This window comes from Panicum hallii, chromosome 8 (assembly GCF_002211085.1).
Source record: "Panicum hallii strain FIL2 chromosome 8, PHallii_v3.1, whole genome shotgun sequence".
Taxonomy (NCBI): Eukaryota; Viridiplantae; Streptophyta; class Magnoliopsida; order Poales; family Poaceae; genus Panicum; species Panicum hallii.
The window spans coordinates 44474292-44614153 of record NC_038049.1 but is presented as its reverse complement, the minus strand read 5'-3'; the positions used below and the strand labels follow the sequence as shown (position 1 = coordinate 44614153).

Here is a 139862-nt window from a genome sequence, read left to right as displayed (position 1 = left end):
TATAAATCTCGGAATTTTACATTAGGGTGTTACACAGTGGAGATCATATTGCAAGTGGCATCACTCTTTCACTCACAACACGAGCGACTGAAAGGAACTCCGTCGGCAGATCCAATCGGCTATTGAGCAAGACCGATTGATCTTGGGCCAAACTGCCATGAAGGTCGACACCCAGCCCTTCCCGAGTGTGAATATGGTAGAAGGTTATGACCGGCCTACGAGGCGGCAATTAGATTTTGCACTTGGTATTAACATGACAGAGCTTGCACCACGCCGCCAAACCAAGAATGAAGAGGCCGATCCTTGCGATCGGCCCCAAAAAGGAGACAAGGGATATATCATGGAAGAACAAATAAGGCATGTCAGGAATCAGCGGCCAGCTTCTTCCGATCTACTCAAGAAGTACGAGTACCAATATCAGCAGCATCTCCAGCGTGAGTCAGAGGAGGAGGAGTATGAACGCCATATTGGAAAAGTTTGAAGAAGCGGGAAGACATGCGTGATCATTGGCATTGCCCATTCTTCAAGTATTGTTGGGATTCCGGCATGAGCCGATTGCCTACTACCAAGGATTGCCCGGAGTGCGGATCCCAAAAGCGAGATGCAGAGGGGGTCTCAGTTTTCCGATGTTTAGGACCTGTGCTATCCCAGCAAGAACAGATTCAACCACCACGAAGAAGGGTGAACTTCGAAGAAGAAGAGGATAAGTATCACCGTCCGCGCTGGTGCCTTAATGGACTTAACCGTTCCCAGAAACGTAGGGTTCAGCGGTTGCGCAGCCTGGAACAAGCTGAGGCTAGATATCTTGAGACACTAAGGAAGGCGCGCTCGGATTTGGCGGACAAAGTCCACTACACGCAGAAAATGGAGTCGCGCCCTCCCAGGAAGGAGTGGCGGCCAAGATCAACAAGAGCCGATGCGAAGACATCGGCTGATACGCATATGGTGTTTGTGCTCCCTGCGGAGTTCCATGCTCGAGGCCGTGAAGAGTTATCAGTGGCCCAGCTTGACTTGGGGCCGCGGCCAGTAATACTTGAGAATCCACAAGCAAAGAACTACAAGCATTTGAAGGCTATACATCTCAAGGGTTACATAAACGGCCAGCCCGTCAACAAGATGTTGGTTGACACAGGAGTGGCACTTAACATAATACCGTACTCAGTGCTGCGCCGCTTGGGGCGATCCGCTGGAGATTTGATCAAGATCAACGTCATGCTAAGCAACTTCAACGGCCAAACTTCAGAGGGAAAAGGCGTCCTTAGTGTGGATCTGACCGTTGGAAACAAGACTGTCCCGACCTCTTTCTTCATCATCAACAACAAGAGCACATATAATGTCCTAGTTGGTAGGGATTGGATCCATGCCAACTGCTGCATCCCTTCCACAATGCATCATGTCTAATTCAGTGGGATGGAGATGAGTTAGAAATGGTTCATGCAGATGACTCGATCGAGATCTCGCATGCTGCCATGAGCATCTGGGATGCGGAAGACCAAGAGCCAATCTCGGGAATTAGTTTGGAAGGCTTCGACAGCATTGATGCTACAAAAAATGGGGTGAGGTTGGTCTTATCCACTGGCCTTACAGAGTAGATAAGTCACAAAGAACGAGCTGCTCTGACGCACTTGGCAAGGCCGATTCCCGCGATCGGCCCCCCAAAAAAAATGAAAACCTTTGATGTCAAGTGTTTTACGTGATCATAGCAGTTACAGGGAGGCCCGCTTTAGCTGCCGGCTATACTTCTATTGTAAAGTTTCAAAGAACAATGAAGGATATAAAGCGGCCGATCTCAATGATCGGTCAAAATTCTTTTTATTATCTTCTTTGTCCATCTGCAGTGTTGATTTAATAGATGATGGAAAATTAGGATACAGGTTTACATCAGCTAACGAGCTCGAAGAAGTGGATATTGGTCCTAGGGATAAGCCACGACCAACATTTGTCAGCAAAAAGTTACGCCCGTATTTACGAGAGCCGATGATAGCTTTGCTAAATGAGTATGCAGATTGCTTCGCCTGGGATTATACGGAGATGCCTGGGTTGGACAGGAGTATAGTCGAGCATCAGCTCCCTCTCAAGAATGGATTTTGGCCGTTTCAGCAGCGAGCGCGACAAATGAAGGGTGAAGTCCTGGTGGAGGTTAAGAAGTGGAGAAAATGCTAGAAGCAGGATTTATCAGTCCTTGCAGGTATGCCGAGTGGATTTCAAGTGTTGTACCTGTACAAAAGAAGGATGGCCAATAGCGAGTCTGTGTGGACTCCAGAGACCTCAATAGGGCTACTCCAAAGGATGAATACCCGATGCCTGTCGTAGAGACATTGATTAACGTGGCTGCTGGTCATAAGATCTTGAGTTTCATGGATGGAACCGCCGGTTATAACCAGATCTTCATGGCTTCGGAGGATGTAAACAAGACCGCATTCAGAGTACCTTGGGCAGTAGGACTGTTTGAATATGTGGTTATGACTTTCGGGTTGAAGAATGCTGGCGCTACGTATCAGCGTGCAATGAATTACATTTTCCACGATTTGATCGGCAAGCTGGTGGAAATTTACATTGACAACATCATGGTGAAGCCTGCGTCGGTCGAAGGGCACTTGGGGGACTTATGGCAAGTTCTGGAATGAACTAGATGGTTCGGGCTTAGGATCAATCTGAAGAAATGCGCTTTCGGCATATCGGCCGGTCAATTTCTGGGTTTCTTGGTTCATGAAAGAGGAATCGAGATCGGCCTAAAAAGTCAAGAAGTTGTGCGAACAATGGTGCCGCCTACTACGAAGAGGGAGCTCCAGCAGCTCATTGGTAAGATCAACTTTGTCGGAAGGTTTATTTCCAATCTCTGTGGGCAGATTGAGCCTTTTATGGAGTTAGTGAAAATCAAAGCCAATGAAGAGTTTCGCTGGGGGGTAGAGCAGCAATGGGCATTTGAAGAGATCAAGGAGTATCTGTCAAAACCACCTGTGCTTGTTCCACCCCAACAAGATAGACCATTCTACGTGTATCTATCAGTAGGTGACACCTCCATCACTTCAGTAGTAATACAAGTGCATGACGACAAAGAAAGGGTTGTGTTCTACCTCAGCAGAAGGATGTTAGATGCAGAGACAAGGTACCCTGATATTGAAAAATTATGCCTCTGTTTGTTCTTTACATGCACAAAGCTTTGTCATATCCTGCTATCAGCCGAGATAATTGTCATCTGCAAATCGGATGTCATAAAACATATGCTATCGGCTCCTGTGTTGAAAGGCCGACTTGGAAAATGGATGTTTGCATTGTCAGAGTCGATATTTGATACCAACCCGCGAAGGCGGTTAAAGGGAAAGTGTTGGCGAATCTCATCGCAGAAAGGATCAATACTGACATAGCAGCACTTTCCATACGCGCATGGGCCATGTACTTTGACGGATCGGTTTGCGGAGATGGATCTGGCATAGTTATCCTGCTTGTGTCGCCTCGGGGGGCAACGTATTCTTTTTCAATTAGATTACCTACCGCTTGCACCAATAATCTCAGAAAATATGAAGCAATGCGTAAAGGTATAGAGTTGCTTCTCGAGGCCGGAGCTGAAGCAGTGGAAATTTTTGGGGATTCAAAATTGGTGATCTCTCAGCTCACAGAGGAATACAGGTGTGAGAGCGAGTCGCTCTTCCCGTTATAGGTGCAATGTCAAGAGCTAATGGCCCAATTTAGGTATATAAATTTCTATTGGATACTTAGGACTTGAAATTCGGAGGCTAATAATTTGGCACAGATGGCTTTGGGATACAAGGCTGTAGCGGACAGAACTGATCTTCAGGTACACCTACTGGACCAAGGAGATTGGAGAGCCGATATCTTCAATTATTTGAAGGATTCGGCTCAGGGGGTACCCAAGAGGATACGTTACAAGGCTATGAGATATGTCCTGATAGGAGATGACATGTTCTACAGGACTTTAGAAGGTCTGCTGCTCAAATGCTTGGGGCCGGTTGAATCCAATCGGCTCTTGCACGAAGTTCACGAAGGCACCTGTGGGACTCTCCAATCATCTCACAAGATGAAGTGGCTAATTAGGCGATCGGGGTATTACTGGCCCACCATGCTTGAAGATTGCTTCAAATATTATATAGGATTTCAGGCATGTTAGAGGTTCAGGAAGATACAGATGGTACCAGCGTCAGTAATGAACCTGATCGTCAAACCGTGGCCGTTCAGAGGCTGGGGCATGGACATGATCGGCAAAATTAATCCTCCATCCAGCAAAGGCCACCAGTTTATTTTGGACATCACAGATTACTTTACCAAGTGGGTGGAGGCGGTTCCCATGAAGTCGGTAGCATCCAAAGATGTTATTAATTTTGTCAAGGAGCATGTCATTCACAGGTTCGGGATTCCTCAGACCATTACAACAGATGGAGGTTCGGTCTTCATTTCAGAGGAGTTCAAGAAATTCGCCACCGACATGGGCATCAAGCTGATTAGATCATATCCATATTATGCCCAAGCAAATGGACAAGCTGAAGCATCCAATCAGAGCCTTATCAAGTTGATCAAAAGAAAGATTGATGAATATCCTAGGCGTTGGCATGAGGTCTTATCAGAGGCATTGTGGGCATACCGTATTTCTTGCCATGGAGCAACAAAAACTTCTCCTTATCACCTAGTGTATGGATAGGAGGCTGTATTACCGTGAAAAATTACGGTGGGCTCAAGGCGCATAGAGTTCCAGAATGACTTAACAGCTGAAGAGTATGCTACTCTGATGAATGATAATGTTGAGGACCTCACGGAGCTAAGGCTTTGGTCACTTGAGAAGATCAAAGAAAATAAGGCCAAAGTAGCCCGCGCGTACAACAAGAAAGTCAAGCCAAAAGAATTCCAAGTTGGAGATCTGGTTTGGGAAGCAGTGCTACCATTGGGGACTAAAGATGCAGTGTATGGCAAATGGTCTCCAAACTTGCACGGGTCATATAGGGTTGACCAAGTCTTATCTAGGAACGCATATATGCTTGAGGAGTTTGATGGCGTCAAGTTCCCGGTGGTGGTCAGTGGTCAACATCTCAAGAAGTACTTCCCAAGTATGTGGGTTGGTGAGCAGTAGAGCCGATGCTATGCATCAGGCTATGAACCGATATGATCAGTAGGCCCGTACAAGAGAAAGCCGACGCTGCATGAAAGGATATGAGCCGACAGAGCCTGATGAGTTGTACAGGCGGAAGCTGATGATATGCGTCAGGCTGGGTACAAGGAAAGAGGGCCAATACATGCAGTCAGCCCATATATATAAAAGAGAAAGAAAAAGTACTTTATACCCAACGCATTGAGTTGATCGAATAGCCGATGTACAACCATTGACTCTAGAATCTTAATATAGATACATGCAGGATTATCTTACAAAGGGTGACTACAAGGAAGTCTACTGAAGGAACACATCGATGGCAGTGATAGCCTCAAGACGGACATGATCAGCCTCAGCAATCACTGCTTCATCGTCCTTGTCCTCTCCCGACACCACCTGCCTACTCAAAGCGCTCAGCTCTGCAAGTTCTATCTTCAGTTGGGTGGTCAGGTTTTCTGCTTCTCGTACGGAACTGGCAATAAGTTTCTTCTCTTCTTGGATGCGATGCTTGGTTGCCCGGACCTTAGCTTTGAGGTCCTCTAATTCCTTCTCCAGAAGTTGAAGCCTTTGAGAGTGCTCAGATGTATCGGCCTTGGCGTCCAGAGTCGCCTTCTTCTCGTTAAGCAACCGACACCTCTCGGCAATGTCGGCCTTCAAGGGAGCTTGAGAGTGTCGAGCTTCAATTCTGTGTCGAGCTTGTTCTACACTTGCCCGAAAGAAAGGAAGGTGCCCGGTTGGCCAAAGCTTGATCTGAAGGATTTCCAGGAGTTGAGACCTGATCTCCTTGAGGGTCTGCCTCACTGCGTCGGAATCCTGCACCAGGGCGTCAATTGGAGCTGATAGAAGGCTCTTCACGCGGAGAAGCTGGCTGGCGATGCCAGTCGAGTCTTGCTGATGATCATCGATTTCTAGTATGGCTGAGCCGACAGATGCAGGGTTGAATGAAAGTAACTCCGAGAGGTTCAGACCCTAAAAGAAGACATAAGACTAAAGCGGCACAAGAGACATAGGGAAAAGAAGTTGCAAACGACTCGGTGACAAGACATACCCATCCTTGAGAAGAAGCAATGACAGCCGGTGAAGTGACGATCGGCTCCTAAGGACGCACCCTTTCTGGGGAAGGAGTGACAGCCGATGAAGCAACGATCGGCTCTTACATGCGCGCCCCTTCCGAAGGAAGACTGATAGCCAGCGAGGTGACGATCGGCTCTTCCAGTGAGGGACCAACGTCCGACGCGACAATGACCGACTCCTACAGACCTCGAAGGATGACCGAAGTATCAACTGGCATTGCGGGGTTATCTGGAACTTTTGGGGTGGGGTTCTGAAGATTGACTAAGATGTTGACCGTTGTCAAAGGATCTTCTGGAGCTTCTGGAGTTGGGTCTTTTTGGCATGCGGGCTCTTCCCCACTAGAAATGTCTATAACATCGGACTACAAGATAGGAAAGAGCAATCAAGTCAAAATATATATGTTCAAAGGATCAAATTATAAGAAGGGCGATCTAAACCTGGCTGACGATCAGAGCTTCTTGAGTGGTGGAAGATGGCCCTGCTTCCTTCCGAATTTTTCTGACAATCATCTTCCTCACCTTCATTTGGGCCCGGGTGCAGCAACATCAAAGGATTGTTTCTGCTTGGGAGTCAACTTCGTGGTGCCAGGCTGGATCCGCATGATACCTTTTGACGGGGGAGCTGCATTTTTGCCAAAAAGGACCACGAGGGCAACCGGTGAAAACTGGAAGGGGGAGCCATCATCGTTCCTGGGCTCCGGACCATCTTCCTGCTGCAGAAAGAGCAAATGGAGTCAGAAAAGGAAGTGAGCAGAGCCAGGAGGAAAACATTGGATTGATAGTAATACCTCTTCCTCAGGAGCTTCATACTCAGCGTGAATCTGCTGCAACATCAGCCCCAGCACTTTCCGGAAGACATGAGTCTTCCACATCGACCACCAGTCCTCGAAGTTGATGGCCGAAGAAGTGAATGATAGATCAACAGGGATTGAGATGAGAAGGTCTGAAAATAAGTTGTAACATCATTGGGTGGTGACGGCATCGGGTAGATCGGTTCTGTTGGTTGTCAAATAATGAAGGAAGAAATGAGGAGGAACTTGTCCAAGGCCAAATTGTTGAGCTGCTACGACCGGCTGATAGAATTTATATCCTGGCTTGATGATCCGGTTGGAGGTGCTCATGCCGACTGGAAGGAGGCATGGGCGGATCATGATAGAATATAGATGCCGAGTACCATCATCATCGGCAAAATCAGCCAAGCTGAAGGTGACCGGGTTCTCAAAAATTTCAGAATCAGTGTAGGGAAGGAAGATAGGATTGTTCAGGCCCCTATAGAAAATTCTAAACCAGCTTGAAGCTTGTGAGGGATTCAACTTGCTGCCAGGAAGGCTGTATAAAGCCTGGCCGAAGCTGGTACATCTGATCCACCTCCCACTCTGATCTGGGAAAGAGTTATCGGCCAAAGCAGGGAAGTCTGGGATGAAGTCCTGAAAGTATAGGTGAGCCCACAATTGGATAAACCACTAGTGACCACTGGTCCTAAGTTTCTTCTGGGTAAGTAGGCTCAAGGACATCAGTGGAGGTATCTGTAGACTTCCCCAAGGAACAACTTGCCAAGGCCAACAGTGTTACCTTTGGCTAGTTCATATGCAAGGGGGAGATAATTCTTGGTTGGGGCAAGGGAAGGACCTCAAAATAAGAAGTGTTCCAACCAAAGATTCAAGAAGGCTGTATGTTCTTTTTCGGTCACAGGACCTTTGGTTTTAAGTTGCTAATTTAGGTATGCACCCCATTTTGTACACTCTATTTTGGAAGACAACTTGAAGGGAACTTCAGATAGTCTGTAGGCAGAGGGGCAGGATGAAGAGATGTTAAGACCAGTGATCATCATTACGTCTAGGAGGGTTGGAGTCATCGGTCCATGACCAAATAGGAAGAAGTTCAAGGTATTGGACAAAAAGTAGCCGATGGTTTTCCGGAGATTCTCATTCTTCTCAAGAGGGGATAGAGATAAAGACAGAGCGTTGGCTATCCCTATGGTCTCCCATGTGGGATGGTAGGTCTTTACTACTCTGTTATACCAGGTCACCCAGCCCTCGGGAGGATTTGACCAGGCACGTAGGCTGTCGGCCCAAGAATCTAAGTCTATGTTTTGACTAACGAATGGAATCCGATTGGCCTCGCAAGAAATTAGATCTATGGATTTTTCATAAGAATGAGGCCCAAGACAAAAGGAATTGGGAGAAGAAGGATGAGGCAAGAGAATGTCTGAAACCTGAAGAATCCATAAAAACCAAACAACCGGAGAAGGATCATTTAATGATGCAAGGGATCTAGTAATCGCTGCATTAAATTAGTAAAGGTCGGAGTTTTACCTTCAGGCCAAAGACACCCGCGTCGGCATTCGAAGATTCCGCCATTGGAAACCCCAAAGATCAAGAACTTGGGAACTGGATCTAGGGTTGGCGGTGTAAGTATGAGTTTGTGCTCTAAAGGCTTTGGTTCGGATCTTTGCGGTTAGGGTTTATGAGCGGAAGGTTTTGGAGAATAACTTGGATTCGGGGAATCTTCGGAGATCTGTTTTGGGGAAGGTTCTGGATTTAAGTGGAAAATAAAATGAATTGGAGAATCGACTTAGATCCAGATCTGCATTTTTAAGGAAAGGAACCGATGCGTTGCCATCGGCTATCAAGAAATCGGTTTCTTAACGAGTTGCGATAAAAGATTTTATTTATAACGGGGAGTGAGTACAAAAGGGGGAGCCGATTGCTCCTATAGCCGGCTTATCGGCTTAATCCTACAGTCTACCACCAGTAGGCACCGGAGGTTCTGCAGTGCTTGATCGGTGGAGCCGTGCTGACTTGCTGTCGCCGCCGCTGCCGTCGACGTCGCCGCCATCATCTCCACCGCTGTTACTGCTGATGCTGCTGCTATCTTCAGTTTCTTCACCGTCGTCGGCGTTATTGTCATCCTCCAATGATCCGCCAAGGAGGAAGCCTCCTGCCACCAAGTCCTGCTCGATTGATGAGGAATCGGCTTCTTCTTCCGAGGAGAAGAAGAAGTCTTCTTCCCAGGATGCGTCATCTTCGTCATCTTCCTCCAGCTCACCACCGAGGAGGAGGTGGAGATCTTCGCCGTCGGTCAGGGACTCATCGTCCTCTGACCAAGTCTGGAAGTCCCATTCTTCTACATCCCAATGCAGGAGGGCACAGACTTCGTAGGCGGCTTTAGGGTCATACTTTGGAGTGGGTTCTCGAATGGACACGGACTCAAAGGAGATGGCGGAGAGGAAGAGGAAGAAGCCATTATGAGAAGAGGGAAATTGAATCAGGTACGGTTGCTAATGGCTGAAGGAAGGGGATGAGAGAAAGAAAGTTACCGAGGGCAGGTTTATAAAGATGGAGTGGAAGATGAATCGGCACCATAGCTGTTTCCAAGGAGTCTGATGCAGAGCAGTCACATCCCCTGGAAGTTGAAGAGGCATGCCTGTACGGATTCCGGAAGTCGAAGAGGCGGGGCGATTAAAAGAGAAATGGTTTCGGAATAATTATTGCCGAAACCAGGGGGGCATGTGTTATCGCCATAACTCAAGCGGGCCAGAAAGGTGGGCCGAGAAGCAAGATGAGCTCGAAAGGTAACCATAATTGGCTTACGAATCGGCCCCTGTGCGGGTGTTTGAGGCTAGGGTTGGCCATGTATCTAGATAGGCATGTGTGTTTAAATAGTTTAAATAGAGATAGTCAAGATTCATGTCGTGTTTAGTTAGGATTGGTTGGGGAAGGTAAGTCTCCGGACTATAAAAATGTACTCTGGATCCTGAATAAGCAATAAATCAATCATTCACCAAAATTCTCGGCGCATCACCACCCCTGTTCTAGGGTTTCTCGGGTAAATGCTGTGCGGCCCCGGTCACGCCCCGCATGATCGGGGCGGCATCATCCCCTCTTATCTACCTTTTGTGTTTCTCGTTTTGAAGCATTGTTGATGGCGAGTAACACTAGTTATCTTAACGTTTATAGAGTAGTATCGGCTCTTCCATGCTTTAATCGTGCATTGTTTGTTACCTGTAAACGTTCAGTTGTCATTGTGCCCAATCTCGGGTGTGAGGGTAGCACCTTGCTCTGTTTTTGTTTAGTAGATCCAATCTATTATGGTTAGTCTATGTTTATCGAAGATTTAGTTTAATATCTGCATGATTAGACCCTTCAAACGGGTTGAATGTTCCGGCAGTATGTTTGGCACTTTATGACAGCTTAAAAAGAGATTGTTTCGGAAATTAGCTTTCTAGGCCTCTGTTTAGGTTATTGTTCTGTTACCTTTCGTATCTGTTAGGCATAATTACGTGTAGGATGTTCCGGTTATGCAGTGAAAGCTTTAACCGTCGTGGGTTGGATTAGCTTAATGGTTATAGAGCAAGTTTTATGTTACCATCGGATATGTTTGCTTTATTTATAGATCTGATCTGGTACTGTACACAATCAGCTCTTTATAGCCGATATAGGGAGTCACCTGATGAGCCGATCATGGCTCGGACTAATGTTTATACGTGTCTGTGCATGCAGGAAACTAACATATAACACATTCCTAATCAGGTATAAGGTCAGGTGGCACGCCTAGCAACCCGGATGCCAGGACGTGTGCCGGATCTCAGGCCATTGATCAAGGGACCAGGGCCCACCAGCAGTCCCGGGAGCCTCCCGGCTCCTCGTGTTACCTGTCGCTGCTCGCCAGCGGGTTTTGACCGACAACAATGCCCCAACTTTGAAGGACTCTATGAACGGCAAACAGACCCAGAATACCAAATCACTAGCCTCCAAAAAGAAAAAGAAGATAACTGATGGCTCTTCATCGGCTACTGCAACTCCAACCCCGGATATGTCTACCATGACCGCCAATCTGATTCAATCCATTCAGGTATCCTTCAGCCGATTTCAATAACTCTATTACTTTTCACAATGTATCATATTTTCTTATATTGGTAGGAATCAGGCATTGTATTACCCCTGCTGACCAGTCCAATAGAAAACCAGGCTTCACCAACTCTAGGAGATCGTCCTCCATCTCTAGCTCCGATGCCAAATACAGAAAAAGAGGTATACATAACAACTGAACTTATGAAGTCTAAAGAAAGAATAAACCAAGCTTTCACGAATACCCCTATACTAATTCAACCGAACAGGCATTGGCATCAGCACTTGGCAACACCCCTCCTACTGATCAGGATGCACCATTGAACATGGAGGACGGTGCCGTGGCTACTCCCGAAGATGACCCAACTTTCGATGAAATAGTAAGTCATCCGATTCCCCCCTGAGCCATCGGCTGATGCAACAACCTTATCAGACATCCCTTCTTCATTGGACATAACACCCCTCAGATTGCCATCTCTAGTCGGGGAAACAAGTATCCTCCTAACCGTATCCGTATCTTTCCAAAATTTCTTTTATGACTCAAATATTTTTGCCCTAAAGGTGATATTTGTAGTATCGTCTATTTCTTGGTCGGTGTTCCCCCTTTTAGACCAGCTCTTCTTTTTATGACCACCTAGCTTTTGCCAGACTGGTCGTACAATGCGAGCAACTCGGGCATACATACTTGGAAGGTGCTCCCTAGGGCTGAGCTACTACTTAGGCCGATATACAACTTCCTAACTTTATTGGCCGGTCTTGCCTTGCGCCTTAACTCAGGTTTACTGCTCGATCTACTATTCATTTAGAATAAGCTCTTCGAGCCGACTGCTTGGGTCAGCTTTATCCATCATCGGACATGTGCATGAACTCTCCTTCCTACACTTTCCCCGATAGTTAGTCTACGCCTTCGAATTCCCATGACGGCACGTCAGCCAATGCCACACTAATAGAGGTATCGGCTGATACTATTTTGATGTCATCTCCTTGCCACTGGATAAGGCAATGGTGCATTGTAGATGGGACACAACAGTTGGCATGGATCCAGTCACACCCCCAGAAGCAAACTTTAGGAACCTTCCCATCAATAACGAAGAAGGTGGTGGGCAAGGTCTTACTCCCAATGGTCAGCTCCACGTTCAAAACTGCTATAGCCTGGGAGCCATTCCCTGCGAAGTCCTTGAGAGTCATGCTATAGCCTGGGAGCCATTCCCTGCGAAGTCCTTGAGAGTCATGTCTGTCTTGCTGAGATCTTCCGATCCCTTACTGAGCTTCCGATAGGTGGTGTATGGCATCAGATTTATGGCAGCACCACCATCAACTAACATCTTGGTCATCGGCTTTGCATCAAGGTACCCCTTTAAATATAAAGCTTTAAGATGCCGATATTTCTCCCCCTCTAGTTTATCAATACAGGCCTATTGCGGATGTAGGACCAGGTGCGCAACAACTTCTTCCTCATATTTCTCCTCCGCTGGGTTCCGATACTCTACGGCCAAGAAAAAAACCATGTTTACATCAGCCGGTATTCCTGGCTCGTCGGCCTTTTTCTTTGGGCGCCATATCTTAGCGGCCTTAGCCTATATCTCAAGCTGTTCCCTTTGCCTTAGTCCTTATACTCTTCTCTTTTGAGACCTGGTCAAGCCTCTAGGACACCATTGCGGGTCTGGTTCGGGAATAAACTCTCGGCAGTATGAGGGCTCATCCGATTCTTCAGCTCGGCTTTGCCTAGCCGATTGTTCTTGTGGAGATGTAGAAGAATCGACCGAATTATTCCGTCTCAAGTGTGCTAGTCATTGCTATACAGGCAATCCTAACTCATCGCACTTCAAACGGAACAACCCATTGGTCTGTTGGGTCTCCGCCCGATGCAACCATGGTTCAATAGGATCGAAGCAGGTTTACCTCGCACGAAGGCGAGTTTACAATCACACCACAACTCACTAACTTTTAATTCATAGGAATAATAAATATTATTACAGACTGTTTCAAGCTTTAAAGTTAACTTATACAAACATTGTATTAAACCACAAGCTATACAAGCTTGTGCCAGAGTAACAGCGGAAGAAAATTAACATCGCGACTACACGTCGCAAAAGTTGGCACCATGCTTCTCCCTAAACATGGCGTCATTCCGGAGGGTCACTGCCAGCCGGGGACGGATCCCACTCCACGGACCAGCCAAACAGAACAGAAAATGGCCAGGCTGGACCATCCGTTGGGTTCTCACAGGCCATACCTGAAAATAAACTAGCAAGACTGAGTATGCTAATACTTAGCAAGACTTACCCGTGTCATGATTTACTTAGCCATGTAACTTGACTTATGATGGATTGTAATGGTTCTGGGTTTAATTTCAGCTGAAAAGCAACAAAAAGTATGATCTAACTTCCATGTTTTAGCTTTCAGCTTCTAGTTGCATTAACCATTCTAGGTAAGCACTTATTCTAGACAAGCAAGGTAGAGATTAGCATCCATCAAGATTATTCCAATGAGAGTTACTGTTCTTACCAGAAGGAATAAGCAGTCTCAATCTTCGCGAGAAACGGATGATTCTGAATCAAATTTCCAAACCTTGCAAGGGTAAACCTAACTCACACGCTTGGAATATCCAATGATCATTCCGAAGCAACCGTTTTCCTTTCATTCCGACTCGTGGATCAGGGCCACCACAAGCGACTGTAGGACCACACGCTTGGAATATCCAATGTGCAGGACATACGTCTGTAGCGCGACTACGTGACCGTACTCCTGTCCGCTGTGCGGAACGTACTCCCGCACGTCGGTGCATGTGAAAAACCAAATTACGAGTGGTGGGAGGTATGTCCACTCCTCGGGCCGATTGGTTACTAGGCTTACCGCTTACCATATTTCGCGGCATGTGGCTAGTACTTTCAAACGCTTAGCCATAGCTACCACACATTGCGACCTTATCAACTTTTATCAATACAGACGGGGTAACCTTCCAAGTCATGATACTGCACATGACCCGTCTATCATCCTTATAGTGATTGCAGAATAGTAAACATTCAACTCCTATATCGCGCGAGTGACAGGAAATCACTCGACTTCTGCCGGTCCTATTAGCAAAGCATCTATTCGATAATGACCCAGGCTCAATACATAGGTTCCTAGGATTCATGCATCTAGGGTTCCATTTCAATTCCTAGACGTAATGCATAGATATATAAATAAGTAATAAATTGTATAAGTGTAATAATTGGAAATATTAGGTTATGCATCGGGGCTTGCCTTCTTGAGCGGGGCTAGGATCAGTGGTGTCAAAGACTTCCAAACTTTGGTTCGAGGCTTCAGTTATATCCTCGGCGACGTTCGCAGGATCTTCAGAAAATCCTGGCTCGGGCTCTGGGACTAGCTCGTAGTCTCCGTCGTCGAGTGTCGTTGACTCTATATGATATGCAATGATTTGAATTAGATGGTTCTTAAGTTATGAATTTTGTTTCACGATAAAGTTGCAATCCAATCAATTGATAGACACAACTTCATAAAACAAGAGATTTGAATTCAAATTAACTAAGTATACCTTAATTCAATATCAAATTACTTGATTTAATAGAATTAAGTTAACAAGTTTGATTTTTATTTTGAAATCCACAAAGGCTCTAGCCTTGAATTTTTGTAGGTAAGCTCTCTACTAGTGGATGAGCTTACTGTGAATTTTTCATAATTTTCTGACAATAGAAACTAAAGTGTTTGAATTAAGTTCAAATTTCAAGTTTAAATGCAAACCTTAAGCAAAATAGTGTTATAAATTCCTAAAATATTTACTATGGACTAATTTATTGTAGAACATCACATGGTAAAAAGATCTAAGCATGAAAACCTTAGTAACATGCTTAAATAAACTTTAACCAATTCAAGCTTGATTTGTATAAATTCAAATTAGTTCAAGCTAGAATGCAAAAATTAAGGTGAAATTTTTACACAATCTTACATATACCTTAAACATGCTTCATACCAAAAATCACATGAAAATAAGCTAAAATGCAAATGTTATACACAAGATACCCTTTTGTTAAACTTTAAAATAACTCTAAACATATTTGGTTTCGAACTCCACTAATAAAAGTTGTAAAGCTAGATTTCAAGAGTACAACAAAATTAGTTTGGCAATTTTTGGATGTTTCTACAAATTTCTATCAATTTTACAAGTTGACAGCTTTTGCAAACAATACTAAATGAGAAACTTGCAGAGGGGCCCTCGGATTTTTGCATATGGGACCCTAAAGTGAAAAACTAAATTACAATGTGGCCCTTGCCAGGTCAAGATGGCGGCCGTGGCGTCTGGCCGGCGTGTTCTCGCCGGCAGCGAGGTTTTGGCGAGGGACCAACAGGTCCTACATGATCTACAGGACAAGGTGCACACATTGGTAGGTGATGGACACAAGGAAGGGCAGCGGAGCATGGTCGTCGGCGAGGAATGGCGGCGGCCGTGGCGGCGCGTCCGTGTTCCCGGCGAGGGGCCGGCGAACGTGGAAAGGTGAAGCGTGCACGAGCATCGTGAAGTCATGGGGATGCTATTCCGGTACCTGCTTCGGCCGGAGGTGGAGCGGAAGGGGGTCGTCGACGTGGGGGTGGCTTGGGTTTCACCGGCGGCAATGGCGGCACAGGATTCACCCGATTCCGATCAAGGAGAGGACAAAGCTTAGCTAGGGCGGGTCGAGGGGCAAGCAGGGGCGGTGAGGAAGCTTTAGGGTGCTGGAATTGAGATAGAATAGGATGGGGCGGCGAGGAATTCCGGCGGACAGCTCGGTGCTCAGCTTGTCGCTCGTGAGGAAGAAGAAAGGGAAGGGAAGCGAGAGAGGCTTCGGTCGGGGTTTTATAGGGTGGCGCAGTGCGGTAAAGAGGGAGAGAGTAGGCGCACAGCCGGCCACAGACTGACGGTGCCGTCACCGTGCCCCGTCGGGCACCCTCGGCCGCATGGCAGCCTCGGCACCGGTGGCTCGACGTGGCGGGGTGGGGGAGAGCCAACAGGGGAGGCGCGGGTGGTGGGCGGGCTAGCAAGGAGCCACGTGGGGTGGAGGAGGGCGGCGTGGGGTCGGCGAGCAGCTCGGGAAATGGCCGGCGGTGGTGGAGTCACAGGCGCGAGCAGAAACAGAGCAGGAGAGGGACTGGAGGTTGAAGACAAGGGCCGATTTGTGATTTTCCAAAAATACAAGGACTCCACTGTAAAGCTTAGGTAACTTTCAAACCATAGCTCAAATAAAAATCTGTCCAAAAGCAAAAGTGTAGAGTTCAACAAGATCTACAACGTTGCTTTAAGGTTCAGTTTCAAAAGAGTTAAGGATTTGAAACTAACATAAAACTTAGCAAAATTTTAAACTTTAAAGAAATCCTATTTAAAATCTACACTACACTTGCATCCATTAGGTAGTTTCACCTCTATTTGCGGTTTAAAAGTAAGTTCTTGACTTTTTGCAAAACAACCTTCATATGTTTTGATTTTACCTCCCATTCTCACTCATTTAACACTAAAGGACCTAAATTTTTCAGAATTATATAAAAATATCTTTTCCCTTAGCATTTAAATTTTAGCACACATACACAAGATCAAACATGCACACTTTATAATAGGATCTAGTGTAGTTTAATCCTAAGTACCTGAATGTCACACTCGTTCAACCTCTCGTGTACTGAAATCCTTTTTTGTGGCTGATCACGACGATTGTGCTATTCTGATTGCCTGTTGTGCATCGGCCTTCCTCCTTCCCGAGATCGGTAATCAATCCAATCGTGGATGGAGCTACGTTGCCTCTTGTAGTCGTGGTAGTGGTCCTAGCGTCCATTGCACTATGGGCAATCCTGAACCGAGGGCAGCCTTAACCCTTCGTTCCAGCAGTAAGCGAAGAACTGACAACACCAATGTGACTCTTGATCGCGCAGTTCTACCTCTCTGCGCCTTCGGTCCTTCTCCTGCTGACGCCTGGATTTGCTCAGCAACATCTGTGACGTAACTCTTGGACGGCGTGCACCACGGCTTCCATCTTGGCGAGCATGATGACCACCATCTTCATCCTCATCGTTTGGAGTCTGGACCTTAGGATCTACTGACCCAGACTCCCTTGCCCTCTGCGACAATAGCACCTTGATCTTCCCTCCCTTAAGCTCCACCATGTTAACATTTGACGTAGGGAAGGGATGTTGGTCGATCTTCATCGGCTTCTTGCTCTTTTTGATCTGAATTCTTTCTTGCTCGATAGCCGATTGGATCTGCTGGTGGAACACCTTGCATTCATTAGTACTGTGAGAATTGGAGTTGTGCCACTTGCAGTACTTTTTATTCTTCAATTCAACGGCCAATGGGATATTGTGATTAGGGCAAAGATGGATTTTCTTTTCCATCAGGAAGAAGTCGAATATCTGATCGACCTTATTTATGTTAAAGCTGTATTTCTCTATGTCTATTTTAACCCACGGGTAAAAGTCTAGCTTCTTGTTCCTGGTCCACTCAGCCAACCCGACCTCATTGTCTTCTTCCGAGTCGAATTCTACGGAGCCAACACGAGCCACCTTCTTTTGGTACCAACCCCCTCTAGAATCTTGGTAGCGGCTTTCATGAGCTGATACCCTCTGGATGATGTGTCCCAGGCTCTCAAACTCCTGCGCAGAATACTTGTCCTTGATGGCTGGCAGCAACCCTTGAAAAGCCAGCTCAGCGAGTTGCCCATTAGTCAAGTTCAAACTGAAGCATCGACTCCTTACATCATGGAATCTTTGAATGTACTCTGGAACCGATTAGTTGTTCCTCTATCTGACAGTGATCAAGTCTGCCAAGCGCATCTCATGAAGGCTGACGAAGAAGTATTTGTGGAATAGCTTCTCCAAATCAGTGCAACTGCGGATAGAGTTAGCAAGCAGAGATACGAACCAAGTGAAGGCCGATTTGGACAAAGAAAGTGGGAACAACCGAACCCTTAAGGCATCTTCTATGGCAGCCTCCCCGCATTGTGCCAGGAATTGGCTAATATGCTCGATGGTCGATACGTTGTCTTAGCCGGAGAACTTGGAGAAGTCCGACAGCTTGTACCGATTTGGCAAGGGTACATGATCGAACGCTTCGGAGTAAGGATGCCGGTACATGTACGCCTGATCCTTGGGCTTCAAGCCAAAGTGGTTCTGGATCACATCGGCTATCCTGCTAGTCCACTTTTCCTACAGTGTCATGGGTTGAAAGTTGAAGACGCCAGGATTAGGATCGGCATCTGGGCGGTCCCCTGTGGCTGAGCTTGGTATTCTCTTTAATGTGACGTCATGTGGTACCCTAGGGGAGGCACTTCATCGGCCTGATAGTACACAAGCCGGAAGTAAAAATTAGGGACATCCTGAGCATAGAACTGTATGTTGGCATGAGTCTTTGGATCATCCCTGAGCTGCTGGCTGGTTGAAACTTGTTGTTGCTGATACCCTTGTCCGTGTAGCATCGGCATCTGCTGGTGATGCCCCCGTGCATGAGGGGCGCCGGATTCTCCGGCGGTGGTGGAGGAGGTTGACGAGGGTAACCACTCATAGGATGAGGAGCAGTGTATGGTGGCCCACTCGCCAGCTGCTGCGGTGTAGGAATCGGATGCGGCATTGTATGGGGCGACATCTCGTCCACCGGGTTCTTGCCTTTATCGGCAGCCGATGGGCGCACTTGGAAGTACGCAGGGCCCGATTGTTGCTCCGGGCGCCCACCGGCCACTTGCTGGATCAGGTTGGCTAGTGTGGGACAAGAACTCCAGATTGGTTGATCAGCGCGTGATGTACGACTGTGTTAACCATGTCGACAAGAACTCCAGAAGTAGTGCAACAGACAGAGTCGATAATTGGCTCTTCTGTATCACCTTGCCCCTGGTCTTGCTGAATGAATCCAAGCAGAGTTTGGTGAGTGCATCTCTGTTGGCCTCAACCAGTTTTCTTTGTTCCTCATCGAGATCCTCCAAGCAGGCCTCGATGACGACTTCTGCGTTGTGGTTCTCTGGCATGGTGAAGTTTTGTTGTTGTTGTGTCCCACCAGGCGTGCCAAAAAGCGTGTTGCACAAAAATTGGATGATGACTTGTGGAGCATGACACGCTAAGGTCTGGGAGCTCTACTTATCTCCAGTGCAGGTCCTGCAAACCGGGTTCAACCGGGTTCAGGGCGTGCTAGTCAATTTGACCTGCAAGTGACAAGGGAAAAGAAATTTAATCAGTAAAACAACAGGGAACGTATCAGGTAGAGTTCCGAATAGTTCCAAGAAGTGCATCAGCCAGAACGTCCGATACATGTAACCACACAATCGCCAGCGGAGCCGATCCTATGATGAAGTAGGATTAAGAAATAAAGATCTCATAATTAAATACACAAGTTTAATTAAACTAAATCCATCATCACCATTAGTTGGATCGGACTTAACCGAGACAGCTAATAGCAGCGTGACAAACCGAGTATAACTAACCAATGCATTGAATTATGTTGGAATTATTTCTTAGGATTGAGCCCGTGATCGGCCATGAAGCCGATGGAAACCGCTAAATCATCTGAATCATGTCATCATTGACCGATGGGTACATCGGGCTGGTAGGACTTGGCGCAATATCATTGCTCAATGAGCAGACTTAACCGAGACAACCTGAGATAATGATGGTGGTTCAAACGAATCAGCCGATCTGGCCGTCGCAACGGAGTTCAAGATTGCGGATAACTTAATGGTAGTAGCAATAATCAAAGAAGAGATCGACTATAGGGATTCTGCAGAATAGGTTAGGTAAAGCCAATAACCTAATGATTATCACCAGATAAATTGTGAAATCTATTAAGAACTAGCAAGAGATCGAACGGTGCATCGGCCAAAATTCTCACGAAGGTGGGCACATTGGCTATTATTATATTTGAACCAAGAGTCGACACTCTTTGCTCTTCATATCGGCTGTTCTTTCATCTGTTGGAACTTTTGAGTCATATGGAGCCGATGTTTCGCCTTTGCTAGGTTTCTCCTTCGGCAATAAAAAACCAAGAAATCATTAAAACCAGAATGTTTTGTAGCCGTGTACACTAGTCTTCCGAGTAGTTCATGCTCTTGGGTGCTGAATGATGCCCTATCCTTGACTCTGTCGGTATTGATAGGCATGAGAAGCTATCGACTGTTGGTCTGCTATATTGGCCTTTTCTTTGTTCCTGACGTGCTGGGCTACTTCGAACCTTGACTTGCTCCCCGTAGCTCTGACATGCTTGATGGCTTTTGTTTGATCCCACTGTTGGCTTCTACCTTAGGCATGGATGGATAAGAAAACCCTCTTCATCGGCTGTACCTAATGAATGTGTACCAGCCGATTGTCAAATAGGATAGCTGATGAATTAATCTCCTGACTTCTTTAACGTGCAATACTTTTTGTTAATCCCTAATGTGATTGCTGCAAGCTCTGAAGGAGTCAATCCATCGGTCATCTGGGCTCCGATTGTTTAATCATCACACAGCCGATCAACAAAAGTTCAAAGCTGAGTTACAGGATTCCGACGACCATCGGCTTACTACTTCCATCGGCTATCTAACCATGTACATCGCCACTCTTAATTCCAATGACCATTACTGCTAAACGTTGCTTTGACTCTTGTAGTAAATCAATGAGAAAGATAGGCAGCTAATGTCAGCTGTTCAGTAACCGATGCCTAATGGCACTTAAGCCGATATGAGTCTTATGGGAACTTCGATGCTCATCAACATCAGCTCAACCTCTTGAACATTCTTTGGCTGCTAAATCCGACTAGAGGTATATTTTATTCCACTGGCCGCTAATCTTCCTTAGGCAAGAGAATTTTATTGGAAACTTGTGAGCTGAAATCCTTTTCTTGCCCTTGCCACGATCATTAATAATAACTGGACCCTTGGAGATTGTATCGCCGGTGATCATGTCATGCATGACCCAGCTATCGTGACGGACTGATATACCACGGTTCTCAAGCTTGTCTCCCTCATCATCACCATTGTCTTCCCGTCGAAGGCGAGAACGGCGTCGGCAGCATTAGGCAATTTAATTTCTCCTCTGTAAATGCACTATGGCACGTTTTCCAAGCCAAGATAGAAGGAAGTTCACCATCGGCTTCCGATATAAAGACGTATTATTGTTGGACCATCAGCTTCTGATAAAAGGCAATCCCACTAATGACCATGCCAGCCGATTCTTCTCTTCTTGGTAATAATCATCGGCTGTATCATGAATCCCACAACGACAGAAGATTCCAAAACTTGCCCTCCTAAGAAGATAACCAAGCTGATGCATGGTTTGCCAATTATGAGCATGAAGTGGTAAAGCTTAACACTTTTGGTATTTCGAATATTATTTGGCCGATCTGTTCTTAAACAGATCAGCTTTTGCTAATCTAGATGGTTCTCTAACTCATCGGCTGCACTTTGCATTGACATCATCCCTCACCCTGACCACTGGCTGTAGTGTTATCTTTATCGGCCACCTCATTATCGATGGAATTACATCAACAATTTTCTGAGTTATCAACGGCTATCTCTGTCATCTTGAGGCTATGATTCAGCAATATTCATTGCGGGTCATCGATTCCAAATCCCTAGTGCTAGTAAAGCCTGTCGATCCTTGTACAACATTCCCAGCTCTTATCTTTTACGTAACTTGATCGGTCGAGATACTTCTGATGTCTAGTTACATTATCAGCCATTGGACTAATATTGCTTAGAGCATGGTCTTTAGTGCCGATACATCTTTAGTTGTGCCATTGCTGAAGTATGCCCACTTGGAGTGAATCTTTTATATTAAAACTCCCTGCCCTTTCCTCGCACCAGGAGCGGCCACGTCGGCAGCGGCCGCGTCCCGTGCCGACGCGTGCCTGCGCGCTGGCTCCCGTGGATGGCTGCCCCGGAGCCGGCGATTTCGCAAAAAAGCCCTCGCGTTTAGTGGGAATTGTGCTTTCCTCCTGGAGGTGCAGACCCAATCCGCATCTCTCTCTCCCGTTGCCCCTCGATTCCGCATGGCCGCCGGTGTCCGCCTCCGCGCCCTCTCTCACGCAGGCGTTTTTCTGCTCCACCCCACCTGCTGCTCCCCATTGCCCCTCGATTCCGCACGGCCGCCGGCGGCGCTGCCGCTCCGCGCGCCGCTCGCACGCCGGCGCCATCTTCCCATCCGCGCCCCCGCCACGTCGCCGGTGCCCGCCTCCGCGCCCTCTCTCCCGCGGATGTTTCTGCTCCACCCCCGCCTGCGGCTCCCCTTCGGTCGTACCTCCCAGATCCTGGTCCCGGCACAGCGGCTGCCGCCGCCGCTGCACGCGCTGCTCCCGCGCCGCCACAGCCGTCCCATCCACGCGTTCCCGTCCCGCCGCCGATGCCCACCTCCGCTGCCCCTCACGCCGATGTTGGTGGCCTCCGAGCTGTGTCGATCTCCGGCGGCGGGTAACACTGTGCAGGTTGCACGCCGGTCCCATCTGCAGCAGCCGTACGCAGGCGTGGATGGTCGGAGCGAGGGGTCGGCTTCACCGGTGATTAGGTCAGGAGGATGGGTAGCGTGCCTAATCAACTCGGCTACTTCCTGTTACTGGTTCCATCGGCGTAGTTGGTAGCCCGCCGCCCATTCCTCCCGTACGCGCGCCCTTGCTGTGCAGTGGCTTTGGTGACGCCTGCACAGTTCCCCTTTGGAGCTGTTCCCAACCCTCCTCCTTTATCTACCTGTTCTGAGGGCTGCTTTCCTCCTCTCCCTCCCTCCATTGCTTGCCTCCTTAACCGTCCCGTGGCCTGTTTCTGTAGTTTCAAGGAAACTCCTTTTCACCATTGCCATTTTCTTGCTGTATCCAGGTTCGATGCCTCGGAACGTTGCAACCCCTTCTGTTTTGCAGTGTTCGTTCTGGTTCTTCTCATGATTTGCTGATATGTTGTTGCAATTTGTAGCCCTGGTGCCACTGAATCATGGCGTAGGTGACATAGCCTGCCTGGACACTCTGGAGTCTTTGTCTCCTTGCTTTTATACCAGGTAGGTTCCTGCTCGCCCTTATCATGCTAAATGGGCGATTGTGGTCTGGGTTGTCTCTTATTCTTAGATGTGGTCCTCTTTTTCGGTATTTTCCATGTGCGTAGAGAGCAGCAGCAGCATCAGCTTCTCGAAAGGGAGTTTGAATATTATTGGTTACTTGTTAGGGAGCACGGTTTATTCTGGTTCTAGCGCTTATCTTACATGTGTAGCCACACTACGGTTTTTTTATCCGTATATTCGATGTATTGGTTATCTTGAGTCTCTCAAGTGTTGCCTTCTTGATGGACTGTAACGCAGATGATGTTCTATTTATGTTCAAACATGTTATGTTGTATCTGCTTGCTGATTTATGTATAATAAAGGGACTCTTGAATGATTAGTAAAATATATTTGTGATGACTGAATGCATTGGTTCTATTTACAGGTTGTCTTTTGATCTGTGACTGCTTACAATATACTAGGTGGGCTGTTATCCAAATGTGAGGTTAGTTACATTTCTTGATGAACTCACACATGTAATTTGTTGTCTTCGAAAGATGCAATGAAATCTAATTTAAATACAGATCTTTTCTTCTGAGCTTGTGGCTTCTCTGTTGCTCATTGTTATTTTTTTTGGTAGGCCTGGTACAATGGTAGTGGCATCGGTCACGTGAAGCTGTAGAGAACAACGTGATCTGCACGTACAAGCAGGTTAGACGAATCAGCTGTGTTGGTAAGATGACCAAATGCTTTCTCTTTGCAAATGCTTCCCCGTTTAGTCCTTTCTTTAGAATTGTATGCCTGGCATTTGGATAGGCAGAGTATTTACCTTGTGACATGTAATGTATGACTCATTGTTTTTTTTGATGTTCTTTCTAAAGGACTGGTCATTGTGTGATACACCCTGAAAAATAAAGTCCTGAGTCTCTAGAATGTGGTCAAGAGAGGGAGGGTCTATCTGGATCCATTCGTATCCATGAATATAATGTTTGAAACACCCTGTACATAAGCATGTAAGAGGATGTCTTGTGGAATAATGAACAGAATTCTGACCCAATACTCCTGTTGCTAGCAAGCATTGGATTAGGTCTTGCTTGGATTTTTTTTTGGTGTGCTATTTGTTTGCTTGCATTATAGTGGATTCGTGTGGTGACAAGCTTAATCCATTGCTGTGAGCACTTAATCTAGCTTGTCCTGTTAGTGCTTAGTAGGTTGATTGCATTCTTGTTTTCTGTTTACATTAGTCGTAGGGCAGCACTTGGGGTCAACTAATTTTCCTTGCTTTGGTCCGGTGCATATGTGTTGAGCTCAATGGTGGTCAGCTCCAGCCTTTTATTGTTAGTGCCATTTTTTCTTTGCTTAGGTGTTAACATCTGATTTGTGAAGAATTTGACAGATTTAAGCAACAAAAATCTGTTGACAATTCTTAATCTATATTTACAAGTGATCGAGTGAAAGAAAAGCTTACCTTTGACCATTCAAACTTCGAAACTAGACTTGTTGTGGGGTCATAGAAAAGGTAGCACGACCCACATGCAAAAATAGTTTTTTTCTTGAAGCTTGAGCACAGACAAGCAAAGAAATACTGCCTTTTCAATCTAGGAGTGAATGAAGTCCTACTGCAGCTTCTTAAAGAGTAATGTTAGCCATGGTTAGTCCTTATGAAATTCACGAATCATTTGACAACCTCATTCACTAAGAGGAAATAATAGAAGCACATCTACCATAGCATTGTGCGCACATGCACAGATCAAATTATAAACAATACAGGTGCTTCATTTGAGTCAGGAACCACAGTTGTTCAGTTGAGTAGGAAAAAATATGTGTGTTTATTTATTGTGGCTTGTGCTTCTCTTTGGAATAATAGCAAACATTTTAGCTAAGCATTGTTTAAATGCATGGGCTAGCTGAACATTTTGAAAATTGTCTACTGAATATTATTAAATTGCTAGCTCAGTACTACTTAAATAACATTTGAATATTGTTGAACTACTTTGTTACTGCACAAGAATGTGAGAATATGACCTCTAAAATATCCTTGAAAGGGCTGATATCAATGTGCAATATTAGCTGCAGTTTCTACCGGGCATGGTACGCTAGCTGTATGGTGGATATAGAAAAAGAAACTAAAGGTCCTGCTGCACCTCCACAGAGAGAAAAAAAAAGGAGGAATGCTGCTATTTGTCTATAAAAATAGATCAGATCATTCTAAAAAAAAACTGAACAATAGATCTGAAGAACTTTCTTGTAGATCTATACTATGAAGAATTTGCTTTACTGTAAAGACACCAAGACATTAATAGATTTAGTTTACTGAAAAGTTTACAAGTACGAGTCCAAAGCACTAACAATTGGTTCCGCAGTCCCTTGACGAATACAGTAAGTTATAGGTCTTAACCGAGCCCGGAACAATTGGTTCCCTGTACATTCGTTATTTGTGGATGTGAACTCACCGTTGCCAAAGCCTGCTGTGTGCAGTTACCACTTCAGAGCACTGATTTGTGCTCTGAGGTCAGCCAGCTGAGCTCCACACGGTAGCTACAGTAGAGATGATGAACAATGAATCCTTAAGTAACCAGAAAGAATACCATTGTTTATATGCATTTATCAGAATTATGAGTGTTGCTGCCTGATATGAGTTGCGGCCACCATTTCCATAATATGCACCTCCGCTCCCCGCCATTCCTTCTGTGCCATCTTATTTGCTTTCCACCATTCTTTGTGCAGTGATTTTAGTAGCTCCTCACTGACGCAATATTTGAACTCAGGCAAAGCCCTTGACCAATGCACCTGTTTGCTAGGTGTCACGTGTTAGAATGTAATGGCAGAGTCAGAGATTAGTGTGCAATTGTTCATATGTAGCTACCAGCTGGACATTGATGTTTTCGGAGAACACATTAGTGGCACTTGGCATAAAGGCTGGCCAAAAAGTAGATAGATTGCGCTGCACCATGCTGCTGTTAGAAGATGCTAGGGACAGGCTTGTCTGCCGCCGCTAACCCCATGCAAGCATGCTTTGTGCATGAGCAGGAACTAATTTTATTGATAGTTGTGACCTCCTTTCTTGATGCATGAGTTTTATTTACAGGATCTATATCTTTGTCTGTTGATCTGTCGCTTCTTACAAGCTACAAGGTGGTCTGTTATTGAAAAGGTGTGAGGTTACTTACATTTCTTGATAAACTTATGTGTAAGTTGTTGTCTTCGAAAGATGCATTGAAATCTAATTTAAATACAGCTCTTCTCTTCAGACTTTGCGATTTCTGTTTCCTTTGACGCTGCTCATACAAGCAAGCTAGGCAGGTTGCTACTGAAAAGGTATGTACTTAATTTCGTTGCTTGCTTCTGCTATCAAACGTATTTGTCCCTTATCATGCCAATTTTTATCTTGTTGCATAATGTGTTCTTTTCCCTTCATATGTGCTTATGATGATACGATTATCACCTCTGTTTTGCCTCCGTTCCGTTCTGATATATGTGCTGCTTATATGTGGTTCCACTACGGTCTTCCTTAGCTTTATGAAATCTGATTCTTAATGGCTGGAAGTCCATCTGAGAGGGTTGCTTGCATTATAGTTGATTCGTGTAGTGACGAGCTCGCTGGATTATTTCTTTCTGCTTTTGTTATGTAGTTTATTTTCTAGAAAATCACAGTAGCAACTATAGCCATGCAGGTTCTAGGCACTTGGCATGTGGGCTGGCAAGAAAGTAGATAGATTGCGCTGCACCTTGCTGCTGCTTAAAGATGCTGGGGAGAGACTTGTCTGCCGTCGCTAACCCCATGCATGCATATTTTGTGCATGAGCAGGAACATAACTTATGGGATTACTTGGAGGCCGTTCCTAGCAGCACTGCCGAATAGTCTTCATCTGGTCAGTAAAATCAACGCCTCGCAAGCAAGCAAACTTATTTCTGCAATAGACTGATGAAATCGTTCAGAGCTGGTCTTGCAAAACTTCTCAAAATATTTAAACAGAAGCGAACAGAAGTAGTTTACCTTCGAATTTTTCCAGACATACCAATGAACAGCTGTCTTTTGTTAACTGTTCTAAAACCATGTCCATGCTCAACCGGTTGCTCACAGCAAGCGGAGTCACTGTAACAGTGCCACTTTGTTCATCCTTCTCACCAGTTCCCTGCTTCCACATGGAGTGGCTAGCTTATCCTTGGTCAGGAATTTCATATTCGAGTGACAGTTTCGATGAGGTGTATCTGATGGCTGTGTTCCAATCATGTTGGAGTCACAAGGCCAGCATACAACTTTTGCACATGTTCACCTCTTGTAAGGCTTGATGTGATAAAGTTTGATCTGATCACCAAATTCTGCTGCTTCTTGGTCAACTCTGTGCTTCAGCCTTCTCCAGGTCCTTAGCGTATCTGCCTGTATCAGTTCACGATACAGCGTTTCAAAGGTCATCCTCTGGGGAAGGAAACCTTTCTCTATTATTTTCTTAAAAGAATGGCACGCCTCTCTCCATTTCTGGCTGTCGCAAAAACCATAGATCAGCGAGGTGTCCGAACCTTTTATGATTTTTAGGCTGATAAGTAGTGCAGGGCCCAGCATGTGCCTAACGGCATTTCCTTTATACAATTAGAGACGATGAATCTGCCACTTGTGCTTCCTTATATACCGGTTTTTATATTTTCTTACATCCACTCGGTTGATCCCGTATGGATAAATGTTGTACCCAGTTAGAATTAGAATACAGATGCTTCAGAGATGCCGTTTTCTTCAAAGATGCCACATTATTATGCATAGACAAAACCAGTAAATTATGTGGATTCCTGAATCGCTGACGAATTGTATTTGCGATGTCTAAATACATGAGTTTTATTTACAGGGTTTGTGTCATCGTCTTCTGAACTGTCCCTGCTTACAAGCTACTAGGTGGTTAGTTATTAAAAAGGTGTGAGGTTAGTTACATTTCTTGATGAACTTATATATGTAGGTTGTTGTTTTCGAAATATGCATTGAAATCTAATTTAAATACAGCTCTTCTCTTCAGCCCTTGCGGTTTCTGTTTCGTTTGACGCTGCTCATACAAGCAAGCTAGACAAGTTGCAACTGAAAAGGTATGTACTTAGTTTCGTAGCTTGCTTCTGCTATCAAACGCATTTGTCCCTTATCGTGTCAATGTTTATATTGTTGCATAATGTGTTCTTTTCCCTTGCTATGTGCTTGTGATGATGCGATTGTCACCTTTGTTTTGCCTTCGTTTCTTTCTGGTATATGTGCTGCTTACTTGTGGTTGCGCTACGGTCTTCCTTAGCTTTATACGATCTGATTCTTGATGGCTGGAACTCCATCTGAGAGGGTTGCGCGTTTCCGTGAAAAGGCGAAGAAGAGGAAACTCTTGGGGCACGGTCGGTTTTATTCTTAGGAATTCCCTTTTTCTTGAAAAAAAAGACCTTTGAGGGGTAATCAAATGCTCTATTTTTCCTGCAATCAGCCTGCTGTAAGCCTTCTTATGAGGCTGGTCAGCCCAGCACCTCTGCTCAAGTAGCGGTGCCTGATCAGCAGACGACGCTCAGTTGGCCGTTTTTTAGTCCAAAGAAAGCAGGTTAGTTTGGGTTAGGCCTCATGTCTCCTTCATTTGACCTTTGAATATAAAAAAGTACTGGAATACCGTACACCATAATTATACCTATTTGCTACTCCCTCGTGCTACACAGGACATAGGTCTCTGATGGACTTCCCTAGGGATGTTGCTAGCTCAAATAGACGTCATCGACTTCACATACGTAGGGTGCATCGTAGGATATGCATCAACCCTTCTTTGACCTCTCTCAGAGGTGGTTTCCTCTGTCCTGCTTTGGAATTTGAGCTTCTATCCTTTCCTACTTTGCTGGCATAACATTGTCTATTCTTAACTATTTGGATCTGTGGCAGCCTCCAGTGCTACACCAGCTGCCCTGCTTCCTCTTAGTACAGAATATATTGAGACTCTTAAAGGTGCCTAAACACTTTATCTATGTCATACGAGATTTAACATTTCTTTTGTGAGTTGCACACAAACATTTTTCAATTCTATGTTGTAGAGAACTACCCCGACCGGTCATATTATGGTGGCCCTACGCATGAGTGCGCGTACTGTGGAGCTGTTTTTTGGTTCTAAGAGCGTGTTAAGCGTACCTCCGCTGTGACACAACGGAAAATTATTTACAACATTTGCTGTAAAGGAGGGAAGATCAGGTTGGAAACTTACAAAAAACCGCCAGAGCCTTTGTGTACCCTTTTGCAATTCGATGGTGATGCACGATCAAAGAGGTTCTTGCGCCAGATTCGATCATACAACTCCCTTTTTGCATTCACTTCACTAGGTGCGGCTGTCGATAGGACGATAAACAGTGGTAATGCACCTTATGTGTTCAAAATTAATGGAGTAGTTCATCATCGTATCGGTACACTGTTGCCCCACCAAGGAACACGACCTAGATTTGCACAACTCTATATTTACGATACTGAAAACGAGATACAAAACAGACTTAATTTATTTGAGAGTGATGACAACACTCGTATTCAGCCAGATCCTGGTACTGCCCTTTCTTTGATGAATATGCTAAATGAAAATAACCAACTTGTCAAGGCGTTTCGATATGCTAGAGAACGTATAGAAGAAGAACCTGGTAAAGAGGTTACACTTCATTTGTTAGGGTGCAACACACGAGATGATGTTCGATACAATTTGCCGTCGAGCGGCGAGATTGCAGCTGTAATTATAGGCGATTATTCTGCTGCTGAATACACCTACGATGTTCTTGTGCATGATAAAAAATCTGGACTCAAACGTGTTTCATACCTACATCCATGTTATATGGCCTTGCAGTACCCATTATTATTTCCTTACGGTGAACATGGCTTTCATTTGGGCATTAAATATAATGAAGATGAGGGTGACGGGAAGAAACATAGATATGTCACAATGCTTGAGTTTGTTAGATACCATGTGCATTATAGGTTGAACATCCCCAATCCATACACTTGCTATGGACGGCTAAGTGATCAGATAGATGTTGATGCGTACTCGACAATAGAAGGATCGAGATTGCAATTCATTGCAAACCACCAAAAGGAGCTACGGTGTGAGTCAGTGCAAGGAATAGCCGATGCTATTGATAAGGGTATGACTAGCGCTGATTCTGTTGGTAGTAGGATGATTGTGCCCCCCTCTTTTACTGGCGGTAGGAGGTACTATGTCATGAACTACCAGGATGCAATGGCCATCTGTAGAGTATATGGTCCTCCCGACCTCTTTGTTACTTTCACTTGCAACCCCAAGTGGAAAGAAATATCAGATGCATTGCATTTTGAACCTAGACAGCAACCATGTGACCGTTCTGAACTGGTTGTTCGGGTTTTCCATATGAAAGTTGAAGAATTTATAGTAGACATTCGAGAGGGGAAGACATTTGGTCCGGTCCGTGCTGGTATGATATTCTAATGTCATGCCTCATCCCTTTAGTCTACGTCCTATTCTATTTTGACTGATCCTTACTTTTGCCTACTTTATGTAGTTCTATATACCGTTGAATTTCAAAAGCGTGGCCTCCCACATATACACTGCCTTGTGTGGCTAGCGACCAGCAATTCCGAGTTTAATGCCTCTGCTATTGACAATATAATTTGTGCTGAAATCCCCGATGTGAACGCAGATCCATTGGGATATGCTTTGGTCGATGAATTCATGATACATGGTCCCTGTGGTACTTACAATAAAAGATGCCCATGTATGAAAAATGACAAGTGCTCCAAAAATTTTCCTAAAACATTTCAAGACGAGACCATCATAGATAACTTTGGGTTTACGATATATAAAAGACGTGATGATGGCAGGTCTGTTTTAAAAAACAGCATTAGATTGGATAACAGAGCGTCGTTCCACACAACATGTCGCTACTGAAGAAGTATAATGCGCATATTAATGTTGAATGGTGCAACAAAACGAACATGATTAAATACCTCTTCAAATATATTAACAAGGGGAGCGACCGAGCGAAGGTGTATTTTGAGATTACCCGAAAACACCCAATGCATCTCCAGGGCCCCACCTGGCTCCTCCTAATGAAATTCAGGAATACATTGATGCGAGATACCTATCCACATGTGAGGCCGTATGGCGTATTCTTGAATTTGACATTCATTATAGGACCCCTTCCTAACATCTGGCATCTCCTGGTATGAACTATGTACGATATGAGCCTAGCGCTACCTTGACAGAAATACTCGAGAGCCCTGCAGCAAAAGCACTATGTTAACAGCATGGTTTGATGCTAATTCAAAGCACAGCAGGGCAAGGCACCTGACCTTTACTTTAAAAGAGTGGTCTTGGGACGCTTCACATAGGTGTTGGCGTCAGAAAACACCCGACGCTAAAATTGGGCGATATACTATGTGCATCCAACTGCTGGAGAGTTATATTACCTACGCATGTTGCTAATGATAGTGAAGGGAGCTACAAATTATGCTGATATAAGGACGTTTAACAACAAGGTGTACAATACGTTTCGACAAGCATGTGAGGCACGTGGACTCCTTGAAGACGATAATGAATGGAACCTTTTATTTGACGAGTCAATAGTATATGCATCGTCACATCAGTTGAGACAATTGTTTGTCATGGTTGTGCTGCACTGCTCGTTGGTAATGTGCGTGCCTTGTTTGACAAATATTGGCTCTATTTTTGTGATGATATACACCGTTCGGTTTGCCATGCCTCGGAAACCCACATTACATTGTGCCTCATGAACAGCTTATGTCACTGCTCATAAACAAACTGACTGATATCTTTGCTTATAGTGGCGGCAACATAAATGACTATGACTTGCCAAGGATAGTAACTACATGTACTGATGTCATGATAATAGATTGATCAATGATGAACTAGATACAGGGCCTCTAATGTTATCTATGCAAGCTGTGTCGTTAGTATCCCAACTAAATTCTGATCAAAAACATGTGTTTGATACAATCATTGCACGAGTTTCGTGCAACTCTCCTGGGTTTTTCTTTGTTTGTGGTCATGGCGGTACTGGAAAAACCTTTTTATGGAATGCTATCATCACACACCTTAGATCTGAAAAGAAAATTGTTCTTGCTGTCGCTTCATCAGGAGTTGCTTCTCTATTACTACCTAAAGGCCGCACCGCACATTCTAGATTCAAGATACCTTTTGACTTAAACGAGGCTGGAACATGTAGTATAAAACGAGGCACCATGTTAGCTGAGCTCATAAAAGTATCTGCACTAATAATATGGGATGAAGCACCCATGACACATCGACATTGCTTTGAGGCACTAGATAGAACCTGCGAGATATACTTTCTGAAGAGAAACCCGCCAATGCTATTGTTCCATTTGGTGGCAAACCTGTTGTTCTTGGTGGTGATTTTCGCCAAATTTTACCTGTTGTTCGCAAAGGATCACGTTCTGCGATTGTTAGTGCATCCATTACAAGCTCTAAGTTATGGCAGCACGTGTCTGTTCTAAAACTACATACAAACATGAGACTTCATAACCCCTCTCTAGATGCAACCCAACGTGCTGAAATTGAATCGTTTGGCAAGTGGATCTTATCTATTGGTGATGGGACTATTGCTGCCGAGCAAAGGGGAGAGGAACGTGAGGCTTCGTGGATTACAATTCCTGATGATCTGTTAGTGCACACCGACGGTGATAAGACTGCTGCCCTTGTGGCAGAGGTGTTTCCAGATTTTATTATGAATTATAAAAATCCTGAATATTTGGGCACACGTGCTATTGTCTGTCCTAACAACCAAGATGCTGACGACATAAACGATTATATCGTCAAACTGGTCCCTGGAGACGATGTTCACTATCTTAGCTGCGACACAATATCTAAATCAACTGAACATATACCTGATTTTGATGTCTTGTACCCAACCGAATTCCTAAATTCCATCAACACAAATAATTTCCCTATCCATAAACTTGTGCTGAAAAAAGGGGTCATTGTTATGTTGCTCCGAAACCTTAATCAAACTATGGGCCTTTGCAATGGCACAAGACTACTTGTGGCGCAACTTGGACAGCGTGTATTATGCTGCACAATACTGACTGGCTGCAGAGTTGGTGAAGAAGTTTTCATACCGAGGATCGCTCTAAACACTACAGATGTAAAGTGGCCATTTACACTACAGCGAAGGCAGTTCCCTGTGCGAATATGCTATGCAAAGACGATCAATAAAAGTCAAGGGCAGACCTTATCAACGGTTGGCCTTTGCCTGAAAAAACCAGTTTTTACACATGGCCAACTTTATGTTGTGTTTCAAGATCAACATCTAGAAGCGGCCTTAGGATCCTGATTGAAAATGACAATGGCTCATGTGGTTCGCAGACTCGAAATGTAGTTTACAGAGAAGTCTTAGATGCCGCTAATACGGCATCAGGTTAGTCCTGTTTACATAGAAAAAAAAGAAAAAGCACTGTACGTATTTTAGCATGTAAATATGATTTTATTAGAGTTTGGTGATCTCTGTTGTTGGCTCTCATTTTTTCCGTTTCTGCTGCTGAGCTTGGTGCTGCATGCAAAGTATTTTGATCCTAATATGTTAGTGTGTTTAACTAATCGCAATCCCACATTTGCTTCTTTCTATCCTACTGTTTCTGTACCTAACAGCTCTGTTTTCATACCAACAGATGGGAGACGTTTTGATTGGTGCCCTTACGGTTGGGGACTGCAGTGACTGCTTATGCATACGTGCCTCTAGGATTTGGGAGTTCAACGATCTTCAAGATGAAACAAAGCTGCTGCATACTGATCTGGTGTTGCTCGATGAAGAGGTACAGTTTATTTTTGTCTGCCTACTCTTGCCTACATGAAGAGATGCTTGTGTATTTTTATTTGCATTATATATCCAGTAACAACATCCATTGGACGGAGTAATATAACAACACCAAAGTAAACTAGGGATATTTCCAAGGATAGAAGCTGTCGTGTTATCATCCGAAAAAACATGTTTTAATACAGGCCAGAGGATCCTTTGCAAAATCCTTGTCTTTAGAATTGCCATTATATACTGTGCATTGGTTTGTGATTGCCCAGCCAGATGAATATATTTGTTAGGCATGTTCTCAGTTGATTGCTTTGACTATATCTTGACCATATTACTTGACACATTAATTTGTGACAGTTATTTTTTTTACCAGAATTACCTCAACGCGTTTACAGCACACTGCTTCTCTAGGATTTTGTTTATTCTTGTACTGACTGATCTTGCTGACTCGTTCTACAACATATGCTAACTCTGATTAATCTATACAGGGAAATAGCATTCATGCACAAATCTATCCACCTCTCCCTGAAAAATTCAAACCTTTGTTAAAGGAAGGAAGAGTTTACAATCTCTCCTTTTTCCAAGTTAAAAAGGCGAACCGACTTTACAAACCAGTTCAAAATGATATTATGATCAGCTTTACAAGATGGACTACAGTGGAGGAGGTTGTTGAGATTCCACCAGCTTTCCCAGAATTCACCTACTCCCCTACTCCCATAGAGAAGCTCCCATCAGTTTTGGATAACAAAGAGTACTTTACAGGTAAGATTCTATAGGCCAATACATTCTACATGTATGCAGGTGAAAAACAAATAAAAAGCTTCTCATGCATTGTTGTTCTCCATGTTAGATGTACTTGGCACAGTCACAAAGATCTCGGATGCTTTGCCATTACGGCCGAGATCCCAGCAAGTTGATACCATGAAAAGAACTGTGACAGTATGTGATGAAAGGTTAGTTTTACATGCTTTATTCTATTTTGCATGGCAGTAGGTTCTGCACCTATGTTTGTATAATATTGTGTGACTGCAATTTCACATGAGCAGTGGTGCTTCTCTGGACGTCGTGCTTTGGGGTGAGCGAGCCACTTCATTCCCAGCTGAACAACTTCATAAAGATGGACAACATTCACCACAAATTGTAATATTTGTTGGCACTCTTGTGAGGGGCTATGCTGGTATGTATATCTAACAACTGTATAGTGGCAAGTGTTGTACCACTATGCTTAAAACCGTTCCTTGCTGTTTTAGGAACCATCTCATTGTCTGGCGGGTCATCATGCAAGTGGTATATAAATCCTGATGTCCCTGAAGCAAAAAAACCTTATTGCCAGGTCATGTGCCCATCTAAAGCATTATTGATACTCACTAGCAGCATTTGTCTATGTACTAACTAACAACTAACCTCTTTTCTTACCAGCATCAAAAGCGTGCACCAACCAGTTGCACTCGCTCCACAGGTAAAATACAGTGAGCCCAGAACTTCTATTGCAGAGCACAAGAAAGTATCTGATATCAAGTATCTTCACCCCTTCAAGAACAAGGTCATTCCTCTGGCACCACATTCGAAACGATAGACCTAGCTGGCTATATAAGGCTGCTTACTTTCCTTGTATATTTTACAGAAAGTAGAATGGTTGGTTACAGTGAAGATAATGAAGATTGATAAGTCATGGTGGTATGAGTCGTGCAAGAAATGTTTCAGGACAACTAGGCCTCATGGCAACACCTACAAATGCTCTAATCCAACATGTAGCACCATTGGTGCGCCTACCCCAAGGTACAGGTCATACTTGCTACACTACCATCCATTTTTTTCGTCTAGAGGTTATCTTCTTCACAAGCAAATTAGACGTATACAACTTTTACTAATTGATTCTCTCACTACAGGTACAAACTGGTCATCACTGCTGGGGACGAGACTGGTGACACTGAGTTTGTCATGTTTGGACGCATAGCGCAACATCTCATAAAAAAGACAGTCGATGTTCTCATTGCCAATAATCCGCCTGGATTTATCCCTGACAAGATCACTAGGCTACTGGAAAAGGTTTTCACGTTCAATGTTTGCTTCACAGAGAATACAATTTCTTCTGGCAATGTCTCTTTCCAGGTCAATACCATTGTTGCGGAGATTGACGATGGGAATCTTGTTCCACTAACGCCGGTTGGGTCACAATCATCGTCAGCTGCGCTCTCACACCATGCAGGCAGCAGTGTAGAGTGCACACCAGAAAAGGACTCTGACTTCACTTTACCTTCACCATCAGCCGGATCACAAGCTACTCATGCATCAAGCACCACACCTTCTAAGACCATGATGCCTGACACTGGGCTACCAACTACACCACGGAGCAGCACAAAATCTGATAAGAATAAGGTAGAATAGTTCTCGCAGCCTGATGTGCAAACACATGTTTTACTTCAATACTTACTCTTGTCAAAATCTCATGTGCAAAATTACAGGCAGTGCAGGACAAGGACAGCCGCCTTCCAAGTGAGGGCCCTGTTACAGTGTCACCAATTGTACCAACTTATTCAACGCCTGAGGCGCAGCAAAGCACAACTAAGAAAAGGTCAGCACAACATTGTTTGATTCCTTTAGTTATTTCAGTTCATACCACATAATTTTGTGCATCACTAAGGGATAGAATAATGGTTCTAGAAACCGTGCATCACTCGAGAGAAAAACTGCAAGGAAGATTGTTTTGGATGATGGTGGCAGGAATGACAGTGGGGATGATTCCGCTGCTCCCCCTACTGGGCCTAGGTATCTCCCACTCTCTGCTTAATTGATATTGCATTGTGAATATGGCTAAAAAATGTACAATGTATGCAATCTGACCTGGTATCCAATACATTAACAAGTTAATCACTAGAATGTGGATGCAGTTCCAACTTGGAATGTTTAGTACTCACACGTGTTAACTATGTCCTGACACTTGGTTACTACGCTGACCTATTTTGTTCTAGCTGCAGTTGCTTCATACCCTATATTCCATATTAATTACATCTACAAAATATGCCTGGGTTTTGTGTGTTTCCTAAGTGTGTTACCAGTGCTGTATTCAGAACATAGTGAAGTAGTGCCTTAGTAAACCACATGCGTGCATGTTACCTAATTATGCTAAACCTTGTACTCCTGGGGTTGGTAAGCAAAGTTGTAATCTTAGTTGACCATTATCCATATGTCTCAACAAGAAACAGCAAAGTTTAGAGGAGTAGTAAATTTCTACCTGCATTTTCGTTGTTATGTATATTGTAAATACCATGTTCTGAAAAGGAATATTTAACTTCGTTGGGACATTCTTCCAGAACATCACAGTGTCTCAACTATGTTCTAAAAAAGAATATGGCTAGTGACATACCGTCCCACCGTGATAAACAGAAATAAAATCTAGGGCTTTTTGATGTTTTAATACCAGATAGGTCCTCTGATGCTGCTGCTGCTGCATCAACAGCACTTGCCTTTTGGTTTTCCTGTGGGTGTTCTTGAAACTTTGCTTTGCTATTTGGGTGCAACATTCAAACATTTACAAGTGATTTGGACAAGCCACGGTGTGGGTTCATTCTGTTAGTTCATCAATAGAAACGTCAGATGTTGAAATACACATAGTACCATTTTTATCTAATCCACTACTACATGTTATTTACATAAACGTTACAAAAAGTGCATGATATATTATGTTCAGTTTTTTTTGTATGTATGTTATTGGTCCAAGATTTTAAAATTCAAAAGCACGTCTTCTCCAGTTACATATATTTACACCTATACTAAGCTGATACAGACGAAAAGGGTTGTCTGTCTCCATAGAATTTTTAGTATGTGCTCCCTTTGTTCCAAATTGTACATTGTTTTGTCAAATCTAGGTACATAGCTTATGCTATGCATCTACATATACGCCATATCTAGCTACACAACAAAAAACTATCTGCCAGTTTTAATAATTATATATAAAAGATAATTGACAGTCACAGATAAAAGCGGTCTTTGATATCATCACATTATAGAGCTCTATGGATTCAAGTAAATCATGGGTTGTAAAGGAGACTTCCAAATAAGATGTTTCAAAAAGACATGTGACACTGTGTTTAGAGGAGGGATGCACAGCCATTACTTTCAAGTAGTTCTGATAGATGAACAGCCATAGCAATTCTGAACTAATAGATAAGCTGATAGATATACTAATGCTACTAATTTCCTTGTATAAGGAATATCCCAGTTTAGCAACGTAAGCACCCACATATAGCTCTATTATACATTAGCTCAATTATCTTGTTCATGAGTTGAGGCTACACATTCACATATAGCTACCTACGCCCTTATTAAAAATTGCTCGCAGCATTCTGGATTATATGTTTTATAGGCTTTAATAGATGCATTTTGATTCCAGATATCTTCTTACATTCCATTTGTGATGCAGTTTACCTGTTCTGAAATAAGTACTCAAAATTGTTCCCATCACATGTATTTAAATCTCAGTGGTATATTTGTATTACATAGATATATAGCAACTCGCAGTAGAACAGCGGATTTGTAAGTACTTCCTCTAATATTTTTTTTTGATATCCCTATTTGAAAGGCGTTTCTACGTACTCATCAAGAATAGGCTTTTGAAAAGGCTAGAAGTAAATGAACGTAATGGACAATTAGTTTCAGTATGTTATTATACTTTGCCCTTACTATCCTCTATCATTGATTGAATTATCCCTGATGGCCTCTTTTTTCTGTACAGCCCAGCCAAAGGTGACGCCTAACCGAAACAGGGATCGTTCTACTTTTGTGTCATGCTTTTATGTTCATATGGATAGACTGCAACGGATGTGTGTTAATCTACTGCTAGGAGTGGAATTGAGCGAAAGGCCGCCATCCTTTTGTGTTTGATCTGAAAGCAAGTAGAACGTGTTCATCTGCTGCTACGAACACGCTGTCCAGCGCACTTGCTACTGTGACAGTGCTTGTATTTTGAGAACATAACGTCTTATATGCGCCCATATGGGCCCTCTTTTGTTGGTAGTATCAAGAAACTAATTTACTGTGTTGGTGCTTGCTTTTCAGTCAGTGCTCCGAACAACCTTAAAGGTTGCAATGTAGTCCAAATATTGTTGTTGCCGCTTATGCATATGTAAATAGAAACTTATGATCGCCTTCTGATGTTTTTTTAGTCCGTTTTCTTCATGCCTATTGGACTTCGTAGTCACTGTAAGGCGTACGACTTCCAGTAATACTGCTGTAATATTCTGCTGCCTGACTGATATGTGCTCTGAAATTTTTTTCTGATTTCTCATGCAAATGAAGAACTAATAATGCGCTGTTATTTGCTTTTTCTGGTCTTTTGGTGACCACCTTGAATTCTAATCATATCAACTTATGAAATGAAAATGGTCCTAAAGAATGCCGATTAGACAGAAATCATTCCCTGAGGCAATGGTGAAGCTAGGCTTCTTTTTTATATACATTTATTTCTGTGCCTCACGTTATGTTGCGCTTGAGCAATTTAGTTGTCTCGAGTGCCATTGAAACACGCAGTGACGTAAATATTTAAACTAACAGCTTATATTTGATTTATAGGTACTACAAGTTGTCTTCTTAATGATAGGGCGCGCAAGGCGCGCCTAAGGTTCTAGTACATGTGCAAACCTTGAAGAAATGGCCGATCCTGTGTTACCCTAGCTAATGTCTGCACAGCACAGCACAGGTGGACGACGACTACATCTGGCTGGGCTGGCTGGCTATCTACTGGCTCTTTGTATGCATAGACAAAAATTCATATAGTAACTATGGGTATAATGAGATGATCGATGGATTAGCCCAGCCCCAGCATGGGGTGCTGCAGTTGATCATTTCCTTTGTTGTTGTAGTTGTCGCCGGTAGGACGCGACGTGTTCGTCCCTGCCTCCCTCCAAGGCCACTAGGCCAGATTGATTGCCAGAGCAGTTCGTTGGATCCATTTCAGGCCCAGGCCGGCAACAAAGCAAAGCAAACCAAGCAAGCAAAGATAAGCACAAGCCCTGCCCTGCCCTCTGCCCGCGCGCTCACCACCTGCTCAGCTGTTCCTCTTCTGCTCGCCGGCACGCCACCTCCCCCTGGCCTTGCTACATACAGACTTGCATTATCCTCTCTTCTCCTCTGTTCCCCCGGCCTGCGTGCCTGCCTCTCCGATCCCTCCACCGCTGACCGCCCCCAATCATATCATCATACCAGTTCGAGTTCGATGACGAAGCCCGCCGCCGGCGCCCAGGCGGCGGAGGACGTCCAGGTGCTGGTCGAGCGGCCCTACTCCCACGAGGGGCCCCACCACCCCAGGCCGCCGCCGCAGCAGCTCATCAGGGCGCGGCGCCCCTACTACCGCCGCTGGTCCCCCTGGATCGTCTCCGCCGCCACCGCCGCCTGCGTCGCGCTCTTCCTCGTCACCATGTACGTCAACGACTGCCCGAGGCACAACACCAACTGCGCCGCCGGCTTCCTCGGCCGATTCGCCTTCCAGCCGCTCAGGGAGAACCCGCTACTCGGCCCATCATCCGCAACGTACGCACGCTTCCTTTCCTTCCGTTTCAGTTACTTGTTCCCTTCCAATTTCCCTGTGCTTTGCTTGCGGCATCAGCAAAGAAAGCTACCACTGTATATTATATCCACGATGTTCTTTTCTTTTCTTTTTGAACAACTAACTATGTAGTATTAAATTCTCCTACCAATGAACATTCACTGTATGCATACGTTGTTTAAGTAAGTGAATCATCAGGCAGGTCTTGATCTCGAAATACATATGAGCACGGCACGGCATCTAGTAGTTATACATGTGCTAATGATGAGCAAACGAGATAATTATTAATGCCTCCTGGACAATGCAGTATGTAATGGTCTTGTAGGTGTGAAAGCGTATGGGTTTGTAATTTGACTTTGCGGCCGGGCCCGGGTGATTGATATGGCTCGCTATCTGAAACTGACGCTTGCTTGGAGAAGAAAAATAAACCCTAGCAATCAGCTGTATGTACACGCATTCATGCAGTTGCTGCTTTGCCTCGCCAGCTCTACTACAAGTTCTATGATCCCAACCAGCCATTATTTGATCATCACTAGATGCCATGTTTGATTTGGTCCGGTCCATGCACTGGCAGGTTGGTGAAGATGGGTGCTCTGGATGTGTCCAAGGTTGTCCATGGTCGGCAGGGGTGGCGCTTGCTCACGTGCATGTGGCTTCACGCCGGGGTTGTCCATCTGCTCATCAACATGCTCTGCCTCCTCTTCATCGGCATACGACTCGAGCAGGAATTCGGGTTTGGTACGTGAGTTCTCAGCTTATGATGATGATCAGTATCTATCTCTCTCTCTCTCTCTTTAATTTGTACTGAACCACAACCATTCACCAATAGTAAGTAATTCACAACACAATGCCTGCATGCAGTGAGGATCGGGGCGGTGTACCTCATCTCCGGCTTCGGGGGGAGCCTGATGTCGGCGCTGTTCATCCGGTCCAGCGTCTCCGTGGGCGCCTCGGGCGCCCTCTTCGGCCTCATCGGCTCCATGCTGTCGGAGCTGATCACCAACTGGTCGCTGTACGCGAACAAGGTGGCGGCGCTGGTGTCGCTGGTGGCGGTGATCGCGGTGAACCTGGCGCTGGGGGTCCTCCCCCGGGTGGACAACTTCGCCCACATCGGCGGCCTCCTCTCCGGCTTCCTCCTCGGCTTCGTCTTCTTCATCCGCCCGCAGTTCGCATGGCTCAATAACCAGAACCAGAGGAGGGTAGCAGCCGGAGCACCACCACCAGCAGCTCGTCGCCGGAAGCACAAGACGTACCAGTACGTGCTGTGGGTGGCCGCCGCCGCGCTGCTCGTCGCCGGCTTCACGGCGGCGGCGGTGCTGCTGTTCCGGGGCTACGACGCCAACCAGCACTGCTCCTGGTGCCACTACCTGAGCTGCGTCCCCACCAGGAGGTGGAAGTGCGACTCGTCGCCGACCATCTGCACGGCCACGCAGCAGGAGGACACGCTCAGCCTCCTCTGCGAGGGCTCCGGCAGGAACCGGACCTACGTCATCGCCCGCGCGTCGCAGGACCGGATCAACGACCTATGCAACCAGCTATGCACCTAGTAGGTTGCCACACTAGCCTAGCCTAGCCTACCAGGATAGGTTTGGATGTACAATACCATACATTTGTCATTCTTTGTGTACAAACAATACATGAATGGGGAGAGAGAGAGAGAGAGAGAGAGAGAGAGATGCAGAGCATTTGAGCATTGCCATCTCCATTCCATGGGTGCCTTGCACACCTCATGTCACTTCTTCACATCCATAAGCATTGACTCGAAGAAGAAGAAGATCCAACAAAGGAAGCAGAAGCTCAAAGCAAACTATACGGGCCCATAGATAGTATGTTGTTGAATTTTTTTAAAAAAAAGGTTAAAAAATTAAATTTGAAAAAAGGGTGCCGATTTAGAAAATTTCCAAAAATGGGTACCTCCCGCCCGATCAACGGGCGGGAGGCGTGGGGCCGGAACGGGCGGGAGGTGCCAAATATTTTTTCAGACCCCTCCTAAGGGCCTCTTCGTGAATAAGAAGTTTTCTTATTCACGAAGAGGCCCCTGACGCGGCCGCGGGGGCATCCCGCCCGCCCAATGGACGGGAGGTGCGGGGCCCGTACAGTGCGGAGGGGCATCCCGCCCGTTGGGCAGGCGGAAGGTTCCCCTTCCCCTATATAAGCCTCCACACCTGCCCCTAAATTCCCATTTTATTCAGCAAAAATCAGGAAAAAAAGAAAGGGAGAAGAGGAAGCGGCGAAGCCCTGTTCACGCATCGGTTTGGAGTTATATTCTCGTTCTAGTCGTATAATTACTTGAAAATAATTATAATCTAGGAAATATTTCTTAGGGCGGGACAGGCGTAGTTGTCAGACCCGAGGCCACGGGGCTGTGTACATAACGTAGTTTAAAGAGGTTTAAGAGATTAAGTCCGTCTTATTTCTTATTTATCTCGTTTATCTCTTATTTATCCCGTTTAAGTAGGAGATAGAGCTAACCGATACAGAGGGAATCTACTCGAGATATATTCTGGTACGATTCCTTAGCTTGTGTTGGTTAGTATCTTTGTAATCCTGGCCTCTCGGATATATAAGGGAGGACAGGGACCCCTTTCAAAACACGATCTCTAGATCATTCTACACCTAAAGCAATACAGATCACTACAGGACGTAGGGTATTACGCACCTAGCGGCCCGAACCTGTCTAAGCTTTGTGTTCCTTGTACCTTCGAGTTCCTGATCTCGGCGTCCCCTCACCCAAAACCTATCACCTTGGGTATACCCCTCGGTGGGCAGCCGGTTAAACACCGACATACTCCTGATTCGGTGGATTCTGTATATTTAAACTGTTTTTTGTATCATACTATTTTATTTTTAATGGCTTGATGTATCGTACTATCGTAATATTTGGATTCTACATTGCAAAACGTTATCGCTTAACCATCTTCATATGAGTTTTAGATACCGTAATCTTCTTCGTAAAATTGAACTAAAATTTCATATGTATGCAAAAGAGTATGACGAATAAATCTTGTATTTGAAAAAAGTATGAATTTTAAATAGTTTGTAAAATATAAATTTAAACAAAAGATAAGAAAATCCGCAGTGTAGGGCACCTCCCGCCCGTTGGGCAGGCGGGATGCCTTTGCCGCCGCGGGAGGGGCCTCTTCGCGAATAAGAAAAGTCCTCGAGAGGGGTCTGGAAAAAGATTTGGCACCTCCTGTCCGTTGGGTGGGCGGGAGGTGGTCCGGCCCCACGCCTCCCGCCCGTTGAAAATTTTCTAAATCGGCACCCTTTTCGAATTTAATTTTTTTAACCCTTTTTTAAAAAAATCGTACGTTGTTATGGGGGCGGAGCGGGCCGGGCCTACTAACAACTAAATAAGGCAAGGTGTATAAGCCCATAAAGCCCATCTAAAAGCAAGGAGGCCCACGCTAGTATATCCTTGCCCCTTTCCATCCACCTGACCTCACGAGTCCCCTCTCCTCTTCCTCCTCTTGCCCTAATCCCCTCCCGCATCTCCCCCCGGCTCGGCGGCGGCGGCCGGCTCACCAGCGGTAACCCCTCGCTCCTCCATGTCTCCCTTCTCCCGCTCTCTACCGTTCGCTCGCCCTTCGCGGCGGGCGATGTCCCACGCGCTAGGAACCGCAGTGGAAGCGCTTGCCCTAGGGTTCCTTCCCCCTCTGATTCGAATGCTCCCGCCCAACGCTCGCTCTTGATGCGATGGATGTCCGGGCGACTCAGCGATAGCCGCCTGAAATCCTTAGTTTCTCAGAGGTCGCGTCGATCTATCCGTTTAGCATGAGGCGCTGGTGGATTGGCTCCCAGAATGATGACCGCACCCCGTAGGCTTCTCAATTCACAGCCTTCACTCATGTGCGCACATCTTGATTTGTTCTTGATTAGTTCGTTACATGATGATGTACACGCCATCCTGGGTTTCCTTGCCACCCTCCACGAGGCGCCACAATGGAGAGGACTGAATCAACTTTCCAAATGCCTTTGTGCAGGTACCAGCAGCAATGGGGAGGTACAGCCCTTCATACCATAGCCCGCCAAGGAGAGGACATGGTGGCAGGGGGAGAAGCCCACCGCCTAGGAGAGGGTACGGTGGCGGAGGCGGTGGTGGCCGTGGAGGGCGCGGTGACCAAGGTTCTGTTAGCCTCCTGGTCCGCAACATTCCGCTGAGATGCAGGTATAAAAACTCTGGCATTGCCATCCTCTCCTGTTGTTTCTCGCCGGTTAAATTGGCCCTGCCCTTATGGTTCCACAATAAAACAAATTTGCAGGCCTGAGGAGCTTCGAGTCCCTTTTGAAAGGTTCGGTCCTGTTAGGGACGTTTACCTGCCAAGAGATTATCACACTGGGTAAGTGTTAACAGAGCCACAAGGCTAATATGGTTGATTAGTTACTTGCCATCCTTCTTCTATCAGTTACATCTGCATGCGATTACATATCTAACATGTCGAAACGCTTGGGGGCAAAAGCACGTGCAAGTTTACAGAGCTAAGCCGTTACTTGCCATCGTTTTTCTTCCTGTAGCTATTATACAGCTAGGATAAGGCCTTCTTCTTGCTGCTGCTCTTGATTAGACCTAAGCCTTTTAGGTTGTTTATACAGAAATTCGATTGTTAATGTCTGCATGAATTTATACTGGTCATGTGCGCAGTCATAGGCTCATATAACAAATGTTTCATGAATAAATTGGCCTAGTTTCAATAAGTTTGCATACAAGAACTCTTAACTTCCTTTTTGCTGTCTGTATGTGGTTGTTGCAGCATCTTAAAATATTATGTGATAACTTGAGGCAAAACATGTGAAGAAAGCCTAGTAACTCCTTCAAGTCTTGAAATTCACAGATTAACTAGCTGAATAGGATGTATGCACTTTATATGATGCTACCTATGAGTTTTCTTCTTGTATGAATTACTCTCTTGAAATTATTCCCAGGATTGTATTTGGTTGAAGTAAATACAAGCCCTGAACAGTCCTAATCATTCATTTGCTTGGTGAGATAGAGTATTGTGCGAATGAAGTTCTCTTATGAAGACAAGATTCGATTTGTCGACAAAATTAATTTCCTCCTGAAGAGAAGAGGGTTTAACCTTGTCTTCCATCGGAAGATATAATGAAGAGAAGTTGGTTTCAAGCACTTTCCTGACTTTTCAAACGCTTGAAGAACTTGAAGCGAATCATTTTATGAAGACGTACACAAGAAAATTTGGGTCTAAGATGAGCCTGGGCTCCTAATTGCTTTTTGAGAGGCTTGCTACCATTTGATGAACATGTTTGTAAGTTGTTAGCTGTGCTTCATGGATAATTATAGAGGATTCACCGAAATATCAAACTGTGGTGGTAGCTCGTGGGGCACATGCTATCATGATCTATATGTGCTATCTTCTTTGTTTATCGTACCACACTATGTGAAGTTTACTTACTGGTCTTTTTTAATCACTTAGGGAGCCAAGGGGGTTTGGATTTGTGGAGTTTGTTGATGCTTATGATGCTTCTGAGGCGCAATACCACATGAACCGCCAGATGTTTTCTGGGCGTGAGATCACTGTTGTTCTTGCTGCGGATACACGGAAAAGGCCTGAGGAAATGCGTAGACGAATGGGGCCAAGGTATGCAAATAATACACATTGCTGTTTTGTAAACTTCACCAGTGTTTCATTTGAGATGACTTGATTGGTATCTCTGCAGAGGTTATTCTGATCATGAAGGGCGTCGATCTTCTCGCCGTGGTAATCTAAGTTACTATGTCCAAATGCTGTGCTTATTGTTTGTCCTGTTTTTTTGAGCTGCACATCTGACGGCTAGTGTTTGCATCATCATTATCCTATTTATAGGAATCTATAAGTTGTGTACCCTGTCCATTTATAGCTGTAGCTGTTTGATTAATTCTGAACATCTGGAAGAAAGAGAACTAGAGTTTTGGTCCATTCTATATCATGCTGGATGAATCATGAAATGCTGTTCCATCATGTCTAAGATCTTATTTCCATGTTTTTGAAGGCTGCACCTACTTGTAGAAGAATGTGTTGCTTAGGATCGAATTGATACTGATGTTGATTTGAAAGCTATGACTTCCTACGCTGACAAGTTTCTATCTTGTGCAGGACGTTCTCGTTCATACTCACGTTCACGCTCTCCGCGCCCCAGAGGACGTGCTAGATCCCGGTACGTTAGTGATTTTTTATTGTATGAGGTTTTTAACTTGAATAGATCTGCAATAACCTTGATGAAAACGATGCACTGCAGGTCATACTCTCCTGCCCCCAGGAGGCGTGATGACTACTCTGCTTCCCCACCACGGGCAAAGGAAGAGCACAGGAGGTCATCGAAGCAGCCTAAAGAACACGATGGCGATAAGAAACGGAGATCGTATACACCTGAGGATAGGAATGATCGCCTTGGTGCAGACAATGGTCATGATGAGTAAGTCTGTTCTTTCTGTGCTGCTGGTTAGTTATTTAGCTGAAGAACTAAGGTTATGGGTTAATCTAGTAGCGCGCAAAACCATTGAACTGTATCAGTTTTTTGCATGAGAAAAGAGATAAATTTATATAGGATAGTGGAGAAGGGAACTCTGGGCCTGTGTAGAATCCTATGTGTTGGGTGAATTGTGAGCTAATTGGAGGCTTGTAGTTTATGCTTTGACTCTTTTGTGGGAACAGTTGATTGTGAATGTCTTTTTGAGTAATATGATGCTGGGAAATCCCTGTCTTTTTCCTAGTTATGTAGGGCTTACCTTATATGTAGAGTTGAAACGGCTCAGTTTACACATCATTGGTCCTTGTATAGGATTGTGATTCTTTTTGGCGTTTGCTTTGCACTCATTGTGTGTAAAAATACATGTCTGACAGGAGGAAGAGGTCTCCAGGCGCAGCAGCAGAGGAGGACGAGGAGCCTCGTCGCGGGCGCCGCAGGTCACCCAGGCTGGCGTCGGTGTCGCCCCCAGGGTCGCGGTCGAGGTCTGCGTCACCAGCCAGCAGCGGCTGATGTGAAACGGTCGGGTGCTACTAAATAGGCAGGCGTTGTTTGTAGCTTCCCTTATTTATTTTTCGCCAAAGTGTATCGCGTCGTCTCATCTGTGTGAGGGATGGTTAAAGGTTAGCAAGTAGCCGCCGTTAGAAGTTGTGGGGTTTGTTGCCGAGAATGATGGGTGGATGGATCGAAGGTAGGGTGGAAAGAGGCGAGAAGGGTGGAACAGTATGATAAGAGAGTGAGACGTGTTTTGTTGTTTGTGGAGTGAGGGAGCGAGTTGATAAGCTAGCTGTTTGGTGTCGTGCACTGCTGTTGTTTTTAAGTTGATTGATTGATGGCACACATGGTGAATGATTGTGTGGTGTGCAACTGCCTGTCTGGCTGGTTGATTGATTTCAGGTATGTAGGCATTCCTGGCTGGACGGGTATGTACTCGCAGTAGCAGCAGCCAGAGGATGAATGATGGTACAGTAGGTAGGATCCCTGCCTGCCTGTGGCTGCGGTCTCCATCTCCATCCATCTGCTCGATCGTGCGCCTTGTCTGTCTTGTGTTGTTGGTGCTGGAGCCCACCACGCGTTGCATCCGCAGCGGAGGCACAGTCATAGTCTGGGGGCGGGTCAACGAAAGCAGCTGTGTGTGTGTGTGCTGTCGTATCGCACACTCTCGAATGTGGATGGCTGTAAAGGGAAACGCAGATATCAGTCAGAGAGGTTTAAATATAATTTAATTGATTCATCGTTAGCAAACGTCAAATTCGAATTCGAATCTATTATTGGTGGTTCCATGCAACAAAAATTTGAATGACAGGAAGCAACCTATCAGCACCCATGCCATGCATGCCTTTTGTCCTCACGTACCGACACTAAAAGAAGGAAATTATATACTCCACTGGACAAATCTTTTGCCAAAGCAGCCCCATGCAGCGGAGGAGGAGGAGGAGGAGAGGTTTCAAAACCAGCAGCAACGCAACGGCTCGACTGGTTGCCTCCTCCAATCCCAAATCCCAAATCGAATCCTCTTCCTCCTCTAGTGGGTGGGTGCACGTCGCGATGCTCCCGCTCCTCCTCCTCCTCCTCCTCCTCCTCGCCTCCCATGGCCATGGCCCGGCGGTGGCGGCAGCGCAGGGCCTCCCGCCGCTCCCCATCGGCGTGAACTACGGCGCCAACGCCGACAACCTCCCTTCCCCGGCCGCCGTCGCCACCTTCCTCGCCACCAAGACCACCGTCAACCGCGTCAAGCTCTTCGACGCCAACCCGGCCTTCCTCGACGCCTTCGCCGCCAACGCGCCCTCCATCTCCATCGCCGTCTCCATCCCCAACGCCGCGCTCCCCTCCTTCGCCGACCGGGCCACCGGCCTCGACGCCGCGCGCGGCTGGGTCCGCGACAACCTCGCCGCCCACGTCGCCAACGGCGCCAACGTCACGCTCCTCCTCGCCGGGAACGAGATCCTCGGCCCCGTCGTCGTGCCCGACCTCGTCGTCGCGCTGCTCCCCGCCATGCGCCGCCTCAACCAGGCCCTCCAGCTCGAGAAGCTCCCCCAGGTGCGCGTCACCACGCCGCACTACCTGGGCATCCTCGCGCCCTCCGACGGGATCCCCTCCAACGCCCGCTTCCGCCCGGGCTTCGACGACAAGGTGCTCGCCCCCATGCTCAAGTTCCACAACGAGACAGGCTCGCCGCTCATGGTGAACGCCTACCCCTACTTCAGCTACAACGCGCAGAACCTCAACTACGCCATCTTCCGCCCCAACGCCGGCATCTACGACCCCGCCACCAAGCTCAACTACACCAGCATGTTCGACGCCCAGATGGACGCCATCTACACCGCAATGAAGAAGCTCGGATTCGGCGACGTGCAGATCGCCGTCGGCGAGGCGGGATGGCCCACGCAGGCCGAGCCCAGCCAGGTCGGCGTCGGGCCCGAGGAGGCCAGGGACTTCAACGCCGGCATGATCCGGGTCTGCAGCGGCGGCAAGGGCACGCCGCTCATGCCCGGGAGGACATTCGAGACCTACATCTTCTCCCTCTTCGACGAGAACCAGAAGCCCGGCCCCATTGCGGAGAGGAACTTCGGCATCTTCAACCCGGATTTCACCCCCAAATACGACCTCGGACTCCTCCGCGATGGATCGGTCAGTCCCGTTAATTTCTCTCCTCTCAGTTTCATTTCTTTCTGAATCCTGAGGCTACCACCCATTGATCTTGGAGATCCCCAAATCAATCTGCGTGCTTTACTTTGCCGACGATCTTGTCGACATTGAATGAATTGGCGGAAATTACCGAAATTTGCAATTAATTTGCTTGCAAACGTCAAAATTGACTGCCTGCGTGCGTGTGTGAATGCCTCATTGCCTCTCGAAAGAGTGAAGGAAAGGGGGGAAAAAATGCGACGCGGTTTCAGTAGCCGTGTCAAAAGGCCGCGTTTCCCAATTCAGGGATGTCTTCCCAGGTCAGAGGTTCACATTAGTACTATGTGTCAAAGATAGCATTTAAAAAAAAAATAAAAACAGTGGCAGTGGGGAATATCCTCTTCCTCTCCTGTGGCTTTGGTTTAATTAACCACACATGCAGGCGACCGTTGAAAGCCAACTTTTCCCTGACACAGACAGAAATGTCACAAATTGCATTAGATCTGGACATGTTATTGGGTGATTATACTTAGCTCTTCTCTGCTTGCTACCTAGTGTCCAATGTTTGTGTCACTTCTTATCAAAAAAAAAAAAGTTTGTGCCACGCAAACAAGTCATTGGTATTGGTATGTATCCTTTGCTTGTGTCGCTCAAACAAGCCATGCGGATAGACTTGTTCACGGACTGCTGATGGAAGCCGGTCCTCCATTTCAGCTGGAAGCCATAGCACGTTGTTTGGTTCACACTGAATTATCAGGGGTCTAGTCACGCACACTGGACTGGACCGGTCTCTCTGGAAAGGGGTTGCTTTCGTATCCAACTTTTCTTCTCCCATCTCCATGACGGCATCTTGTTGTCAAAAGGATTTGATTACAACATTGCATTGTTCTCCCATCAGTGGATGCTTTTCTTTTCTTTTCTCGATGGATGTAGTGATGGCATCCCATGTGCTCACGCCTTGGACACGTCTGAATTTTCTAGGCTTGCTGCTGGTACTCTGGTTAGATCTGTACGCACACGTTGCTTGCAGTATGTAATGAGATGCCACTGCTGCAAATGTACTTGCTAGCTGGCACAGGGCAATTCTCCAATTTTAACAGGGTATTCGTTACCACAGTAAAACTGTAGAAAGAAAAACTGCTGTAGCAATTTATAAGGCTAACTTGCTTGCCCATTGAGTAAATTGGTTAAGGGTGATTTCCGTTTACAGTTGATTGTTGCATTGGTTTGCTGCAAGGGGTCTAGTGCCAAACTAAATTTTATAGATACTTGTTGCTTTCTGGACTGGACCACATGCAACTTAATCCCATACTGCAGATATGTGGCTAGGGCTGTGGAGTGAAGCATCATTCTAGCTTAATAGGCCCTGACTGAGTAGCATATATGAAACGTAGGCATGCATGATCTTCATCCATTGATGTTACTTCTATTTTCTTCAACGGATCATTTGGTTTCGTGCATGCAACCAAGTAGCTATCTTCAAGCAAAGGGGATGGGCATGAGATCCTTGATGTAGGCCTGGAAACTTGTTATATGGTTTACTGGGATGCCTACCGGATACTTCCAAATGTGGATTCGTCATTAGGTGATTGTCACCAACAAGTCAGGCACCTTTACAGATGGGGCTTTCCCCTTTAGCTCTCAACCATTCTAAATTCACATGCCTTTTGAACCTTGTAGTCCTCTATTCCGCTTGAGCTATATACTTTGGTGCGCATATGGTGTAGCTTCTCAAATTGCCCAATCAAAGAATGAACCAGCCATTTCAAGCTTATTGCTTTCGCTGATGCTTTGGGAAAGTGCACCATGTGGAGAAGATGGGGCTGTCTGTATTGTTTAGCATTCTGGTTGGACCTTTATTAGTGACTGACTCAAGAATCTTAGGTGGGCGATCAGGTTGGGCAGGCCATGTTTTGGCCTTTTGGGCGGTGTGTTAAAGTCATGCGTATGATTATAGTCTTGTCAGGCTCAAGTTTAGTATAAAATTGGGAAGTGCAATGGATTAATAAATTAAATGTGCATATCTCAGTTGAGAGTCTCATTAGTACCAGGAAAGCATTCGTTTGGAGAAATTCTGCTTAATCTCATGCATATACTTACGTGCATTAATATACTCTACTCTGAATGCTGAAAATAGTTTTGTCTGATGACCTGTACTATCTGGCACTATGTGTTGTTTGCATTGCAGTCTGCATCTCCAAACCCTTCACCGAATCCTTCTCCGAAGCCAAGCCCGAACCCGTCACCCTCCGGCGGAGGGAAGTGGTGTGTGGCCAAGGCCAGTGCAGATGCGACTACCCTGCAGAACAACATCAACTACGCCTGTGGCTTCGTGGACTGTAAGCCGATCCAGAGCGGTGGCGGGTGCTTTGACCCCAACAACGTGCAGTCCCATGCTTCGTTCGTGATGAACGCATATTACCAGGCCAATGGGCGCCACGACTACGACTGCGACTTCAAGGGCACCGGCATGGTCACCTCCAGTGACCCCAGTAAGTTCACGGAGATTGACAGTGTTTCTGAATTTGACTCTGATCTGCAACCGATATATGATGCATTTCTGAATTTGAATTGCAGGCTACGGGAGCTGCAAATACGTCTCCTGACGGGGCGCAGCAAGTCCAGGCAGCGCGGTGGCAGGGGCACCAGCCTCGAGTCCACATCGTCCTCCAGGCTGGAGCCATGGCAACGCTGGGAGGTTGATACTGCCGGGCTTGCGCCACATACTTCTGTACTCTTGTCTGACACCCATGCTTCTTGCTATGCATACCTACTAGTTCTTAGACGAGCCACCATTGTTATCCCTCAGCACGAGGGAGGTGTACCCCAGTTATTGTAGCGTATTGTGTTCAATCTGGTTTGGCCGTGCGTTATTTTCTTCTTCTTCTTCTTATTGTGTAGTGGTGAAGAACAGTTCTTTAACTCGATCATTCCATTCCATTCTATGTAGACACAAATTACAGGAACAGAGTGAAATGAGGCCTCCTTGTTTCATGGTGCTCATTGTTGTGCCTATCATGTTAATCGTTCGCTTATTTGGAGCCGTTCCGTACTGCTGATAGACCTGATCCCCAAACTGACATCATTCTACCAACTCCAAGACGGGTTAGTTTTTTTTTTCTTTCATTAGTCAAAACACCTCATCCACCTACAGAAAAAAGTTGGAGGAGCATGATACAGACCTCAGTACCTCAAACAAGTAATAGATGAAGAACACACTACAGTTTCGAATGAAAGGATAGATTAACACTATCATCTTGCAACAGTAACAGTAATGACATTTAACTGGACTGTCCTGATTGCAGATCCTCATACAGGAAAAGCCGTGCATAATCAACAAGGCTTCCTGCCTTTCTCCTTCTAACAGGGATTCCCCATTGCCAGTACAAACGCAATCGCAAACCCTAGCCCGAATCCAATTCCAGAAAAAGAGGAACAGCATGATGTCCACATCATTCTTCTTGGAATAGCGTGGAACCACACTTTGCATGGTTCTGTTGATGCACTCCTTCGACAACGGATGCCCGCATAACCCGGCATCAATCACTAATGCGGCTTGACCTTGGGGTAAAGGTGTTGGCCCTTCAAACATGTTGAAGCTGAGATCAAAATACTCTACAGAAAAGGGAAGAAAGGAGAATTTTGTTGTGCGATAGGTTGAGAGATATTGAATATTGAATATCTTTACTTGTAACATCTTGCATTAACATTATATAAATATGATATTTTGGGTGGAAAATAGATTTTGTTTTCTGTATCTGCGACATTTAATATCATCCTATGGAACAATATTTTCTTGGACTAATAAATACATTCAATAACACTCTCTTCCTATAAAGGTTCAATATTTTCTGCTGACGGCCCAAAAAGATTTTCTTAGGGTTGGAGAAGTAAATAAAAGATTTTGGCGTGCAATATAGCAGATGAGACCTTAACGAATTGCCGAGAATCAGCGGGGAGGACGGGAACATGATGGCAAACTTGTGAAAACAACCGGCCAAGTTTTCCCTGGTCTAGAAAATATCAAAGATACCCCTCTCATCCCGCAGCCCTAACAAATCGATCCCCTTCTTCCTCCTCCCCCCCTCCCCCTTCTGCTGACGTACGCTGCGCCGCCGCCGGGCACGTCCGCCTCCTCTCTCCGTCCGGTCCAGTCGGGCGAGGATTGGCGGTTCCTTCTCCTTGTGCTGGTACGTGCCCTAAACTCTTTGCTCGCTTGGATTGGATGCGCTCCTTAATCTGTGCGATGACATGGTTCGGTTTCGTTCTGAATCGAACACAGATCCTTCTCTTCTTCCGCTGAGATCCATGGTTCGCTTGGGTTGTTCTTCAGCGTTAGATTTCACACCGCACCGGCGTAGTTTATTTTCCGAAAGATTTGGGGGGTTTAAGTGAATTCAGCGCCTCCTCTGAGATCCCATCTTTTAGCGCCTTTTTTTTTTTTGCCTGCCCTCTCTATGCGGTTGTTTATTTAGCGGCTACTGCTGTTCTTGGTCACTCTCGATGCGATTTGTGCACATTGTAGGGGATTCTTCAACAAATTCGCCGACTTTTAAGTTTTAACCCCTTTCCTTTTCAGTTCCAACCTTGCTTTTGGTGTCTGTTGTCATAGCAGCCCCTCAATTTGGAGCGAATGGCACTGCACCCCACACCGTCTTTCCTCCTCTGACTGCATCACCCTATTATGGTTTATGGGCACTGAAAAGAACAGATAGATAAACACATCCGAGAATTGGTTCCATAGCAGGGTTCTGATTTGTAGCATAGGTGTTTAACCGCTCAAAATTTGTTGTCAACTTTAAAGTCATTCATGAAAACTATTATGACCGAGAAGACAGTTTCTCTGTCTGCTGGAAGTGCAGACTTGCAGTGCTACGATAATATAGGCTCCAAAAATTCCTAACTTTGTGATGATGTGTCTCAACCAGAGACCCTTTTGAGTTTTTGTTATCAATAGTATGGTAGGACATTTTAGAATTCACTTGTTCCCTCTGTTTCTCTGTGGAGTGCTTTATCTGTTAGTTTTTAACTGATAAATTTGTCTGAAATATCATGTGCAATTCAACCTACATGCTTGCCTTTCATGCACCTTTTCTGATTTTAATTGTTAATAACTGTATGTCACATCCGAGAAGCTGAATAGAAAAGAATTTTCCTTTGCTTTTCTAAACTGTAGTATCATTATGCTTACTATATAATTGCTGACTCAGGGAGCATGGCGGATGGGGGTATTGTTGTAGCCATTTGCCAGTTTGGTGGAGAATTCACTTCTGGGCCCAATGGTAATCTGATATACACAGGAGGAGAAGCGCATGCTGTTGATGTCACTCGTGATTTTTCCCTGGAGAGCTTCAAGGATGAGGTGTCCAAGGTGTTCCATGTTGATGTCACTGACATGTCGCTCAAGTACTTTCTTCCGAATAATAACAAGACACTTATCACAATATCTTGTGATCGGGATTTGCAAAGGATGGTTGATTTTACTATCAGTGCCGCACAAGTGGATGTTTTCCTGATAAGTAGAGAAGAGAACAGGTATCTCTTGTTCTACCTTTTTGTGGAACCTTTCTATAATTCACGTGGAAGAGCAAACATCAAGCATATGATGAGGTGATGGATTTTTTTATCATTCTGGATAACCAGGAGTATTGTAACGCATTCTGGAGCTACACCTGGCTCTATTGCAAGTGGCGACAAAAGGAAAAGGCCAACGTCCAAAAACAAGTATGTCGCATTAGTCTTGTTTGCTTTGTTAATATTATTCACAACCCCATACTCTGACCCTTAAGTATAACAATCAATGTTGTCCCTGTCTAGGGTATCCAAGAGTAACAAGAAGACTACCAACGCTCCTGGCAATGCTGTTCTAGCGAGCACCAATAATGTGGGACAACCAATTTCAGTTGTTACTGAAAATGAAGACAACAGGTGCAGAATAAACCTACACACAATTGCTAAATCTTCGCATGTCCTCTTTGCTCTGAGATGCTGTGTACCATGAACCACTGTTATTGTAAAATTTGACAAATATGCTGTATACGCTATGAATACTTGGACAACTGCATGCTAGTTCCTTCATTTTTCTGTTAGCTGCATACATCTATGCATTGTCTGTTAGTTGGCTTGTGCGTCTTGTTAGAAACTTCTCTACATCAAAGAACATAATCTCCTGCAGTGATAAAAAAGTATAAAACAAATTAATGATGACCTCACAATGACAGGTCTCAAGCTCAATGTTGCTGGCAATCTAACCTTTACTCCGGTCCTCTGACCCTTAGCCCTCACCAGTCAATACCAATGTGAATGAGTTCATGCACTGGTTGCATGCCCTATGTGATCCTTTATTTCAGCTGTATAATTTTTCTAGTTACTGTTATTGATTAAAGTAGTTTCTTCCCCACTTTCACTTTTATTTATTATGGTCCTTACATGTTGTTTAATCAAATAAAGTTGGCAGTGTACTTGTAGTCTAGTTCATGCTGAATGCTTCTTTTGCAGTTCTGTTATCATACGTCATTACGCTGTTGCAGTCTCATTGATCATTACTTGCTTTGATCATTAGTCAATGGTTTTTTTTACTACATTAGTACATTGTCCATTCCTAGTTACCATTTCCATCTTTCTCAAAATTAGGGGTTTTCAGTTGGAATTTGGGAATGACATCGCAATTACCACAACAGCTGGAGGTGCTTCCTTCACAACAGACTTTCTGGATCAGCAAAATCTTGCTTTTGTGGATGATATCCCTAGGTAACTTTTCATGCATTTCATATCTTTCTCTCCAAAGTGTATGTGTAACAGGAAAAATTTCTTACAGATTTTTGTCATGATCTTTTCAGGGAAGCAGTTAGTATGTTTGATGATGCAATCGATCCGTATGTTGGTTCCGAGATCATGGAAGAGCCTCCCCAGGGACTTAACAATCCTATTGTGTTGTGGGATGACATTATCAAAGGAGTTGGTCAAGAATTTGATAATGTGAAGGACTTCCGTGCTCAGTTGTGCAAGTATGCCATTGTGAAAGGATTTGTATACCGATTCATAAAAAATGAAACCACTCGCGTCACTGTAAAATGTGCTGCGGAGGGGGGTTGCACCTGGCGGTTGCATGCATCCGAATCATCTCGTAACAAGAAGTTTGTTATCAAGAAAATGACAGATGAACATACTTGTGGAGGAGGAAGTGGAGAGGGTCAGCGTCGAGCAACAAGGCAATGGCTGACTACTATCATTAAGGAGAAGTTACATGAGAACCCAATGTTTAAGCCAAAGGACCTTGTAAAGGAATTATATGAAGAATACGGAGTTACTCTAACATATTCACAGGTTTGGCGAGGTAAAGAAGTAGCGCAGAAAGAGCTGTATCACGCTATCAGGGAGACTCACAGTCATTTACCCTTGTATTGTCAGAGGCTTGAAGAGACCAACCCAGGGAGTATAAGTGTTTTATCTCCAGTGGTGGATACCAAATTTCGTCGCTTTTTTGTCGCATTCCATGCTTGTTTGCATGGCTTTGTAAATGGCTGCAGACCTCTCTTATTTCTGGACAAGGTCCCGCTGAAAGCCACAAACGAGTTCAAGTTGCTTGTGGCTGCTGCAGTTGATGCAGATGATGGTGTATTTCCGGTGGCATTTAATGTGGTTGAAGATGAAAATTATGATAGCTGGGGTTGGTTCTTAATGCAGCTGAAAATGGCTCTCGAAACTCACAACTACCCTTGCCATGCCATGACATTCTTGTCCAGTGGACAAAAGGGTCTGGATGCTGCTGTCTGTCAAGTGTTTGAGGATAGCCAGCATGCCTTCTGTTTGCATCATATCATGGAGGAATTCAAAGGAGAGCTGAGGAAAGGACCGTGGTCACAACAAATAAGGGAGGGGATGGTGGAGGATTTTACTCGTGCAGCCCAAGCATGCAACATCAAGGATTTTAATGTGTCCATAGAAAGCATAAGGAATATATCCAGTGAAGCTGCTGACTGGATCATTGCAAGGAAGCCAGAGCATTGGTCGGATGCCTTCTTCAAAGGCTGTCGGTATGATCATTTCTCCCTGAACGTTGTTGATGCCTTCAATAACTGGATACCAACCAAGAAGGAGAGTTCCATAGTGCTGATGACAGACTCATTGAGAATGAAAATTAAGGAAGTGGTAGAGTCAAGGCGTGAAGCTTGCAATGCGTGGGAAGGGCCTTTAACACCCACGATGGAATACAAAGTGCAGGATGAGATGTTGAAGGCTGGTAAGATGAATGTGCTGTGCTCCTCCGAGTCTGTTTTTGAAGTGAGGGGCAATGGAATTTTTGTCGTTAATCTTGCAGTTCGTGAGTGCACGTGCAATAGGTGGCAACTCTCTGGCCTCCCCTGCATGCATGCCGTTGCTGTGTTCAACAGGCTTGGGCGCTCTTGCTATGACTTCTGCTCAAATTTTTTTAGAATCGACTACTACCGGCTAACGTACTCAGGTACAATCTTCCCAATACCTGACATGGATGGCTTCGATTTTAGTGCTGGGGCGAATGAAATGCCACCTCCCAAGCAACGTACATCAGACAAACCAAGAAGGAAGCGATCTAACCCCAACAAGACAAGCACTCTTATACGACTCTGCAGCAGGTGCAAGCAAACAGGCCACAACAAGGCAACCTGTGAAGTTGAGTTTGTAAACAAAAGCAACCTCTTGATGTCGACTCTCTAGCTTGTACAGCTCGTCAGCAGGTACTTGATGTCTTGGTCCTTAATCGGTTTATTTTGAGTATTTCCTGTTGATCTCGGTAAAAAGCCATGCTGAGGTGATGTTGTAACCCTGACATAAATATGTTTTGCCACTACAGTGTCAAAGGCCAGAAGCTTCGATATAGTGCACAGCTGCGGAGAACATGGTGGTCTGTTTCTCCCATGGATGAATTGTGTGTGGCTAAGCAAAGCCTTCTCATTGCTGTGATTCTTGCTGGGAATCGCAGTTTCTTGGTTGGAAGGTGAGAAAAATTTTCAGTCATAGGATAGGATGATGGTAATATGCCATCGCTTCGGATGATGATGTTGCTGAAATAGCATAGTAGATGGTTCTTAGCAGTTGAGAACCGTAGGCAGTCCGTAGTTCTATTATTTTGCCTGCTCGTGCGAGGGTTGGTTTTAGTTGTAACATGGAGTAATCGTCTGGATCTTTTTTAGTAGTAGAAAACTAAAGGTCCCTATTATATTGCTCTGTTGCTAGTGCTAATTTTTGGCGACATGATTTCTAAAGTTGAGGTGATCCCTATTTGTTGTATCCAAGTCCAGACTTGAAGCACTGAAGACCTGAAGAAAGAAATGATTTCTTGTATATCCTAAAGTTGAGGTGATCCCTATTTGTTGTATCCAAGTCCAGACTTGAAGCACTGAAGAAAGAAATCAACAATTCGGTATTTCCATCCAAGACCCGGTGCAGAGGCTGGAACCTTCTTTTTTTTTTCCATTTTCCAAATTAAAGAAGATAAATACACATTAGACAGATAAAGCAAACTAGTTTTATATATTCATCACTCTGGACCGATCATTACAGACACACATGCACACCTGCAGAGATGCAATTCTGCATGGTTTATTTGCAACGATCAACACACACACACACATACAGGACGGACGCCAAGCAAGCACAAGGTAAGGTAGCAAATAACCACACACACGGGCAGACGACGCATGCATGCTCGATGAGAAGCCAGACCGATACATGATGGCTAGGCTAGCTCAGGCTCATCCTTATTGTTGTTCAATCGATCATCACTCGAGAAAGTCACACACAAGCAGCTGATGAGTAGTAGCTAGCATGCATGCAGGTGTGTAAGCAAAGCAATCAGCAGGTGCAGGGGTTGCACTTGCAGCTGCTACCGCAGCCGCAGCCATGGGCGGTCTCGCCGGACTCCGCCGCCGCCTCGAACTGCCCGGCCTTCTTCTCCGGGGCCACGCCGAGGACGACGGTGGCCTGAGCGCCGCCGGTGCTCTTCTCCTCAAGGTCAGGGTACATCTTGCTGCAACAAAGTCAACGCAAGATTTGTTATATCAGCAGCAGCAAATTAAATTAAAGAGACTACAGATCGAAGTACAGATTCTTCAGACGACCGATTAGTTGTATATTACTAGTAGTATCTTGGTAATCACAACGATCGATGAGGTGATATCGAAAGAAGCAGATATGACCTGCTTGGTGGTCGGTATTTTTAGAAAAAAAGCTGATGCATACGTACCCGCACTTGCAGCTGGAGCCGCAGTTGCAGCTTGATCCGCAGCTGCAAGACATCTTCTTCAAATTATATAAAGAAGCTGATGAAGGATGATTGGAGGCTTTGATGATCGAGCACACTGATCTGAAGAGGCTCAACCCCAGCACCCCGCCTTTTATAGCAATGCATTCATCATCCAAACAGGCACGCAACGTGGTTGTTGCGTGTCACGATGCCATAGGATGCCTAGCTCCAGAATTCGTCCTCCATTGCTTGGGTAGGTGTCGTCGCCTTGGCCTCCCCCAATCCAATGGCCACTTCTCTTGGTGAATTGTGGGCCCGGCCCTTTGACAGTGAAAGAATTAGTATTATTTAAGCAAGATTCCATTCGTTTTAACAAAAGAAAATTCGTTTCAAAAAGGGTTTCCAGGACAGTGGTAATTTGATTTTGTTGGCATCTCTCTCCAAATATAACTAGTGTTACTTGCACCAACCATTTCTAGCAGGAATTGAAGCCTGACAAGAATAACAGATGACTAGATGAGCAGGGGCTACCAGGAAAGCTTTCTCCCATCCATTTTCTTCGATAAGGGAAGTTTGAGTTTAGCTTGACGAATTCCCTGAATTATGCTTTGTCTATACGACGTCTCTGTCTTCCAAATCGAAAGCAACCACATTGGAAAAAAATGCGCCCGGTTGCTTTCTTTTCTTTTCTGCAGTCACAATATATAAGCTAATAAGGCAGGCGTGCTTGACTTTTCTTCCCTGGCTCCATACTAGTCTTTCTGTCCTGAAATGTAAGGTATTTTGCTTTATCCTAAGCCAAAATAGTCTAAGTTCGGCCCAATTTATAGAAAAGAATATTAGCATATAACACATCAAATAAGTAAATTATGAAAATATATTTCATAATGGTTCTAATTATTCTCATTTGATATTCAAAATATTATACTCTTTTCTATAAACTTGATCAAATTTAGAACGGTTTGATTTAGGACAAACCAAAATTTCTTATATTTTAGACGGACGGACGAAGTATATCTCATGGATATCGATTCACAATGATGCATGCAAGACCGAATAAGAGGGCACTATTTCACGACGACGCTACACACCAATTCCTGGACGGCAAGAAATGTGCCTTCTTCCTTCCTTGTCGAATTTTTCTTCTATCACTGGTTGCTTTCAGATACTCCCTCCATCCATTCCATATTGCAGGTCGTTTTAGCAAATTTAGATGCATAATTTTTATTATAAATCTAGACATAATATATATCTAGATGTATCTAGATTTATTAAAACGACTTGCATTTTGGAACGGAGAGAGAGAGTACATGCTAATTATTCCTTCTCCTTCAAACACTTGCTAAAACAAGTTAGTGCAATTGTACTTACTAATGGCTACAAAAAATATCCCTACTTTATTATTGTAGGAGAGCAATTAAGTACATGCATGATTCTTTTTCTATTTCCTTATTAATACATACAATGTAACCTTGGTTTGCCAACCAGCTGTCTGTATCATCTGTTTTGACTGAGACAACAATAAAACCTAATCACATCCAGCACATCAGTAATCTACTAGATGGATATTTCTGCTCTCATTGGGGGCATAAACAATGTTATCGCTTCGAGTTAACAAAGCCTCTGTCACATCACCCTTGTTGCTTCGTTGTTCAAGGAAACGAAAACAATGTTCATGCATGTACTTTGGAGTTGTTGACCTTACTATTTTAGAATTCAGAACGCTGCTGCTGCTGGTTCTTTACACGGTGCGCGCCAAGAGGTACGCTTGGCATGCTCATCAGCTCATGCCTGAATTTCAAACAGAGAAAAAAAAATTGCTGCCAGCTATCGGTTAAAAGTGTTACCCGATCCATGTCAGCTACTGATCTTATGTATGTTCGAAACCTTCGTAAAAATAACTAAGTAAATACTCCAGGTTTGGACGATTGGTTTGTCCATAACGACCTCGATCAGTAACTGCCTCTGGGGAAATAACAAAAGGTAGGGCCGAATTTTGATGCTTTTCAAAGGCGATTCATTTGTCGTTAACTTTGGAAAGAAAAATCAAGCATAGGAAAAGCCTACTGTTAGTGACATTATACTTGCTTTTGACAATGATGCGGGAAAAAACCCCACTCAAGATTCATCAAGTGCTACCAGGAAAAAGAGGTGCATGCATGATTGATAGCCAGGCCGAGTAGGCACTCAAGATTCCTAACCTATTCCAGAAAGAAAGCTGGAAATGCTCATAGATTCCTAACCTAAAAGTTGTAGGCACACACACTCAAGATTTATCATTTATATGCAAAATATTGATAATCTAGGGAAGTCTAGTGGTGGCGTCAAATATGATATACCAGTGTAAATAAGTTGTGCAAATGAATCAGATGTGAAGCAGTGGTAGCAAAAACAGATACCAGAGATGAGAAGAGAAAAAAGCAAAAGGAAGAAATGGAGGCGCCCACCGTGGGGCTCGAACCCACGACCACAAGGTTAAGAGCCTTGCGCTCTACCGACTGAGCTAGACGGGCCTGCGATTTCTCTTTGTCTAATCTCCCATCCCAGGGAAGCGATGGGGGCGGCGCATGCATGTTAGCGCTCTGGGCCATGGGGGACGATAGAGAGACTTGTGCTGCGGCCCACGGGCTTCTCTTACATCCATGGTTACGTTCGGCCCACCCGGCTGATGACAGCAACGAATCTCTCAACTTTGCAGGCCTTCCTTCTTGCAAACTATATCTCTTTTGTTGCTTACACCTCTTTATTATATCGGTACCGAGTCGAGATGTATTACCTATATTCAATTCACAATTAGTACGGTCTTCATAATAAATTGTTATTTTGGAGGGCTATGTGGTTGATCCCGGGAGGAGTTGTATTGACAATGCTAGGTTGCACGTACGAGCGGGTGACCAAACTTGTTTAATTTTGACTAAATTTACAGAAAAATATATTAACACTTACAATATCAAATAAATATAGAATCAGAACATATTTTAAGATCCCTCTACTGAATTGCAGTTGCAGCAAGAAGCTGATCGCTAGGTACCTCTGCCGAGTGGAACAAGGTCAGCCATATCAAGAAATGCGATATTGGCTACATCAAAGGTTGAGATGCAAGCTCGCTGGAATATTCAGATGAAGTTGTTTTACTTCACGGCTGGATAGAGATCAAGTCATGCATTCCTTCAGGTAACTAATTTGCATTCTTTCCCTATGCTATATATGCCCAAAGTTGATTTTAGATTATTACTAACTGATGATTGCTTGTATCCTATTAAAGTAAAAAATGTCCATGCATCTAGCGCTGATCTAATACGTACGTCAAATATCTGTGCCATCAGCAGGGAGACACAGTAGTGACCCGGACAAATCATATATGGTCTGCGCTCAGGCACGGTTGAATCAAAAATTATCCATGCATTCCTTCAGGTAATTAATTTGCGCTCTTTCTCTGTCACAAAAGTTGTTCTCCAGATGGATTAATTGATAGATGCTTGTACTCACATTCCATATGAATTGAAGCCACGGTAGTCTGCATGCATCAATGATTGATAACATCCTGCATGTATTTGCGTGATCAGCGAGGAGGAAAGCTAGCTTCCGGAACCACACCCGGCCATTGTATTTATTGTTCAGTGAAACAGAGTCCTGCTTCAGCTGCTCGTACTGATCCGGCTGAGTTGAGGAGTTCGATTGCCCTCATGATAGTTGGGGTTATTCTGCAAGAGTCAATCAAGTACACCAAACTCCCTGATGGCTTGCGGCAGCTCCCCAGCTGTTTGAATTCCAGGCATCCTTCTTCTCCTTGATGGCGGTGGGTGGGGGTGGCGGCACTGCAGATATATCAGCAGCTTTTCCTAATTTGGCAGGAACTAAACCTGTACGAGCTGGCCAACCTAACATCTGTGGAGAATTTCCCTTCTATTGTGGAACTCGATGTGTTTGGCTGCCCCAAGCTCAAAAGGATCGGTGGACTCTCCAAGTTGCACAAGATCAAGATCGTCCGCTGCCCGAACATGGAGGTGTTGGAAAGTGTCGCATTACTCGATAGCCTTGAGCTAGGGGACGCCAACATGGAGACTCTTCCAGGATATCTGCAAGCTGTAAACCCAAGGTATCTCGATTTGATTTGCAGCAAGAAGCTGTGCACATCCATAAAATCAGGTAGCTCCCCTGAGTGTCACAAGATCAACCATATCGCAAAACATGATATCAACTGCAAGGAAGATTCGCATGCAGAGGCGCAGGAAAGTTCAGAGGAAGATTGAGACTGCATGGCTGGATGGAAATATAGTCCATGCATTCAGGTAACTTGCTGCAGTCTTTCTCTATATATGCCGAAAAAGTTGATTCTAGCTTCCCGTATTTTGCTTGAAATCATATTCGTTCAATGTGTCCACAGTAATGTCCACGCATCGTTGCATCAATATCTGATATGTCAAATATTTGTGCCATCAGCAGGGACGGGCTTTCCCAATTTTCAGCTTTGGGCCACTCGGAGCCTTGAAGCATCTACATGTCATCATCTATTCTAGACTTCTAGTTTCCTATATTTCTAGATCTAATCCAGTTGAGGAGTTTGATTTCTGCAATTCTACATGGTAATTGGCTTGTCAATTTACAAGAGTCAATGAAATAAAGCAAACTGTTGGTTGTCAATTACTGAATTTTCTGAGGTGATATTATCTTGGGAGACTCGTTTTGGAGTTGCGTATCAGAATTTTAGAAGTGAAATATGGCTAAAACTTCCAAACAAAAAGTTATGGATTCATCGATGAAAAAGTCAGAACTTTACTTTTGTAACTCTTTTACTTTTGTATAATTGAATTTCATGTCAAGGACTCGGACACGAAGATTAAGAACCTTTTCTAGTATTAAGTGTCATAAGGAGATAAAAGATACTTGATTTAGTTTTAGGTTTTATAGCTTTTAGTCTTTGACCGTACTATTAAGATGGGTTGGCCTTAAAATCATGCACACTAGCTTAAGCTCAGTACTAGACAGCTCAAAAAAGTCAAAACAACAAGAAGAAACTTGAAAAAAAAACTCAACTCAAGTGAAATGCACAAGTGGTAGAAATATTCAACGGGTCGGTTAAACCGACGCCCTTGAAAAGCAATGGGTCGATGCATCAGTAGTTCGACTGAAGACCAAAGTGAAGAATTGACAATAGCACTGGTTAAACCGCCGCTGTCATCGAAAGCGTCGGTGCATTGGTAGTTTGCTTATACAGAAGCGTTTTGGAGTTGGAAGTGGCTGGCTCAGAATACTTAGTAGCACCGGTTAAACCGATGCTTGCTTATATAGAAGAGTTTTGGAGTTGAAATTGACTACCTGCTAAGAAACCCTTCAGCACCGGTTAAACCGACGAGCGTCGGTGCAATGACATCAGCATCAGAGGCAGTTAGAATCTAACGACTACTATTCACAGCTCATTGTAACCGGTTGAACCGATGCATGTGACCGGTTTATGCTTTTTGGGAAAGCGCTTGCCAACGGCTATGGCTATGCCTTGATCTCCAGCTTATATATTCACTTCCTCCGGATTACTTGAGCTGGCTTTGACACCCTGAATACCTGATGCCACTCCAGAGCAGAAGAGAAAGTTTTGAAGCCATGAGAAGAAGAGTTTGAGATTGAGAGTTGATCCAAAATATAAAGAAATCATCCATTTGAGAGTAGTAAGTGTGCTTAAGTTTAAGGCAAGCTTAGTGTAGGTCAAGTGAAGGCTTAGGGCTTGTTACTCTTGGTGTTTGATGGCATCTAGATGGTCTTGGTGATCGGTGGCTCTTGGTAAGCTCTTGGAGTCTGTGGGAGCTCCAAGAAAAGAAGATTATACGTGGTTTAAAGCTCATCACTTCGGAGATGGAGAAGAATCATTCTTAGTGAACACTTGCTTTTTGGTGACGCAAGGGAGCTCAACCCTTAGTGGGTGCTCCAACGTGGATTAGGGGGAGTGCCAACTCCTCGATACCATAGGAAAAATCTGCTTGTCTCGTGTCCCTCTCTTTATATTCAAGCATCTATTTTGGTTTTACTTGTCATTGTTTCCTTTATTTGCTTGATTGTTGAGTAGGATCATCTATTGTTAGCGAGCTCTCTTGATTAGGACATATACTTGATAGTATGATCTTCTCTAGGCAATATGATCATGTTATGTTAGTTTGTTTACTTACATAGAATGCTTTTGTTAGTGTACTCTAGTTCATAGATTTTGAACTATAGGTTTGGGCAGCACTAATTGTAGGTTAAGAACTTGATAGAATTTGAAAAGTCCCAATTTATTTTCCTTTCTTGGGCCACGATGCTTTCAGCGGCCAGAGAAACAAGGTCTGACCTCAAACCTGCCCTGAATAATACCTTTAACATGTAGCTATCCAAATTAGATCAGACGGTCCAACAAAGTAATAGACTCCATTATGATGTAAGCGAATTAGTATTATGCTTCCCACGCTAGCAGCTCACAGGTAATTAAAAGGCATGATTAAACTCTAATGACATAAGCCCTACCGACAAATGAACAATGGTAATGGAATATTCCGTAGGAAACCAAAGGCAGATGCCAGGATGAAACATGACTACAAAGCCCATACATATGGAACACAAACAGAGCATCCTGATGATGGCAGCAGGCAAATAGAGCATAATATAGTGCAGACAAAGTGAAAACATGTCAAGATCACTGGCGTCAGACAAATACTTCCTGCATAGAGCAGAGCTTCACTTGCTGATCTGCACAAAAACGCAAATTAATTGCCAAAGAAATAGGCATGGAAAAAAAACAATATTTGCCAAAGATATTGGCGTGGCTAACGGCCCATGGACCCAAACATGTTGCGTTTTTCGAGTACGGATGGCCCACTCACTATGCATGCCTCTTATTGTGTTGCCATGCTGGGCTGCTGCATCTGCATCTTGCGTCGGCCTAGTAACTTTTTCTGGTTTCGTGGGCTTCAAAATCTCCATCTCTGCTGCTAACTTTGTCTGGCTTTATGTTAGGTGCTTCTTTTTTTTCTTGCTTTATTTTCTATGGGGGCTCTCGAGATTGCGATTAGCGAGAGAAACCTCCCTCCCCCGTCAGCAGATCCTAAATTTTAGCTGAGATAATTTAAAAGTTGGACCGTAAAAAGATCGAACTCTAATCTTATTCAAATTTAAGTTAAATATATATAAGAACCAAGTTGAATTGTAAAGAGAGTATAGGATCACGATCTGTTACCATCCATGAGACACACCCCACCTTATACGTTCATCACATAGGCGCGGGAAAAAAATTGCACACCCACCCTGCCACCCGTCCCCGCCGCCCACATCGCCGGTGTCGCCTCCGACACTGGGGAGCACCACCCTCCGCCCACCCCAACCCTCTCCTCCCCTTCCCTTTCCTCCCCCTTCCCTTCTTCTCCTTCCAGCCATCCAGTTTCCGCCGTCCTGCCTTCACCCCACCGCCCGGCTCCATCCTACCCGCCTGCCTCACCAGCGTTGCCTCTGACATTGGTGAGGGCCGCTCTCCACCCACCCCTCCCCTTCCGTTCGGCAGGAATCACACCGCTAGCATTATCGATGTTGTTTTTTTTTATCCGGCGAACACCCCCACACCGACACTGCCCACCGGTTGTTTTCCACCGTCCCGACTGGAGGCGCCATCACCGTTCAACCGCCTCCACCACCAGGCTGGCCGCCTCCCTGAGCCTCTCTCTAGATCTGGCAGCAGAGGTAACCCCTGATCCCGAACCCTAACTCGCCGGAGCTAGCGCCGCCCATCGCTGGAGTCTTTCTTCCTCCCGCTGTTACTTCCTTCTCACAGCAGTTACTTTCTTCTCTGTACACATGGAAATAATTAGAAGAGCTCTCGATTTAATCTTAAATCGAGAAGGCTCTACGTGTAGCTTTTAGGTTTTTGTTTTGTGATCACAAACCCAATGTGCTTCTTCAAAGTCTCCAAGTCAACTCGACGCACAACATCGTCACCAACCGTCAGCCACTTTCCATCTGATCACAAACCCAATGTGATCACATCTTTCAATCACACTGCACAAGCACGAAAAAGGGATCAGATGGAAGAATCGATTACGACCACTAAGCAGGGTGCCAGTGAGATCAGGTGGAAATCTGATCTCTCATCATAACACAATGTCCAATCCAACGGGCTAAAGCTATGCCCCGATCAGAGTCCCTCTCTGCGTGGTAGATTCTCGGGACAAAATGAATGCAGCATTGCAGGCTTGCAGCAGCAGGCCCTGCACTTTGTTGACATCGCAAGAAACATGCTCATACCAGCTCTTGACAGATCAAACAATTGGGTCGGTGCTTCCTTCCTTCGCCTACGAGTTCAGAGATAGCTAGATTCCAATGCCGAGAATTAGAGGAGTCGCCAACGCCTTGGCAAATTATAGCATGTTCCAGCCTTGAAATAGTAAACCTCTACAACTAACAGTGCTGGACTCCCTACCATATTAGCTAGGCCTGGATGATGTGATGCCTGTCGTCTGTATCAGTGCCACCTAATAAAATCTTGCACACCTGGCAGCCGATCAGATAAAGAGATTTCACTTTATTTGGGCGCTACATGTGACGTGTAGCAGTACTGTATCTGCAAGGCATCCGTCAGGTTTCTTCTGAGATATGGTTCACTTACCTGTCAGGCTGTCACGCACACGCACACGTTTCTTTTTATTAGTCGGAATGCATTGTCCTTCTTGAAACGAAATGAACGACCCTTCCATCTTCAGTGATGAACCACCACGCACCTAATAATAAGCAAAGAGGCAGGTGGTAATTAACCTATCACCCAGCCTTACCTACAATGACTGTTGTTAGGATTACAAAGCATATAGCAGCAAGGGCCATTAGTTTCACATCACACACATCAATGAAAACACTTTGCTGGCTGTTACTGTAGTTTCAGAGCAAACAAGAGGCTTCTTCACATGCATGAACACTCTGCGTATATAATTTGCAGATCGCAACCCGTGTCGGGTCGGGTGAGAACCAAGCTTGGCTCGGATGTCGACACGTCGTCAGCTTCATCATCTGCTCTGGATTGGTGCCAAAATGCCAGCTCCGGGAGCAACATTGGCATCCCCTTGCTACTTACTGGTAGCTAGGCTACCAGACGAATCTCACGTTCGCTTAAAGACTACAGAAAGGGGCAACCAGTCCGTGTCATGCTTGCACGGCAGGAGCATCTACTAGCTAGCAACTTGTAGCTGCATGGGCAGCCAGATTGAGCAGCAGCAAATGAATTGCGTGTTGCCGAGATTAAGAACGTTAGCTAATTGACTCGTCGATCGGGGAGAGGAGAGCATGCAGCTGAGGCCGGACGAAATTGCCTCGATCGAGAGTTCTTGCATGCAGGGCCATCACATTTTCTGCTTCCTGTTGCCTTCCTCATCACTCGTCCACTCTAAAAAGTTAGCATCTACTGTTGTATGGATCAGTGTGTCATCGATACAGTGTTGATTTTGGCGTCTTCCCTAGCGTTCAGTCATTGGACGTCAATGCACTCCACATTTCCTCAAAAAAAAAATTACACATTCACATATTACTGACTGACTGATACAAAGAGTCAGGTAATTGGAAAAAAGGTTATTATATCAGCTAGGGTTCATCCATTCCAGTTCCAGATAAGTGATCTGAACTGATGGCGAAAAAAGATGTTAACTGCCAAGATGACAGCTGCTTCTGTCCATTTTATGCACTTGTGAAAATTCCAAGCAAGACTTGACGGTTCCTGACTTGTGTGGATTATTGTGAATCTATCTTCCTAGCCGATCTCTGCTTCGGCCCCAACCACTACCATCAGGAAAGACATTGACGTAACCAGGCAATGTGCTTTGCTAGTTGATCAGTCCACAATGCAATCATATTTCCATGGGAATAGCTTATAGCAGCCTAGCTATTGGGTGAGATTAAAGTATACTGCATGTATGATATTTGTCCAGGAATCTTTACTTCATCTTTCAAATAAACTTTGACTGCACAAAGCAATATAATCAGAGAAAAAATGCATGGGAACAAACAAAGATGGCAGGCTTGTGGTGTGCACACTGGCCACAAAACTCAAAGACCTTAACAATTTGTTTATCTACTTAGAAAACAGAAACTCAAAGAGCTGGAAGGAAATACTAACTAAGAAATGCTAAAGTGGATAAAGGCTGCACGCATGGAGGAACAACTGCACATGAAGGCATGATCAACGGCAATGGGAATATATATAGCACCTTTTCCCTGATGCTTTCAGTACTGCAGAAATAAATAAAATAGATTCCATGCTTTGGACTTCATTGGAAAGGCCTGGAAAATGTTTGCTACCATCAGATAAAGTGATGATGGCCTTGCTTATTGTTTCTTCACACATGTTCTCCCAGCTCCCTCCTTGTTCTAAAGGCGGTGTGAATAAAGGTGTCACCGAAAGACCGCGCGCTAAAAGGGGCTCCAGAAGAAGACTTGGAAAATATTGCTAGGAACTTGGATTCTGAACTAACTAAAGAGCCAGGAGGTGGCTTGAATTATGCCAAACTACCAAAATGGTTGTAAGAAAGCAATCAGTAAAGTTGACAGAGATTGCAAGGGAATTGCATTTTGGATATGTACTTTTCGCCAGGTTGATTGATTATCAGAAAGTGCAAATCTGCACTTTCAGACAAGCCGGTATGGGCTTTCAGATATCATAATCCATGTGCATAGCTGTATGATGCATCCTTCCATTATTGTTTACGAGTACAATTAGCCACAAAGAAAAAAAAATAGCAAAAAGGCCCCACCGCAGCACTGCACCAAGCTAAACATTTCTAAAAAACTAAAACCTCTTCACAAGGTCACAAATTGACAGAAAATAAGAAGAAAAAAGCACATTTATCTGAAATTATCAATTCTTCATCACTTTGATGTTATATACATCCAATCATCCAATTTGGCATGATCACAAGACCATAGACCAAACAAAAAGAGAAAAGAAGAAAGTTTACATCACAAGAGCTACACTAGAACACTGAAGCACAGGTAGCAGTACCGAGCAAGTTAATCCATCAAAACCTCTGATTTATATGAACAACTCGCTCACTGATGGCCACCGCCGGCTGTGGGCGGCGAAGGCAGGGGGATGACCCGGTTGTTCTTCCCCACAACGATGGTAATGTACCCGCCGTCCTCCTCTCTGGCCGCCGGCGAGGTCGGCTGCTGCGGCGGCGGCGGCGACCTCCGCGCCATCATCGCCTCGGCCAGCGCCCGGCGGTACAACTTCTCCTCCGCGTCTTTCAGGAACTGGAACTTGGGCGGCGGTGACACCGTCGGGGCCGGAGCCGGGCCCGGGCTCGCCATCGGGGACTCGAAGAGCGGGTTGTAGGAGTTCTCCATCGCCGCCGTCGGCACAGGCGAGGCCCCCGGCGTGAGGAACGGTGGCGTCTCGGAGCAATGCAGCAGCTCGCCGAGGCTCCGGCTCCTGCTGCGGCCGTCCTCGGACTCGAGGTCTTCCCGGGTCTCCTCCTTGATGGTGAACAGCAGCCGCGTGGGGCCGACGACGCTGCCCAGCCGCATCAGCTGCGCCTCCACCGTCTCGTCGTCGTCCTCCTCTCCATCGCCGCCGACGGCCACGGCCACGGCGGGCGGCTCCTGGACCGCGTAGGTGGACGCGAGGGCCGGGGGCTTCTTGAAGCAGAAGAGCTGGAGCAGCTCGCGGGAGGACGAGGACGGGGACGAGGCCGCGTCGGAGATGGCGGCGGCGCGCCGCCGCAGCCGGCGCTTGTGCACGAAGATGTAGTAGAGCTCGGCGGTGAGCGCTAGTAGGAGCAGCGCGGACACCACCGCGAGCCCAACACCTATTCTACTTAAAGCTCGCATCTTTTCCCTCCTTCTTCGAAGCAAACTAGTTGGACTCCACCATTGGAGTGAGGGAGGGAGGAAAGAATCAAAGAACAGAGGAGCAAGAGAAAGAAAGCACAGCTGGAAGCAGCCTCAAAAAGCTTGCTTGTTTTGGTAAGAGAAACCAGGTCAGTCAGATTCTTCTGCTGCTCAAAATCTCTGAATTTACTCAGAGATTGATACACAGCAGGGGAGCTGCTGAATCTTCAAAGCTGAGTCAGGATTTCTCCAGTCTCCACCTTGGTTCTGACAAACAGAAACCAAGAACGGTTAGAAACTGGAACAGCAGCAACAACCACCGGTGGGAACAGAGAAACCTGCCAAGAACAGCTGCAACAGTGGGAGCAATCAAAGAGCTGAGCAGGGGAAGAGGAAAGAGCAGAGACAGTTGACCCAAACCAAGCCACTCCAGCGGGAAGGAAGAGGAGGAGGACCGAGCAAACCAGAGCGACAGAGCAAAAGGGAGCAGCAAAGCAAGCACAGAGAGGAGACAGAGTGCACCGAAACAAACGCAGCAGTGACTACTGACTTGTATGGTGGATTGGTGATAAGGTGAGGAGGGCTCTGCGTCCAAGAGAGAGAGGGAGGGAGGAGAGAGAAGCTGGAGGTAGGAGAGGCAGGGGACGGCTCCACATCACATGGGGGAGGTGGTGGTGCTGAGTGAGACCTCAGAGGGTGAGCGTGTTTGTGCTGTTTGCTTGTGCAAAAGCCAAGCAAAGATTGTCTTTGTGGAGAGAGAGAGAGAGAGAGAGAGAGAGAGAGAGAGAGAGCATCATACTATTAGAATAAAAAATAAAACAGAGGTGTCTGGATTTGGAGCAAGTCATGGATTGGATTGCGGATGCTGATGCCGATGATTAGCTTAGGTGAGGTAATCAGGGTTCAGGAATCCATCCTCCTCCGTGTTAGTTGTATTCTAGAAAAAAAAACCCCAACTCGATCCTCTGAATTGTTTTCTGATGATGTTGGTAACCCTGTCTGAAATTTCGATCGTTGGGAGGTCCAAGATTCTCACCAGCAAAAGATTACTGACGCCGAGATTGACCGATAGAAACTCTACTGATTTTCATATGCAGGTTGCAAAAACAACTGATTCTACTTGCCGTTGCAGTGGCTCTGAAGTCCACTGCACTAAAGCTCGACCTAGCTTTATTTTGCAGGAGTTTAGGACTTTAATCATCTCGAGACAAGGGCTATGATTTGTCTACTTACTAATGCATGCTAGACATAATCCATTGCACTAGGCTCATCAATCCATGGCACTGGACCCTTGTGATCTTCCATTCCATCCACTGTTCCACAAGATACATACCTATATCTCAAAATATTGAGGAAATAAATGATTTTGCAGCTAGGTGAGGAGGGACGGCATGTCCTTGTCTGGTCCCAGCATGGCAGTAGCTGCTAATACATACCACCACGCTTCACAGGCCGGCTGGATGAAGTGCAGAAGCAAACAATGTTTCAGCTCATTCTTCAGCAGCCTTTTCTCACCAACCGTACAACTGCAGATGTGTACAGGTACGCATACAGACAGAGAGTATTTGTGGAATCGTACAACCGTGTGGTCCTCCTATATGTGTCGATCTCTCTCCTCAATATAATCTAGTAGTATATTTCAATCATCTTCACTGTACAAACATGCAGCTGTATATGTATCGGAGTGCAGGATTTGCTTTTACATCTGAAACAAGCTTTTCAGTAAGCATCATGCTGGGTCTCAGAAGTAATTGGACAGGGATCACCATAACAAAAATGCGTGTAGCACTCCCTGTGTAGTGCTCAATGGAACCGTTGATCGAGCCACCACGGGACTGATGATGCCTTTCTTTTGTTCTTTTATTTTTAAGAAAAGGGAATCCATTAGGAGTCAGCTGGTGGACCAATTTGAAAATTCATATGATCAGCATGGCTATCTTTACACCGTACATGTCATCGGAGGGGGTAAAATTAAAATTGCTTACATACAGTGACGCAACGCAATGCAAGGACCTTGAGGCCAGAGTAGAGAGCATGCACATGCGCAGACCGCTAGCTTGTCCTCGAGGCATGCATAAAATAAAATTGAAAAGCTAGCTGGATTTTACAGGCCCATCCATCTCAGGCGATGATTATACATGCTGATCGAGTGCATTAGCAGCCCGGCCTTTTCATGCGTCCAGCAGTACTGCTGCCTAGCTGCTGGGAGTAGTAGAGCATGATGAGGGACATGTGCATGCGTGCAGGCCAGAGCAGCTAGCACATGCATGCGTCAAAACGGGAGGGAGACATCTGGTTATCTATATCATCTACTAGTATTAGCAGCTATATTATAATCTCCCGTACATGATTAGGATGAAGGAGATCGATTCCAGATGGAAGACATGTATAGAACCTGCCGACAGGTGGGCCCCACATGCAGAACGGCCACATGGTATGCTTGCTGGGTAGGACCGTACGTGTCGAGAGCTAGCATGCAACGTACAGGTCTACCCGTGAATTGAAGCCTGATGCATGCTTGCTGGCCCATGCATGAATGGATAGCGGCGAAGATCGATAGAAGAAGCTAGAATCATCGTGATCCCTGCTCAGCTAAATTGAGCGAACGGTGAATGCATGGATCGATAAACCTTAGCTTGTTTCTTCTGGCTCAGAGCATGCAACAAGACACTCTTAACAAGGACGGCGGTGGTTCTCCGGACAACTCTTTGCTTTGGTGGCACAGTAGTGGCCGGGGGACGCGTCAAGCGGACAGGACATCGAACGCTACTCCAGTGGAGTCATCAAGAAGAGACGATATAGTCGGCGGCTACTGCAGAAGATGGGCTTCAATCTGCCACGTGTTGGCGCAATAAATAAAGGCGTCATCCCATTGCATGGTGGGGGTGGGAATGCATGGGCCACAGCGGAACCAAGAGTGGAACAAGCGAGCCTACCGAACCTACGCGTCAGTTGAGCGCGCATGCCCATTGCCACTGCACCATCGTCCGTCCATCACCTCACCTCCACGCATCGCGGTAACGGTTAGAAAAATAAGGCTATCTCCGACCGTCATTCTCTATATCCTTCTCTATATCCTTCATTTACAGAATTCTCTACAGGATTCTCTCCTCTATATCTCATTTCTCTCCAACAACATTCTCTAAATCTCGTTCTCTATACATTAAACCTATATTAGAAACGTATTTTGTTCCAAATTTTTGTACGTACGTATTTATCATACCTCAAATGCTATGGACATATTTTAATTTTATTTAATTCAGTGTTTAAAACGTAAAGAAAAAATAGAGAAGAGGAGAGAGAATCTCTATATATAGGGAAAACCTGTAGCGTTCTCTATTTTAGAGGACCATTTAGAGAACGCTGCTGGAGCAATAGAGAACGAAATCTTCTCTATATATAGGGTAGAGAACGGTTTAGAGGGCACCGTTCGAGACAGCCTAAGAAGATGGATATTCGAATCCGCTTCCATCGTACGGATGAAGACGGGAATGAAATAGAAATATGGATATCTGAAATATCCGAATATTACTATAAAAAAATGACGATTTCTAAAGATATTCTGTTTTTTTAAGGAGTGGATAAAAAGTAACTCGTTTCTATAAATGGAGCGGGGTTAATATATCATCCGATCCGCCCCTTAAAAAGCATTTTTAAGCGTCACCCGCCCCTGCAAATGTGCATCATTTTTATTTTTATTTTTAGGGGCGGGTGGTGGCATCACGCCCCTAAAAGTGGTATTTCTAAGGGCAGCTGACGCCACCATCCGCCCCTGAAAATGGTGGCATTTCTAGGGACGGGTGATAGCGTCACTTGTCCCTAAAAATATTTTCACATAAAAAATTCATAATTTTTTCATATGATCTCAGATGAAGTCAAACTTTATATAAAAATTATAGAGAATGACAAGATCTAAAACTTTGTAGTTCATAACTTTTCATTTAAAGTTATTTAATGGTCCAAAGAATTATTATAAACCTAAATATGGCTATGACTATATAGTATCTCATATAACTCAAGTCATACTTTGAGGTTTCAATAATTTTAACCTTTATATACACTAAAATATACTTGACTTCATCTACAGTTCACAATAACCATAGTGTAGAAGTTTTACTTTTTTTATTTGTTTTGCTATATGGAAATATTTAAATGAATTTTTGGAATAAAATTGAAAAATATTTTTAGAGAAACAGATTTCTAGACCATCACCCGCCACTACAAATCAATTTTAAAATTAATATAAAAAATAGTATACCCTATAGAGTCATAAGTGATTTTACAGTGTGGTGGAGAGAAAGGTACCCTCGAGGTTTGAGGTATGCGGTTCGAACCCCAGATGATGCATGTGGAAGGAGTTTATGGCGGTGTCTCGTTGGCGGTTTCGAATCAATTTTAGGAGCGGACGTTTTTTTAGAAGCTGTATAATCTCTATCCGTGCGAATCCGATCCGTGTGCATAGTTAGTAACAGTACTATGGTGGCACCGTACGTCCGCATGACATCTGCATGACCAAAGTTACTTTCTTCTTGTTGGCCACTTGAGGAGAGGGCAGAAGACATGGTCACAAGAGCAATGGAAACAGCAATAGCTGTTGTGCACGTTCTGATCTTGAATGGGAGCCACGGGGACAAGAAAACGACATGGTAGGTCCTTAGCACTTCATGGAAAAAAGAGGAAGAATTTAATAGATTCAGTGATGGAGATGATATCCACTCGAATGGACTTTAAGACCTCCTGTATCGGAGATTGTTGCTGAGCTAGGCTGGACTTTTGCCCAGCCATAAGATCAAACGGCGTGGTTGATGCTGTGACATCCCTGCATTCTGGAGCTGCGATGAAACACACAAAATGTGTAAGCAAATCTTACAAGTGCCAACATATTTTACTTTTTCTCATAACGTGAATTAGCCATCTGATGCTTATTATGGGGCTAAGAAAGATGAGATATTTTTCTGCGTTGACCAACGAGGAAACAGAACAAAACAGGAGGCATAATCCATCCGGTCGCAAACCCAAATCCTGAACGCGTCGCTGGGAAAGAAACCGCGTTCCGTCGTTGCAACCAACCAACCCAACAGCAGCAGCAACCGGAAGCTTCAAAGCCTTCGCCACGAATCAACCAACCCCCGCAACCCCCCCAAAAGGCAGAGCTGCCCCAACTCCAAACGGAGAAGACTTCCCAATCCCATCCGCAGAGGACCAGGAGGAGGCATCCCTCAATCGCAGTCGCCGGATCGGAGGACGCCACTCGTCGCCGGACTTCCTCCCCGCCCGCCGGTCACCATGAGCTTCATCTTCGGCAAGAAGAAGACCCCAGCCGGTAACCCCTCGTCCTTGTTCTGCGATTCGTTCAGTTCAGCTCGCGTCCCCTCTGACAAATTGGACATCTTTTAATTTGGTACCCGATCTAGAAATTCGTCGCCTTTATTTCTCGGTTCCCCCGCCGGGCTGACGGAGCCGAAGTCAAGGGGACTTTTAGTTTTTTTCTTTCCCCCCTGCTTGTTGATCTCAATGGGGGTTCCTTCCTCCCCGACGGATCTACCCTGGCTAATCCCGAGAAGGTTGCAATCAGATTGCAGTCGCTTTGCGAGTTCTATTTTATACCCTAGGAAAAACCCAATCTTTTCGATTTATTGCGGTATGAATGTCGTCTAATTTGCCGCATAAAAATGAAAGATACTACTGTTTTGTGCCCCCATGGCCCTGTTAGTTGCTCTGATGTTCAAAAAAGTTGAAATCAGTGTAGGAATGCAAGGTCTGGCCAGCTGTTTGGCTTAACAAATCACATGATCAATAACCCCTCCTCAAATTGGACGTATTCTGCTGTTCATTTATTCGATCCTCATAGTTTCCATGGTTTTTGCATCGTCTTGGTTAATGGCAGAGCTGCTGCGGGAGAATAAGCGGATGCTGGACAAGTCCATCAGGGAGATTGAGAGGGAGAGGCAGGGCCTGCAGAACCAGGAGAAGAAGCTCATCAACGAGATCAAGAAGGTGGCCAAGCAGGGACAGATGGTGCGTCCAAAATAAATGCCCCTTCTCTGTTGTTTGGCCTGATTCAGCCCTGCTTTTCTCTGTGAAATGTCGATTTAGCAACGTGCATTTGTGAACTGTGATATGGTTCCAACATGCAACAAAGTAATCTGAAAAGGAATAGGCAACAATGTAGTAAGCAAGATCATTCAAATATTATTCCTCCCTGAGTTTCCAATTGCCATGGTTTTTACTTATAGTTCTGTTTTTTTAGTATTGGTTTGATCAAGTTCTGAAGAACATGGCATTGTATCTGATTGTTTTTCTCTGTGAATGTTAATTTAGCAACGTGCATTTTTGAACCACGATATGATTCCAACTTGGCAGAAAAGTGATCTAAAAAGGAATGCACAACAGCACAGTTAGCAGGAACATATGAATATTCTTCCTCCCTGAGTTGCCTTTTGCCATGGTTTTCACTTATGGTTCTGTTTTCAGTATTAATTGATCAAGATCTGAAAAATATGGGACTGTATTTGCATCAGATTGTTCCATGTTGTGTTGGGAGTAGTCTTAGTGTGCATTTTATTTTTGGTCATGAATGAGGTCATGGTGAAACTGTAGTTCAGTGCAAAGTCAGTTGCTTATGTCTCTTAATAGGATAAGTTGACTGATTCGATTCGTTGAAAACTATGGATTGTACTTTTGGGGCATTGGATGTGTGCTTGTTACTTACGTGCCCTCTTTTTTATCTGCAATTGCTGATAGTTCAGATTTTGAACATATGCTTTAGATGCTCATGTAATATATTTTGATATGCTGACATTGTTCACAGGGAGCTGTAAAAATCATGGCGAAGGACCTTATCCGCACAAGGCACCAGATAACAAAATTTTATGCCCTAAAATCCCAGCTACAAGGTGTATCTCTTCGCATTCAGGTAACTAGAAGAATGTTCTGTTTTGAGGCAATTAATTAGGTTAATTTATGTATACATTATGATGAGATCAATCGCTAGAGACTCAAATGTCTTGGTCTTCCTTAGTGAGCTTGAAGTTCTTATTGTTGAAGTTAATAAATCCTGTGTGATGAAATAAAATCTCATAATGACTGTAACCAATTTTCAGACACTGAAATCAACACAAGCAATGGGTGAAGCTATGAAGGGTGTCACAAAAGCCATGGGACAAATGAACAGGCAGATGAATCTGCCTGCTCTGCAGAAGATAATGCGGGAGTTTGAGATGCAGAATGAGAAGATGGAGATGGTTAGTGAAGTGATGAACGACGCCATCGATGATGCATTGGAGGGTGACGAGGAGGAGGAAGAAACAGAAGAGCTAGTCAGCCAAGTCCTTGATGAAATTGGCATTGATGTCAACTCAGAGGTAAAAATGGGTTTGCATTCTTCTGTTGATCCTGATGTAGAGTACTCAGGCTTGTAGTTGGATGGATGATACTGTTATGCAATACTGATTTTTCTTCTGAATACCAGCTTGTCAAGGCTCCTGCCACTGCAGTTGCTAAACCTGTCGCAGCGGGAAAAGTTCCTGCTCAAGCCGAAGCCGCAGGCGGGGTGGATGGTGGAATAGATGATGACTTGCAGGCGCGGCTTGATAACCTGAGGAAGATGTGATGTTTGGATTCTGACAAAATATTCACACGCTTTGTTTGTAGTTTTTTACCGTGAATATAGCCATTGCGGCAATCCTTTTGACATTGGCCATTTGTACATAGAATAGAATGCATCTGATACCATCCATATGGCTTTCCGATCTATTCATTAGGGTGCGTTTGGTTCGGCTGTGAGCTGTGAAAAAGCTGCTGTGGAAAAGCTGCTGTGAGAAAGCTGCTGTGAGAAAGCTGCTGTGAAAAAGCTGAACGCCGTTTGGTTCAGGGTGTGTTTGGTTTAGCTGCCTGCTGTGAAAAAGCTGCTGTGAACTTTCTGCTGTATAAAAGCTGCTGTGAGCTGATAGCTGTGAAAAAGCTGAAAGTCGTTTGGTTCACCCTGCTTTGAGAAAGCTGCTGTAATAGCTGTGAAACCCTGATAACCCTGATATACTATAAATAATCGCAGTACATAGATTGTTCGGTTTACATGACTTGTCAGTGACTAATTTAAAGTTCAAATAAAATAACTAAAACATGAGATATATCTCTATGCTACTTATTGACTAACCAAACCATCAGCTATCATCTCACGGATACTGTTCATGGTAACCTCGTTATGCCCCTCTACCTCGTCACCTTGTTGTGCTGCTGCTGCTGTTCCATGTGCTGCTCGAGGCATGTACTCCTCATTTGCATCACATCTATCAAACTCTTTATCGCTCAAATGGCTATCACGAATGAAATTGTGCAATGCAATACAAGCTATGATGATTTTTGCTTGTTTTCGAGTTGAGAAACGTGGCATAGCTTTTAATATACGCCATTTTTGCTTTAGAACTCCAAATGATCGCTCAATTACATTACGAAGGGACGAGTGCAAGTAGTTGAAAATCTCGTACTTTCCTTGCGGTGGACGACCACGACGATGATGAAATTCCGGTAGATGGTACGTGCTCCCCTTGAACGGAGCAAGATATCCAATTTTGTTGGGATAGCCAGAGTCCACAAGATAATACTTATCTGTAAAAAAATAAAATTAGTTGCATATAGAAAGTGTTATGTACAGAAGAAAATCTTCACATATTTGTACCTTTTGGTGGGACAGGAAAGGAATCAAAATTTGACAATGCATGATTAAGGATTCTTGTGTCATGTGCTGAACCCGGCCATCCGGCAACCGCAAATGTGAATCTCATATCAAAGTCACATATTGCAAGTATGTTCTGTGATGTATATCCATGTCGACATGTGTGGTTAACAACCTCATCATTGGGAACTACGACCTGGACATGAGAACCATCTATAGCACCAATAGCACCTTTGAAATGAGGCCAAAAACGATCATCTCTGAGCTTTTCATGTTCCGTGCTAAATGTTGGATCCCTAGGTTTGATGTTTTCTTTCCCCAACTTACACAAACATTTGAGAACCTCACTGAACTTCATATGAACGGTCCATGTTGATCGTACAAACCTGTTCTCAGCTTGTGAAAATGATTGGGGACCTCCAACAATCCATAGAAACATTGCCAATGACTCTATTGATGTAACATTATGAGTGGATTTCAGATCATACCCAGAGACCAATAAATCATGAAGTGCCATAAAAATATCAGGACTCATCCGAAACATCTTATAAAAATATCTTGGGCGGTTGAAGCACCTCATAACCCATTGATATCCACTTTCTGGAGCATCTTTATCTCTGTATTCACCTTTATGCAAATATCGCTCATGGTACAGACTGCCCAAATTTCCAAGAACTGCAGCATGATGTGATAGTTCAGATAGTTGAGATACAAGTAGTAGAGACTGCTGCTCTTTTTTTGCTAAATCTTCCATGCTTTCATCCATCTAAACAGAAATTGAAAAACACATAAGAGACATATATTGTTTCAAATGATAGTGATGGTTCAAAGAAAACAGTGGTACAAAACGTAATGGTTCAAAGCAAATAGTGGTACAAAACGTAATGGTTCAAATCAACTAATGGTTCAAACAAAGAATAGCTGATAACATAATTATTATAAGAAAACAGATGCCTTCACGCAGCCTTCTTCATCTCCTTCTCATGCTCTCTCTCAATAAAGTCATATCTGCCTTCTTTCGTGTCAAGTAAGAAAAGGATGTGCCTAAATTCCGGCTTCATGATCAACAACGCAGCTGTGTGCATCATAGCAGTTTTTTCCTGCACACCACACTCCTTGACCAACTTCATAGCATCTGGAAGAGAAGGGACACTGCTGGATGGCTGAACTGATGATGCTTCAACACTTGATCCAATCTTGTCAGCTACACTATCAATTTTCAGGCACGTGTTCTTATACATTCTGAAAAAAGGGCTTTTCTCCTCCTTGTCTTCAGCTGCTCCGCATGTTTGTTTGCGCTTCTTCCCGGGTGCTTTTGGTTTTTTCAAAGCTGAAAGCTTGATTGCAGAACTGTCATCCTCTTTCTGTGCAACCTCTAACACATCATCACTTGAGGATTCACCAGAGGAAATATCTCCCGGACAGAATGCAGTAGCTCCAGTGACATGCACCTTATCAAACAAGAAATGCAAATCATCAAGGTATTTTGGACCACGTTTCCGGAATCTCACATGATTGCACTTCACACCTCTCTCACTGTTGTTGCATCTCTGAAAAAATTGCAAGATTCAGTCAAACATATTATATTACGAGTGCATTTTGTATTAAATTGAAATAACATCGTATCTTACCTCAAGGTGTTCATTCCACCAAATGTCCGAGCAGTCAACCGTTTGATTTGCCTCATTCCATCCAAGACCAGTCGCAGCATTCTTCAACTCCATGAACTGTGTGTAATCTTTTTTTAAATTGTCCAATTTATTCTTCAATTGTGTCTTCACTAATTTCACCCCACACCTTGCCAAAAACTTGTCCTCCATATTCTTCCAACCATTTCTACTGAAACAACCTCCAGGCCTATTCCCAGCTAAAATCTCCTCCTTGCATATGTCAATCAAGTGCTTCACATTTGTATTGTCCCAAACTGCCTTCTCAGCCATACTTTTGTAAAGATAAACAATAGTTGCATTAGAAGGTCCTCTATCCGAACCAGTCACCACCACAGCATACCCCAACAGCATACAATAAAAAACTTCCAAAGAATACATGCATAAGAGATATACACTGAACCTAGAATTACCATCTCTTATATAACCAAGAAAAGTAGGTGTAACACTAGAAGCTTTTACTAGAAAGACACTCCAACTATTCACCAATCAGCTTTACCACTACAAGCATACTGTGACCACTACAAGCATGAACATACTGTGACCACTACAAGCATGATGAGTAAAAATCATGCTTCAATTTCCTTTGTCAGTCATAAGCATCCTACTCTACTACTTCGATTTGGGCCATTTATGTAAGCCTCTCAAGAAAATCTCTTAGCGTCCAGCCTCTGTAATTTATAGGGATATTCTTCTACTTGTTAGCATGCAAACCATGGAACTAAACCAAACACACAAATGAGTCTAAAGGCATGAATAATCAATGTGAGTAATAGATAATTTGAAAATCAAAATTGGTCTCGGTCAAATCAAGGGAAATCCTCCATTCAAACATTAGGAGATGTATATGCTACTATCCACTAACAAATAGAATGGTTTATATTGCTACCACAAGTGTCGATTTTAATAGTCTGTTGCAACATGTAATTGGAAGTAAAAACTTTCACAAACTGGTGCCTGTGGGGATATTCTACCCAAGCTTAACTACAAATGTGCTAAAGCTAGTGCTAATCATTGCAAACGTGCTGCTTTCCCATAGCATCATGTACTCATCATTCATCAGTAAGTTGCTTACCTGAGGCAGGGCAGCGCGGGGGGCCGGGAACGCGCCGGGGGGGGGGGGGAAGGGTAGCGCCGGGGGGAGGGGCAGCGCCGGGGGGAAGCCGGGGGGGCCGCGCCGGGGGGGCGCGCGGGGAGAGGGCGGCGCCTGGGGCGGGGCGGCGCCGTGGGGAGGGCGGCGCCGGGGGCGGGGCAGCGCGGGGGGAGGGCGGCGCCGGGGGGGAGCCGGGGGGCCGCGCCGGGGGGAGGGGCGGAGGGGCGGCGCCGGGGGGAGGGGCGGAGGGGCGGCGGAGGGGCGGCGCCGGGGGGGAGCCGGGGGGGCGGCGCCGGGGGGAGGGGCGGAGGGGCGGCGCCGGGGGGAGCCGGGGGGCCGCGCCGGGGGGAGGGGCGGAGGGGCGGCGCCGGGGGGGAGCCGGGGGGGCCGCGCCGGGGGGGAGGGGCGGAGGGGCGGCGCCGGGGGGAGGGGCGGAGGGGCGGCACCGGGCAGTGGCGGCGTCGGGGTGGAGAAGGGGAAGAACGAAGGGATAACGAAAAAGAACGAATCGGTACCTGTGTAACGAGTGGCAGTGGGTAATTTTGATGACTTTGGATCGCCCCCAACGCAGCAGAAGCAGCTCCCCGCCTGCTTCGCGATTTGCACTGGGGGAAGCAGGTTGCGTTGGTAAAAGCAGCGACGCAAGGATGTCGTTTGGTTCGGCTTCTGCTTTTTCACAGCAGAAGCAGGCTGCAAAAGCAGAACCAAACATACCCTCAATCTGCTGTGAAACTGTGAATTGCTGTAAAATGTCCGTAATGCCCCTGAGATCCTGATATGCTTTATATATGTAAAATGAGCATAATGATGTAAACTTTGCATTGGAAACTCTCCAAACTTTCTTTCAAGAACTTATATTCCTATGTTCCATATTGACATTAACAGTATGTTTGACCATAATATACCATATATTGGACCTCGAAATCCAGCCCAAAGTTTGCAAAAGAAAAAAGTCACTCTCTGCACATGTCTGAAATTTCAGCAAAAGGTATATTTTTGCCCTAATTTGGAGCTCTATATCTTTCAGAAAGTGGGATTTTTATCCAAGTTTCCTTATGAAACATGCAAATTCTTCTCAGGACTACAACTTTTATGCAGATAAGTTGGGTCGGTTATACACGATTTCTGGGAGTTTTGGAGGGTCAAACACTGTCGTTTTGGAGTTGACGAACGGTGTCTGAATCGACTCGTTCCGGTGGTGCTCGTCAGAGATGCCAGCCAGGTTCAGTCATGCTTGCTTCAGTCATCAGGCAGGTTCAGATACTTCTCAGATGCCAGCAGCGGCCTGCATATCGCGACCTGATTTTCAGATTCCTTTTGAAGGTTTATCCATCAAATTGTTACTAGGAAAATTCATTTTGGAATCGACGAACATCTGAGCATGCGAGTTGACGACTCACTACTCTGTTGGCAAACTGTTCCAGGGGAGGAAGAAGAGCTCCGAAGCTTGCGACAAGAAGCCAGTCAGGTTGCAGGCTTGAACGAACCACATGTCGCAACGCCGGTGGCGCCCTCCACGGGGCAAAGCTAGTGAGCATCCCTCTTCTTGCCCTGCTTCGCCGAAGCCGGCGGACCACAGCGCAGCGCCGCACGGCCTCCCCTGTCCCGCGTTCGACTCTGTCTGCCAAGTCCTTCCGCGATTAAGTACAAATCCCGGCGAGCTCCCCACCAAAATCAAATCCCTTCCGACCATGGATTCTCGACCTCCCTAGGGTTGATCCACCGCCGTATCCCGCTCCTCGCCGGGGATTTTTCAAATCCCGGGCCGCCGACCACCATTACTGCCGCCCTTGGACCTCGCCGCCGCCGCGGCACCTTCGGCCTCCTTCCACGCCATCCGAACCCGCAAATGGATTTATGGGGAGCACCTCGTGCTTAGGCGCTAGCTAATGTCGCGCGTTCGTCCTTGGTAGCTCCGGAACGGCGGCTTGCCGTCGTGGAAGGCATGGGCGCCGGAGACCGTACGCCGCCGGCCATCATCGTCTGGCCTTCCCACCGCGCTGAGGCAATCTACTTGCGCCGGGGGGTCGGGGGCGCGGCCGCCGAGGGAGCAGGGGCGCGGCCGCCGTGGAGAACCCTAGCGCGATGGTGCGGGATGGGGAGAAGCGAGAGGAGAACGAAGGAAAAGAATGAACCGGTACCTGTGTAACGGATGGCAGGCGGGTAATTTTTTGAATCTTGCCGCTGCCAACGCCGCGAACGCGCCCCCGACCGGCTGTGGCCAGACGCGTTATCGGAAGCTGCTGCGTTAGGAAACGCAGAGGTGCGTTTGCGGTCGTTTGGTTCGGATTGTGCGTTGAAAACGCAAACGCAGGCTGGAAACGCCCAACCAAACGCTGCCTTAGTCTCATTGGGTGCACATCGGTTATGATTCTGAAACTGCTTCCAAGGTATGACACTGCTGAAGTTTGACTATCTGGCCACCGATAATTTCTGAACAAGTTCCATGTGTTCCGTGCTATTGTTGGTAGCATGAATGCGGAGATAATGTCAGCGTGACAAATTTTGACAATCGTCATCATGTATTGATGCCTTTGTTTGGATCATGAAATTAATCCCGGTCGAAACTAGAGGAAATTGGCTGTTAAGCGTGCCTGCATGTATTGAAAAACTCTCGTTATGCATGATATAGCAATATGGGGTTGACTTGGCGAGGGCCCATGATGAAGATTGGCAATATCATCAAGCAGGCAACAGCAGCATCGGAGAAGATAAATCAGAACCATCTTCCTCCTCAAGCCTCGTCTCCATGTGTCCCTAATGCCCTCTCTTTCTAGACCCTTGTACATTCTTCTAGATGCTCCTCTGTTCCCTCCTCGTAGGCTGCATGCTCCTCTTCCTCTGCTCCAATCTCTCAATTGTTTGTGTCCGAATCAGGTACTGCTATTGTATCCTGTGCTTGGTTGGTTGTGTCGAGTAATAAGGAACCAATCATGCATGGAGACAGATGAGGTGATAAACACGGTACGCGTCGTGCTGGTGCAGTATAATTTAGCTGAATTGCCTACTTAGGGGGAGGCCTAACAAGTAACAACGGTTACGAATTACGATCCTTAATTACCTGTTACTTTACCGTCGATCTAGAAAATGTGGTATTATTACTTGCTAGTTACTACTGTATTCCTAAAGTTTCTGTTTCCTTTTTTTTTTGTCATATTCAGTCAAGGTTTGGTCTCTGCTTATTACTCTAGCTGCTATAATCCAAAAGCAGAAGCACTCGTCGTTACACTCTTCAGAAAAGCACAGTACATGTGTGTGCCAGAAAGCATGCATGCATGTTAATTAAGAACAAACCTGTTAAGTACTACCCTAATAAGAAGCAGTACTGAAAAGAAAACTAATCACAGTGAGCATGTGGGGTAGTAGGTCAATTTGTTAACATGCATGTAATGATGACTCGAGACTCCGATATCGATCTCAGTCGGTGGCGGCGAGCGGAGCACGGCAGAGCGGGCAGGTGGCGTGCGCCGAGGAGAGCCACTCCTGGACGCAGCCGGCGTGGAAGTAGTGCATGCACGCCGGCAGCACCCTGAGGAGCTCGCCGTCGGCCAGCTCCGACAGGCACACCCCGCACGAGCCCTCCCGCCACCCGTCGGCCCCCCGGTACGCGCACACCAGCGGCGACCCGGCGGCCTGCTCCGCCGCCGCCGGAAGCTGCTGCTGCTGCTGCTGCCACACTGCTGCTCTATCTGTATCCTCGCCGCCTCCTCCGGCAGCTTCCTCGTCGTCCCTCCGCGGACGGCTGCTGCCGTCGTCGGCCTCCTGCCCCTCCTCCTTGCGCATGTCGTGGAACAGCCGGAGGAACGGTAGCAGCACGAGGGCGAGGATCACGCAGGCGCCGATGCCGGCGGCCGACTCCTGGCTCACCATGATCGATCAAGGCCGCGCCCTAGGTACGTATCGTAGCTAGGTTGGCGTGGGCTTAATTACAGCTCCTGGTGACGAAGATTACCTGGTGGTTTGTTCTACTGATAAATTGGTGCGATATAACCGATCGATGCACTCGATGCTAGCTGTGAGTGTGCTGTTGAGTGTTGACCACTGACAAATTAAACTTCCCTTGAAGTTTTCAGTGGATCAGCTTCCCGGAAAAGAGGAGTAGAGGACACCAATGCTACTGGGTTGTATTGGACATGAAACGTACTTGAAGAACATCCCACCAAGTACTTGTGTTCAGTTAGGAAGGGCGCATGACTTATAAGTATGTCGCACACAGTGCCATGCATGGTACGTACTCATTTTCTTTAACCCTATTTGCATTGGAATGAGAATATTCACAGATTGTTGTGGAAACCGATCTGTTTAATTTCCTATGAAGTTTCCAGTAATGTAGTGAGGCACAAGGACGCTTAAACCGACGCTCTGTTACGATCGACCATCCAAGAGGAGTAGATATTGTTGCTTATTACTAATAATGTCCAAGAAATTGCTTTGCTTAATTAGCCCTTTCCGATTCTTTGATCGTGTAAACTTTTAAACTTGTCGCACTTAATTACTCTTAGCTTGCTGGCGTGCTTTTGGTTAATTCCAAAGCAGATTTAAATTATAAAAAAAACGAGACCCAAAAACAGGAGCACCGCCATGCGTGGAGCGACTAGCTAGCAATAGGGCCCAGCCCTTGATCAATCCGCTGACAGACGACACACTTCCGGATCAGATTTAATATTAAATAATCCATTGGTCTGGTTCATAATTTAACGAGCATTGCTAATTAGTCGTTCGTGTTTAAACAAAACACGATTTAATATTGCATATATATCGTCTACTTAATTACGCATAGATCAGAGCAAGCTAGCTATAGCTAAGGCAGCTACTTAATTACGTACTACTACTAGCCAGGTCCGGCGGCGCCGGCCGCCTTTGGCTGCTGCATGCTGCGGCGAGCGTCGGCGCGCGGCAGATCGGGCAGGTCGCGCTCTTGCGCAGCCACTGCTCGACGCAGGCGGGGTGGAAGTAGTGCATGCACGGCTGCAGCACCCGGACGGCCTCGCCGTCGGCGAGATCCGCCAGGCACACCGAGCACGTGCTCTCCTCCCACCCCTCCGCCGCCCGGTACGTGCACGTGCACTCCAGCGGCGCCTCCGCCGCCGCCTTCTTCCCCGACTCCACGTCGTCGTCTTCGCGGCTGGTGTCCTGCTCCTCCTTGTTGTCGCAGAAGTAGAGCAGCCAGGCAATGATGATCGCGACGAGGAAGAAGAAGAGCAGCACGACGCCCGACGACGATGAGAGGCCGCCGCCCGCCGTGTCCGGCCCCTGCGGCTGCGGCTGCCCGTTGGGCGCTAACGGCGGATCCGGGAGGTCGACGAGACGCCGGCGTCCTCCTGCAGCCGCGGCCAGCAGGATCATCCTGGGCTTCTTGGTCTCCATCAACGATCGATCGGCCACCAGACCAGTCAGATGGCCACGCACACGGGCGATTTATGGTTAGCAACTACAAGGTCGTCGATCAGGTAAAGAACACCAACACGAAACGACAACTATATATGGTCACCGTATTATATATGTAATGTAACGAGACAAATAAAACCATATATTATTTGTAGAAATGCATTTTTCATGCTATACACAGATCGAGTTCCTAATTCAGTAGACCTGATGCCTAATGAATTAGTTAGGCAAGTACGTGTTGATAATAACAAGTAAAGAAAAATCCAGGTACTACTGTTGTATCGATGGCTTGAAACAAACTGTTGGCACGGAATGAAGGAGTTTCTCAAAATAAAGCTAGCCACGACAGGGCCTACGTGATGGAAACGCACAAGTAAGTGCGAAACTCATATACTCGCTACAATCGCAAATAACTAACGTTTTGGACATCTACACAGTCTCCAAAACAACTTTTACAAGTAAGTTTTGTTATAAAATACAGAAAAGCTTCATATACTTTTTTGACCCAAATCCGTAAATACCATTCTCAAACATCCAAACTCAGCATATAAAAATAAAATGCGACCAAACTTTAGGATGGCTCAGTTAAGACAATCCAAAATAGCTGTCACACTCGGTTTAGAAAAAGTAACCAGATGCATTCCATATGTGCGCCAGGATCAAAAGTTTCGCACATGCAGCAGACGTCACAAGTGAATACCCGAAACAATGCATCAACGAAATAGAGTATAATAGTACTTTATTACATAACCGATAGTCTTAATCTTAATCAAATAAATAAACGTCGAATAATAGCAGCAGGCTGCTACTTCACAGACAGATGACTGCGAGACATACGTCTAGTATTCTTCGAAATCTTCGGAAACACCGGACAATTATCTTGTTCTGAGCAGTATGGTTTTTAATAAAGAAAGTGTGAGTATACTTATGGTTGGTACTCAGCAAGTGGAGTAAATTATATGACATGCAAGGCTATGATCAAGGAAAAAGCTGATATGGTTTAACTGCGATAAGCATTTTTAGTTGGTCAAATTTTAATTAAGCAAGCATTAGCTAAGTGTAAATATATACCAACCCTTAAACAAAATATCAGAGGTAAATAATCCACAACATAAATAAGTAAATAAATAAATAAGGAACATCGATTTAGATTATCCTTAAGTTTAATTATCATGTGAGTGTCCAAGTCGCTCTTAACCGTGAGCACGGCTGATTTGTTTTGTGTTAGAGATGTAAGCATTTTTGGCAAAACTCATAAGCATTTTAATTGGGTTACTTATGTGTTTTTTCAGTCTGATATAGGCAATTTATATCTACATGGAAATATAACTTTAAAATATAGACACATGAATCTTGTTTTGTTAGTAAAATGTAAGGACTGCAATTGTAAAAATGAATCATAAGTCATATATATAACTATGGAATTATAAGCACTTTAATATTGTCAAATTATACTTTTTAAGTTCTGAGTATTAATTTTTTCTGATGATCTACCATCTTCTTCTACTAATTTACTTCCTGCTTGGTGCTTGGTGTTAGAGTAGGCTCATGCAAGCTGATGATGCAGCCAATCCATGCCTTCTGGTCTTTGAAGATGTTTTTTCCATGTTCTAATATGGTTCTTGATAGGCAAAACAGTGTACTTCATTAGGCAATCTTTTATCTAGCATTTCATAATTCCTCTTTTATTGGTTACCTTAAGTACTATGTCACATACAACTACTAGCACTTGTACTACATATTATCCCTCCCTACCAATATGTGCAATCAGCATTCAGCAATCTGCAGTGCAACAAGATCTGCCATGCAGTGGACAATGATTATTGGTTTGGTTTGAAACTATTTGATTCTGCCTCCATTGCCATTAACATGAGGTTCAATGTTCTTGACATTTTTTTTATTTCTTTCTAAGTTTGTTGCGCTCCTAACTCTTGTCTGTAGTGAAGCGAGAAAGAAGTCATCGCATCTCTCAATCTCTGCAGCTGACTAAGTGAGGAGAAGATGCAGCTTCACGGATGAACAAGGACCGAAACAACCCTATGCTTAGCTACCTGTGTGTTCTGTGGGTGTGCATCGTCCTCTAGATCGGTGCCTGATTGGTCCCAAATTTGGTTGTGATGTTTGCCATTTTGTCTGGCAATAATCTGGATCCATAATATTTCAGTTTCGCTACAGAGAGTTAAAGACTTGTATGATTTTGGGCTTTGCATGCCCCTTCCTCACCACCGAATAATGTAGCATCAGTGCAACAATATACATTTCCAAGAGAAATGTAATAGTTTCGTGGTTTGGCAAATCAATATATTATCTGTATAATTTTCTTGCCTCCTTTAGTGTTCAATATGTGTGCTGTCATCTTCTTCCAGTAAGCGGTGGTGTCTAGGAGGCACGAGCTAGCAGTTTTATCTTTTCTTTTATTGAAGAAGAGGTGATATTCCAGATCAGGAGAGCCAGCAAACTGTTGTATCAGAAAAAAAAATGTAGGCCATCTGGGAGAATGTGGGCAAAAATGTTGCGGCGCTTACAGTGGATTGCAGCTTTTCCAAAAGTAGGGCGGCCGTATTTATGAGCCAACTCCTTACTTTATTACTGTGTTGCTACATCTTGGTTAACTTGTAGGGTTATCAAATACTTGCTTACCGTTCTAAAAGAATTGCTAATAATGCACATCGTTTTATGTAATTGTTGTGAATAAAGTATGAATGGTATGAACAGGGGACAGGGTGTGTTTACACTTTGTCTGAGATACTCTCTTTCTTTTCATGCATATAGGATGGTGTGCATACTAAACTACTGTTACAGCATGCTTACCCAACAAAGCCGTAGCAAAGTTCAATTTTTTTTATGTCAAAGAAACAAGTGTACAGAACAGACCTCACAGCACAAGTCGAGGGCAGGATCCGGGTTTGACGGTCCAAGGCAGATGAAAAACAATACGGAGTATGCGGCCGAGGCCGGCAGCGTGACTGCACGTGAAACGGGCGTTGGTGGGTGTCTCATCGTTCCTGACGGAGCGAGAGGCTCCACGAGTTGATCAAGCTCATCCTCGCTCCATCGATAAAGACGAGGGCGGTGGAGCTCCTCCATGACCACACCTACTGCGGCTTGCTGCACACAATCTCAGCCATCAACCAGCCTGCTCGACGAGCCATGGAGTTCGCGACGGGAGCACTGGGTATTCTGCTTCCAGAGCTCGGCCAGCTGCTCCGGGATGAGTACAACCTACAGAAGGGTGCCAAGAAGAACATCGAGTTCCTCACATGAGAGCTCCAGAGCATTCAAGCTGCCCTTCGCAATGTCGGAGAGGTGCCGCGAGATGAGCTCAACGAGCTGGTCAACATCTGGGCCCGCGATGCTCGGGAGCTTTTCTATGACATGGAGGACATTGTGGACACCTCCCTGGTGCGCGTCCAGGGACCTGATCCCCCAGGCAAAAAGAGCTCCAAGAGGTTCTTTAAGAAGATGAGGGATATTGTCACCAAGGCAAAGACTCGGCACGAGATCGGCCAAGATATCAAGGACAGCAAGGAGCGTGTCAAGGAGATGGCCGAGCGACGTGACAGGTCAGGATCTCTCAAACATAAATGCATTTGATTTTTTTTCTTCTTCTGCAATTTCCTATTGCCGTATTGGTTTTGAAATTTAATTTGCACTGCTTTCTTGTATATAGGTATAAGGTCAATGTTATTACTTCTACCAAAACCTCTATTGACCCTCGCATAACATATCTGTACACTAAGACGGCTGACCTTGTCGGCGCTGACGAGGTAATGGATCGGAAGAACTAATCACAAGGCTGACAAAAGAAGATGGCATACCACACAACAAAGGATAGTCTCTGTTGTTGGATTTGGAGGATTAGGCAAGACAAAGCTTGTCAAAGCGGCGTATGATAATCTTAAGGGGAAATTTGATTGCACAGCATTTGTTCCGGTTGGCCGGAATCCCGACTTGAAGAAGGTTCTCAAGGACATACTAATCGATCTTCACAAGCAAGGACACATGCATTTCAATTTAGAAATACTGGATGAAAGGCAGCTCATCGACGAACTCCGAGATTTCCGTGAAACCAAGAGGTGCGTTCCATCAGCCACACCCAATGCTTCAACTCGAATATGCTTTTTGTACACCCATTGCTTCTACTCTAATATGCTTTTTAGTGTTTTTAAGAAATATTAGCAATAGTTTCTCAGTGCCTTATTTGTACAACTACTTCATTGTCGTGATATAATATTGGAAAATAAACTGGTACATGCTTTCATGTTGATCATGATTTTTCTATTTATAAAATAAGGGGTGTTAACTATTACTTTCTGGTTTCCGACTTGCTTATAGGATTGAGTTAAAAAGGAATTATTGCCTCGTGTGCTCCAATTTTAAGTTTGGACTTTCATTTAATTCAATTTATTCATTGTGAGAATCCAGTTTTTGGATTCTTTGTCTCAGAACACTTCATGCTTTTATTGATGCTCTAGATAGTTTTGTCAACTCATGTTTCTGTTCTTTGGATGGATGGGATAGGTACTTCATTGTTATTGAAGACGTATGGGACACACAATCCTGGGGAACAATCAAATTGGCTATTGATGAGAACAATAGTGAAAGTAGAATAATCATAACTACTCGGACACATGAAGTTGCCAGAGAAGCTGGTGAGGTTTACAAGCTACAACCGTTGTCAAATGAGAACTCTAGGAAGTTATTCTTTGCAAGGATATTTGGTGGTGAGAGCAAAATTTCTGATCCTCAACCAGATGATGAGGTACTTGATAACATCTTAAGGAAATGTGATGGCATACCACTAGCTATCATCACAATGGCTAGTCTTTTGGCAGGTAAACCTAGGGAAGAATGATCAGAGGTGCACCGCTCTATTGGTTTTGGCCGCAGTAAAGAGAACCGGCAAGTAGAGAACACTATGAAGATACTATCTTTTAGCTACTGTGATCTACCTCCTCATCTAAAAATATGTTTATTGCATCTTAGTGTGTTCCCAGAAGATTATTTCATTGAGAAAAGTCCTCTGATATGGATGTGGGTAGCCGAAGGTTTGGTTCATGAGAAACAAGGAATGTCCTCATTTGAGATTGGGGAGGGATACTTCAACGAGCTGGTAAACAGAAGCATGATCCAGCTGGTAGAGGATGTGGAAGAGGCCATGGTATGTGGTTGTCAGGTTCATGATATGGTATTGGACCTCATCCGTTCCATTTCGTCTGAAGAGAACTTTGTCACTATATTAGACAACAACAAAGAATTTGGGGTGTCGTCATCATCATCATGGCAAGGCAGATCTGCTCACAGATTGGCCCTCCAAAAAAATGGTAGTATCGTGGAGGCGCATTTGGACATGCAACAACTCAGGTCATTCCTTTCGTTTGAGTGTAATATTGACAAGGGGGTCCTACTTTCAAGCTTTAAGTTTGTACGTGTGCTAGTCATACATACTTCCAGGGGAAAGATGAAACGTCGCCATCTGGAGTATCTCCGGAATTTACTTCACTTGATATACCTCCGGCTAATTGGTTTTTACATTGATGAGCTTCCAGAAGATGTAGGAACTCTAAAGTTTTTGCAGACACTTGACGTTGAAGTAATGCCGCGGAGGATGGGGACAATGGCAACTTTTAGCGTGGGCCTTGTAACCCAATTGCTGTGCCTGCGATTTAGAGCCCCGGTTAGTAATGTGCCAGATGGGATTGGTACGCTGATGTCCCTGGAGGAGCTGCAGATATCTTATTATCCTAAACACGAGGAAGTGACATTATTGAGGCGATTCGTGAAGGAACTGGGTAGCCTCAGGGAGCTCAGGATGTGAGAGTTCAGGTGGATATGATGGACTCCCTGCGCAACCTCAAAAAGATGGAGCACCTGTCACTCTGGAACGTGGGCTCTCTATCAGCACCTGCAGATACAGCGGCGTGGGAAGAAGCAGGCTTCCTCCTCACACGGCGCCTCCGCCGATTGTTTCTTGCAAGATGGGTAAGGTTCTCTCGGTTCCCATCATTCTGCATCAACCCGTCGCGTCTTCCCAACCTTTCCCACCTGTCCCTGTCTGTATCGACAAGCAGGACTTGAGGATCCTCGGCGCGCTGCCCGAGCTCCATTTCCTCGAGCTGAGGCACTGCAGTCTGGGGTATAAGGAGCTCCGGTTGCTGCCAAGCGCCCAGGACCTTGGGTTTGTAGTACACAGCATGCGGGAATTCAAGGATGGCAACGACGATGGCAGATTCGGCTTGGAGTACTTTGCCTCGCTACAGTATGTCCATGTAACCATCCTTTGCAATGGTGCCTCTGCTGCGGAGGTGGAAGAAGTGGAGGCGGCGGTGCGGGGCGCAGTCGACGTCCATCCCAACCGTCCCACACTTGAGGTGGTGAGGATTGGCCGATTGGGGAGGCCGGAATGATCTCAGATGCCCAAAACCAAGAGGTACGCTTTCATCCCCTTAGAGAGTATCTACCTGACTTCACAATTCAAACATGCAACCAGGTTCAGAATTTTCATAGTGGCAGACTTCTGCTAAATACCATACATATTTTTATTCCCTTTTCAGATGAACGTGTCAAATTCTGAAAACCACGAGCAATATTCTACATCTATAGCAATGTAGCATTCTCAATATTCTACATCTGTAGCAATGTAGCATTATCAACTCAAAATGCTTAGTGAGAATGTATGTCTTAATCAAATCTTTCATTTACTAGTTAGTTACTCTACTGCATTACTAGGCCCCGCAGTTGAAATAGCATGTGTCAAAAGTTGTTTGGTTGCTTAATATATCGATGTGCAACACCAGATTCTAGTATCTGTTATGCCCTGCTATGATGTAAGTCCATTTGATCAAGTCAAAATGGACATCCTCGGAGTGCCCTAAAATCTGCTCTTTTTCAATACAAGAACTAGAATAAAACATTCAGGCCGGCCTTTGCTTCATAAAACATTATTCTGGCCAACACACCACAATATATGCATGCATTCACTAATCACGTACATAGTAATATAATATCCCAGGTGCAGCAAGCAGGCACGCCAGAGGGAGCATGAACAGCAACAGGACTTGAAGGAAATCCATTTCAGTCATCGGAGACTTTCAGTATGTAGCACCCAATTCCTCAACTCGGATCACGAGCGACACCGGCAACGTGATGCTGTGCATGGGAACCTGTGGGCTGTTGATGCCACCATTTCTTCTTATATTTGTTGGACCAAATTTCTTTTCATATTTGTTGGACCAAATCACTGTAAGCAACTCCACACGATAGGAACACTTCGGAGCTTTGGTAGTAACCAAACTCCAAACGAGCTTTGCTCTCAGGCCATGTGTTCCAACATTTCCAATATATTGTTCCAACATATCAAACAGTTCGCACATAGAGTTTTGGAGAAATGTTCCGTTGGTACTTTCAGTGAAAACTTGCACATACATCTGAGCATGATCCATTATATATTAACTAATGTATGTAAGAAATGCGTACATATTTTTTCAACATGCCTATGGAGAGTAAGCGTAGGTAGTCACCCCCATCAATATCAAGATCTACGCGTCCCTATTTTAGCCGCCCCTCACCGTCCATTGAAGATCTCCTGGGCATCGTCAGATGAAATCTTAAAATACGGGGATATCTGGGAGGGCTTCCCAAAACGGCTTCACCGGTGAAGCAAAATAGCTCACCCGGTTTCTAGTTCATTTTTACCCCCAGTTATAAAACAGCTTTACGCTTCGGTATCTCGATTGCACGAAACAAGTGAAGCCGAAGCCGGTAAAAATCCTCCCGAACAGAAATATTCATCTTGCACCACAAATAGAAATATGAACAAATTAGTGCACTAGTCTACGCGTAACCGCCCAAAAAAGTCAGTGTTACACAAAATCATTAGCTCCATGGACAGCGAGGACATTTGCTCAAAACAATTTCAGGTCACAAAATAAAAAAATCCCTCTAGCAAATTTTGAATTCACCCTCCAAAAATGTAAGAAACCACACCACTCCACTCTGCCCTGCGCTGCTTCCAATCTATCTATCTAGTCTAGTCTAGTGCATACGAAAACAGTGCAGCCAGCACTCTGCTTCCTCTGTTCCGCTGCTCTGTCATCGCTCTCGCTTCCGGCGATTGGCACGCCGCCCGGCCGCCATGACGCAACCTACTCCGTTGGTTCCCTAAGAGCAGAACACTCGCCGGACGGACGCTGCTACGTGCGTACGAGGATCTCCTCGAGGGAGACGGAGAGCTCGAGGCGGCGGGGGTGGTGGTGGTGGTGGTGCATCGACGCCGGGCTCGGCGTGGGCGTGGTCTCGGCGCGGCACATCGGGCAGCTCGTGCTCCCTCGCAGCCACGTGTCGATGCATTCGGCGTGGAAGTAGTGCATGCACTCGGGCAGCACCCGCACGGCCTCGCCGTCGTCGAATTCCGCCAGGCACACCGCGCACGTCGGCTCCTTCCACGCCTCCTCCTTCCGGTACTGGCACACCAGCGCCGGCGACGCCGCCGCCGCCTGCACCAGGTGCGTCCTCGACGTCGCCGCGCTCACCTCCACGCTCACGCTAACCTCGTCCTCCTCCTCGTCCTCCCCCTCGCTGGCGCCGCGCCGGTGGTGGTGCTGCCGGCGGCGCCTCCGCTCGGCGCCTCCGCCGCTGCGGCAGCAGGCAACGAGGACGCAGTGATGCAGCAGCAGCACCAGCGCCACGCACAGCACGGTCACCAGCGCGATGAACGCCGGCGACTTGTACGCCGCCGGGCTCGTCAGCGTCGACCACGACGTCATGGTCTGCGTCTGGGGAGGCGGAGCATGATGGATCGATCGGAGAGGAGGCCTTATGAATGGCAGCGCCAGCGGACAAGGACTCCCCAACGATGGTTACGAGGATCTCTATCTCTGGTGGGCAAGCACTTGTCGTTGATGCCATTGATGGCAACATCCGTGCCTTTTCTGTCCCTTGTGATTGGAAACTAACAGCTCGGTCTCTTTGTTCTCTTGCATCCTGCCTACGCCTGCCGTTTGTGCTCCTTCGATCAACCATAATCTCGATCATATCCCATTAATAAATCACAAATATCACTGCCAAATTACCTATAGCTAGATAGTGTCAAGACTAATCGCAGCACTAATCACTCCCTAATCTCTCTCTCTCTCTCTCTCCAGTGCGTGCCCACGCATGTATTGTAGCCGTGTCGCTTCTTATTCCACTGAGGACCATCAACACTGTGACAACGAGGAGGCCATGCCACGCTACCCTAGTGAAGCATGGCTGGTGACGCTGTCCGGCGCCGGGCAGAAGACGACCTTGATCTCGCCGGGGGCGACGCAGTCTTGCGGCGTGGCCTCCACGTCGGTGGCGTTGGTCCTCGTGTCGGGGCACCGGGCCTTAAACGTCGCCGCCTGCGACGCGCCGGCGCCGCACCCTCCGCTGGGCGCCCTGGCGCCCACGGGACACCCGGCGGCGAGGTCCGCGGCGCAGCCCAGCGTGGGGCACCGCCGGCCCTCCGCGAACCCGTGCGGCGTCACCACCACGGGCACGTTGAACCCGTCCACCAGGCTCACGCTGTACGCCGCCAGCCCGCCCGGCCCGCCCACGCTCACCTGCGCCACCGTCACGGGCGGCGCGTCGCCCGTCGCGCACCGCCCGACCACGTCGTCGCCGTCCTCGTCATCGGCGGCGCACCCCGTGCGCGCCACCACGCGGCCCGACCACGCGCCCGCCGGGAACGCCAGCGTCGCCAGGCCCTCGCCGTTGCCGTCGAGCCGCCCCACTGGCTCGCCGTCGGCGTCGGTGGGGATGGACGGGACGCCCGAGTTCGCGGTCACCAGCGGCCACACGGGGTACGGGCACAGGTTGTGGAGGGTCAGGTTGGCCGTCGCGGGCGCTCCCGGCGACGGCTGCCCGGCAGCGGCGGCGAACACGGTGATCGCCGAGATCATCAGAGCTTCTAGGCAGGTCTTCTTGGACGACGGAATGGCCATGGCGGATTGGCTGCTGCCTGATGTAGATGGAAGTGGCAGTGGGTATATAGTATATAAGGGGAGGTGAATCGGAGATGGTGGTGGTGGTTAAGTCGCAGTAAACGCATGCATTTGCAACGAACGAAGCATTTCATCGGCACGCATGGCGCCGCAAACTTGCAGCATCAGTCATCACTCACACAGCACAAGCCAGTTGCTTGTGCTGCTAACTGCTATTGACATCACGCCGACATACGGGCCCACTGCGTCAGAGACAAAAGTCTTACCGGAGTTTTGCTCTTCCTACCATACAGTAAAATTAAATTACTTCAGGCGGGTTTCGGTGAGTGGAGCAAATGTGAACCTCTAGAAATTTCTAGAAACAATTTGAAAGACATCAGTTCTTACCAGTATAGTAACAATTTCACTTTCTAAAGTTTAGCAAAAAAAGCAAACTACTATGCAATTTTTAGGATCACCATGATGGGATAAGTCTTTATACTGTTGGTTCCTGTGGTCCTCGGCACGGTGGTCTTGTTGCCCTAACCAGGATGGCATTTAGCATATTAAACTAGCTTTTAGGACAGCATCTTAGACTAAGCATCACTAGCTTTTAGATTAGCATCTCGGCGTATGTTTGGCTGTCTTAGCCAGCTATAAATATGTATCCCGAACCTCTCAGATTGGTATGGTATTATATGAGAAATAAACTATAAAATTGCCCCAACTCCTAGTGGCATCCTCTCGATGAGAGTAAGACTTTTAATACTAACAACTGGTATCAAAGCCGTTCTATCCTGTAGCTTAAACATCTCCTGCTCATCTCCTTCCCACGCCTCCCTTTATCCTCAGCCGGCAGTAGGAACACCGGCTGTCCCTACTCATCCCTCTTCCCCTGCGAAGACGGGCAGCAGCTCGCCTGAGGCAGCCTCATCCCCACGCAGCAGCCCCCCACTAGCGTGCCATGTCCAAAGGACAGTCTCAGCGCTCGGTCGCCTCGAGCGCGCGGCACCGGCAGGAGGCTGAGCTCGCTGCGGTAGAGGAACACGAGCGAGCGGCGGCAGAGACCGCTGCGACGGCGGCGAGGGCATCAAGGCTGGCGGCGACGGAACTGGCAGCAACAAGGCCGGAAGTGGAAGCAGCGGCGGTGGCGGATGCAGCGTGTGTGGTGGCATTGGAGCTCAAGGCTCTACGCGGCAGTAGCATCAGCAGCTTTGCCTCTGCCGATGGTAGCACCGACGTGGAACTCAAGCTGGCGAGGGAAGCAGCAGAGAGCGGGCGGCGCAGTGGGCAGCCGCGCACCCCCACGGGCGCGGTGGCGGCAGTCCAGACGGGTGTGGACGAGCTGGCGCCGCTCCTGACAGGGGTGTGTGCAGCGACCGCGCTCCCGGTAGCGGCAGCCCAGACGGGCGTGGACGCACCGGCGGCGCTCCTGGCGGTGACGCGCGTGGCAGCCGCACTCCCGGCAGCGGCAGCCGGGTCGACGGAGATCGCGGCCTTTACAGGTGGCGCGGCTCTCCCTCCCTGGACCGGTGACATGGTCACCACGGGATCCAAGCTGTTGTCAAGGACGTTGGCCCCAGCGGTGGTTGGCTTACCCTCACCAAGACCAACTATGTCGAGTGGGCCGTTTGATGAGGGTAAGGCTCCAGGTGCGGCACATATGGAAGGCAGTTCGGTATGGCGACATCGACTACAACGAGGATCGACGGGCGCTGGATGCCCTCATTGCTGCAGTCCCGCCCGAGATGCAGTTCTCGCTTTCCAAGAAGCGGACTGCCAAGGAGGCCTGGGACGCCATCGCTGCAGCACGCATCGGCAGCGACCGCGCTCGCAAGTCCACACTGCAGGCACTTCGCAAGGAGTGGGAGAATCTGGCCTTCAAGCTAGGTAAGGACGTTGATGACTTTGCTCTCTGTCTCAACACTCTGCTACAGAAGACAGGTGCAGTACGGCGATGACACCTACGACGAGGAGAGAGCTGTTGAGAAGCTCTTCCGTTGTGTCCCCGAGAAGTACAAGCAGATCGCTTGCTCGATCGAGTCTCTGCTGGACCTCTCCATGAGGTCGATCGAGGAGGCAATAGGTCACCTCAAGGTCATCGATAGCGATGAGCCACATCCTCCCTCGGGGCCTATCACCATTGGCGGGAAGCTCCATCTCACTCAGGAACAATGGGAGGCCTGCTAGGGTGACGGGAAGAAGGGGGAGCCCTTCTCCTCGACAGGCGGCCGCAAGAGCGGCAAGCCGCGTAAGGCGCGAGGAGGCACCCAGGCCGGGGTGCGAGGACGTGCCGAGAGTGGCACCCGTGGAGGCGCCCAGTGCGGTGCCGCCGGCAAGCACAAGCCGGCACGAGACGACGCCTGCCACAACTGCGGTAGGGTTGGCCATTGGGCCAAGGACTGTCGACAGCCATGACGCGGCCAGGCCCACATCGCACAGGTGGAGGAGGAGGAGCCGGCTCTGGTCCTGGCACACGCAAGTATCGAGCTACCTCCAGTGGCATCGGCCGCAGCGGCTCTCCTCCACCTTGACGAGCCGAGGGCACATGCCTTTCTCGTTGATGCCTCCAACAACGACAAGACTAATGGGTGGTGCCTCGACACCAGCGCCACCCATCACTTGACCGGTCGACAGAAGTTCTTCACCGATCTTAACTCCAGCATCCAAGGCCGCGTCAAGTTTGAGGACGCCTCCAGCATGGAGATCAAGGGCGTCGGCTCCGTCATCTTCACCGCAGAGTTTGGTGAGCACAGGCTGCTCACCGGAGTCTACTACATCCCCGCGTTGAGGAACTCTATCATCAGCTTGGGACAGCTGGATGAGAACGGTTCGGGCGTGGAGGTCAAGGACGGAGTCATGAGGATTTGGGATCGCCATTGTTGCCTTCTTGCCAAGGTAAATAGAGGCGCAAATCGACTCTACGTCCTTAATGTGCAGATGGCACAACCCCTCTGTCTCGCTGCTCATCGGGACGACGAGGCATGGCAGTGGCATGAGCGCTTCGGGCATCTTCACTTTGAGGCCCTGAAGCGGCTCAGTGCCAAGGAGATGGTGTGAGGCCTGCCATGCCTTGACCACGTGGAGCAGTTCTGCAACATCCACGTGTTGACGAAGCAGAGGTGGCTCCACTTTCCCAACAGACGAGCTTCGTGCACGGGGACTTATGTGGCCTGGAGACACCGGCCACACCGGGAGGACGACGTTACTTCCTGCTGCTCGTCAACGACCTCTCCCGCTACATGTGGGTGATGGTCCTCGGCAGCAAGGGAGAGGCTGCGGACGCCATTAGGCGAGCGCAGGCTGCTGCGGAGGCGAAGTGCGGCTGCAAGCTGCGCGTGCTGCGCACCGACAATGGCGGTGAATTCACGGCGGCTGAATTCGCGCGTACTGCACTGATAAGGGCATTCAGCGCCACTACTCCACGTCGTACAGCTCGCAGCAGAACAACGTCATCGAGTGGCGCAACCAGATGGTTGTGGGGATGGATCGAGCCCTCCTCAAGCAGAGGGGGATGCCGGCTGTCTTCTGGGGAGAGGCGATGGTGACGGCTGTCTATATCCTCAACCGCTCGCCTACCAATGCTCTCAACGGCAGGACGCCATACGAGGCTTGGCATGGGTGCAAGCTGGCGGTCTCCCACCTACGGGTCTTCGGCTGCCTCGCGTTCGCCAAGGAGCTTGTCCATGTTGGCAAGCTCGATGACAGGAGCACTCTGAGGGTGTTCATCGGCTACGCGGAGGGCTCGAAGGCCTACCGCACTCTCGACCCGGAGACACAGCGTGTGCGCACGGTGCGCAACGTAGTATCAACGAAGGGCGAGGATGGGCATAGTACAAGGCGGCAGAAGACGGCTTGACTCCGACGTACGACGACTTCACTATCGAGTACATCCACTTCGAGGGAGCTGGGGGAGTAGGCAGCTCCTCTTCACCGAGCGTGCCTACCCTAGTCCCCGAGTCTCCATCGACCCCGGCGCCCGCTACCCCAGCAGTGCCACGCTCGCCAGCCATGACTCCGGCTGCGACTAGCTCTTCGCCGACACAACTACCGCTGGCAACCCCACGCACTCCAACACCACCAGCCACCCCTCCGGGCACGACTAATCCAACACCAGCTCATGTCGAGCATAGCCCGGTGGAGTTCCCTACTCCGCTCTCTCATGACGAGGAGCGCATCGACGTGTACCACGATGGCGAGCCGTTACGATATCGTACGATGGAGGACCTTATCGGCGACCAGCCGGTGCCGGAATTGGTACCTCACGATCTGGAGGCGCAGTTGCACCTTGCATGCGATGACGGCGAGCCTCGGTCTTTCGCAGAAGCCGAGAGACACGCGGCATGGCGTGCCGTGATGCAATCGGAGATGGACGCGGTTGCGAAGAACCGCACCTGGGAGCATGCTGACCTCCCTCATGGTCACTGCACGATCACCCTTAAGTTGGTGTTCAAGCTGAAGAGGGATGAAGCTGGCGCCATCGTCAAGCACAAGGCTCGCTTGGTGGCACGCGGTTTCGTGCAGCGGGAGGGGATCGACTTTGATGATGCCTTTGCCCCTGTGGCATGGATGGAGTCCGTGCGACTCCTCCTTGCGCTGGCTGCCTAGGAAGGCTGGCGAGTTCATCACATGGATGTTAAGTCGGCATTTCTTAATGGTGACTTGAAGGAGGAGGTCTATGTGAACCAGCCACCAGGATTTGCGATCCCCGGCAAGGAGGGCAAGGTGCTACGCCTGCGCAAGGCCCTCTATAGCTTGCGGCAGGCACCGAGGGCGTGGAATGCCAAGTTGGATCCCACGCTCAAAGTGATGGGCTTCGAGCAAAGCCCGCACGAGGCGGCCATCTATCGGCGGGGCAATGGAGGAAACGCCCTGCTAGTGGGTGTCTACATCGACGACTTGGTGATTACTGGCACCAAGATGCGGAGGTGGCGGCGTTCAAGGAAGAGATGAAGGCCACCTTCCAGATGAGTGACCTGGGACCTCTCTCCTTCTACTTGGGGATCGAGGTGCACCAGGACGACTCCGGGATCACGCTTCAACAGACCGCCTACGCCAAGCGTGTCGTTGAGCTGGATGGGCTCACCGACTGTGACCCAGCTCTCACTTCGATGGAGGAGAGGCTGAAGCTGAGCCACGACAGCACGACGGAGGAGGTGGACGCTACGCAGTACCGGCGTCTTGTGGGGAGCCTTCGCTACCTCGCCCACACACGGCCGGACCTGGCATTCTCCGTCGGCTACGTTAGTCCGTTCATGCAGCGACCGACGACGGAGCACCAGCAGGCTACGAAGAGGATCATCCGCTACTCGCGGGGACTCTCGACCATGGTCTCTACTACCCGAGGTATCCTGGGGAGGCACACTTCGTGGGGTACAGCAACAGCGACCACGCCGGCGACATCGACACCAGCAAGAGCACGAGCAGGACCCTCTTGCTGGTTGATATGGCATTGTGCGAGAAATAAATCAAAAAATTGCCCCAACTCCTAATATCATTCTCCCGATGAGAGTAAGAGTTTTAATGCTAACACACCATGCCGAAGTCAATAACATGATAAACCAACCAAAGGAGCCAGATTGATTTGACATGTTTGCAACAGCTCTCAAGAGGATTACAGTGAGTTCCATTAGTCACGACCGATGCCCTCTTCTGCCCTCTTACAACTCTGCAAAACTGAACATAAAAAAGGATTCAGAGCTGCTGGCATCAGGCGAAAACAAGCACAACAGTGCTTTCCTATTTCATTTCACATGCACACAAAGTTTTCCTCCTCTCGGTCACCTGCCGATCAGGTGCTCGGACAGTTTGTCCCGTGCCCTGACACCATTCTCGTCAGTTAACTGGCACATCTGCTGCCTGTAATTCGCATCGTGGTCGCTCCACGATGCTGCCCGTTGCTCATCAATGGCTGTGTCCTGGAGGTCTATGATTATGTTGTGCAGCAAGCAGCAGACATGGATTATCCGGGGCAGCTTATGCTTGTCTGGGCGCCACATCTCTCCCTGCAGGAACTTCCATGTGTCCTTGAACTTCGCCAAGGTCCTCGGAGCGACTGTTCTTGCAGCAAAGTGCCTCCTGTTGAACTCGGCATTGGACTCTGTGAGATCCTTTTCTTGGTACGGGGTGAGGAGCCAGGGAAGAAGGGGGTACCCTGCGTCACCAATCAAGTATTCCCCAATTTCTGATCCATCCGATACCTTCAGCTTGCTGCCATTCAGCCGCTCACCTTTCTCGCACAGTTTGAAAAGGCCAGAGCTGTGCAAAATGCTCGACTCTTTCATGCTGCCAGGCCACCCAGTCACGATGTCCGTGAACCTCGTATCTGCATCAACAACAGCTTGCAAGACCATGCTGTAGTTCTTCTCCTGATCAAGCCAGACCTTACAATTCGGTTCAGCTGATGAAAGGCACATTGTGATGTGTGTTGTGTCGACAACACCACAGCAGTTTGGCAGACCATGGATCTTCTCAAACTTGGATTTGATCTTCTCCATTTCGCCAGAGTCTGGCCAGCGCAAGTGGTGGCTTGCTCGCTCCTCCATGGCCTCAATGAACCTCCAAGTTATCAGCGAGACGGTCGAGTGGTTCACGCCAATAGAAGATCCTACAGTCACCAGTGACCCACCAGAGTTCAACCTTCGCAGAGCGATGGCCACTCGATCTTCTAAAGAAAGCACTGTCCCATCAAGAAAGGTATAGCTGCTGGACCTCACCATCATTTCATCTTTCACCAAGCTGCAGACATAGTCGAAAGCTCTTCTTGGCATTTTAAAGACAGACTCAAATCTTTGTGCATCCTCGATAGAAGATAACATTCCTAAGAAGGAAAAAAAGTCTGGTTAAAATTTCCATTACTGGTAAGGCAAGAGCTCTCTTGCGATGAGTTAAAAGCGACCACAGTAATCACAGATGAATTACATTAAAGCATTCTATCTAGCTTCATTAAAACTTGACAGCAACATATTTGTCCGGTAGTAAAGCCTATGGTATTTTCCAATATGCTAGAGTGCACCAATATGCTAGAGTTGTATTTTCAACAACATAGGCATAACAAACACATACAAGTAGTAATTACTAAGTAGGTTCCATGTCAGGTACTCCAGTGTAAATACAAAAGTTCATGCAAAACCGCATCAGTCACCTGTGTGACTTCTACAAATAATACAAAAAATGTTTCTTTCAAATATTTGTTTGAAGTTATACTCAGCAAAATTAGGGCGTGAAAGTTTAGTTTATGAATAATAGTCCAGAAACAAGTTTTGGGGTTGACTGTGTTTAGTTAGGAGCTATCTCCTTTCTCAAAGTTATCAGAAAGAGCAACACAACCCTTCATATACTATTTCCTTCATGATATGTCTCTACTTTACCAGATTGGGATTTGAGAAGTCCTGAATCTTCTAAGAAATTGATGCAACAAAAAGACAAAAAAAGTCCAATGTGATGTGCAAACACAGGATGGTTAATGTAGGTGCTGCTAAGCTAAACAGCTGCATGACATGGTGGACTGAACAATACAGCTAATACCTCGTACTTAGAGCAAGAATAGCTATGATCTAGCTATCAGTCCTACGGAGCGATCAAGAGCATTACTATAGTCAAATTACAAATTACGACTGAAAGAGGCGTTAATTTCAGACTACTCTGCAGTTTAATTTTATCCCATCAGCTAGACTAGGCACATGAACCAAAAAAATCTGAACTTTGTTACCCTGCCAGTGCCAGCATAGTAATCAGAATTCAGAGCTCAGTTCTTGGCAACCTAGATTCTATCCCTCCCAATTCGAAACTCGAGTCATCACACCTAAAACTGGAGTGTTCGCTGTTCATGTACCACGACCGAAACAGCAGTGAAACACTTCTGAATCAGGCCAGTGGCATTGCTTCAACTCCAGCATTGCCACCACGCTAATCACGGATACTTCCACCGACGATCGACCAAACCGCAAGATTAGTGGCGTAATTCATCCCTGACGCAGCTTAGATCTACCAATCTCCGTCTGATGCTCGGGAGCTACCACCCAATCCGCAACAAATCTTTAATCGAGGCGTACGGCCACCGGCAGCACGGGTCGGCAGCGCCGGACGGGGAGGGGAGGACGACGCACCTGACATCCGCATGCAGAAGCCGTCCCACCAGTCTGCGGGCGGGCCGCCCGCGCCCGCGGCGGCGGCGGCTGCCATTGCGGCGGCGGCCTTCTTCTCCGCCGCCGCCTTCCGTCGGCGCTTGGCCCCGCGCACCGGCGGCATGGCGCCGCGGCGACGGAATCGAGAGGAGCGGCTCCGGAGCACGGGAAGCGCGGGACGAATCAAGAAGCCGGGGCCGGCATGGGAGGCCTCGTCACGGTCGCGGTGGCGAGGGGGGCGGATGAGGAAGCTGCGGGCGCGCGGTGGCGGGGCACGCGGAGGATGCAGGGCATGGGGAGTGGCGCTCGGGTGAAAGACGCGGAGGGCGGGGCGGGGCGCGTGTGCCTGCGCTGTGGCGTGTGGAGTTTGTGGGGGAAAGAAGCAGCGGCGAGAGAGAGGGGGGAGGAGGGCGGAGGAGCACGACGAGGAAGAGAGGGCCAGCCTGCTCTCCTCTTGTTGTAGAACGATGGATGGAGCTGTATTTCTATTTCTACACGTATAGCCGTATAGGTGGTGTATCGTGTACGTATGTACAATAGGGGAATGACAATACACGTGATGCACTTTGTGTTATTCTACTACTACGTACAATTTTTATGTGTACGTGTATGGATATCCATACATGTAGAAATATTTGCTCACGTGTATGCTCTCCTCTTGAAAGTAGTTTTTAGGTATACTTTAATTTTTCCATACAGTAAAGTTGGAACAAAAAGGGATTGTTGCATGTGGGAGTAAAGGGAGAAGTGCGGTGGACTCGGTCAACGCCACCCTTGCTGTCCCTTTCATCAGAAATGTTTCATTAGCCCATCATTGTTGGATTAGTTCTTTTATTATCCAGATCATCTCGACAGACCGTACTACTTGCAGTACCAAAATTAGAATGCCAAGGTCATCGCTTTTTTCTACTTCTTCTTCTTCTTCTTCTTCTATCTGGGGATTCTTGGTAGTACTGCTCTTAAGTTGTGGACGTGTGAACAGTCAGTTTAGCATGAACAAAAATGGTTTCAGTGTCCATTCAAGCACATGATATTGTTGTGGCTTCTTGTCATGAATGAGATGATGGAGCAGCCAATCAAGCCACTAGGAGAGGGAGGTCCAATGCTATCCTGTCTGGATTTACATTACAGGGAGAGCCTGCTGCTTCCTGGGCCACAAGAGGCCATGACAGGCCGCCGAGCAAGCAAAGCAGATAGCCTCTCGCCGTGGGCTGTTATTTCTTTTTGTTTCATGGGCTCTGTATCCATTTTCGGCCCAGTTACTTGGTTGCCCAATTATGCTCACATAGCGTGGACATTGCTGGGAATACAGAGCACAGTTACAGTTATTCATAACATGCGCTGCGCGAAAGTACAGTTACAGTTGCTTCTCACTGCGTATACCTAGCTAGCACGCGCTTAGCTTGACGTGTATGAGAAAAAGGCTAATACGTTGTGAGAATTATATTGGACTTCTGACTTTAGAGGTGCAAGCAAGCTAAGGTCATTTTATTTTATCTGGCATGATGTGAACCGTACCCTTAATTAGCATCTAATAACAAATCAGCCAAGTGCTAATTCTTTGGTGCTCATCATTGTAGCACTGATGATGGAACCGCCAAACTGGTTTTGTATCAAGACTTGGGGAAGCATGCAGATCAACGTTTACTACTCATTTATGCAACGACTATAGTTCAGTGTATTTGTTTAATTATTTCAAGAAAAAACTATAGTTCAGTGTAGCGATGGGATCTAGAGGGAACTGATTATTCAGACATATATGCATGACGCGTATGTGCACTGCGTTGTAATTATTTCTTCCCTCGGGGAAACATGATAAGCTCGGCGCTAATACCATTGGCGCGTCGAGTAGTAACTACCTGCTACTTGATGCTGACTTGCGGCTATGTATATTTTATTTGAGCTACAGTCGTCGTCGTCGTCGTCGTCAGTCTCATGCGTGTACTAGCTAGCTGATCTGATCTATTCTTTAGTCAATGCATATCCACAGTCATTAGTTCCACATGCAGTACGTACACGATATGGCAGACTCATATGTGTAGTCTAAAGTCTGGGTCTTCATCAGTGTAAGTTGGTCACCAGCAGCCAGGCAACAAGGAACCACTCCTAAGTACAGAAAGTTCTAGTATCGGTTTCCCAACCGGAACTAAGGAATTGCGTTTTAGTTCCGGTTAGTAACACCAATCGAGATTAAAAAGATTCCCAGCCGCGGCGAGGCAGGGACTCCCTTTAATTCCGGTGGATTAAAGGATTGTTTATTTTTTCTGTATTTCTTTTCATTTATTTCTTTTTTGTTTCTGTTATATTTTAATATTCAAAATTACGTAGTATTTTGTAGTATTACTATACGTTCCTGTACGCGCGCTTGTTAGAGCTGAGTATGAAATCCACAAATATATAGAATGAGTTTTATGTATACTCGCATGTAGCTACTCTCATCATCAGTATACCACTGTGTGTATGTCCGCATACTCATTTATCACGTTGAGTATGTTCATATACTAATCTAAAATACTTCAAAAAGGATATATACAAAAAATTTGAAAAGCAACCCTATTTTATAAATATACTATAATTATACCTTAGTACTAGTACATAAAAATTAGTATGTCCACATAGTCTATGTATGATCGCATACCCAACGTATATACCATCGTAGATGTTCTAGTATGATCACATGCTTCACGTACATGCTCTTCGTTGGGTTAGATACGAGAGGCACGGCGGCGCACAGCATCAAGAGAGCGCGCAGGCGGCCATCGCTCGAGGCCGCGTGGGGAGGTGGAGACGGCGGGATTCGACTATTGCGGGCTGAAAGATGCCGCCGGAGGAGGTGGAGACAGTGGCGTAGAGGACCTGGGCTGCGACAGTGAAGAGGTGGTGGCGGCGGCAGAGATCTAGAAACATCCAAGTGTTGGAGGAGGAAGAGGAGAGAAGAGGCCGGGATATATATATAGGGGGATCTTTGGTCCTGGTGGAGCCACGAACTGTGATAAAATGATCTTTAGTCCTGAGTGGTGGCTCCAACCGGGACTAAAGATCCCCACCTTTAGTTACGGGTGAAGCCACCACCCAGGACTAAAGAGCCTTTGGTCCCGAGTCGTCGCTTCTCCCGGGACTAAAGGCTAATTTTGACGGGCCACAAGAAAATTTCAGCCCACCTTTGGTCCCGGGTGGATCTACCATCCAGGAATAATAGGTCATCTTCCCAGTTTTTGGGTGTTTTCACTTTGATTTCTTTCTTTTATAAGTGGGGGCTGGCAGTTGTCAATTGCGTAGAATATAATTTATAGGTCTAAAAAATGCAAAACAAAGTATTTCATTTTGTTTAGATTTTATATATACAAGAAAAATCTTTAATTTATATTTATGTGTTTTGATCCATGAAATACATAACTTGATACACATTATATTTTTCATTTTCACAATGCAAATATGTATTAGCTAAATAAAATATTTGAAATTATTGCTTTTCGACAGGAAATGAGTTTTGTCACCGCATTACCGTTAAAAATGAGCTTTTCCATAATATTATTGCCAATAATAAACCTTTTTATGGAATCCATGAGTTTTTGCCTTGTTTTAATCACTATAATAAATAATAAGTGTGTGTGTGTGAGTGTGTGTGTGAGAGAGAGAGTGTGTGTGTGTGTGAGAGAGAAAGAGAGTGTGTGTGTATGTGAGAGTGAAAGAGAGACAGTGCGTGTGTGTGAGTAGTGTTAGTGTGTGTAGAATCCAAAAGATATCAAAAAATTATATTTGAACATGAAAATTAAGTAGAAAACTACGAAATTTATAAAACACAACGAACAATGATGAAGTATAAATAATAAAAATATACAAATTGTTCATCAGATATTTATAAAAGTGATACATAATGATTCTAATACATTAAAGATCCGCATCTACTGGTACGGTAATTATCTTCCTCTTCACATATGTCCCTTGATTATGATCGCGGCACAAGTACGGAGCATCCTCATTGGCTAACAGGATGCATGGATCGGCATTCACCGCAAAAGGAGGAATCTCAACAAATTTATTATAATTCTCCGACAGGTCTGTCTTGTCCTCGACTCCAATGATGTTTCTTTTTCGTGAAAGAACTATACGCCGCTTTGCTTCATCTGTTTGCTTGTTTATCCCCCTTTTTTGGCTTGCTGGACATATTCTTCAGGTAGAAAACCTGAGTGACATCCTATGCTAGAATGAATGACTCCTCTCTATAACCAAAATTGTTGAGGTCCACTATTATCGTCCTGTACTGATCTTTTGTTATGCCTCCTCCAGTCAGCTTCACCTATTGGCACCAAAATAGAGGTATCTTCAAAATGGGTCCATAATTCAGTTCTCATATCTCCTCTATGCAACCATAATATGTCTCCTTTTTACCGTTGTTGTCTGTGGTATCTATACGGACACTGCTATTTTGGTTGGTGCTCTTTTTATCTTGGGCTCTAGTGTAAAATATATTCCTATTTATCTCGTACTCTTGGAATGTTAGGATACTCCAAGCTTGTCCCCAAGCCAGCCACGCCGGCTGTCCCCAAGCCTCTAGTCCCGGCTGGAGCCACCAACCAGGACAAATGAGGGACTTTTAGTCCCGGTTGGTGGCTCCAACCGGGACTAAATGTCCCCCAACCCTCTCGACAGGCTCCTAGCCGCTGGATCTTACACTAATGCTTTCATTAGTCCCGGGTTCAAAACTGGCCGGGACAGATGAGGAGGACGAAATATTATTTCTGCAGCGGTGATTGCATGTACGACAACATCCAACGCGCCATGTTAGGTGTTCCTGTTTCTAGCCAGTGACAGTCCATAGAAATCTAAAGTAAACTGTGGGAAAGTTTACTTTAGAGAATGATGCACCACCGCGATTAATAATTTGCATCATGAATAATACGGAAGTTTCTTCAGACTCATAATAATCAACTTACTGATTATTGGTATTAAGGTCGTTGGCCAATCAACATAACCATTTTATTTGCGTGCGGAAAGACTACTGGGCCATTCCCATAAAAAAGAAGATGAAGAAGAATAAGCATTTATCAACAACTAACAGCTGCTTTTAATTTGGAGAGCATGTGGAATTGATGCAAAGCATGCACATATACGGTGTTTGCCATTCATCTTCAAAGTCATGCGCATGGTCATAACAAATCAGCATACACACTACGCTAGCTATTTTCAATGTAATGTGCATCACGTTGCCAATCAAAAACAGGCCAAATAAACTCGGCTTTCAAAAAGAAAAAAGAAGAAGAAGTTGCAGTTAGCACAGCAGGCACGATACAAGCAGTGTTTAATTATTTGTATTCCTTTGTCCAGAACGGGCGTTGCGGAATTCTCATTTTCAGAGGCACACTGCTTACTTCACGTTCATTAGATAAAAAAGAGTCTCAAACTAAGATCGTCGATGGAACACGCGGGTCATTTTTTTGGAACCCTAGGGGCGAAATTCCTGTGTGCACCAGGTCCGTGTGCTCCTACCACTACTCGCACCATCGATGTCCTCGAAACTTCACACGTGACGCCACCAAGCTCGCGTCCACACATCGTAAGCAGCAAAGAGCACAGAAGCTTCCATAGTCGATCATGCATGCCACGCGTGGCAGGCCCCCATTGGTCAGGACTACGCGCTAAAGCTCAATTGCTCGACGTGTTGACTCCAGGTCAATGCAGGCATCTCATCGATCCTTTGCCCTCGACGATCGCCTATAAATCCGTGCCTGTGCCTTTGCATGAAAACATTCGGTTGCGCAGCTTATAAGCCTGTTGTCTTTCCTCTCTCTCCACATCTGATCTTCGTGCGTGGACACACACGTGCTTGCTCATTACTTGCTGCCGTGTGATCATCTAGTGCCTACGTCATCAAGACCCCATGGCCACCACCGCAAGATCGTCGACGGCGGACTTGCTGCTCTACCTGTCGCTGTCGACGGCGAGCAAGGTGATCGCCAAGGCCGGCGGCGGCAGGCACCACCGGGACCGCGCAGCAGACGGGGCGTTCCGGTGCCGCACCTGCGGCCGGAGCTTCGCCACGTTCCAGGCGCTCGGCGGCCACCGGACCAGCCACAACCGCCCCCGGGTGCGCGCCGACGGCCTCGACCTCCTGCTCGGCGCGCGCCCCGGCAAGGGGGCCGCCAGCGACGTCCACCGCTGCAACACGTGCGGCATGGTGTTCACCACCGGACAGGCGCTCGGCGGACACATGCGCCGGCACAGGGCGGCGGTGTTCGATGCTGTCGTCGCCGCCGTGCCGGAGACGACGACGACGACGTCGTTCCGCGATAGCGATGATGACGAGGGCCACTTGCCCATTCAATTAATCCAGTTCATATGATGAATTGAAAGATCGATCAAATTATGTTTGGTTTGCATTGGTTTGGTTGCATCGATCAGGAAAATTATATTACACAACTTGATCAGCGCATGCTTATATGCGTGTCACAAGGGTTATTTTATTTTGTTATTACTGATCGAGTATGGTTACTGTAATAAGAAGTACATAGTCTATATTGCATTTTTTGTTCATAACGGACCAAGCCCCAATATATATACATGGTTAATTGGCTATATTGCTGCAACAAAGTTAATATATATATATGTGCTTTAATATGCCTCTTTATCATGGGTCGATCTGGAGATCAAGATACTAAATCACTCCGCAATATGCCTCTTTTTGTGACATTTAGCAATTCTTTCTTTCTTCGAATTATCATATTGACATCATACAACTCTACTACACGTCCAACTATATAAACAAGCAACTACTTCTCCAGTCTCAGCAAGAAGAAAAATATTAAAAAAATAACTGAAAACGAATGGAAAGGCACAAACCCTTCGTTCCTATAACGTACGCTACCTCATGTTGACACACTCTAGTCCCTTGTTTTTGCAGCTTGCGAGTTGTCCTCCTTTCACAGCTTGGTTGGTAATGTCGACTCTCAATGAATCAATGCGTGAGCCTTACCCAGCATACTTATTCTATCTCCAGTTGAGCTCATATATATATGATGATGCTAAGTGGAATCATTGCCCACTGTCAAGCCAGACGATGTCTCCTGCTTCATTCCTCTAAAGTTTGGCGAAGTGAACTTAAACAATGATAATAATAAACCCCAACTCTAAAGGTTATTATCCATGCCGGCCTTCATTGTATACCGCACAACCTATGGAACACAACTGTGATGTATTCAAGGGAATGAAATTAAATGGTAATAAACTAATGAAATTTATGAATCTGCTGTTCACAAATTATTTTTTTCTACTCATAAAAATATAACTATCCTTTTGTGGCCATGCTCCGAGAACACGATTAAAACTTGTTGTGTGAATAAGAATACGCACGATTAAAACCTTCTAATTTGACTGCAGGCGGAGAGGTCTTGATGATTTTCACTGTTACTGTGCTTTTGAACACAGCAGCGCATACACCGCACACCCATAGAGTCACACCGACCTAGACCTACAAACTGTATACGCGTACATTACGCGTGCCTAAGGAGATTGAAAAAGTCATCACTGCACTTTGGTACTCCGATCCACAAGTGCCGGTTATCAGTATTGTGGCTCACAATGCAAGCAAGCTAAGAGCCGGTCGAGCTAGCCAGCGAAGAATTCATTTGTTTGGTTGTTGGTGCAAATAAAGGAAGGAAGAAAACAGAACATGTGATCGATGAGTTTCGTGGAAACTTCGTTCAGAGATTAATGTCAGTGAACAGTGACAGCATGCTCTTATTGAGCTCTCCATGCAAGTTTCTGAGAAACTTCCTAGCTTGGCTTTTCGCTTCGTGCATAAGCCACTGCAAGGAATGGATCGGGTATGCTTGCTTGCCAACGTCGTCGTCGTACAGCAGAGATACCTAGCTTTGTTCCCGGCCCTGATGACTGCTAGCTAGCTTGACCTCTGTGCGACTAGGTCTTAAGCTAGCTATGTGATCGATGCACTCTTGCATTAGCGGATGCGATCTCATTCGTTTATTCCCTTATCTTAATCTTTTGTTTGTTGGGGTCTTGATACGGATCGATCGACATGCACCTGGTGCTGGATGGTGGTTCGATCTTTTTTTCCAAGCATTCTTTTCATACTACAAACTAGTTACTAGTATGTCTTTTCACCTGCTGGTTAACATCAGTTACTTTATTAATTATTCCTATATCCACGAAGTAAGGTCTTTCATTTCTTATATCTGAAGGAAATGTATAACGAATAACAATAAAAAATAGCTAGCTGTCATCCAGGCCAAATGGTCACAACTCACAGGTCCTTTTTTCTTCTTTCTTATGCTGTTATGCATGACGGAAAAATATAAATTCAAAGACGTGTTTGTACAAGTCCAGGGTGTTCCTATCATTTCTTAATAAGTTGAAGTCGTGGAATCAAATAAAGCTGAAGACCGAGAAACAAAACCAGCAGCAACCAAATAAAACGCTAGCTAGCTAGCTAGCTGCACGACGATTTGATGAGCCACGCATATGCACTACGACCGAATCCGACACGGACACCGCGTCTCCGTGTGAAACGAATTGCTTCTTGGCACTCTCTTTCGTGCCACGTACGCACATCATGCATCATCTCATGTACGCACATCATGCACCGACCGCCGGCGTGCCTCGACTCCGCCGCGGCCTTCCTCTCCCTGTCCTACGGCTCGTCGTCCTCCGACGTAGTAAGAGCCATCGTCGCCGCCGGCGAGGGCGGGACGCGTTCGAGTGCCGGCGCCACGTTCCAGGTGCTCGGCGGCCACCGGACCAGCCAGCCACCTCCGGCGCTCGGCGGCGACGAAGCACCACCGGCCCAAGCCCGTGTGGGCTGGGCTTCTCGACGGGCCAGGCCCTTGGAGGCCACATGAGGAGGCACCGCCGGCCCAACAACTGTACGGATTATGATGACGTGGACCTCACGCAGATTATCGTGTACGAGAGGCCCCGTTCGTCCTCGTTGCTGCTGCTCGACCTCTTCGTCTAGAACATCGTCGTTCTTAATTGATACAATCCTCCATACAAGTCTTCCTTTTTCCTTTTAAACTGAATGTTTATGCGAGAAATAAATGCCGAGCCTTGGATTATATTGTACTGTTTTTTACCCCTGTTTCGAGTTGGAGCAATATAAGATTAATCTTTACCGAATCAATCTTTTGTTTTCTGAAGGATCAATGTAGAGTAGCGTATGCATTGGTCGAATACGGGTTGAGTGTAGAAACACAAGATCCGAATTCCGATCAAGTTAGGAGGGAAAAAAACACTAGCTAATACAAGGAAGGAAAGGTTACTATATAGTATTAGGATCGTAACCATTGCAGATCGTGCCAAGCCGGGAAGGCAGAATACCTACGCGCGGGTGCCGCTTCATCGTCCACCGCAGCAGCCACAGCAGGCCGGACGCCGATGACGCCACGGCCTCCTCCCATGACTGCACGGGCAAAGGCCCATCTTCGCCTACCTCAATGTCGCCGACCCTCCGGCGGTGTCCCGTCTCTACCTCCGCTGCCCGGGCAGGCCGTCGATCCGGGGCATGATGGAGCCCGCCGCCATCGCCGCACACGGCAGCTGCATCCTGTTCAAGGCCTACGTGCCCTTCAAGGATAATCTTCACTACCACTCCGCGTGCTTCTGCCCCCGTCGACTTCTTCGTCTACTCGGCCTCCTCCCCCTCCTCCTCGCCGTCGCTGACGCGGCTCCCGCCCTGCTTCATCGGCGTCGACGGCAAGCCCGACGACAGGTACTTCCAGCCCTACCGGCGCCAGCAGCAGCGCGTCACGCTGGACCGCGGGATGGGCGTCCTCCGCCACGGCGAGGACGGCGAGTTCACCGTCGCGGATCTCACGCAGCGCGACTACCACGACGTCGAGCTCTGCGCGCTCCACCACGCGCCGCCTCGTCCTGGGGGCTCTCGCGTCGTTGGGGATCACCAGTGGAGCGTCAGGCTATATCTTCGTTCCTCTCAAGAAAGCTGAATATTCAGCTGCAAAGTCACTGAATTTTGTTTTATTTGAACCAACATTTTGTATGTGCTGCATCATGTGCATGCCACCAAAGTACCAAACTGAACAAATAATAAAGTGAATGCAGAGGTGAATTAATAAGCAGAATGTTGGAGGCCTGATCGAGATACGACGTTCCATTATTATTCATTACATCATATCTCAAAGACCAAAGGCTATCCCAATCTATCACCAATCATGGACGAAGAATTATTATTCCAAACTAATACTATAATCCCAACTGCAAACTAAACCTAATAATACGCTAACTATCTAGCTATCTATCTATTTCGATCGTGTCTTCGTCCATTACATTATTATTATTCCTTCTAAGCATGCATGCAGACGATGACGGATCCATCATCAAAAGTGCTCGAGGTTTGAGATGCCGAGGAACGCCATGATGGGCCCCTGGAGCAGCTGCATGACGGCCCTCCATCCGGCCTGCGTCGGGTGCTCGATGTCCCAGAAGAAGTACTCCTCCGGGTGGTCGCACAGCGCGTAGCCGTCGTCGAGGCCGCAGTAGCCGCCGCCGTCGGCGTCGGTGGCTTCGCAGCAGGGGCGGAGGCGCTCCGTGAGCCGCGGCGCCAGCGCCGAGCCCGCCTTGGGCGCCACCAGGTCCGTGATGATGCTGTTCACGTCCAGCAGCAGCACGTCGTCCTCGCCGGCCAGCCGGTCCCGGAGCGCCGCGTTGTGCCGGTCGGCGAAGGCGTTGCCGTCGTCGTCGCAGGAGCTGTAGTTGTGCAGCCTCGACGATAGCCACGGCGAGCACCCGAAGGGCGGCACCGTGTTCACCAGCACCTTGCTCACGCCCAGGTCCAGCAGCCGCCACGCCGCACTCCCGATCTCCTCAACAACCTTCGTCACCAGGTCCTGCATATATACGCAATGCAAAATATATATAATTATATATAGTAGATGAGATCGATAGATGTTTTGGATATATATATATATATATGTGTGTGTGTGTGTGTGTGTGTGTGTAGATATATAAGCTAGCTAGAAATCATATATGTATCGTGCGTAGTACTACGTACGTCGTCGGTGGAGTTTGAGTAGTCATTGCCGGAGTATGCGACGAGCGCCACCGACCCCGTCAAGTCGCGGTCGTCGACCACGCCGGCCTTGATGAGGCTCCCGAGCTGCTGGACCTGCTTGCTGAGCTTGGGCACGCCGGAGGGCACATCCATGACGCCCGAGTCGCCGAAGGCGAAGTTCATGCCGGCGGGGTCCACGACGTCGTCCCACTCGTCGCCGAGGTAGGCCGGCGGGGACGCGCGGTGCCCCATGATCTTGGAGAGGAAGTCCGACTGCACCAGGCCGTCGAAGTAGCGGCCGGTCGGCTTCCGGCCGTGGGCCGCGTCCGACATGCCGAACGGTTAGCGCCACGCGCGGGAGACCGCGCCCAGGCTCGGGTCCGAGGCGACGTTGCCGCTGTCGGCGAAGTCGTCGCCGAACACGAACAGCTTGGGCGTCGGGTCGGCCGCGATGGTGCCGTGGTGGTGACGGTGGCGGCGGTGCCGCCGGGATAGCGACACATCGCTGGCCGCCGCTCGGCTTGACTCCGCCACTCGGCCTGCAAATGCAATGATCCAGCAAGCCGTCCAACATGATGCATGAGAATATGAAAAGCAGGCAGGAATGCTAATGACTGACAATAATCTAACAAGGCTGACTAGTAGCTTATTAATTACCATTGAGCAGGAGGAAGAGGACCACGAAGCAGAGGGCCAAAAGCTTCATCATGGTCGACGCAGTTGGAATGAACAAAGGAATGAAGAGAGAGATGGAATGATTCGATGGATGAGAAACAAGAGGGTTTGGCTGTTCTATTTATAGGGCTTCAGTAGGGCCAACAGAATACTAGCACAGAGATCCAAACAAACGATCGCTCAGTCACATCACGAGGAAGGAAATCCGAGCAGTTTTTTGTTACGGAGAAATCAATCCATCCGAACAGTATTTTGTTACAGGGAAATCAATCCATCCCAACAGTATTTGTTACGGGGAAATCCGCCCAGAGCGATGATTTTTCTGTTGATCATCAGAAAACTACTTCCCGGCCCATCAGGTAGGCCGGCGGGATCCCATGTTGCAGGCTCCCCGTGCAGCTCATTCCTCCCTCTTTCTCCTGCAGATACTTTTTATTTTGTGTACCTCTTCCTAATCGAAAATTCAGTGAGATCTCCCCTTTGCTTAAGCTAGGATGCCATCACAAGCTTCCAACGAGGAACAAATGTATTTTTTTCATAGCGAAAACAAAATAATGTACATGTATGTGCAGTGGCAGAGCCAGAACCAGAATCTACCTATTGCAAATCTACTACTACTAATTTGTTTAAACAAACACATACATGTGGCAAGAGATTACAATGCAATAAAACATAGCTATTGTACTACTAATCAGCTTGTGAGTCACAATTTTATGAAAATATCAAGCATTGGTAAGTAAAGTTTGGATAAATATATTCTTATTTATGTATAGCTGCCGCCATGTCTCGCCATACCGGTGGCTCCGCCACTGTGTATATGTGATCCTAGCAAGTTAAAGGTTACTGTATTTTATATTTGAGTCATCACGTATGTAGCTAGCTTCTAATTATGTTCAGTGTGAATCAAATAGATTGTGGTGATGTAATTACTAATTAACCTATCATTATATTAGGAGCAATTTCTTATGTGCCGTTGCAAAAAATTTGCAATCCATATTTTTCCATCAATATCTCAAGGAAGCATGGGCCCCATAGGAGACAATTGTCCATGCATTGGAAAAGTTGAAGGAAGGTGCCACCAAAGGAATACAACATAATTTTTGTTAATACATAAGTTCATGGCACTTTCCTATGCATTTGAGAGACAATCAAAGTTGCAATTTTATGGAAAAAGAGAAGAGAAACACATCTATTCAAAGAAAATGAGGCGAATGGTATGCAAGCGAGCATAACACCACCCGCCAAAGACTTGAACCTCCAAGGCCATCCTTTTTTAAAATATTCTCCCTCCTGTTCAAAATACACGCATCATTATAAGATTCTTGTCGGTCAATGTTTTATAACCATCAATATTTGAAAAATTGTAAAGATTGATAGTGTACGATAGATATTAGATTCACAGTACTTTCAAAATTTCTAATTACCTTTCTTGATGTTATAGTTTTATAGGAAATATAGATTAAAACTTCATCTTATAGAGACCGTGTCAATGTCCTAAACGACTAACGAAGTATATCAATGCCTTAAAAAAATACAAATTTGGCACATGAGCATGACGAGTATAGACGTTGGATTGGAAAATTCCAAACCATATTTTTTAAAAAATTTAAATAAATAAACATTGAATTTTCTGGATCCCAACTGAAAACCGTCAATTTATAACGAACCCTAGCCATGGAAGAACCTGATCCCATCGTGATGAAACCCTCCCTAGGATGGATAATCCTCGATCGCTTCATCCACCACAGCAGCCGCGACGCCGACGCCCGAGGGTCCCCTCGGCCTCTTTGACCTCCTACACCTGCACCGGCGGTCCCATCCGCGCCTCCCTCCGGGTCGCCGCCACCGCTGCCTTCCCCGCGGTGTCCCACCTGCACCTCCACTGGCCGAGCAGGGCGTTCAGAGGCTGCCTGTCGGAGCCGTCCCTGATCGCCGCCCACTACCACTCCATCCTCCATCCTCTTCAGGGCAACCGTACCCTTGGGGGATCTAGTGCCCTGCAACCACACCCACGTCTTTCCCATCAACTTCTTCGTCTACTCGGCCTTCTCATCGCCGCTGGCGCTCCACCGGCTCCCCGCTTGTTTCGTCGGTGGCGTCAGCACCCCTCATGATGAGGACGTCTACTTTAAGCCGTACCGCCACTGGCACCAGTGAGCCATGCTGGACGAAGAGATTAGCATCCTATGCCATGGCAGCGACGGCGAGTTCACGGTGGTGGATTTTACCGACTTCGGCCCCAGAGGCGAGCTCTGCCCAATGCGGATTTAAGAAGCATAGCGGCACATGCCCCCCTCATCCGCTGTTGGGCTTGCCACCGCCGCCGGCCACCACCCACCGGCTGTCCCACCCCGACCGGCCGGGGGTGCTATCGTGCCCCCTCGTCCACGCGCCGGGCCTGCCACCGCCGGCGACCTCACCGGCGACCGCCCTCCCACCAACCACCCCTAGATGGCAGCGGTTAGGGGCAACATGTGCCGCAGAGGCGGCGGCGGATGAGGGGGGAGGCGGCGGCGGATGAGGAGGGCATATGCCGCTACGCTCATGAGAATGTTTGCAAGCTCTGCCTGCTGCACCACCGTTCTGGCTCTCAGAAGAAGATCGAAACAGAGTGGATGGTCAAGAGCGTGCGGTTTCCCCAGGGCCCCAGTGCTCACTACTGGGTCACTGACGCCGTCGTCCCCGTCGACGGCCGCTTCCTGTGCTGGGTCGACGACTACCAGGGCATCCTTGTCGTCGACGTCCTCCTCGCCGCTGACGAGAGCAGCCCGGGTCCGGTGCAGCTCCGTTACATCCCGCTGCCGGACGAGGCTTCGCGATGTGTTTGCGCCACTGCCGGGGGCATGATCAAGCTCGTCTGCATCGAAGCTAGCCCAATGCGTCGTCGTTCTGATTTCACTGTAAGATCATGGACGTTGCACGACATCAAGCAAGGGAGATGGCACAAGGGTGATGACATGGGAACTGCCGAGTTCTAGGGCCTCTACAGTGACCAGAGCCTTCCACGGGTGAAGCCGGAGTATCCTCTGGTGGGCTTGGTCGATCCAGATGCCACCTGCTTCCTGTTGAAGGAGGCTCACGGCACCTACTGGATGATTGAAGTCGACATGAGGAACAAGTTAAGGTGCTCAAGTCGAGTGCACGGTATATGAACGAAGAGGAAGAAGAAGAGTGCTCCGCCAAACGGGTCCGCAGGAACTTCTTTGATGGTGACTCATTCATCCCCAGCGAGATCTCCACTTAATTGAGCTAGGATGGGATCAAAGGCATGGTATTTAATTTATTTTACAAAATTAAATGTATTTATATGATGATAGCTTAATTATATTGAACTTACAACTATACTCCTTCCATCCAAACTATTGGTCACTTTAGGTTTCTTGCATGTCAAATTTGTTTAACTTTGACTAAGTTTATAAAAACAAGTACCAACATCTACAACATTAAGTTAGTTTTATTAAATTAAATCCACCATAAAAATACACACTAATGGTGTATTATTTGGCATTGTGGAAAATAACACTTCTCGTCTTCTCGATAAACTTTGTCAAATAAGGTTAGAGAGTTTTGACTTAATACAAAAATAAAAGACCAATAATTTGGAATGAACGACACATTAATTATGATACTTTTAGGGCCATTATGTGTTACGAGCTTACATCAAGAGGAGCTAGTAGGTGGTCTGATTTTTTTATTAAAACAAGTGAAAGAGGTTGCACTGTTTACTAATGATTTCTGCGTTGTATACCAAGAAGGCGTTCGGATTCCTCCTCGAGAGAAACAGGATAGGCTCAATGCATATATGTCCACACATGATTAATTATTTTTGTGTTGACTTGCTGTTTGAGTCAGGAGAATGAAGAAAATGTATGTACGTACGTGCACACAGCATGATTATTGAGTCTTGGGTCCTGGTCACGGATATGTTGAAGTAATTTCGTTACTAATCTTGCGTTGTTCACCAACCAGACAACCGAAAACGTAGTGAAAGTTCGCAGGTACTTAAACACGCTTAGCTGCCAGCTGTTACCATTTCCGATCCAGAGACAACTCCTTGTAGTCTACAGAAGTAAACAGTGGGTAACTTCTATTTTCTGAGGACCAAACTCTTTGGCAAAAAAAAAATTCTATATAGTACTAAACTGTGGGAAAATTCAACAACTGGGATAAGAATGAGATTTGGAAAAAGGAGGATGTGGAACATTCCAACTAACATATGGCCGTTTGCTAGACTTGGGCAGCCAAAGCCGGCCGAACCGCTTGCAGCATGAAAATTAGTTTTCTTCAAACAAATTAGTGGTGGCGTGAAAAGATTCTCATGCCCTTATTTGTTTGCCATGTGTGATTAGTTTTGACATATAAATCAAATCTGACCACTTAATTAGACAGGTAGTTGATATCCAATTTTTAAGATTACATTCTTTGTGAGATTTTTTTTTCTCTAACGCAAGATTGCAGTTTTTATAGGACGGAAGGAGTACGTGAATTGTGAAGCTTGTTAGCTGCTAGAAACCACATCATGTCTACATCTAAGGTCCAATTGTTTGGTGCAAAGTCATGGACCTATGGTCATAGTAAGCATGTGTATAGCTACCATAACATAATGCTGTGCATCACAATACCAAGTAAACAAAAAAGACGAGGGAGATCAACACAGATCTCTTACACGCTTATTAATGGGTTATTGACATTTTCAAAGGCCCACTTCACACTTGTATAAAAAAGAATTTCGTACAGATCATTTGTGAAGAACTAAAATTTCCAGGAAGAACTAAAATACTGCCCTGTGTGAAGCATGCAGCTGGAGCGTTGTTACTACTACCATTCTTGAACAAATTGCTTACAAAAATTAAAATACGTAACCTCGAATTGCGATTCAAATTAGACAATTCCGTGGTGCCCCATGTAAAAAGTCGCACTCTAATTCGATACTAATAAGTAAATATTTCAGTGTGTGCAGCAGCCGGCGTGTTACTAGATACTCAAATAAAGCACAAGAAATGTTAGAGAAAAATTTGGATACATGCTGCTCCTAAGCGTATAAGTAAGTAAGGTCACTGACGCCACACAAGCGCTGGGATCACACGCCTGAATCTTACGTAAGGAAGAACAAGTGGCACTGCGTAAGCACAAGTAGCTAACCCCTTGTTGTGGAAAAAACTCAGAAACTCAGCATGTGGCTCTGATCTAGCAATATTGGATATCGAGCTTGACCTTGACCTTGACCCCAAAGTCTACACAGGCATCCATCATCCATGATCACTATATATACAAGTACCTGCACCGGCTTATTATCACGAAAACATTCGATAGCTTGCTTAATTGTTCATCAAGGCTTAACAGCTGCTACTGCTTGGTGAGTATATTATCACGGTGACCATATGGGCGACGTGGCCACAGCAAGAAACGCGCCGGCGGCGAGCACGGCGAACAGCCTCCTGCTGCTGCTCTCGCTGTCGCTGTCGCCGGCCAGCAAGGTGATCGCCAAGCAGGGCGGCGGCAGGCGGCTGGGGGGCGACGACAGCGCGTTCCGGTGCCGCACCTGCGGCCGCAGCTTCGCCACGTTCCAGGCGCTCGGCGGCCACCGGACCAGCCACAACCGGCCTCGGGTGCTCGGCGCGCGCCCCGGCAAAGGCGGCGGCACCGCGACGGACGCCCACCGGTGCAACGCGTGCGGCATGGTGTTCCCCACCGGACAGGCGCTCGGCGGACACATGCGCAGGCACAGGGCGGCTGCGGCGGCGTTGGATGTCGCCGCGCCGCTGGAGGCGCCGCCGCCGAAGACGGTGTCTGGGTTGTCGGAAGAAGAAAGCGATGACGAGAATTATTACACGGGCCACTTGTCGAGTACCTTAATCCAGTTCATATGAGTGATTGGTCGGTGTCATGCAGCAAAGTTAGGTTTGGAGTGGTTGATATATACTGCATGTTCATTAGCGTATGAACGCGTAAACGCGTCAGTTTCATTTATTTTGTAATTTTTTGTTGCAAGGACGACCATTATTTGGGGTATTGATCTGATCGTTACACTGGTTAATGAAACGATCCAAATTTCAAGTTGCTAATAGCAGTGCAAAAAGAACCAGCATACAACCTTTGTCACCGATCTGTTATACCTTCCAGTTTGGTTATATATTTCACTCAATTAATTAAAATGAACATGTTTTGTCATTTTCTCTATATATTTGCTACTTTTCTTTCTAGATTTCCCATGCCATGACACAAATTAAAGTGTGGCTTGATCCCAAGCATAGCTAGTTTTATTGTTCTATTTTTCTGCACAAGGCATGGTAAACCTACAGTGCACTCACAAATCCACTATTATATTCAAAAAAAATTGCGTTGCTTGATTCACCACTGAGTGTGGAATATACGGATAACTATTTTTTTTTTGGAAGAGACTGGCAAGAGTTATAGTCACCATGGCTTATTATGTAGATTGAAGACTTTTGGCATTGGCATATCCATTTCTCCAGACATCCAAAAGCCTCTAGATAGAATATACTGTTAGATTGATCTCCTAGCCCATCGGACCCTAACGGGCCGATGGGCTACCTCACCCAACGCGTCCTGATCGGGGGCGCCCCAGCTCAACCCTAGCTGGTGGGCCCCCGTCGCGCCGCGCTATAAAAGAAGGGTGGGGGCCAGCGGCTCGGATCAAGAGGTTCACCGGCCGCCGCCACCCCACCTACAAGTCAACCTAACCGATCTAAGTGAAGTGCGGTAAGCGGCGGGAAGTCCCTTCGGCCATCCTCGACGCCCCTGCTTCGACTCCGAGCCGGCGGACACGTCCACACCGTCGGCCACCGCGACCTTGTACGTCTACGGCAGGACTGCCCCGAGCACCCCGCGCTGCACCACCAATGGCGGGCACGTCGGCTTCCGCATCCGCCCTAGGGCACGAGGGTATGCCGTTCTCCTCTCTGTGTCTCTCTCAATCTCTCTCTCTGTATCCCGATTAAGCAAAAGCAGAGGAGGTTTTCTAGTCTAATTAGCGCAGTAGCAGATCCCTAATGGTTTGACATTGGTATCAGTCGCCAGGAGCTTCTAGCGTTGATTAGATCTAGGAGATAACAGAGAAAAACACCAAAAGAAATCCCCAGAAAAGGTCCCCGGAGAGAATCCCTAACCCTAAACCTAACCCTAGAACCTAACCCTAGAACACACACAGAAAAGGGGCGGCGGCACAGAAGGACTTACCCGAGTCTTCTTGCATCGCCCACCGTCGGCCACCGTAGGCCGACCAGATCCAGCGAGATCTTGGATCCCGCATGGACAGGGGTCGCGCGAGCCGCCGTGAAGCTGCTCGCCGCGCCATAGATCTAGGCGCCACGGAGATGCCGCTCGACGGCGGCGCGCTCACCCTGCGGTGAACGCGCGCGCCGGCGAGGGGGATCGCCGTGGCGCCGCCGCTCCGTCGCCGCCAACTCGCTCGGGTGCGGGAAGAAAGAGGCGTCGGGGAGGAGGAGTGTGGAATGCAGCTAGGGTTTGGGGATCGACCGGCGACGGGGGTTTTGACCGCCCGAAATCAACGCACACCCGTTGATTTTGATCGAACGGCTACGATCGTCCTGCGCGCGACTGGGCTTCTTTAGGCCCAGGCGGGGGAGCGAATGCACGGCCCGGGCCCAGGTTGCCTTGACCCCGCGCGCGAGCGCTCGTGCGGCCGTGCAAGAGGAAAAGTGGGCCGGGCCTTAGCAGGCCGCGCGCGTATGCGCACGAGCGCGATGAGCCCGGTTTTCCAGCTGGGCCGCGCGCGAGCGATTGGGCCGGCTGAGCCGTTTTGCAAAGAGAACAACAGTGCGGTTTTTTCAATTTCCAGAATCAGTTTTCCAATAGAATTTGATTGAATTTGATGCATTTCAAATTCAAACTTGAATGAACCCTGATGCACTGTTTATAAAAGACATTTTTAGACACTTTTTGATAGATTTAGTGTTTTCCGCTGCAAAGATTAAATAGTTTTCATATGCTTTTAATCACTTGTCTTGAAATTTAAATTTGAACCAACGGAATAATTTAAATTCTTCAAGGCAAATAGATAATTTTTCTGAGTTGTAATATTATTATCTTTTGACCAACGTTAACAAGTGATAATATTACAATTTTACTGAATTATCCTTTTCATAGATATTTTTCATGTATTATATCTATTTATGCCCAACGGTATTCTAGATTTAATACAAAAGAGATTATGCTTTAATTTTAATAGATAATTTTTATGTATTAATTCTAATTCTGCCCAACGGTGTTTTAGTTTTAATACACAAGGTTATTGCATATTTTAATTTATGACCAACGTCGTATTTTACATATGCAATAAATTTTATTTGATTTTAATTTAATGTTTTCACCACTCATGGATATTTTTCAGGAGGAGTATCAATGATGTTTTCCATCAACGATATTCCGATATTAAAGGGAGATAATTACAATGAATGGTACAGAAAGCTGGAACTCTATTTCATCATGGGTGAATTAGATTGGGTCCTAGCTACACCGACTCCTACAGAACCTGTGCTTCCTGAAAGGGAGGACACAGACACAGATGCTTCTTGGAAGCAAACAGAGCTTGCTTTTAAGAAAGTAAGAGCAGAGTATGAGAGGCTGTATGCAAAATGGTTCCCTGCCAACAAGAAATGTTTGGCAGTGGTAAAGAATACGATTGAGCCTGCAATCATGGGCTCAATCCCAGATTGTGCCACCGTCGTAGAGTATCTTGAAAAATTAAAGAATCAGTATACTGGTTCTTCAAAGACTTATGCAACCCAGTTGATCAAACAACTGGTTTCAGAAAGATACACTGGCGGTGGCATTAGAGAACACATTCATCGCATGGTCAACCTGAATAACAAGCTAAAGTCATTGGACCTGGCCTTCAAGGAGGATCACATTGTCCATCTGGTCTTTGCTTCGTTACCAAAAGAGTTTGACACATTTGTTGTCAATTACAACACCCAACCACAAACTTGGGACATTGAAAAGACCATTGCGATGTGTGTTCAGGAGGAGGAAAGAATAAGATCCACCACTGGCGGATCTTTAAACTATGTAAACAAGAAGAAAAATACCAATTTCAAGGGTAATTTTTCGTCCTCCTCCAAAGGTAAAAGCCCTCAACAACACAGACCGCAGCAGGGACAGGCTCTCGTAGATAAAGATCAGTGTCTCTACTGCAAAGAAAGGGGTCACTACAAGAAGAACTGTCACAAATACTTAAAGATGATCATGGAGAAAAAAGGTGAGAACGTTATTTCATTTGTAAATGAATCCTTGTATATAGAATATTCAAAATCTACTTGGTGGATTGACTCAGGAGCAACTGTTCATGTTGCAAATTCTTTACAGGGATTCCGTTCGACGAGAACCACTCAAAGAAGCGAAAAGCAAGTTAGAGTGGCAAATGGAGATCAGGCAGACGTTGAAGCAGTAGGAGACGTTCATTTGGAACTCGACACTGGCTTCATTATATTACTTAGAGATGTTTTATTTGTTCCTTCTTTACACAGAAATTTGATTAGTGTGTCTCGCCTGGATACAGATGGTTATTCTTGTCTATTTGGAGATGGGAAATGTTTGATCGAATGTAATGATACAGTAATTTCCACTGCATTTAGAAAGAATGATCTTTATTTGATATCGTTACGCGAAAGTGTTAATTCCGTATGCGATAACAGTGCGAATGTATCCTCGCCTACACTCACAAATAGAAAACGTAAGAGAACTCACGATACGTCGTCGAAATTATGGCACTGTCGTTTAGGCCATATTTCGAGGGGGAGAATAGAAAGATTAATTAAAAACGAAATTCTTCCTCCATTAGAGTTCTCTGACTTAGAACAATGCATTGAATGCATAAAAGGCAAATTCGTCAAGAAAATAAAGAAAAATGCTAAGAGGAGCACAGGTGTATTAGAAATAATTCACACAGATATCTGTGGTCCGTTTAACGTAAAGAGTGTAGATGGTTATGACTCGTTCATAACATTCACAGACGATTATTCCCGTTATGGATACATTTATCCAATTAAAGAAAGATCGGAGGCTTTGGATAAATTTAAAATATTCAAGGCCGAAGTAGAAAATCAACACGATTTAAAGATTAAAATCGTAAGATCCGATCGTGGAGGGGAATACTACGGTCGACATACCCAATATGGCCAAGTTCCAGGACCGTTTGCGAAGTTCCTGATGGAACAAGGCATAGTAGCCCAGTACTCGATGCCGGGCGAGCCTCAGCAGAACGGAGTGGCTGAAAGACGCAATCGCACCCTAATGGATATGGTGCGAAGCATGATCAGTTACTCAACGTTGCCAGTGAGTTTATGGATGGAGGCACTAAAAACCGCCATTCACATTCTCAACAGAGTTCCAAGTAAATCGGTGCCGAAAACGCCGTATGAATTGTGGACAGGAAGAGTACCCTCACTAAATCACCTGCGGGTATGGGGGAGCCCTGCTGAGGCAAAAGTGTTTAACCCGACTATTGCAAAACTAGATTCAAGAACGGTATCTTGCCATTTTATTGGCTATCCAGAAAGGTCAAAGGGATTTCGTTTCTACTGCCCAGACAGATCGACGAAATTCGTAGAAACGAGGCATGCAGTTTTTCTTGAGGATCAAATGATCCGGGGGAGCGGCACAGCAAGGAAAATTGATCTTGAGGAGAAGAGGGTGTATACACCCAATCCCGTGATTCAGGAATCTTTTTTCTCGCTACCCGTTGTGTCTGCACCGCCAGTGCAAGTCACTGCGATGCCGATACCTGTAATGACTCCTTCTGTGGTGACGATGAATGAGGAAGAGGAACCCATTCATCAGGCTCCTGATGAGCCAGTTGCCGCACAAGAAGAGGAGCACCAGCAGCCCCAAATAGATGAGGCACCGCAGGCTCAGGCTCACGGGAGACCTCAAAGAATAAGAAAACGCGCTATTTCTAATGACTATGAAGTCTATAATAGCGAAGAAATTCAAATGGAGGATGATCCCACTTCATTTGAAGAAGCCATGAGAAGTGAACATTCGTCGAAATGGCTTGACGCTATGGAAGACGAAATAAAATCGATGAGCACCAACAAAGTGTGGGACCTAGAGGAGATTCCTAAAGGAGCCAAAACAGTAGGCTGCAAATGGGTCTACAAAACCAAATATGACTCCCAAGGGAATATAGATAAGTTTAAAGCACGACTCGTGGCTAAAGGATATACACAAAGAGAAGGAATTGATTACAACGAGACGTTCTCCCCAGTCTCTTGTAAAGATTCTTTCAGAATCGTAATGGCTCTTGTAGCTCATTACGATTTAGAATTACATCAGATGGATGTGAAGACAGCATTCCTTAACGGGGACTTAGATGAAACCGTCTACATGGCACAGCCGAAAGGTTTTGTCGTGGAAGGCAAAGAAAAATTGGGATGCCGTCTGAGAAAATCGATTTATGGGCTAAAGCAAGCTTCAAGACAGTGGTACTTGAAGTTTGATAAGACAATAAAAGAATTCGGGTTTAAAGAAAATGTCGAGGATAATTGCGTTTACGCAAAGTTCAAGAATGGAAAGTACATCTTTCTAATCTTGTACGTGGATGATATTCTACTGGCAAGTAGCGATGTCAATCTGCTACTAAAGACGAAAAAATTTTTATCCTCGCATTTCGAGATGAAAGATCTCGGTGAAGCAAGATTCGTTCTAGGAATCGAGATTCATCGAGACAGATTAAAAGGGGTATTGGGACTATCTCAAAAGACATATATAGAAAAGGTCCTGAAGAAATTTAATATGCACAAATGCAGTGCCTCACCTGCACCTATAGTTAAGGGCGACAGATATGGGGAATTTCAATGCCCCAAGACTCAATATGAGATTGAGCAAATGAAAATGGTACCATATGCTTCCGCTGTGGGAAGCTTACAGTATGCACAAGTGTGCACACGCCCTGACATAGCTTATGTTACCGGGTTGCTTGGCAGATTCCAGAGTAATTCAGGACCAGAACACTGGAAATTGGTAAAGAAAGTTCTGCGCTATTTGCAAGGAACAAAAGGCCTCATGTTAACGTACAGGAAAACAGAATCTTTGCGTATCGTAGGATACTCAGATTCAGATTACGCAGGAGATGACAGAAAATCCACGTCAGGATATATGTTCACCCTAGCCGGGGGAGCAATATCGTGGAAAAGTTGCAAACAAACCGTCACTACATCGTCCACAATGTATGCCGAGTTTGTTGCGTGTTATGAGGCTACGGGGCAGGTGAACTGGCTAAAGAAGTTCGTACCCGGTCTGAGAATGGTTGATAATATGTCTAAGCCATTACAGTTGTACTGCGATAACGAGCCCGCAGTAATGTACGCTCACAACAACAAGACAAGTGGTGCTGCCAAACACATAGATATAAAGTATTATGTTGTGAAAGATAAAGTCCGAGATCAGATCATAAATCTTGAACATATAAGCACAGTGAAAATGCTTGCGGATCCGCTAACGAAAGGCTTACCACCCAACGTGTTCAAAGAACACGTAGCCGGCATGGGGCTAAGGGATAGCCTATGATCCTCGGACTACAAGGGCCCAGAAGGTTAAAGAATCCGTTTCTGAATAGAAGCGTGAATTGTAGCTGCTAAATCCATCGACAAATGATCGTGACGATGAGGCATGCTCTATACACAAATCTATGATGAAACGTGAAAAGTAAAAGTAAAATAAAAGTACAGGGTGAGATCAAGGGGGAGACTGTTAGATTGATCTCCTAGCCCATCGGACCCTAACGGGCCGATGGGCTACCTCACCCAACGCGCTCTGATCGGGGGCGCCCCAGCTCAACCCTAGCTGGTGGGCCCCCGTCGCGCCGCGCTATAAAAGAAGGGTGGGGGCCAGCGGCTCGGATCAAGAGGTTCACCGGCCGCCGCCACCCCACCTACAAGTCAACCTAACCGATCTAAGTGAAGTGCGGTAAGCGGCGGGAAGTCCCTTCGGCCATCCTCGACGCCCCTGCTTCGACTCCGAGCCGGCGGACACGTCCACACCGTCGGCCACCGTGACCTTGTACGTCTACGGCAGGACTGCCCCGAGCACCCCGCGCTGCACCACCAATGGCGGGCACGTCGGCTTCCGCATCCGCCCTAGGGCACGAGGGTATGCCGTTCTCCTCTCTGTGTCTCTCTCAATCTCTCTCTCTGTATCCCGATTAAGCAAAAGCAGAGAAGGTTTTCTAGTCTAATTAGCGCAGTAGCAGATCCCTAATGGTTTGACATATACTGCTAGCAGTTGTTGCTCCAACAAGCAGCAGTCTGTTCGTCGATTGGTAGCTGAATTTCCATGAAACTTCAGGGAGGTCGGTCGATGTCCGTCACTGCTTCCTGATAAGTGATATTTACTTCCTCCGTCCCGTGAAGAATGCAATTTTAGCTTTTTTTTTTGCAGATAGATTAGTGGAGGTGGCAAATGACCTCAAATACCCCTCTAACTGCACGGTCCCCCAACCACCGTTTCATTTGTTGCAGGCGGTGTGATGATCCGTTACCAATTCTTTGAGGTTGGCATCATGATCCACCTGGGAATGACCAGGTACGTCGCTGTCATGCACATCCCAGGTTGTCATTCCCTCGTCATCTGTCTCGCATCGGAGATGGACAACTTCTCGTCGACACTGTCCTTCATGATGTTGTCCATTGCATGTTGCTCTTCCCCTATCTGCATCCCCAATTGCATTGATCTATGTTTGTCTTCATTGAATAGAGTCCGGCGCCAATCAGTAAGCACATTCCTAGCCATGGCGCGCGCACACACAAATTGCAGATATGTATGGCAAGGAAGTCAATTCAAAAACTAACTTGCAAGAGCTCGTGTGCCACTAAGAGAAGGACTAATACCCCAAGCGACGATGCGCAGCGGCCTGGTGTTCTTCATCGGCCACAGGCTGCTCCAACATTAGCTCGACCACAGGCACAGCAGACCCAACTACGGCAGCCACCTCCTGCTCCACGGCAACAGGCCAATCCTCCTCCGGCGTCTCCGGCACCACCAATACGGCATCCTGCGAGATGGGGACATCACCTTCGCTAAGTTGCGTCTCCGATTCAGGGCAGAACATGGCAGGGTCCAACCCAAAACCTTGGTCCTCCGTATCGGCAATGTAGAGCTGGCCGTTGAAGTCCACGCGCAGGCAAGGGGTCGTCCATCGTAAGGGGTCTCCGGTCCAGCCGCCTTGCCGCGCACCCGGCGCCTCCAGCGAGGCGTGCCCCTAATCCGCCCAGAGCTGCCGCGCCAGGCTGGCTCCAGCGGCCGCCGCCAGCACTCCAGCCTCTAATCAATCGGGCCCAGCCGGGCTAGCTCCTGCGGGTGCTGCCGGTACTCCCGCCGGATTCGGAACCATCGCTCACCACCATGAGCAAAGAGGGGTGGCGCGCGGGATTTGTAGTGAGGGGCGGCGACCAGGAACTCCGAGCGGTGGATGAGATGAGAGAAGCGATGGGGAAAGGAACAGTTGGGGTCGGTGGAGCTAATGCCACGTGGAGACCGTGCTGGTTGGATAACTGCTCCATGGTGGATCCACTTTTTTCCAGAATTGCATTCTTTGTTGGGATTTTTTTCAAATCCAGAATTTTTTCCAAATGGCTCAGGACAAAGGATGGACATACATACATACTTACTTACTTTTTTAATAATGATGTTAAAGAGACTACAAATTAGCCTAGATATTTTAAAAATCGGATTCAAAAAAGCTGGGCTCATATTCTATATGTTTTTAGTTAAGAATGATTAAGAGTTGAGTTTAACAGTGAATGAGGTATTAGGATCCACTAGTACAGAAATGCCCTTTAGTTCCGGTTGGAAAATCTTAGTTGTCCCAATTTTTTAACCGGGACCGCCAATCCGGGACTACCCGGCTTTTAGTCCCGGGTCAGATAACTGGAAAAAAAAATTAATCTTTAATCAACCGGGACCAAACACTACTAAAAAATAATAAAAAAAGCATGTACCCGCACTTGCCCTGCTTGCGGTCACCGGCTTCGCCACTGCGGGGAGCTGTGCCCTGGCCACCCCCGACAGGAGCTGCGCCCGCACAAAACTTGACTGAAAATGAAGAAGCCATGGCACCACCGCACAAAGTTTAACTGAAAATGAAGAAAGCATACAAGTATTGCCATTTTCATCATCAAAAGAATACAACTGCTTCTCTATTTTCAAGCAAACTCAAACTGTCTAGCTGCAACATTACCACAAACACCCAATATCCCAATCTCCACTGCTACTCCTCCTAGGACTTGGAAAAAAGGAGAAGAAAGCCGGAGCTGCTTGCCGCAGTGGATAGAGGGGTTGTCGCTGCCGCAGCTCACCGTCGGCGCTGCTTGCCGCGGACTCAATCCACCGCCGCTTAGCGCCTCGGTGCTGCTTGCCGCGGGCTCGAGCTACCGTTGCTCGCCAAGCCCCTCCTGGCCGGCCACGCCACTCCTGGCCCGCAGCTCCAGCCCGCCGCGCGGCCCCTGGCCATGGAGCTCCGGCCAGCGCAACCGCCCTTGGAAGGGGATAAGGGAGGGAGAGGAAGAGGGAAGGGAAGAGGATAAGGCAGGGTAAGAAAGGAGAGATTGGTCTGGGAAATATCAAGAGGAGAGATAAGCAGTGGACATAGGGGCGTGGAGAATGAAAAAAAACTTATCCCACTTATTCCACTTTTAAGCCCCGGTGGTCGGCTTGATCCAGGATCAATGTATTCCTTTAGTCCCGGTTGGAGCCAGCCAGGACAAATGGGCCCGTGGGCCTCTAATCCTAGCTGGAGCCACCAACCGGGATAAATGAAAAACTTTTAGTCCCAGTTGGGTGCTCCAACGGGGACTAAATGTTTCCCCACCCTCCCGACAGGCTCCTAACTGTTGGATCTGGAATGCTTTCATAAGTCCCGAGCCCAGAACTGGCCGGGACAAATGAGGAGGACGAAAAATCATTTCTGTAGTAGTGATCATGATATACATACTTACAAACATAAATCAACAGTAGTCTCTGCATCATATTATATTATATAATTTCTGATATAAATTAAGCGTCGTATATACGACGAGTGGCAGCGATATAAATAACCAAGAGCTGACAGCTGACTTCTCTATCAGTCCATCTTCTCCTCCGCCGTCCGTCCTCGGTCCTCCTATATACCGCCCGCTCGCCGTCCATCAATTCTCAGCGAAGTCAAGAACACGAAGCAACAACGACGTCAATTTCCTTGCCGGCATCATGCATCATCCAGCTCGCCTTCTGATCCATCAGGTCCTCGCCGTCGCCGAGATCGCCGTCGCCTCGCTCGGTGCCGCCACGGCAGATGACGACGACCGCTCGCTATTTTTGAACTACACCTGCTCGGCCACGGGAACTACAACGATGACAACCCCTACGGGAAGAACCTCGCCGAGCTCCTCAATACGCTGTCGCGCCCGGCGGCGGTGGACAACTGGTGGTTCCGCAACCGCACCGTCGGCGCCGCCTCCGACGACCAGGCGTCCGGCCTCGCCATGTGCTTCGCCGACTCCGAGCCGGAGCGGTGCCTCAACTGCCTCGCCGGCGTGATCCCCGAGTACCACCTCCTATTCCCCATGTGTGATCACAGTCGGGACGTGGGCTTCCTCAGCTCCGACGGTGCGTCATCCGGTACGCGGGCGGCGCTCCCTTCTTCGGCTCCGCCGATCCCACCGCCAGGCTCGTCTTGCGCTCGAGATTTAAACGCGCCGTCGACACCTTCGCCTTGAAGGAGGCGCGGCGGGGGCTGCTGAGCGAGCTCGCGGAGATGGCCGGCGGCGACGCCCGCAGGTTCGCGGCCGGGAGCTAGGGGTACGTACAACAATGTTGAATATGATCCGAATTATAATGTATGTCCAGTGGGGACGTCTGGAGAGCCCACGGTTCGGGTTACGTGATTAGCTTTCCGTGTTCGACTGCAGTCAGTTCAGTCCACCGTATATCCATGTGTGCATGTACAACTTTCTAAGGGTTAGAAATCATTACGCTAATTAATAGGAAACTGACGAACTTGGTCATCTAGTTTACATGGGCCATGAAATAATCTTACCGGTAAAAGAATATATTCCTCTTCTATTTTACTTAAGGTTGAAAATACTAGTTTTCGTATTAAATATATAGCTCAAACTAAGGGTGTATAACTAGTGAAAAATCAAACATATATGGAGGTGCGGCATGAATTGGAAAAAACTATGAATATGGACATAAAAACATATGAAATAATCACTAATCAAAGCATATGGAATAATTGCTAGCGAAATGAGTGTAAATCAACTGGTAAGGTTCTTGTGGTGCAATCTAGTCACCTAAGTTTAAGCCCTCAACTTAGCATGAGTGCTCGCATTTTTATAGATTTATTACAGCATTTAACTGGTATTATTTTTCAATGGTAGGCAACGTGCCCGTCAACAACAAGACGACTGCGCTGTCTTCATCAATTTCGAGAACAAGACTACTTCTCTGAGAGGTGCATAGGGATAGTGTTGTGTGCATGTATTCATAGGGTTGAGTGTGCGTGTGTGTATATGAGCGTTTGTGTTTGTACTGTATTTAAAAAAACAACATTTATATTAGGATACTTAACAAATGAGCGAGACCACAACATAAATAATTTTGATTATTATCTACGAGCTTATATTTTCTTAATAAACTTTTAATACTTATGCCTTTCAAAATTATTAGCATGTGCGGAGCAAGAGTTGATGGAGTACCGACACAAATCAAGAGAAGAGATCAACATAGATGCATGGGACACACATTGATTCATAGATGATGCCAAGCGGATTTGTGGATACGTACAGAGCCACGTTTCATGTTGATTTGTGGTAGCCTAACCTTGAGTGAGTTAAAAGAAATTGCCAAAGTTACTCGGGTGCAAGTACCAGACTAGCTTGCTTGTAGTCAATAATATCTACTACTTGGACCGAATAGAGAATCAGAGATACAATACATGCATGGGTCTAACATTGATCTAGGAATGTGACATAAAGTTGATTAAACTACACAATTCTAATAACGAACGAACATGGTTAATTTGCACAACAAGAGGCATGACACCAATCGGCAATAGAGCATTGAAGGCAGCACCTCTCCATGGACAGAACCCATACGCTGTTGTGTCACGTCCTTTAGATCTCTCTGCAATGATAAAAGCAAAGCCTCAGGCAGCGCCCATCTGTAAATCTTATCAACATCGTGATATCTTCATAGATGATGAAACTGAGGCATTATAAGGATAGACGATGACTGGAAAGCCAGCCAGTCGATCAGCGGCTTACATTATTTGAAAGGGAAATAGCTAGAACAGGTCGATCAACTCTGAATGAAGGTAACAACACACAACAGTTTCTAGAAGATGATGATGATATCGATCTCGATCTAGACGGAGGGATCCGGATTGATGAGGTAGCAGACGTTGGTGCACTGCGGGTAGCACTCGTTGCTGGCCCCCGTCTTGCAGGCGCTGCACAACTCCGCGTTCACCGGTGGGTTGCCGAAGCAGTTGCCGGGGCACGCCGCGTTCCCGACGGCGTTGCACGCGTCCGTGCAATGGTTGTTGCAGGAGTCCACCTGCGCGGCGGTCGCCGTCGGCACCTGACCTGGGCCAGCGCGAGCTGCGCCCACGACGACGACAGGACGACGGCGACCAGCACCACGGATGCGACGACGGCGGCCACCGTACGCGCCATTGTTGCTGGTTGGTTCGCTCTCATCTGTTGGGGGCGATGTATAGATGTGTGGCTTCTTTCCTAGAAGCTAGCTAGCTAGCTAGATGTGTGGCTTCCGGTGCCGAGACGAGTGGGCGCGGTGGCACTCTAGGGTTCATCCGCCAGGGTGAGCCACTGCGCCATTGGGGATGACATTATCTCGTATGATATTGGCATATTGCATGTACTATTTTTTATCTTTTTTTTGAGGGAAGCAGACCGTGTTGAGGGTGAGCTGATTGGATCGTCTGCCACTGCGCATGCATGCATGCACGCAACACAATGGGGGAGAGTCGAGCCAGCTCCTGCGCATGTGCATAATAAATATTTTTTTGCTGTATTTATTTGATGTTATGGATGTGAATATTCTTTCTATAAACTTGATCAAACCTAAAATGTTTTCACATGTGAGAACCGCCCAATTTAATATCATTTTAAGCGAAACCGTCGGTCGTTATCGCGAAGATGAGAGCTAACACGCACTCGCACCAATGACGCGTTATGGGTTAGCCCACATCTAAACTACTAAGGACCAACTTGACCTTTCGCCGAAAATAACATTAAACCCGGTAGTCACGGTATGTGCCCCAACATATGCCCAAGATCATGCACATGCACATACCGTCACAAGCTCTTACATCACCAACGATCCACAAAGAGCAAATTTTAATACAAGTTAAGCAACTAACCATTACAACATTAATTTAAGGAAAGGTTCCAAATTCTGAAATTTAAGGTTCGAATAAAGGATACAAGCCTTGGTCTCACAATAACATAAAAGAGATAAAACCGTAGAGTCTAGTGTTTATCATGATATCCCAAGAACGATGCGCAGCGGAAAATATAACGATAGATAATAATAATGGCGTCTTGCTCAAGGACGCCATTGACCATATTGGCCTATTCTTCGCCCGCGCCGGGTTCGGCGGGGTAGAAATGGCCGAACACCACTTCCGGCTCACCTGCAACTTAGTATACGAAAGCAATATGAGTACAAAGGTACTCGCAAGACTTACGCGAATAAATATGTCAAGGAAAATGCATATGAAGGCTCACAAAAAAGGCTTTAGGGTTAAGTAAATTAAATAAGCATAAGCTCCCTAATTCCACCATCTAGCCTCCTAGCATTTTAATTATCTTGCCCAACCCACCTCAAATTTTAGTTGATTAGATAACTCAATTCCTAAGTATCAACAAGAGGGAACGTGCATCCAACCACTTGACCACAACTTCTACGAAGATTTCGTAGGATAAAGAGCTTGCTCATAACCGAGAGCGCGGCAATTCGAATTGATTCAATAACCTTGCAAGGGTGTACAACTTTACCCATACGACACAAGGACCATGCGACTCGCCCAACCGATCACGTTGGGTGAGGGGGTACTCGCATCAACCATTCCCGACGAGTTATAACCGTTGAACATCACGCCTAACTTGTGCGGAGAGTTACCTAGGTCCACCGGGGACATCCATAAGCCTCTCTACAAAGCCCCACGGCCACGCATCTAGGACCGTGCATCAACGATTAGAACTAGAGGGTATTCGGCTTATCCACCCCATGAATGGATATGTGGTAGTACGATAAGTGCTCAATTTCCAAGGTCATCCACGGACGGTCCTTAATCGGTTCAAGCGGACTAAACCTCCGAGACTCCTTTCTCTAGGCCCTACCTTCCGCTCGAACCAACACCACACTTCCAACTAGACCGATTCAAACCAACATTCCGACACCGGACAACATGTTTAAAATAACACAAAGTGGGTGAAACAAGTGATCCTATTCCAAATTTCCCTACAAGATATCTACCAACCCTAGACACGACTAAGCATTTAGTTTAAATGAGTTGCAAGTGGCTACGTGTGCCAAGGGCATGGATAAACAAATCAAGAGAGGGCATTGCATGAAAATAGGACCGACGATGCAATAGATAAATATTTAATATAAGCATAGATATCCCAAGTGAAATAACTAAATTTAAGCAAGTTAAATAGGTCAAGGAATCATGCTTAGCTGCTTGCCTTGATTCTCTTCTTGCTCAACCACACACTCGGCTCCCGGCTCGGTCTCAACGAACTCGGTGGGCTCAACGGGTGCGTCCTCCGGCGTCTCAGTCACTAAAATGCATGAATGAGATGTGTGCATTAGAATGATGCCGATGACATGAAATGAGATGGCATGATATGGAATGGAAATGAAATAACACTCAACACAAGGAGGTACGCAAACAACGTACATGAAGCTCGATCACTCAATTAAATTCTAAGCCCGAAGGCGAACTTGCTCATGCAACAAAATAGCAAGAATAAATCATGATTTAATTTCTGCATCCAGAGGATCTCAAAATAAACTCATGAGAGTTGAGTTTGCATCAAAAACATATTTGTAGAATTACTTATGATATTTACAATTTTCAGCAGCTAAACTCAAGTTAAATCTTAAAAGATACCCAAAGCATCTCTAGAAGTTCTCAAATAATTACTGGAGATAGAGGACATGATAATAAAAGTAATAGAAGTGGTTTTATCATTTTATCAATTTTCTATAAAAAGTTATTCATTTTACAAGCTTGCAGGCAGCAAAACCAAAAACACATTAAAAACCTATCAAACAGTACAGGAACAAATACATAAGCTGGTCCATGAGATAGAGCATTTCACAAGGAACACAACAGTATTTAGTTTGACATTTTTAGAGCACCACAAAAATAAGATTAACAATTAACTTGATTTAGTAAGGATAAACTATAACTCAAGGTACAAGATTCTAACATGCATAACATTAATTTATCTAAGTAGATCTATTACAGAGGAGTCAAACAAAACAAATTTCAAAATTTTTGGAGGTCTACAACATTTCCTATGCATTTTACAAAAATCTACATGAAATGACAAAAGCAAACGAGGTGGCAAGCGCTAGATCCACCCGGATCTAGCGCCCCTGGGCGCCGACAGGCGGGCCCAGGCGGCCAGCGCGCGGCCCAGGCGAAGTCAAGGCCAGCCGCGGCCTTGACTCGCCACGGGCGCGGCCAGCGCGCGCCCACGGCGCGACCCGCGCGCAAACGCGCGCGCGCGGCGGCCGGCAAGCGGAGGAGCGGCAGGGGGGGCGAACGGGGGCG

The 139862-nt window shown here is 46.5% G+C and overlaps 15 protein-coding genes, 1 long non-coding RNA gene, 1 other non-coding gene and 2 pseudogenes across 19 annotated transcripts; 11 read left to right on the top strand and 8 right to left on the bottom strand.

The window, feature by feature from the left end:
* The first annotated feature begins 34393 nt into the window (after positions 1 to 34393).
* Positions 34394 to 36555, top strand: LOC112872420 (replication protein A 70 kDa DNA-binding subunit B-like). Its single transcript, XM_025935490.1, has 9 exons — positions 34394 to 34526; positions 34615 to 34717; positions 34811 to 34941; positions 35015 to 35081; positions 35169 to 35307; positions 35389 to 35543; positions 35654 to 36143; positions 36230 to 36339; positions 36429 to 36555. Exons 1-9 carry the CDS (start codon positions 34394 to 34396, stop codon positions 36553 to 36555), a joined length of 1455 nt encoding a protein of 484 aa, XP_025791275.1.
* A 3182-nt stretch (positions 36556 to 39737) lies between these two features.
* Positions 39738 to 42157, top strand: LOC112902466 (RHOMBOID-like protein 2). 2 transcript variants are annotated; one of them, XM_025971562.1, is made up of 3 exons: positions 39738 to 40292; positions 40883 to 41046; positions 41170 to 42157. In XM_025971562.1, exons 1-3 carry the CDS (start codon positions 39979 to 39981, stop codon positions 41853 to 41855), a joined length of 1164 nt encoding a protein of 387 aa, XP_025827347.1. In that variant the 5' UTR covers positions 39738 to 39978; the 3' UTR covers positions 41856 to 42157. The 2 variants fall into 2 exon arrangements, with proteins under 2 accessions (XP_025827347.1, XP_025827348.1); XM_025971563.1 differs by lacking the exon at positions 39738 to 40292 and adding an exon at positions 40328 to 40751 and having other exon boundaries at positions 41170 to 42156.
* Positions 42158 to 43707: 1550 nt separating this feature from the next.
* Positions 43708 to 47610, top strand: LOC112902467 (serine/arginine-rich SC35-like splicing factor SCL30). The gene is made up of 8 exons (XM_025971564.1): positions 43708 to 43838; positions 44292 to 44476; positions 44571 to 44648; positions 45741 to 45905; positions 45985 to 46025; positions 46401 to 46461; positions 46543 to 46719; positions 47148 to 47610. Exons 2-8 carry the CDS (start codon positions 44304 to 44306, stop codon positions 47281 to 47283), a joined length of 831 nt encoding a protein of 276 aa, XP_025827349.1. The 5' UTR covers positions 43708 to 43838; positions 44292 to 44303; the 3' UTR covers positions 47284 to 47610.
* Positions 47611 to 48185: 575 nt separating this feature from the next.
* LOC112902049 (glucan endo-1,3-beta-glucosidase-like) lies at positions 48186 to 52401 on the top strand. Its single transcript, XM_025970943.1, has 3 exons — positions 48186 to 49401; positions 51587 to 51890; positions 51976 to 52401. The coding sequence occupies exons 1-3, from the start codon at positions 48187 to 48189 to the stop codon at positions 52002 to 52004; spliced, it is 1548 nt and encodes a 515-aa protein (XP_025826728.1). The 5' UTR covers position 48186; the 3' UTR covers positions 52005 to 52401.
* Positions 52402 to 53405: 1004 nt separating this feature from the next.
* LOC112902048 lies at positions 53406 to 59039 on the top strand. Of its 2 annotated transcripts, XR_003230470.1 has the most exons (8): positions 53409 to 53588; positions 54609 to 54933; positions 55042 to 55122; positions 55216 to 55326; positions 56032 to 56148; positions 56238 to 58115; positions 58232 to 58375; positions 58680 to 59039. XR_003230470.1 is itself a non-coding variant. In XM_025970942.1 (7 exons), exons 2-6 carry the CDS (start codon positions 54614 to 54616, stop codon positions 58093 to 58095), a joined length of 2487 nt encoding a protein of 828 aa, XP_025826727.1. In that variant the 5' UTR covers positions 53406 to 53588; positions 54609 to 54613; the 3' UTR covers positions 58096 to 58115; positions 58227 to 58597. The 2 variants fall into 2 exon arrangements, 1 of the variants encoding a protein (XP_025826727.1); XM_025970942.1 differs by lacking the exon at positions 58680 to 59039 and having other exon boundaries at positions 53406 to 53588; positions 58227 to 58597.
* LOC112902050 (metallothionein-like protein 1A) lies at positions 58893 to 59784 on the bottom strand. The gene is made up of 2 exons (XM_025970944.1): positions 59624 to 59784; positions 58893 to 59407 (listed from the first exon to the last, which is right to left on the bottom strand). The coding sequence occupies exons 1-2, from the start codon at positions 59674 to 59676 to the stop codon at positions 59233 to 59235; spliced, it is 228 nt and encodes a 75-aa protein (XP_025826729.1). The 5' UTR covers positions 59677 to 59784; the 3' UTR covers positions 58893 to 59232.
* Positions 59785 to 62063: 2279 nt separating this feature from the next.
* Positions 62064 to 62136, bottom strand: TRNAK-CUU. The gene has a single exon. It is a non-coding gene; the product is annotated as a tRNA-Lys (tRNA).
* Positions 62137 to 70446: 8310 nt separating this feature from the next.
* On the bottom strand, positions 70447 to 72181 carry LOC112903520. Its single transcript, XM_025972787.1, has one exon. The coding sequence runs from the start codon at positions 71447 to 71449 to the stop codon at positions 70670 to 70672; it is 780 nt and encodes a 259-aa protein (XP_025828572.1). The 5' UTR covers positions 71450 to 72181; the 3' UTR covers positions 70447 to 70669.
* Positions 72182 to 76289: 4108 nt separating this feature from the next.
* LOC112903385 (vacuolar protein sorting-associated protein 2 homolog 1-like) lies at positions 76290 to 79321 on the top strand. The gene is made up of 6 exons (XM_025972637.1): positions 76290 to 76304; positions 76429 to 76772; positions 77337 to 77467; positions 78261 to 78365; positions 78553 to 78813; positions 78921 to 79321. The coding sequence occupies exons 2-6, from the start codon at positions 76736 to 76738 to the stop codon at positions 79059 to 79061; spliced, it is 675 nt and encodes a 224-aa protein (XP_025828422.1). The 5' UTR covers positions 76290 to 76304; positions 76429 to 76735; the 3' UTR covers positions 79062 to 79321.
* Positions 79322 to 86300: 6979 nt separating this feature from the next.
* LOC112872419 (RING-H2 finger protein ATL39-like) lies at positions 86301 to 86753 on the bottom strand. Its single transcript, XM_025935489.1, has one exon. It carries the CDS (start codon positions 86751 to 86753, stop codon positions 86301 to 86303), a length of 453 nt encoding a protein of 150 aa, XP_025791274.1.
* Positions 86754 to 87701: 948 nt separating this feature from the next.
* LOC112872418 (RING-H2 finger protein ATL79-like) lies at positions 87702 to 88250 on the bottom strand. The gene has a single exon (XM_025935488.1). It carries the CDS (start codon positions 88248 to 88250, stop codon positions 87702 to 87704), a length of 549 nt encoding a protein of 182 aa, XP_025791273.1.
* A 3171-nt stretch (positions 88251 to 91421) lies between these two features.
* On the top strand, positions 91422 to 94678 carry LOC112872417 (annotated as a pseudogene).
* Positions 94679 to 96463: 1785 nt separating this feature from the next.
* LOC112872416 lies at positions 96464 to 98233 on the bottom strand. Its single transcript, XM_025935486.1, has 2 exons — positions 97632 to 98233; positions 96464 to 97010 (listed from the first exon to the last, which is right to left on the bottom strand). The coding sequence occupies exons 1-2, from the start codon at positions 98231 to 98233 to the stop codon at positions 96464 to 96466; spliced, it is 1149 nt and encodes a 382-aa protein (XP_025791271.1).
* A 943-nt stretch (positions 98234 to 99176) lies between these two features.
* LOC112872415 lies at positions 99177 to 100402 on the top strand. Its single transcript, XM_025935485.1, has 3 exons — positions 99177 to 99800; positions 99883 to 100076; positions 100150 to 100402. The coding sequence occupies exons 1-3, from the start codon at positions 99177 to 99179 to the stop codon at positions 100400 to 100402; spliced, it is 1071 nt and encodes a 356-aa protein (XP_025791270.1).
* A 3364-nt stretch (positions 100403 to 103766) lies between these two features.
* Positions 103767 to 106789, bottom strand: LOC112902039 (protein ALP1-like). The gene is made up of 2 exons (XM_025970933.1): positions 106321 to 106789; positions 103767 to 105032 (listed from the first exon to the last, which is right to left on the bottom strand). The coding sequence occupies exons 1-2, from the start codon at positions 106460 to 106462 to the stop codon at positions 103993 to 103995; spliced, it is 1182 nt and encodes a 393-aa protein (XP_025826718.1). The 5' UTR covers positions 106463 to 106789; the 3' UTR covers positions 103767 to 103992.
* A 5315-nt stretch (positions 106790 to 112104) lies between these two features.
* LOC112903352 (zinc finger protein ZAT11-like) lies at positions 112105 to 112886 on the top strand. The gene has a single exon (XM_025972596.1). The coding sequence runs from the start codon at positions 112220 to 112222 to the stop codon at positions 112679 to 112681; it is 462 nt and encodes a 153-aa protein (XP_025828381.1). The 5' UTR covers positions 112105 to 112219; the 3' UTR covers positions 112682 to 112886.
* A 2046-nt stretch (positions 112887 to 114932) lies between these two features.
* LOC112872414 lies at positions 114933 to 121136 on the top strand (annotated as a pseudogene).
* Positions 121137 to 123370: 2234 nt separating this feature from the next.
* Positions 123371 to 124106, top strand: LOC112902488 (zinc finger protein ZAT7-like). The gene has a single exon (XM_025971604.1). The coding sequence runs from the start codon at positions 123418 to 123420 to the stop codon at positions 123904 to 123906; it is 489 nt and encodes a 162-aa protein (XP_025827389.1). The 5' UTR covers positions 123371 to 123417; the 3' UTR covers positions 123907 to 124106.
* A 7293-nt stretch (positions 124107 to 131399) lies between these two features.
* LOC112902489 lies at positions 131400 to 133658 on the bottom strand. The gene is made up of 3 exons (XR_003230590.1): positions 133254 to 133658; positions 132146 to 133149; positions 131400 to 132068 (listed from the first exon to the last, which is right to left on the bottom strand). It is a non-coding gene; the product is annotated as an uncharacterized LOC112902489 (long non-coding RNA).
* Positions 133659 to 139862: the final 6204 nt, after the last annotated feature.

Bases quoted from the DNA above. Each gene is read 5' to 3' on its own strand.
- LOC112902467 (XM_025971564.1), top strand. From the start codon at position 44,304: ATGGGGAGGTACAGCCCTTCATACCATAGCCCGCCAAGGAGAGGACAT. The intron at 46,462-46,542 runs GTACGTTAGTGA...GATGCACTGCAG, and splicing joins AGAGGACGTGCTAGATCCCG to GTCATACTCTCCTGCCCCCA. The intron at 46,720-47,147 runs GTAAGTCTGTTC...CATGTCTGACAG, and splicing joins GCAGACAATGGTCATGATGA to GAGGAAGAGGTCTCCAGGCG.
- LOC112902466 (XM_025971562.1), top strand. From the start codon at position 39,979: ATGACGAAGCCCGCCGCCGGCGCCCAGGCGGCGGAGGACGTCCAGGTG. The intron at 40,293-40,882 runs GTACGCACGCTT...ATGCACTGGCAG, and splicing joins CTCGGCCCATCATCCGCAAC to GTTGGTGAAGATGGGTGCTC. The intron at 41,047-41,169 runs GTACGTGAGTTC...GCCTGCATGCAG, and splicing joins CGAGCAGGAATTCGGGTTTG to TGAGGATCGGGGCGGTGTAC.
- LOC112902039 (XM_025970933.1), bottom strand. From the start codon at position 106,462: ATGCCGCCGGTGCGCGGGGCCAAGCGCCGACGGAAGGCGGCGGCGGAG. The intron at 105,033-106,320 runs GTGCGTCGTCCT...TTTCCTTCTTAG, and splicing joins CTTCTGCATGCGGATGTCAG to GAATGTTATCTTCTATCGAG.
- LOC112872420 (XM_025935490.1), top strand. From the start codon at position 34,394: ATGATCAGCTTTACAAGATGGACTACAGTGGAGGAGGTTGTTGAGATT. The intron at 34,718-34,810 runs GTTAGTTTTACA...TCACATGAGCAG, and splicing joins GTGACAGTATGTGATGAAAG to TGGTGCTTCTCTGGACGTCG. The intron at 36,340-36,428 runs GTCAGCACAACA...TAATGGTTCTAG, and splicing joins CAAAGCACAACTAAGAAAAG to AAACCGTGCATCACTCGAGA.
- LOC112902049 (XM_025970943.1), top strand. From the start codon at position 48,187: ATGCAGCGGAGGAGGAGGAGGAGGAGAGGTTTCAAAACCAGCAGCAAC. The intron at 49,402-51,586 runs GTCAGTCCCGTT...TTTGCATTGCAG, and splicing joins GACTCCTCCGCGATGGATCG to TCTGCATCTCCAAACCCTTC. The intron at 51,891-51,975 runs GTAAGTTCACGG...TTTGAATTGCAG, and splicing joins GGTCACCTCCAGTGACCCCA to GCTACGGGAGCTGCAAATAC.
- LOC112902050 (XM_025970944.1), bottom strand. From the start codon at position 59,676: ATGTCTTGCAGCTGCGGATCAAGCTGCAACTGCGGCTCCAGCTGCAAG. The intron at 59,408-59,623 runs GTACGTATGCAT...ACTTTGTTGCAG, and splicing joins GGCTCCAGCTGCAAGTGCGG to CAAGATGTACCCTGACCTTG.
- LOC112872419 (XM_025935489.1), bottom strand. From the start codon at position 86,753: ATGGTGAGCCAGGAGTCGGCCGCCGGCATCGGCGCCTGCGTGATCCTC.
- LOC112903352 (XM_025972596.1), top strand. From the start codon at position 112,220: ATGGCCACCACCGCAAGATCGTCGACGGCGGACTTGCTGCTCTACCTG.
- LOC112872416 (XM_025935486.1), bottom strand. From the start codon at position 98,233: ATGGCCATTCCGTCGTCCAAGAAGACCTGCCTAGAAGCTCTGATGATC. The intron at 97,011-97,631 runs GTGCCCCGACAC...GACGCTGACGAG, and splicing joins GCGGCGACGTTTAAGGCCCG to CCCGGCGGCGTACAAGTCGC.
- LOC112902048 (XM_025970942.1), top strand. From the start codon at position 54,614: ATGGCGGATGGGGGTATTGTTGTAGCCATTTGCCAGTTTGGTGGAGAA. The intron at 55,123-55,215 runs GTATGTCGCATT...GTCCCTGTCTAG, and splicing joins AGGCCAACGTCCAAAAACAA to GGTATCCAAGAGTAACAAGA. The intron at 56,149-56,237 runs GTAACTTTTCAT...TGATCTTTTCAG, and splicing joins TTTGTGGATGATATCCCTAG to GGAAGCAGTTAGTATGTTTG.
- LOC112872418 (XM_025935488.1), bottom strand. From the start codon at position 88,250: ATGGAGACCAAGAAGCCCAGGATGATCCTGCTGGCCGCGGCTGCAGGA.
- LOC112903385 (XM_025972637.1), top strand. From the start codon at position 76,736: ATGAGCTTCATCTTCGGCAAGAAGAAGACCCCAGCCG. The intron at 77,468-78,260 runs GTGCGTCCAAAA...CATTGTTCACAG, and splicing joins TGGCCAAGCAGGGACAGATG to GGAGCTGTAAAAATCATGGC. The intron at 78,366-78,552 runs GTAACTAGAAGA...ACCAATTTTCAG, and splicing joins GTGTATCTCTTCGCATTCAG to ACACTGAAATCAACACAAGC.
- LOC112902488 (XM_025971604.1), top strand. From the start codon at position 123,418: ATGGGCGACGTGGCCACAGCAAGAAACGCGCCGGCGGCGAGCACGGCG.
- LOC112872415 (XM_025935485.1), top strand. From the start codon at position 99,177: ATGTCCAAAGGACAGTCTCAGCGCTCGGTCGCCTCGAGCGCGCGGCAC. The intron at 99,801-99,882 runs GTTGGCTTACCC...CACATATGGAAG, and splicing joins GGACGTTGGCCCCAGCGGTG to GCAGTTCGGTATGGCGACAT. The intron at 100,077-100,149 runs GTGGGAGAATCT...ACTCTGCTACAG, and splicing joins CTGCAGGCACTTCGCAAGGA to AAGACAGGTGCAGTACGGCG.
- LOC112903520 (XM_025972787.1), bottom strand. From the start codon at position 71,449: ATGCGAGCTTTAAGTAGAATAGGTGTTGGGCTCGCGGTGGTGTCCGCG.